The sequence below is a fragment of the Mya arenaria genome, chromosome 9 (assembly GCF_026914265.1).
Source record: "Mya arenaria isolate MELC-2E11 chromosome 9, ASM2691426v1".
In the NCBI taxonomy this organism is placed as follows: Eukaryota; Metazoa; Mollusca; class Bivalvia; order Myida; family Myidae; genus Mya; species Mya arenaria.
In genome coordinates this window covers 46,394,558-46,538,736 of record NC_069130.1, presented here as the reverse complement: position 1 = coordinate 46,538,736, position 144,179 = coordinate 46,394,558, and the positions used below count along the sequence as shown (strand labels likewise).

Here is a 144,179-nt window from a genome sequence, read left to right as displayed (position 1 = left end):
ATTATATTTTATTGGACAATCAGAATGTTGTTTAATGTTTACAAGTATAAATATAAAAACTTTAAAGGGTTTAATTGAATCCTAAGATGGATAGATATGCTAGAATCTTGATTTTAAAATTGAAAATCGAAATATCACTCCAAACAGGGTGAGGTTTTCCACGATGATATGGAAACACTCAAAAGTCTGGGCAAAAAGAAACATATGACCTGAAAGTATGATTGTATGGCCACATCCTCCACCTATTCTCATTAGAAAAACAAAAACTTTGTCGATTACTTTTTTCAATTTTCTTACCTTACCCTCCGAAAATTAGCCGCACACTGGCGTTATTTAGCCACTACACAGGCGTTACATTAGCCACCGCTACCAGTAAAGATTGGACACGGTGTTTAAAGTCCTTCTGTATTCGAACTGTATCTATGTCAGATTTGATCGACTTAAAGTGAGACTCTTATTCAAAATCAATACATGCACATGTATAACAAACATAATTTTTGAGTAATAAACCTTTAACTACTTCTTCCTAAAAATGCATTTATGGAATATATTAATTACTGATAACAATATTGTTACTTTATATTTAATAGCTAAATACGCAAAAACTATTAAATGATTGGTGAATGCTAAAAGATTTAATGCGATCTTCTATTGTCTCATAAGGTACAAATACCATGTTTTCTGCACCTTTTTTTCAAATTAAACTCGGTACCCTTCATAAAAACCATTGATTTCGACATTTATTCTTTCTTTTTGGTAGATTAAAACAATTGTATTAATTGTGGTAAATCTTGTTTGGGAGTAAGGGTGCTTCTTTAACCGTCTTTCGGTCCTAGCAACAAAATGGTGGGTTGCATCTACGACTAAATTGACACGGAGAGAATGTCTGTTTCACCAGTTTTGGTAAACCCGGTCAATCTACAAATTGATTCTAGTTTTGAAATAACGTTCATGTAATGTTAACCTAGAGAGGATACTTCTGTTCAAAAATAGTAAAATACAATCAATACATAAAATAAACTTACAGAGCGACACGAACTTGATTTAAACACTCATTGGAATATCCAATCTTAACTTTATCCTCACCTTATTTTCTTTCAGCTACATTAAATGGAATTGCATATTTCGCAAATTATTAATTCACAAATGCACAATCTGCGTAAGCTTACCCATATAAATCAGGTAATATTGTATTTCGTACAACTCGGATCCATATAAATTACCTGTTTATGCAATGCAATGTTTTGAAACGGGTGTACGGTGACATAGCGGTGACATACTTGTTATTTTATCACATTAAAACAAGATACGCTTCTTGAAAACCCGACTTGCTATCTCGTTAAAACGAATGAACGAAAACGAGTGATTATGTCATTAAAGAGTAACCTTATTGTTTATTATTTATTACCATGACAATGTTGCACGTTGCATATGTTTTAAAAGGGCTAGTTTTAACTGAAATAGCTTTAGGATTTATAAAACCAAGCTTTTAAATCAGGAATCTGCCTAAATTGAATAAATATTCCTTTATATGGCCCTGAAATATAACGAAATATCATTAAACTGACCATTTTAAGGGCCGGCAACGATCCAAAATTCGGATGAAGGTCCAAACTCTAAAGTGTTTAAAAAGTCAATTTCTATTTAGTTTTGAGGGTCAATATTTAAAAGGAATGATTCATATATCCGCTGCAACATGAAAAGTTGTATTAAGAAGTTGAGCCATTTTTACGAAAGAAAATTTTATCAGATTTCCAATCAAAAAGCATTTACGTTTTCCCGGAAATGTCTTAATACAAAAAGAATACGTTTATGTGTCAAATTTATCGGAGCTGCCCAATCAACAATGTCTTGGGGCTTTGTGTTGATAGCTATTTAAAAAAAGATGTATGCATTTTTGTTTTAATGTTTTAGTTATTCACCTTCCGCATCTACTTTTGCATTGTGGCCGGCCCTTAACATTGGTTAGTAATATATATATATATATATATATATATATATATATATATATATATATATATATATATATATATATATATATATATATATATATATATATATATATATATATATATATATATATATACTTTGGAGCTTAACGCGCTGTTTGGATGACTGTATTAAATCTGGTTTATCATTTATATTACGAAGTGTTTGCAACACATAGACACGGAAAGTTTTACGGATATTTAGTTTCATTCCTGCCCCAATCGTTTCACAATTTATGCGTTTAAATATACAAGTAATACTCCTTAATTTCCAAGCCTGTTTTGATGCACTGGGGAGTATCATATATCATTTAGAGAAACATATATTTATTTTCTAAAGTAATTATATTCCTACTTAAAAATACTCAAATACTTTTGAACAATACTTGGTTTATTTAACATACTTTTTTTGTTATACAGATGCGTGTTGTCCATTGCAAAATGTTTGCAAAGTTTCACTTGGATATTTTTAACTGTTTTTAATTTATGGCGAAGGTAAACGTTTTTACACGAGGACGCCAACACTGACACCGACGACATCAACGTTGAGACCGACGCTGACATCGACGACGCCGTGATGCCGACGACACCGACGACGCTCACACCGACGCTGACAATGACAACGTTGATGCGGACGCCGACGACACCAAAACACTGACACCGACGACACCGACGAGGCTGATGCCGACGTTGACAACGACAACGTTGATGCCGACGACACTTACAATGAGGATGAATCCGACGACAACGACGACGCTGACACCGACGATGCTGATGCTGACGCCGACGACACTTACAATGACGATGAAACCGACGACGCTGACGCCGACAAACCTGACACCGATGCTCACACCGACGACACTTACACCGACGATGCTAACGCCGACGATGACACCTACACTGATGACGACACCGACGAACCTGACGCCGGTACTAAAACCGACGATACCGGGGACACTGACACCGACTGTGACAACGACGACACCGACAACACTGACACTGACACCGACAATGACACCGACGACATCGATGAACCTGCCGCTGACGCTGACACCGACGACGTACGGAGGAGCAGAAGGACGACGACCGATTTTCATGTTCATTTCTTCGTTCCTTTTCATCATCTTTGCCCTGTTTAGTTGACCATGGATGGTATTCTTTATTGGTCTTAATTGGATCTAAGATTAATGTAGCGTATCGGATTGCGAGAAATAAATAACAAACAAATACAGTGAATTAAATGACGATTGACGTAAGTTGCATATTGAAGACCAATGAAGGGATATTAAGCGAAACGGTGAAATATCCATATACAAACTGACAAGCAAATTAAATAAACACAATACTATACAAACTGTTAGCCTTTAATAATTTATACTTATTTATTTGAGCTCGATTGTGAAGACAGTTGAAAGCTGATATGAAGCCTTCTCGAGTCCGTTTCTTTGGGCAAAAGACATAGCACGTCTCCGGGGGATTAAACTCATGTCCCCTTGATTTAGAGGCAGACACCTATATCATTAGACCACTCTCAACATTCTCTCAATACATCGGCTATAACATGAATACTAATTCATATTCCTTTTATACGAGTTCCTTTTTGAAATGTTTAGAAAAATCACCAAGAAAATCACTTCTAATGAGAACCATACCTTAAACACATGGATCAAAACCTCAATGAAAGGTTCTTCACACGCACGCACGCACGCATGCACCGCACCACACCGCACCGCACGCACGAACGCACGCACCGCACCGCACGCACTCACCGCACGCACGCACCGCACGCACGCACGAACGCTCGCACACACACAACGCATGCACGCACGCACGCACGCACGCACACACACATACACACACATATAAAGTTACGGGGTAATAAGGTGACCCGATATTGGATATACGGGGCAAAAGGAAACCATATCAGGTAATCCTCGTAACGTATTCAACACGCCGACAACCTGTTTTTCTTGTTTAATTTATGGGAAACCTGTCATTTATTTATCGGAATCGGAAATAAGTCGACATTTTGGTACATTTAAAATAAGTGACCCAATATGAACAAATATGGGTGACCAGTCCTGACCAATGACGTTGTGTTTATCATGCTAGTGGTGAGATATAGGTACAACTATATGTAGTTTGTAGACTTCAAGAAACGTGTATACCGAAGGAGCACGAGTTAGTCAAAATTTCTCAGACTTTTCTTGAGCTTATAATTTTGCTGTCGTAATACACTTTATTGAAAGCTTTGTTTTGACTTACATTTATGAGATACGATAAAAAATCCATGGGCGCTTGTTTCATTACATGAAAGTATTAAAATCGATAAGTTGACTGACACGTATCCGCCATATGTCGTCAATTTCATGTTGTTTTACATGTATCACGGTTAATTATGAAATAACGCAACGGTATGGATGCTTTATGTAGAGGATACTTGTTTGTGTCAGTGTAATATCGTTATATATTTCACCGATTGAAACCAGAAGCTATATTAATATTGTACATTATATGAAGTATTTACGTTTGATGTTCACGAACTGAAATTTATTGCAAAATTCACTGAAACAAACCAGTGTTTTTATTATGTGCATAAAGGGAATATGAAATAGCAGTTAAATGTATTTTTCCAAAAGAGCTCCTCAAACGTTAGGCTAACTTGACGTCACTTCGGAAATGATGCCGTTAATATTATGGCCTTGGTAGATTTTTGGATACCGGGCAAATCCCTGTAGTTTATACCGTAGTATTGGAACATGGATCTGAAGAGAAGTTGAGTACGGCCTTATGGAACGAATGGTCGAATGGTGAGTGTGACAGATCGACGAAGTAAGACCAATCACAATATCAAAACGCACACACCAATGAAATGCTTCCTACCAAGTGTTCTTTAAATCGTAAAAGTTCAGTGCTTGAAGAGTTAACATTCACTCCTTCCATTTAATAAAAAGATACAATATCTAATAACCACGAAACTGAACTTTCATTTTCCCTAGAAATTTAATTTTATCTTCATTGCTTTCCATAAATTGTCATTGTTATTGAATACATTGAACAAATCAACACTTAATATCATGGAACTTTAATAAAAGTGTAGACATCTTTAAATTGACATTCAAGACATTAATGAGTGTATTAAAATTAATACCAGACGTGACGGACATCGTATGATGGCTTTCTAATATATATCATATACTATATCAGCGATTACTTTGAAAAGCCCACCAGTCAAACATTCAACAAAAAATGTTTGTTTAAAGAAAAGGGTATCATTGTGCAATAGACACTCAACGATCCACAAAACGCCAACACAGCAACAATCAACTCAACGAGACCCACAACGCCATGAAGGCAACAGCCACTCAACGAGACACACAACGTCATCAATGCACTATACACTCAACGAGACAAACAAACACACCAAGGCAATATACACTCAACAAGACACATACCCACACACAATCACACACGCACACGCACCCCCCGCCCACACACACACACGCACGCATACACACCAAGGCAATATACACTCAACGACACACACACGCACGCACACACGCACGCCCCCCCCCCCCCCACACACGTCCGAACCGGATTAAAACTAGAGAACAAGTGAGAAAGGCGCCAAAATAAAGAAGGGCGGACAATTAAACATTCGGCGCTGAGAAAGAGTTCCCTCCCTTGATAATTATTAAATTTTCTCAAAATTAGTTAACTTAGGCAACGTACACTCCAAAAACACACAACGCCAGCATAGCAACATGCACTCAACGAAACACACAGCGAGACACACAACAGCACCAAGGCAACATACGTGTATGACATACACATCAAAATATCGTTATCAATAAATACCGTGGTTACCGTCTAAAAACGGATAGGGAAAGAAATAGTTCACTTAAGGATTGTGTTGCTACCAGTAAAACGAAGGTTCAAACTCACAGAACCATCCAATTTATAAGTATTGTATTCTGAATGTGCTCCAAATAAGTTTCTGCATGATGAGAACTGAATGCAATCTTTGATAAAAACAACATTTACCTATTTACTTTATTGCTGGTATAAGAGTGAGGTTGCGCACACAAAATAGTTTAAACCCGCAATAAATCATGTACGTGAAGAGAAAACACATAAACAACTGCTTTGAAATGGATCTTTTTTAAGCAGCTTGGTCGAGTTCATGGGGAATATGCTAGGATGTTGATTTGTGAATAGAAACCATAAATTTATCATTGTTTTAGAAAAAAACGCATGTATAAATGCTTTGAAATAGAAACCAATTTTAGGCCGATAGGCCGCCAGGCCGCTGACTTCACGCCCCATGTACATGAAGTTAGCCGCCTAGCGGCGTGAAGTTGGCGGCCTAGCGGCCTAGCAGCTTAGCGGCCTATTGTTTTCCTATTTCAAAGCAACTGTTCATGCGTTTTTTTTGGAAAACAAAGATAAATCAATGTTTTTTATTCATGCATTAACATAGTGGCCATCAATTATTTTCTATCCAGAGCATTTTTATATGCATTTTCTTCTAAAACAATGCTAAATCAACTGTTTTAATGCCCAAACATCAATCTAAAGCGATTTTCAACATTTTATCCCAAAAGTCGTTCAAGTACTTCAGCGGCCTAGCGGCCTAGCAACGTAAAGTTAGCGGCCTGGCGGCCTAGCGGCCTAAAATGGTATCCACTTTCAAAGCATGTATACATGCCTTTTCTTCTAAAACAATAATATGTGAACTGTTTTTATGCACAAATTATCACTCTGAAGCGATTATCAGCATTTCTTTTTCAAAAAAGTCGATCAAGCAGTCAGCTATTTCAAAGCATGTAAACATGCATGTTCTTCTAAAACAATGATATATTTACTGTTAATGCACAAATTATCACTCTTAAGAAATTTTCATTTTTTTTTCCAAATAAGTCGATGAAGCACTTCAGCGGCTTAGCGGCCTAGCGGCGTAAAGTAAGCAGCCTGGCGGCCTAGCGGCCTAAAACGGGATCCTATTTCAAAGCATGTATACATGCCTTTTCTTCTAAAACAATTCTATATTAACTGTTTGTATGCACAAATTATCACTCTGAAGCGATTTTCAACTTCTTTTTCTAAAAAGTCGATCAAGCACTTCAGCGGCCTAACAGTAAATATATCATAGTTTATAGCCGCACTTTCACATATATACCATTTTTGCAACTTTTTTTATTTTTTGGTCTTGGAAAGAGAAATATTTTGCATAAATATCTGCAAACCAATGAAATAAGATTGCTGACAAAAATCAGATCGTAGATTTTCATATTTCCGTTCGAAAATTAATGTTTTATGGCTTAAACGGTTTTAAGAAAAATGCATAAAACATCAATTTTTGAACTTAAATATAAAAATATGCGATCCAATTTTTTGTCAGCAGTCTTATATAACTGGTTTCCATGGATTTTCGCAAAAATTGGCTCGTTCCAAAACAAAAAAAAAACAACAAAAGTTGTCAAAACGTTCAATCTGTGAGAGTGCAGCTTTAAGAAGAAAATGTATGTATATATACTTTGAAATAGGATCCATTTTAGGCCGCTAGGCCGCCAGCCGCTAACTTCACGCCGCTAGGCCGCTAAACTCTTGAACGACTTTTGGAGAAAATGTTGAAAATCGCTTCAGATTGATAATTTGTGCATTAAAACAGTTTATCAATGTTTTAGAAGAAATCGCATATAAAAATGCTTTGAATAGAAAACAATTTATGGCCGCTATGTTAATATATGAATAAGAAACTTTGATTAAGCATTGTTTTTAAAAAAACCCATATACAATTGCTTTGAAATAGGAAAAAAAGGCCGCTAGGCCGCTAACTTCACACCGCTAGGCCGCAAGGCCACTAACTTCACGCCGTTAGGCCGCTAGGCCACTAACTTCACACCGCTAGGCCACTAACTTCACACCGCTAGGCCGCTAGGCCACTAACTTCACACCGCTAGGCCGCTAGGCCACTAACTTCACACCGCTAGGCCACTAACTTCACACCGCTAGGCCACTAACTTCACACCGCTAGGCCGCTAGGCCACTAACTTCACATCGCTAGGCCGCTAGGCCGCTAGGCCGCTAGGCCACTAACTTCACACCGCTAGGCCGCTAGACCACTAACTTCACACCGCAAGGTCGCTAGGCCACTAACTTCACACCGCTAGGCCGCTAGGCCGCTAGGCCACTAACTTCACACCGCTAGGCCGCTAGGCCACTAACTTCACACCGCTAGGCCGCTAGGCCACTAACTTCACACCGCTAGGCCGCTAGGCCACTAACTTCACACCGATAGGCCGCTAGGCCACTAACTTCACACCGCTAGGCCGATAGGCCACTAACTTCACACCGCTAGGCCGCTAGGCCACTAACTTCACACCGCTAGGCCACTAACTTCACGCCGCTAGGCCGCTAGGCCGCTAGGCCGCTAACTTACATCAGTAAATTTACATTTTACTGACCGTTCACAGGCGGTGTCTATTAATCCTTGAGAATGCACCAGTCAATTGTAACCACGGCCCCCCAGGTCCAGGGAATAGCGGGGACTTTGACTTTCGGTCCAGCCAACCCCGGGTAAAATCCCTGCTCTGCGGGGACGAACAGATGGTAAAAACTCCGCCAAATGCCCCCGCATCCCAGGGACCCTAGGTTAGGCCCATTTCCCGCTATTTTCTTGCTAAGACAAAACCACCGCATTGACCCGGCACTGCCGGGCCACCTAGAAGATAAAAACACGGCCCATTTCCCCGGCTATCCCCAGTATACCCCCGGACCTGGGGGGGGGGGGGTGAGGGGCCGTGGTTACAATTGATTGGTGCATAAAACCCATAGTTTTTTATATAGTGTGTATGTAATGTGTTGTTTGTGGAGTTTTGTGCCGTTGTTCCATGTATCTGGTTTGTGATTGTTTGTTTTTGTCTTATATGTCTTTAGCGTGCCATTAAACCGGGTTTTATGTTTAACTCTTCGACTACTGTGCTTTTTTCTATAGTTTTTCATATACATTTTGCTATGTCTCAAAGTCCTTAAGTAGGAACAAATGTGCGTCATCATTCCTCCTCCTAGATCGTGTGTTTTCTCATCAACACTTCTCTAAATCATTTACAGGTGTACTGTTATATAATCTGGTATAACAAATTGTCCCTGTTAACAAAATAGGCTCTTAATTATTTACAGGTTTAAGTTTTAATTCTCTGCGTGACTTTGTTTTATCTCTTAGTATTTCGTATTATTGTCGTTGGCAGAATCCCCTATTAAATGAAAAATACTCAGCTTCAAAAACTGGTTGTATTCCCTTTCCTGTACTCTCCATTTTGTTTTTCTTGATTTATTTTTAGCCATAAGTATCAGTGTGTGAATACCACGTGATAAATTACGTCATAAATGCTACGTCGGAAGGTAATATTTGGATCAAAATAAAAAATTAAATCAAAGATAACTTTCCTTTTTCTTCACCATTTCAAATGAAACATAGTACAGGCTACGCCGCTTACAAAGCCCCGCCTTGGGTCTTTTACCAAAGTTCGATTGAGAGTTTTAGTTTCTTAAAACACTTCGACAAACCTTTTCACAATACGGCCGTCTGACGGAGCACTGTCAAAACATTATTTTGGAAACAGGTGTGTCGAAGTGTTTGATGAAACTGATGACTTAATCAAATTTCGGTAATAAAACAAATGTAGGGCTCTTTAAGCGGCATAGACTGCCCGTTGTTTCATTTAAAATGGTGCTGTAAAGGAAAAGTTATCTTTGATTTAAGTCTTTATTTTAATCAAAATATTGCCTTACGACGTATCATTTATGACGTAATTTATCACGTGGTATACACACACGGAGTATGGTATCTCATTTGTTTGCTTTCTGCAATGATTGTCTTAGTTTCCTGGCATGCGTGTTCTGGCATCCTTTTTATAGCACACCGGAAATACTCACCCGGCGAATCCATGCAGCCGTGCTGGAAAACTGGTTTGCCATGCTAGATGAGTCACGCTCTGTGACGCAATGTTTGATATTTCTTTATTAAACACTTTATAAACGCATAGTTATGATATAGATGATTTCCATAAACATCAACTTTACAAAGATATAGCTTCAAACAAAACAAAATAGCCCTGAAAAGACGTTATATTTCAAAAACTTCTTGACATATGCAGTGAATAAAAATTACTGCGCACCATGACGTCATTTGGAAATTTTCTATCCGAACACATGACATATATTACTACTGTTTGTTTTTAACCATGAGGATGTTTTATTGTTTGTCCAGAATGTCATACTTGTAATGTTCTCGTGCTGGAGTTCCGCCACCCCACCCCCCTCCCAGCTCGTGTAGTCGCTTTGGTTGAATAGCTAGGTCCTGTTATAAACCCGCTGAACGGTTCTACTGTTCGAAAACAATTAAAAAACAATTTTAAAGTTCAATTTTTTTTTTTTTTAGCTTCGCGTTCCTCGCAATAATCATTATTTTATAATATTGTCTTCAAATAAAGCTGGCTAGTTTCAGTTATTAAAACAAATTGCTTAACGGTTACTCAATACAACCGATATTAAAACTTCATTGGGATTAAAAAGCAAGATCCTGACATATTAGTTAACTAATATTTTCTTTATCAACCCATAACATCTATAAATTGAAACGGTTTATTTTAAAAACGTATTTCGCAGCCTAAGGATTTCATGAAATATGGTACGTTTATTGTTATTTAGCTTTGAACTTTGCATATGCTCAAATTGCCTTCTTAAGTTCATTTAAACATTCATAATATTCCTTCAGGAAAAGTTGTGCTATTTAAAATAGAAAGGAACATGTACAAGTCACATTTTAATAAAAAAAAGATGGTATGTATATAAAATTGGCCGGTAGATATTCTCAATTTATAATCAAAACTAACTTATTTTTATGTTAAATGTATTAAATGTATTTGTTTAACTCTTTTTACAGGTTTCTGACGGGAATCGTCTTCTTGCATGTGTAATTATAGTCACACAAGTGTTTATTTTACCAAAATATGTTAACGGCAAGATCAGACTCATCCCACTCCAAAGGAAAACTTACATTGACGATTTTCTTCATAGTAAAATACAACCACCTGAATTTCAAGAGAGAGATTTTACTCCTGATCAGATCAATGCAAATGAAGATAATCCATACTTCATCTTACAAAGTCACAAACCAACATATGAAGATGGTTCATATTTGCGCAAAAGGACAATACCGTTGGACGTCAACAGCATTCTATTACCCGAAGCAGCGTCTAGGATGTTTGAAACGGAGGAACCATCTGCTACCGTAGAATATGCAACTTTGCAACCGCTCAGAACTAGACCTAAACCGATTAAAAGCTTGTCTTTTGTATCGCCCTTCGTGCCGTCCAGATTTTACGCAAAGCGAAGTCAAGTTTTGTCAGAAGACCATCCTACAGAAGTGGATCCGAATGATGAAGAAATTGTGGACGATTCTTACATTGCACATGTTTTTGGGCGTCGTAAGAGAGATGATGATAGCTTCAAAAATAAAAAGATGATTACGTGATATTCTGAATGTATTCCTCTTGGTTTGCTTGTTTGACATTAGCCTGTGTGTTTTCCAAAAGGTATGGATATTTCTGTAGAAATGTACATTTTAAGACTCAACTTATTTATGATATATTTCATTATGTCATCAACGGAACTAATTTAAGTTCATAAACTGTTTTATGATTATAAGTATATCATGTATACGCTCAGATGGCATTGTCAGTTAAAAAAATGTAAAAAGTTTCAACTGCTTTGTCCAAAATGTCACACTTGTAATCTGCTCGTGCTGGAGTTCCGCCAGACCCCCCCCCCACCTTTCAGCAGCCGTAGTCGCTTTGGTTGAATAGCTAGGTTCTATTATAAACCCGAACCATATATGAATTGACTAAACTGTTCCACTGGAAGAAGTAACAAAAGCCATTTTAAATATCTCTTGTTCTGACGAAAACGATAAAAAAAAATATTTTTACAGCTCTATAATTATCTTTTTTTAGCTTCACATTCTTCGAAATAATCATTATTTTATAATATTGTCTTCAAATAAAGCTGGCTAGTTTCTGATGTTTTTGATGCTTTATTTCATTAAAATATTCCTTATGTCGACACAACGAGTTGACGTTTTTCAATGTTTAGTGACTTAACGAATGTTTAAGTATTAGATATTTTAAGTATTCTTTTTTAAATTTAAGTTTTTATTCAACAAAATCGTATTTTCATTTCAGCAAGTACCTTAAACTTTAAAGGAGTTTGTTTAAATACAGTACAGCCATTTGAAAGGAATAATGGTTCATAGATTTGTATAACTCAACAACATAAAACATGAGGCAAAAGGATCTTTACATTTTTCGTTTTTTTATGTGTGTTTTTGGCACTATTAGTATACACAAAATAGGGTAATTGTTTAAAATCAAATCAAAATATTATACATTTAAATATATGTGTTGGATATTCATCGATGTACAGAAGGCTTTTGATACCCTAGGCATGCCGATAATTGATAGAGCTGTGATTCAAAAGTTTATTGACACTGTTATGTAGGATTTTCAAGATGTCTCCATTATACTTAATTTTGAGATTTGTTTTGAATCTGCAGTCAGATCGAGGTATTATGCTTAAAGCTGCACTCTCACAGATTTACCATTTTGACAACTATTTTTGTCTTTGAAAGAGCAAATTTTTGCGTTAATATCTGCAAACCAATGATTTAAGATTGCTGACAAAAAATCAGATCGTAGATTTTCATATTTCCGCTCGAAAATTATTGTTTTATGGCCTAAACCGTTACTAACGGTTTAAGGATAATGCATAAAACATCAATTTTTGAATTTAAATTTAAAAATCTGCAATCTATTTTTCTGTCAGCAGTCTTATTTAACTGGTTTCCATGGATTTTGCGGTCCGGACCGAGGGTAAGGACTGGTATTCACTATTGGTCTTAATTGGATCTAAGAACGATGTAGCTGATCGGGTTACTTGTTATTTATAACTGACTTGTAGAGTAAATGAAGTTTATGATGTATGGCCATAAGATTGACTTTAGTCGAATATTGAATACCACCACAGGCTGGATGTACTACTATCGTACATGGCGTATAAGATTGGAATTTTTGCTTCTACAAAAACAACGGAAAACCCGACCAAGCTTGAAAATAACAATGAATACAATAGGGAGAAACAAAGCAAGCAGTGTGTTATTGTCTTTTGAGTTTTGACACTTCCAATGATTTGCCACCCCTTTTTTGTTATATTTTTTCCATACAAAATGCATTTTACAAACCATTAGCAAGTCCCTTTGAAGGCCTGATTTCCAAAGCAAACCACCACTCAACGAGAGCCACATTTTGCCGTTTGCACAACTGATCCAATCCAGTGAAAAATCGATTTATGGGATTCAAGTTATTTGATTATTCGGTTATTTACTGCTGTCTAATCCAGGATACGGAATCACGTAGCATCAACGGGGTTCTCACATTGACCACCATGGGTCAAAATGTTAACAAACAAGTGGTATTTAATTTTAAATTCGATTTTGATTTTTAATCGCCGCCTGGAAAATAGCTGTGCACACGGTCAATAGCATCGCAAGGCAACAAACACTGATCCCATAGACATTCAAATACCGGAATCAATATACATGTTGGGGTACCGCCTTGGTTACAGTTACACGATATAAACCTCACACTTAATTATAAGGGAAAGCACACTACAAACAAGAATGACAAACATGATTAATTTATGCATTCAAAAATGCTGAATAGGGTTAGGACAACGGGGTGACTTTCTATACAGCGCAAGCTAGCTTATCATTTTGAATGTATGGTAAAGTAATAATACATTGAAATCCACAACTTTTCTGTTTCCTCGATTCTAATTTTTGGAGTTTTTTTTTAAACTATATTGATTTATCATATGGCCTTGAACTAACCATATGTGCCGAGCGCGTCGGGCATGCGCATGCGCCGCTCTGACCTCTACCGTCCAATACGGTTTGGCTTTTCTGTTAAACTTACTTACAGGGAGTTGTGAGGCGGCCTGTTTCAAAGCATTGCAAAGCCATGAATTAATAAAATCAGGGGAGCATCCATCGGTATTTTTGTTCGTGATGCTATTTAATTCGCTACTTAGTTGGATATGGTTGTTCTTTAAGAGTCTCCTTAAATAGTTCAATGTCGCTACAAGACGGCACTTATATGCAGAACAGATACGTCGGAACCTTTTGGTGGGAAATAATCTCGACCGCTGATATTCTATCATTATCTATGGTTGTGATTTTACTTATTTTACAATATTGTTCTTAATTAGAATTGCTGTACCTCCCTTATCACATTTTAAGACATTAAAGTGGCCCAGCGATTCATCAATGGTGTAATATGAGGTATAATTCGGATGAACGCTTTCCAGAAAATGTGCCGAGTGAGGTAACAACTTATGCTCAGTAAGAAGAGCGATATCAATCGTATCGTTATCAAGTAACTTCGAGAGAGAATATGATGATGACATAATACCTCTTACATTCTAAACTAAAATATTAAGCGACATAAATATGATGAAAAAAAATAACAAAATGAGTCCTAGAAGAGTATGGCAATGTAAAATGTAGCTTGTAAGACTGGATCTTTGTATTTTATAAGTGAATATAATTATTAGTCCCTCGATGGGTCCCACTCATCAGTATCGTGGTAATCGTCTCCGTCAGAGTACCATGGGCTATTCCTGTCACTGTCACATGAGCTGACATCTTCACCTCTGTGTTGTCGTTTGTTGTAGGAGTCATCGTATCTGTGGTAATGCCGGTATGGCTGGTGCCTTAGGTGGCCACGACGTCGCTGGCGGGACTAGTGGATAAAAAACGTTTTCTTAGTTTTAGAGATTGTTTCACGAAACATGGGTATTGCAACATCCATCACTGTCCGAGACCAGTCCGATTCGCTTGAAGACAGGTCGTTTTCCAAATATTGAGTGAAGACCACGCTAGGTTGCCGACACATTTTTAGGCGTCAGTGGGGTAAAAATCATCAGTTGATTTTAAAGTTATTGTTTGAATTTTCTTGGAAGTTCGTATTACGTATTACAACAACAAACAGTTTTTCTAAAAATATCTTTATTTCAACTTATGCAACCTTTTCTTAAATTTCAAAATATTTTGGCAACATTTTCTGGTTCAAAGGTGCGGTTTTTCTTTTTGATAAAGGGGAAGTTACTACAAAAGGATTTTAAAAGTACGTCTTAGTTGATATTTTCACTCCTTAGTTTGCAGTTAAAATATCAAATTGATATTTTACTGTTGTTATTTCACGTAAAAAAACTACATTTATATAAAAGCGACTGTATAACATATTCAGCATTATTATTCTGAAAAAATCGAGGGGTGAATGCGAAAAAATTCTAAGTGACATTAAACAAAGAAGAAGATAGAACCTTTTCGTTTACACCCCTTGAAATGTCGTGAACGCATTGATAAGCGAGGATAGTCTTATGCTATGGGGATAGCCGGAGGAAACCCATTCATCTAGCTAGGTGACCACTAACCAAACTTAGTGGTGCCTAGGCCTGGAATATATAGGCTCAATATTTTAGAATTAGGCGATCTCAATGACTGTAAGTGTATGTTATAATCTAAAAAGTGTAAAGACTCAACAGTTATTATGGCAAATGTTTCTTAGATTATAACCTTCATTTCAGCCTTTAATAACTAACGTGCTTTTAAAATCGTTAAGATTTGTAGTTTTACTACTAAACAGACATGAAGTCATAAGTTGGTTCCCCGCCTTCTAAAAACAGATTACAAACTTAGATATTTAGATCATAAGGCAAGTCTTAACAACTAAGTAGTGCTCTTTCCACCCTTCTTATTCTTGTAGATTTTACCTTATTTGTTTTAACTTTAAATTAATGAAAACAAGGGGAAACTACATGCACTAACACATTAGCCCTACACTTAGAGCTTGCTTATAACACAATTACCTAAGCCTAACACACACACACACACACACCCACACACACACACACACACACACACAATAAAAGTTCGGAAGACTCCGGATGAAACCAATTGGGCAGTTGAAGAGAGCATGCATTACCAGTGTGAAGAATCACGTGACTAAAAGGGGTTCTCACATGGGACACCACGGGTCACAACCAATGTATACTATTTAGTAGGTGACGTTTAATGGCCAAAGGTATTGTTATATGCCGATTTGTCAATAAACTTTGAATTTGAAGTTGTTAATTTCTAAATCACGTTTTTGATAGAAAGGATAAGAACATATCCCTTCGCCTTTTAAAGACTATGTGTTTTTCTGCTTCTACACGTGTGAAATATTTTAGATTTGCTGGCATTTAATAATGCAATCCTTGGCCAAAATTTAAACTTAACATCGTTCTGCAAAAATTCCATTAAGTTGAAAATTGGTCAAGGATTGTTTACCCTGATCACTGTTTCTCACCTATTTTTGCCAATGTTCACACAGTTTCTCACCTATTTTTGCCAATGTTCACATTGTTTCTCACCTCTTTTTGCCAATGTTCGCACTGTTTTTCGTCTATTTTTGCCAATGCTCGCACTGTTTCTCACCTCTTTTTGCCAATGTTTGCACTGTTTCTCACCTATTTTTGCCAATGTTCGCACTGTTTCTCATCTACTAGTATTTTTGCCAAATTTTGCCAAGGCCAATTTTGTGCCGATGTAAACACTTTTGCTGCTGCATTATAATTCTCCTGATCACCGTTTGTGTATACCACGTTATAAATTGCGTCATAAATGCTACGTAGGAAGGCAACATTTTGCTTCGAATGGAGACTTTAAACAAAGATAACTTTCCTCTTTCTTCACCATTTTAAATGAAACAGCACAGTCTACGCCACTTACGGAGCCCCGTCTTCGGTCTTTTACCAGAGTTTGATTGCGGGTGTAGTTTCTCAAAACACTTTGACAAACCTTTTCACAATACGGCCGTCGGACTGAGCACTGTAAAAACATTATTTTGGAAACAGGTTTGTCGAAGTGTTTGAGGCAACTAATCACCTTGTCAAACTTCGGTAATAAAACGAAGGCAGTATGCACGTATAAGCTGGAGTTAATTTAAACAGAAATAAGCTGAATGATCCCTTTTTTACCTTATTTAAGCACAGACAGCCTTAATTACATCCATTAAATAGGTACTTAGTATTTGTGTATAGTCTATTCTGTTTTAAAATTATCTTGATTATAATACAAATCTTTAATAGTAATTGATAATTATCTAAACTCATCTCCACTTACTTTTCTAGAACTATCTCAAATTAAATTGAAATGAAACATAAAGTGTTTTTTATAGTGTCCATATATATTAGAGAAACATATATTGCTGTTAAATGTGTTATAATAGTTCTTAAGTGGGTGTTTAAAAGTAATGCACTGTTTTTTAAAGTAAAACAAATTGCTAATAATATTTTAAAAAGAAGTAATGTTTATTTTTATTTCAATCTTTCACATATTAAAAAGATGTTATTTGGTCGTTAAAACAAAATGAGCTGCCAAAGAACACGTGCGCTTTTAAATTAAAATTTAAATAAGACCGACTACTTGATAAGGTTATACTATCTTCTTACCGTCATATATATAGTTAAACAGTACGTTACGTAGAATTACATAGTGGTTTGAGGATATTACCGAAAGGAGTTGCGAATCATGGTATGCTATAAAATTTAGTCCATATTCAGTAAAAACTAAAATAAGAGAAAGTAAAAACGTTGACGCTGATAAAGAGAAAAAGGAATGATAATCATAATAATTATTATTATTAAAGTGACACTCGTAGTAAACATCAATAGATTTTGCATACACATGTAAAACAAATTTAAAATTTGAATTGCAAACCTTTAAATACTTTTTAAATAATGTGCCACAGGACTTGTATTTGAAGTTATAATAAAATGAGAATAAATGATAATCTTTAAATGTGATTGTTTGTCAGGAGCCTTGCTTCTGTATACCAAGTTGCTGTAGTAACTATACAATAAAACTAAAGCTGCGCCCCAACTGTTTTGTGATCTCTATTTTACAATTCTTATCATTTCTCAACTAAATCTCCGCCCCTACTGTCCTGTGATCAATCTAATCCTGTTAAACTAACCTTTCACGCATGACTGTTTTTATTATGTCAAGTGCTATAATCTGTGCATTTTGCCATATTCGGTTGTTGACTACAGTCATGCCTTATTTTCATAAATAAATATCTTGGATATTTATTGCAGGTTAGTTGTATTTGTTTTTATTGTATTGTTTACATATTGTTGATTGTAATCTGGGCATTTTGCCATATTCGGTTGTTGACTACAGTCATGCATTATTTTTATAAATAAATATCTTGGATATTTATTGCAGGCTTGTTGTTATCACTTGGCATAAACAACAGAACCCAATAAATTCATGCCGGCTTGAGCTACCGTCGACATTGGCGCCCAACGAGGGCGAAATATTTATTACTGATATAAAGATGGTAAGTGTATGTAATCGCTGTTAAAATATTAAATGATTGGTGAATGCTAAAAGATTCACTGTGATCTACTTAAGTCTTATAATGTAAAAATACGGTGTTTTATGCACATTTCTTTCAAATTAAACTCTGTATCCTTCATAAGAACCATTGTTCTCGACATTTATTTATCCTTTTTGGAATATAAACACAATAGTATTAATTGTGGTAAATCTTATATGGGAGTAAGAGTGCATTTTTAATAATAATAATGATGATACATGCTAAGCTATACAAATAAATTCATTTATATACTGATGAATGGTTGAGTAGCTCTTATTCCCAGGGATAAAGAAAATGAATTCTTAATTACTAAATATTATAACGAAGTCAATGTTGCTATTGTTTCTAGAATGTGATGATTTTTTAAGGCAGGAAATAAGGACTACATAACTACTGAATCTTGAAACATAGTCTATTTTATTGTTTCAGTTTGTGAACGGAAAATTGAACAATGCCATAATGTTTGCTGTGATAAGTGTGCTGTTGTTTCAAACACGTGCAAACACCGACAAATACCAGCTGATGGAACCAGACATGGAAAGTTTTAATCCTTCTTGGAAATCACGAGGAGAAATTTTCAAACCTAAATATTTGTTTGGTGAAAGCGATTTTAATGGCGATACTTCGAACTTCGTCTCAAAAGATTACAAACCAACAGATTCCAGCTCAAAAATAGTGAAAACAGAACCAGGCTTAATATCCGACTTGTTATCGTGTTTTCTGGCAGAGCAGAGGTTACGCTTTGAAGTGGAAAGTAAACCTTCACCATCTTTGACGGCAATGTCTGAAACTCTAGACAGATTGTTCACGTTACCGGCTGACGCTTCGACTTCGACATATAACATTCATAACGGAATGCCTGAAAAACTGCTTAAAAGGAACAAAATATCGCTTGAAAGTTATCCTCCAGAATTAAGGTTACTCGATCATATTTGCGACTTGTTAAAGTCTAAGACAATACCTCAAGACAAAAATAGCGTATTACCACATGTGTCAATACTTCATGAACAATTTCCTGACTTACCAGATTCAAATACAATATCGCCTTACAGCCCTGCGTATAAGCCAAGACGTCTCCAAAAGCGTACGTCAATTTTTGGCGATGGCACAACGCTTTCAGAACTAAAAATGTTATCAAAGCTAACGCCACTTTCTGAAAAAGACCAAATCCGTTTTAAACCACTTATAGAAAGGAACATGTTACCAAAAGATAGCAGTTCCGATTTATTACAATACGCGCCATCAAAATTTGCTGGAAAGCGACTGTCACATACAAGAATGGACCGAAAGCTTTTATATCAGATGAAAAGTGAGAAACGTTCACCACATGACACCATTTACTTTTCACCGCAATACGCAATGTCAAGACTCGTGCCAAAGCGAGTATCCTATTCAAGTGACGAACCTGACACACGACCGACGCAACAAAACCTACAGGAGTTCACGGAGGAAGACCCATTCTTTGCTCACGTGTTTGGTCGTCGAAGAAGGAAAAGACGCAACCTAAGATAAAGAACACGTATCCTTCAGACAAAACCTGGTGTGGCCAAAAGTTTTATTATTTGATTTGGTAAATTTAAAAATCTCGTTCCTCTTTTTTTGTTAAAATCACTACAGTCACATCAAATGAGACCTTTGACAAATGACAAATGAACAAATGAAACGATTAAAGTTTATTTTTCGATAATAAGTGTTTGTTGTTTTCGTTTATTTTTTTAAATTTTATTTATTGGTCAAACGATGACATTGTTAACGTTTAGGTGACGAACGATAAAAGGTACGCTATTTACATTTAAAAAGTAAAATAAAATAATACAATTCGAATAAATGTTTGGACATATACAAAGTCTCCGTTTAAGATTTTTCAAATGATATAGCAGTGATTGGTTGCATTCTTAACCTCGCAAGTATTCAATATCAGAATGCACCATTTTATATTAACATCAGACAAATATGACTTTGGGGGGACCATCTAACACTACCATTACATCTGGATACTATTTTGTTGGCTCCCAGTGACTGAGTACACGATTTTCTGATTCGCCCCTAAAATTGTTACTCGTCCAAAATCTGGCTCACCTAACATGTTGTTTAAATGTCATAACGTTCAGCCCGTTCCCAACTTGCAATGTACTCGTTGTAATTGTCCAGATAAAGCTCAAGCTTCGTATACAACACCCGTGTACGACGGCGCATGCGCAGGCCAGTCCAATGACTTTTTTTCAAGCGTTTGAAGCATTGGATAACTATGGCCTTACCTCTAACCAAATCCACCAAATGAATATTAAATGAAGTGTAACTTCTATAGCCGGTCAAACTCGCTCATCTAAGGACACTGACGCAAATACACCCTTTTGGGAATAGCTATTTGTTCTTTTTAAATTATATTTCCTGAATAACCCCTTTGTGTGAAACCACTTTGCTAGCTTGCCACCCGTGGGACGCCCCACACGCACTATTTTTATCGACGACAACGCAGACCGTCGTTCTGTCCAATGTCGGCGTATTTTTTCATATAAATACTGTGGAGAAATAGATGTCCATGATTATTTTTTTTATTTTTAATATGTTCTCATGTTTCAGTGCAAACATTTTATAAGCAGTCATCAATGAACTTTTATTTTAGCATTTATTTTCCTTATGATAGTATATGAGAGAACTTATTTTAAATTGAACAGGGCATGGATGCACTGACCAATGAGTCTATTGAATATTGAATGAATATGAATATTTGAAAGATCGAAATTGTAAATAGACAGGGCTATCAAATCAACCTCACTGTCAGAGTTAACCCTTATTTGCTTGTACATTGCTGGGTCGTTACTAAGATTGGGTGAAAACCACGCTTTGCTTTTGACATTTGACGTGTGGTTGGGTATTTTAGTTTATTAGTTAAATATTGGTGTGAATTTCCGGGAAGTTCGTATAACACAGTTTCAAAAATAGATTTTAGACTAAATAGATTATATAACATCGATTTTATGTTCGTCGAATGTATTTTACGAAAGCAAATGAGCGCTCAGCTGCCCAAAACAACATTTGGAAAAATAGGATGGCCATTTTCCTTATAAACGGATATAAATTATTTTTACCGTTTATAAGGGAAATGGCCATCCAATTTTCACAAACATTTATCGTACAATCCAACAACTATTGCTTGCTAGGGCTAGATCTAACGCATTGCAAAGAATAATTAAATATGTTTTAAGTGAAACAAAAACACGCCTTAAGTTTGGAAACAGAATTTTAATTCACAGTAAAAGTTGCTAAAGTGGTCGTATAAAAAAAAGATATTCTCTGATAAATATCGGATTGAAAATGTGATCGTACGATTTATATTAGATGAAAAAATTTATCGTACGATAAATATTGATTTTAAGAAGTGATCTTACCACAAATATCGATTTGAAAATGTTATCGTATGATACATATTGGATTTAAAAAGTGATTGTACAATTAATGTTGGTTTGAAAAGTGATCGTACGATAAATGTCTGATTGAAAAAAATGATCGTACGATAAATGTCTGATTGAAAAAAAATGATCGTACGATAAATGTCGATTTGAAGAAATGATAGTACGATTAATGTTGGATTGAAAAGTGATCGCTCGATAAATGTCGATTCGAAGAAATGATAGTACGAAATTTTAAAATATTTTTTCTGTGACCACTCGTGAAATCAAATACGATCTTACACTGAATTCAACAAATATCCTCTATATCATGCCGAATTATCGATATCCCAAGAATTGTTATCGTATGCTAACAGGCGCGTAGCTGCCTATACGCGAGTACGCGGCTGAATCCACATGATTCTGACCAAAAAAATCTAAAACTTCAGCCAAAGTTGCAGTATGCCTTCTTGACTTCATGATTCTAAAGCTGTCCATTTTCCAGTACTAAATAAAGCATCTCAGAACACCGAGAATGCACCAGATTGCACCACTGTTTCCCGAGGATCCTGGCGCCGGACCTCCTCGAACAATTATGAGTCAACATGAATAGAGGATAAGCTACGGCCCTGGCTAATAAAACATGTGTATTTAAGCAAAAGCTTTGCAAAATTCAGATGTTCTAGTCACGAATTGGGTATAGAGACTGATAGACATTTAGGAATTGTAAGTGGTGATATACTTTGTTTGTTTTGTTTCGATAAAGATATAGATGACTTGGACAGACTTTGACAGCATGTTTCAAGATTCACTAAGTGCAGCAAATGTTTGAATGTGCTTCAAATGCACCCAAACGTATGAGAGAAACACTCGTATGAGGGCAGAACTCATTACTCATAGACAGTTAAAGCTAATCTTGCGCGAATGTATATAACATTGATATAAAAAACAACTCAAATTTTGGCTATAATGAATTTCACAGAAAATGTTTGGAATTTGCTTTCATGTTATGCCGAATATGTCAAGTTTCTAAAAACGTTTAATAATAGTTTATGTTTGATGCAAACAAAATAAAGGCTGATGGTCTTAGGTACTTTATTCTATGAAGTCAAGAGGGTGCGCATGCTGGTCTCCGTGAGGGCAAAAAGGTCCTGCTAAAAAAACTCTTTAGCTTAAACTCGATTTGAGCCAATACTTTTCAGTCTCAATGCTACTCAAAATTAAATTAGCCATACATAAATTCGAACCGAGTGCTATTGCCAAAACTATTTGTTTTGTTTCTTTATATTAGTGACGGTCCTCCCGCGCCCATTTGCTGCACTATGGCTAGACCCCGCCAGGACACCTTCACGACTAAATGTCTGACTGGCAAGAGATAGGAGTGACAGCAGTTCCCAGTTACATCCATTCCATGTGTGCAAATATTTACAGAATTGAAGAAGCAGAATGAGTTACTAGGAGATCCGTGTGCAATGCCCTATTTCTTTTCAAAATGACCTCTTGGTTCGAGTAAAGCATCGATATACGGAAGACAACCCTGTCTAGTGTCTAACCAGTACTAATTAGACGTCAGAAATTCTTCAATATTACGTTACGGAAAAAAACGTTTCTCATATTCCTGTTCCTTTGGTGTTCGTTTCCAATGTTATTGTCGAGTATATATTTGTTTTATAGATGCCTTATGTAAGGCAGTATTTCTTCTCTCTTGATGGTAATTTCCCTTTTGGCGTCAATAGCGTGTGTGGCACCCATTACCTGTGATAATTCAAGCATTCTGGCCTCACAGACAAGATGTAAATGTGGAAATGTGCAATCGGGGGTGTTATTCCACTTATGAGAGATCTTTGTACGTAATTCCTGCAAATTATGTGGTGGCTTATGTCCCTTGTAGTTTCGCCCACCGAGCTCGTCCCAAAGGTGTTCAGTGGGGCTCATGTCAAGTGATTTGAATGACCACAGCAGGATATTGAACTGAAAGCCTGCAGAAGAGTTATTGTATAGTTGTAGCAAGAGCAGCGTAACTCGTTGCCCCATGCTACACAATAGGGAATACTACAGGGCGGATAACTCCAGCTTTAGACGGTCATGAAAACAGCGGGTGTGAAGTTAAATTCCTGACCAAATCATGACTGAACAATCATTAAGACTATCTCTTTCATTAAAGCAGCACTCTCAGATTAAACGTTTTGACACCTCTTTTTATTTTTTGTCTTGGAAAAGCCAATTTTTGCGAAACTCCATGGAAACCAGTTATATACGACGACTGACAAAAAATAAATAGCATATTTTTATATTTAAGTTAAAAATGATGTTTTATGCATTGTTCTTAAACTGTTAGTAACGGTTTAGGCCATGAAACATTAATTTTCGAACGGAAATATGAAAATCTACGATCTGATTTTTTGTCAGCAATCTTATATCATTGGTTTGTAGATATTTACGTAAAAACTTGCTCATCCCAAGACAAAGAAGAGAAAAGTTGCCTAAATGGTTAATCTCTGAGAGTGCAGCTTTATTACAGGCATCGCTATACCGTTGTCCGGTTAGCGCAGTGGTTAGCGCACTCGCTTCTCACCTAGGAGACGCTGGTTCGATTCTCGGCTTAGGCGCATGTAAGTTTGGTTTGTGGTCACCAAGCCGGACAAGTGGGTTTTCTCCGGGCTCTGCGGTTTCCCCCACAACACAAGACCACACTCTCGCGTAAAATCGTGCCAACGAGAGTGATTATTATAATGCTGTTCACAATCGTTGTAAATATATATGTTTAAACTAGCTATACCGTTCACCACGGAGCTTGTAAACGCGACAGCAACAATCGTTGCCTTGGATATTAAATCGGGATGCATCCGTGAACAGGATCTGTGCCCAGTCACATCGGATGAATCTCGAATGGTCCATCTGAATCTTGTTCTACGGTGTTGCTGGATGAGAACAATTCCTCGGTAGACGTCTACCAGCAGACCTCAGGCTGTTCCTTACTGTTTGGCTGCTGAAGCTTCGTCTGTGGTGCAGATAGTCGACCTTGATGTCCTTATTGATGTACGTCACCGTTGACTAAGATGAGACACATCAATATAGCGGCATTTTGCCCTAGTTGTCGCAATAAAAACCGGTAGATCGCGTAGTAATTTTAATTTAGTAGTTTATCCTAATGACTTTACTCTCAGGAATCTCAATTATGTGTGCAATAATACACTTCGCTGGGAATCAATTCAAATTACACTACAATTAATTAATAAATATGATTATTATTGTAACAGGATACAATTCTTTGTATGAATTAAGAATTGGTTGTGTGTAACCTTTTCACGTTCTTTTAGTTCATTCACTGTGACGATTGTATTTTTAATTACCTGTCTTCTGACCATGACCATGTTGGCATAGGATTATAGTTTTTCCCGCCATTTCAATCATGTGATCTGTCAAGAGTTTGATGAGGGAGGTTGGACTTTTGTGCATGATTTGGACATATGTTTTGGTGCGTATTATTTCTGATACTGTATCTGCAATTACCCTTTCTGTATTTGCAATGAGTTGATATGTGCTTTGTATTGATGAATTACGCGGTTGTTACAATTTTACTTTTCTGCACGAGTTTCTCGAATTCAAGATGGCGGCAAATTCTTATCTAAGTGACAATTAACTATTCAATTTACAATCACTTTTTCTACATCTTTTACATTTTTAAAATGATCCTTATTACAGCTAACCTCAGTCATGGACTTGTCCTAACCCATCACGGGAGAGAGACGGTTGAGGGCGTATATGTCCTTTCATTTCACAAATGGTAAGCCATTGTTAGATAGCCTATTGTATGTACAGTCGGCTATGTTTTGTATGTCATTATACTGTTTTTTATACTTGTTTTATGCCACTGGATTTAGGTCACGTTTCATTGTTATAAACTGTTATAAATCACGTATATATATATGCTGTTGATATACAAGTATAAATTATACTGGATAAATGTATATATATAAGTTGTATAAGATTAAGTATTATCTTATTCTTATGATTGTATTTATCTATTTTCAGAATGCGATATATATTTAGTGGTTATTCTCATGATTACCGTGATTATTGAACTCTCTACAACAAACCGTGAAACAACCGGACTCGAGTGTGGACTTTTTTAGCTAATATAGCTAATTACATATTTATTTATTGGACCAGCCGGGCATGTAACCTGTATATTACATTAATTAGTTAACAAACTACTTTTACTGATGCACCTGCATATTCGGTGGAAAATGGCCGAGATGTTCTGATTGATTCTGAACTTGCCTGGTTTTCGTTGTAACGGATAACATGGTGTATTTAAAGGGGTTAGAGCGAGAACCAGTTATTTCCGTATTTTGAAAATGTTCAGGAGAAACATTAAATGTCATAAAATGTTTTCGACTCGGAGTTTTTGAATATAATTGCATACTTCTTTTATATAAAAGTAAATAGTGCAAAAGCTACTGAGTAAAATCTTCCATGCTTGATGAGAAAAAGCTCAACTTCTGTTTTTGCATGCAAAATTTATTAATTATTTACAACATCGTTCCAGCAAGAACAGGTGATCTTGTTATAGCTGATTTTTACATAGTCGAGATTGCATTTGAATAATGTTTCTGCAAATAAAGGTTATCTTTCAATAGTTGCTTTTTTCACAAACATTGTCAATATTACTTTATGGTATTAGTATTGCCAAAAACAGGTTACCTGGTAATAGGTTTTTTTTTCACAAACATAGTCAACATAACTTTTTAAAAATTATTTCTGCAAACAAAGTTTATCTGCCTATACTGGGTCTATCCACAAACATTGTCAACTTAAAATTTTGATAATTTTTCTGCAAGAACAATTTATCCAAGCATACACTGTTTTTGTTTGCAACAGTTAAGAAGCAAGACATCACTTTTGTTGTGATAAAACACTGTATGCACATATAAAAGCTTCTTCCTGGCAACATAAATAACCAAAACTTTGGCTGCTTAAGCCAAATGATTTCATGTTCAGATAATATGTCTTTGCAGAGAATAAATACATGTATAAATGTATGTGAGGATATAACATAACACAAAAAAGTAAATTCCATCTCTTACTTACAACGTTTTAGATGAAATCATTGTTCAATTCATGATTTTTGCAAGGTTAGAAGTATAATTATCATTAATTTCAGAATAAGTTAAGTATAATAATTATTAAATTTGTAAAGGTAAGTATAGGAATAGAAACAGCAAATTAAATGGTTATTCTAATGAAAGCTACACAATATGACTATGAAGTTTTGCAAGTTTTCTTTGGCTTTTTGTATTACATTATGATCGTGAAATAAACATCTTCTAAAAGGATTTCCTGCAAATATTGTTATTTAGATTATAACAACTGTTGGACAAACAAAGATGAAATAAACATTCTAAACTAAGTAGTAAGAATATCTTACGCAACCATTATTCATAAATGTTTATGTATCTTAAGCCAAAAATACAAACTTATGCTATTTAAGAACATAATGTAAAATGATATTGTTGTATGGACTGTATTCATCAGAATGCATAGATCTATCACTTTTCCAACAATGTTAAATTGTTTCGTGCTTACTTTTTTTACAGAACATCATAAATTCAAATAGTTCATGGATATGACTACTAGTTTTTAATTTGCTTACAACTTTTACATCTGAAAATACAACATTTCGACTGAAGCTCAGTTTTCTTCAGCACGTGCTTTCACTTTACACATCTATGTCACTGTCATCTGATTTTTCTGCGTCAGGCTGTGGCAGTTTATCCACAACAGAACCATCGGAAGGTAAGGTTTTATAGTATTCGTGAAACTCCTTCAGGATCATTCCACTTTTGCAAAGTGAAAGGAGGTCCATTTTCTTTGCTACTGAAATGGGAAGCTTCTGTTTATACTTTGGTTGAATACTTTGTTCAAGTTTTTCAGATTTGATTATTTCTGCCGTCTGAAACTCGACCCGCATGTCATATTTAAAGTACATTGTTTTTGTGTCTTCTTATACGAATCTTATGTGCCTCATCTGTCTCCATGAAATATTTTGACCAAGGTTTGTCTTGACCTGAGCGTTCACTTGATTCGTTTTTATGCTTCTGTAATAAAGAATATCAGTGTGTTTCATCGGAATAACCATGTATGGATCCTTTCTTCTGGCCATGCTGATAACCGTATCCCATTGACTTGGGACGAAGCTCTGTGTCTTCTTTTTTGCAAACTCGATAGCTGAGTGGATGCTGTCACATTCCATATTTGTATGGTCGCTTTCCAAGAACTTGTGATCGAGTATCTAAATTTGGTGATATGTGTTATGGCATGAAGCAGTGAGAGCGCAACAATCTGGTTCTTGTTTTGGCCTATACATCCATCAGAATACAAGATAACATGGTCTACTTCAGAGGGTAGTGATAGAAAATACAGTCTAAGGCAAGTAACAATTTCACTAGAGCCTCTCATGCCATTGGCTTCAGACCAAAGATAACCAGATCCCTTCCCATAGCCACGCGCTTCTTCTCCATATTGGCTAATGCAAGAGGCAGAAAGTCAGCAACTCTGTTTGACCAATATCAATCACATTTAAGATTCTCTAGTTCTTCCAGATAGTCAAATACAAAGGTTTCATCATCTTCTGGTTGATGCATGTTTAGCAGAAAACCAGCATATTCTTCTGATTTCTTTTCCATGTGATCACACTATATCTTTCTTAATTGTAAAGCCGACATACTTAATGCAGAAGAGCGTATTACTGCTTCAAAAAAAGCAGTTTCCATAAGCAGGAACTTTTATCCTCTCCAATCCATTACTTTGGAGAAGTTGATCCTGCATACTTTCAATTGCCTTTATTCTTGCATTTCTTACCAATTGTTTTCTATAACTTGCCTGTGTCACTGATTGTAATGTTGCTGACTGCTTCTTGCTTATATTTGGTGAGCTTTTGTCAAAGGATGCATCATTATATCCCTCTCGTGACTTTTTTCGCTTATTTCTTTGGCTTGTATTCATTGAATTGACAGCTCCACTTTTTCTATCAATGTCTTTTTTTAATTTGATGCTTATTTCTGATAGCTTTAATAAACACTCGTTTTGTTTTATTGTTTCTTTTCCTGTCATTCTTAGTCTTTTCGGATACGTCAGACACATATTCTGTGTCAGTTGAGTTTAAATCTTTGGAGCATGGTTGATATGGTTTGTCTAAACCATCGTCAATATCTGAACAATCAGATGCAATGTTTTTCCAATCACAGACAAGATGGATTAATGGGACAGTATCACTATCTCTTCCACTGTCAATGTATCTGAGCTTCTTGCGAGTAGGTCACTTAAATCATTTCTTTCGATGTTTTTCATTTATTTATTTCTCCTTTGTGTTAGGTTCTTTATAATATTGTCATTTCCTTTTACATTTTGTCCCAAGGGCAATTCATTTACGGTGTTTTTTTTATCTTCATTTACACCTTGAACACTTGATAACTTATTGACGGTATTGTCACCTTTATTTATATCTTGTGCAATTGACCACTCATTCATGGTATTGTCACCTTTATTCATACCCTGTACACTTGACAACTCATGAACATTATTGCCAGATTCATTTACATCGTGTACACTTGACGACTACTTCGCAATATTGTCACTTTATTCACATCCTGTACTCTTGACGACTGATTAACATTATTGCCAGTCTCATTTTACATCTTGTATAATTAACGGTATTGTCATCTTTATTAACATCTTGTACACTTGGCAACTTTTCTTCACAATAAAGTCGTCTTCATTTACATCTTGTTCATGTGACAACCCATTCACAATATTGTCAGTTTCATAAACATCTTCTACATGTGACAACTCTACAATATTGCCATTTTCATTTCTGTCTTGTACACTTGACGACTCATTCACAGTATTGTCATTTTCATTTCTGTCTTGTACATGTGACAACTCATTTACAATATTGTCATTTTCATTTCTGTCTTGTACACGTGACAACTCATTTACAATATTGTCATTTTCATTTCTGTCTTGTACACGTGACAACTCATTTACAATATTGTCATTTTCATTTCTGTCTTGTATACTTGATAACTCATTCACGATATTGTCATTTTTATTTTCATCTTGTACACTTGACAACCCATTCACAATATTGTCAGTTTCATTAACATATTGTACACGTGACAACTCATTCACAATATTGTCGTTTTCGTTTCTGTCTTGTACACTTGACAACTCATTCACGATATTGTCATTTTTATTTTCATCTTGCGCACATGACAACCCATTCACAATATTGTCAGTTTCATTAACATATTGTACACGTGACAACTCATTCACAATATTGTCGTTTTCGTTTCTGTCTTGTACACTAGACAACTCATTTACGGTACTGTCGTTGTCATATTCATCTTGTACACATGACAACCCATTCACAATATTGTCATTTGCATTAGCATCTTGTACATGTGACAACTCGTTCACGGTATTGTTATCTTCATTTACAGCTTGTACACGTGACAACTCATTCACAATAGTGTCATTATCATTTCTGTCTTGTACACTTGTCTCATTTGCTGTATTGTCACCTTTATTTACATCTTGTTCATTTGGCAACTAATTTACAAGAATGTTTAAATCTATGGATCGAAAAATCTCACCTTCTGTATCTAACCACATCTGTAAAATAATTAAACAAAGGTGTCATAAATTACGCTTACCAGTGTAATATTTATAATTATAATAGTTTTAAGAATAAAATCTTCATACTCATTTATTTAAATACAAGTTAATTGTATGTATATCTCAAAGATGAAAATGCAGAATTCAAAATCAAAATCGTTTCTGGTTTGCTACTCTTGTAAACACTCTCGTGAAAGTTGTGTATTTAAAATCAATGTACATGAAAACAATAGGAGACCGTAGAAATTAGTAAATAATTTGTTTGCGATATTGTTGAAATTAAAAAACTATTCACGATGGCAACAGTATTTCTTTTGTTAAATGAATGAGTAAATAAAAAATAATTTACTTACTTTTTACAATTAAATATCAGAATCCGCTTTGAAACATGAAATTTCTTTCTCCAACGTGTTGTCACGTGTACAAGATGCTAATGAAACTGAAAGTAAGTTTCTGTAATGACTCTAAAGTTTCAACAAAAGTTTTAGATTTCTTCAATGCATGGTTTTTATCACTCAACAGGCCACATTATCTTTCACTCCCTGATAAAAGCAATTATAATTCCGGTTACTCATGTCGAGTAACCGAGGTTATCAACAAGTGAAATGTTAGTTGTTATTAACCGAAGGTCAACGTAGGGTCAATTCGCATGAGTTGTTTATCGCTCTTCTAAATTTCTATTGGTCAAGTAAATTCTCGCTTTACAAGTATTAATCCTTTGTGGTAAAGCTTTCTTTCGAATCAAGCCATCGTCAGTACAAGGAGTGTTAAAAGTTATGGAATTAATTTCATCGTCATTTAAAAAAAAATATATATATATATATATATTACAACTATTTTATATAAATTATATTGCTTCGTCAAAATTAAGTTTATAAGTGATAAGTCGGTATCAGCAAAATATTTATCGGCTTCACATTATTATTGGTTTTCATATGTCTAGTCATGATCGATATTTGCTCAGCTGCTTTTGACAGAGCGCACGTGGTCACCGGTATACTACGTAACTATTCCTTGGTTTGTTATTGTAAAGCTGTATCTAAAACAGAATGGTAATGATAGCTCCCGCATAATTATCTGAGCTGAGAGGACGCGTTCTGTCATTCGGGTTTTTGTTTTCAATACTTGACTTCAATATGCATCTTTTCAGCTCAGGGGAAATTAGAATTTATAACTGTGTGGGAGTAGTATAATTATTATGCAATAGTGATTTAGTGGTTCCGGTCTTGTCATAAAATAAATATTAACTCTAAGAACTGTAAGTGATATAAGCTGCGGTTAAAATAGATTTACTCGCTAATGGTTATTCATGCTGTCATTTCCTTGTTTACTATTCTTTTTCCATTTATTGACATGTCTGAGACGGCTCTTCGCGAAATCATACACGAGCTGCGGACGGCCAAGCGCGCTAGGTTCGAGACGGCCACGCCGGTTACAGGGACACTATCCTCGTGCACACGAGTGAACACGATAAACTTACCGCCTGCCAGCCACGTGGCTCAGCCGTCGGGAGCACCGACAAGCGCCGCGACATTAAGTGCCACATCATACAGCGACGCGCTACCCATGAGGTATTCGGACGTGCAGGCCGCCCAGAGCCAGAGCCCGGAGTTTCCTACACCCTTGGTGAATCAGGCACATTGTGAGCAAGGTATAACCCCCATAGTTAATGCACCTTTAGAGCAGGATGCAACCATGTATATGTCGCCAAGCATGCACAGCCATTTGGGAGACTCAGTGTCGGCTTCCATTAAATCTAAGATTATTTCTGGTAGCTATGTCGATTTTGCTCAATTATTAGACCAAGAAAAACCCGTAAGCGCTCAAGATGATGTGAAACAATTATCAATAGACCCGAACGGCGAAATTGCGCTTATAGCCAAACAAAATACATCCAAAATATCAAACATTGAACAATGGACCGACGCCTTTTTTGTTTATAGCTCTTTATTCTTAACCGCTCACCCTAAAAAAACCCAAGAGTTGCTGAAATACGGACGAGATATAAGGCTGGCAGCTAAGAAATTTGCTGGACTTGGCTGGCTTGAATATGACCAGCAATTTAGAATGCGCCTCGCAATTGACCCATTGAGCTTTTCATTTGGTAAAATTGACAATGAGCTGTGGCTCACTCCCTCAATACCCAAATAGAGAGCACGCACAGTTATTAGAAATGGTATTAAACATGGTTTCGAGCTATGATACTATGGAGAGCGGAAATTCTTTGACTCAAAAAATCTAAAATACGCTGAAGTTAATCCGGCAATTGTTTTAGATAAAATTAATAAAGAAATTCAAGCAGGCAGAATGGCAGGGCCTTTCACTGAGCTACCCTTTTCAGATCTCCATATTTCGCCATTAGGGCTCGTCCCAAAATCGGACGGAGGGCACCGTCTTATTACCCATCTCAGCATTTCGAGAAAAACCGGTGGAATAAATGGGGGTATTAAAGATGAAATCAAAACAGTGTCGTATACGTCATTCGATAAGTTGGTTGATATGATCCTCGATTTAGGCCCAAATTGCTTATTGGCTAAAAGAGACATAAAATCAGCATTTCGGCTATTGCCTATAAATCCGTGTGATTTTAACTTACTGGGAATGAAAGTACAAGGGGCAATATACATCGACCTTAATCTTCCGTTCAGTGTCAGCTGCGCCCCTTTCTATTTTGAGGTTTTCTCAACATTTATCCATTGGCTTGTAAAAACAGTATCAGGACTACCATCTCTTGACCACTATCTAGACTATTTTATTTTCGTCGGGCCCGATGAAACAAACAATTGTGGTATATTACTAAAAACATTTCATACAATTTGCAACGGAATTGGTGTCCCGATGAAGAGAAAAGCGTAAGAACAACAACTGCTTTAGTATTCCTTGGCCTTGAGATCGACTCTTGCAAAGTTAATATAAGGATCCCACTCGTTAAAATTGAGGAAGTGAAGTCCTTGCTGTCACGTTATGTTAACAAGAAAAAAAAATACATTAGGTGATCTTCAGTCATTGGTAGGAAAATTGTGTTTCTTTGGCCAAGCTATTCGCTCGAGTAGAGCTTTTTTACGGCGCTTTTATGACTCTGTCTGGATTGAAAATAAAATTTTACAAATTAAGGATAACGCAAGGCATGCACGAAGACTTTCTTATGTGTCTTAGTTGTTTTTTTTGTCAGAATTTAACGGCCTTTGTATGAAAATGAAAACTTGCAACTCTTTACCGACAGTGCGGGTAGCGCTGAGTTGGGCTGTGGGTGTGTTTTGTTTTTTTTAAACGGCAATTGGGCTTTCTTTCAATGGCCCAAGCACTGGATAAAAGATAAGGTCATGAAGGACATCACATTTCTCGAAATGGTCCCAGTTGTTTTAGCCGTTTACTTGTGGGCGCAGCAGTTGGCAAATAAGCGAATCATTTTTCGTATATATATATAATTTAGCGCTAGTCTCTATAATAAACAAGCAAACAGCAAAGTCAAGGCTGGTCATGAATCTAGTGAGAAGATTTGTTTTGAAATGCATGCAGTTTAATATTTTCTTTAAGGCAATGCACATTGATACACATGCAAATGAAATTGCTGGTTCTATTTCACGCAAACAGTGGCAGAGATTCCATCGGCTTGCACCAATAGCTACTCACCAAGAACAACTGCCAGAAAATTTTCTGTCGCTGATCTCAGAAATGAAAGTAGACGACTAATATCGTCGTCATTGTCAGTCAACACACTGGAGTCATATAATGTAGGGCTTTAAAGGTTTCGGGATTTTCGATTTCTGTATCAATACCCGGATACTTGGCCTCCGGAGGTCGATCATATAGTCATGTTTTTGTCATACCTTTCTTTAGAAAAGCTAACATACAATACCATTAAGCTCTACAAATGTGCGGTCGGATGCCAATGCAAGCTTTTCGGTCACCCAGACGCCACAGAAAATTACATTGTTAATCGTATACTTAATGGCATCCAAAAAGGCACACCTTCTTCTAGAACAAGGTTACCTATAACGTTGGGCTTGCTAGAAAATATAATTGGAGTATTACCTTTTGTTACCACCAATCATTATGAAAGTCAGTTGTTATCCGCTGCTTTCAGCTTAGCTTTTTTTGGCTTTTTCCGGGTGGGTGAAATCACTGTTACAAAACAAGAGCTAACAAATAGGGTAGTTGCAATTGATGACGTGTTTTTGGCCTCGCCAGAAAATGCTCTCATTGTGAATATAAGGGGCTCCAAAACAGACCAAACATCCCGGGGCCATAGTATAAAAATTCCGAAGGCTACTAACAATACATGTCCTACGTTGGCCATGAGGCAGTTTATTGTTAAACGGCCTAAAATCAGAGGCCCCTTGCTCTGTCATCTGGATGGCAAACCATTGACACGCGGTCAATATTCAGTTATATTGAAAAGTGCCTCTCTACATAAAACATTGAGTATTTAATATACAATACACATTCATTTAGAATAGGTGCAGCAACAACTGCCGCTTTGGTAGGCTGTCCTGTTGACATTATTAAGGCCGCAGGTCGATGGAAGTCAGAGGCTTATAAATCATACATCAAAACCGGCAACACACAGTCGTTGCCTTGTTTAAATTAACGTTTTAATTTAGTGTGTAGTAATAACCGCCGTTCCGTTAGGCTGCACTACTATCTGGCATGTGAAGAAGTTTAATGGGTTTTAATAGTATACTGTTTCATTAGAATTCGCAGTACCTACGATTTGATCATTTCTCTCATACCGTTGATTACTTTCAATTGATCGGAAACAAATTTTAAGTTTGTTTGTATATTCTTTCATATTTATGTTCTCCTAAGCACGTATGGGTTGTGGGGTCATCCATCGTCAGGAACGGGTTCATGCATGCGTTGATGTCTGATCCTAACTTGAAAATGGAGTCATGCAAGTTGTGGTTGCAGGGTTACGAGGGCTTAGGCATTAAGGAAATGGAAAGAAAGATTAACCTTTTGAAACGCATAAACATGTGCCAGCCACCAGCCATGATCATTATGCATTGCGGCGGGAATGATATTGGGAGGATAAAAATTTCTGAGTTTATAAAGCATTTTAAGATGCTGGTAGATAATATTGGCAACATCTTACCTGGTACCATAGTTGTGTTCTCGCAAATTTTACCTAGATTAACATGGCGCTATTCCAAAAATCACATTGCTATGTATAACGCTAAAAGGCGCCTGAACAGCTTCTACAAAAATTACATTTCAAAGAAAGGGGGTTTGCTTCTTGGCCCACAATATTTCAACCAAGTATCTATTGCAAGATGGCGTCCATTTAACAGACGATGGCAACGAGTTATTCAACCAGAATTTGGCAATTTGTATCAGAAACACGCTAAGCTAAACTCACTTTGCCTGAAATATAACAGTTATATACGAACTGCTGCTTAGTAGAATAATGCTGATCATATTGAAAGCTTCCATCTCGTATCAAGAAGGCGGGGCTCCCCTTGTGCTGCCGCCCCAAATTTGTTCTTTGGGGAGTTCAGCTCAGATTATCTTCGCTTCACATTGGCGCTCGGCAGCACCTTTTCTATCCAAATCTTAAGCAAATTTATCATTAACCATTTTAAAGTGCTTTCCGAACATTGCTTTTCCGTGACGGAATTCATTTACATTTGCTAAAGAATGAATACTTGTAATTGATAGTTGATTTGCATATTTGCTGAGCTGAACTAAATTGTATTGTTTAACTGCTGCAATAATTGATTGCTTATTTTCAACCCTGAGGCTTTGGGGTAGGTCGCCATGGAAGACGCCAAAGTTTGGCAGGTGACCAGTTGGCCTTTAATCGGGTCAACATTTTCGGACCATTTTTTTCAAAATTCATTTTGGGTCAAGTGGGCCCAAAATTAGTTTTTTGCGCTATGGCCATTTGGGCCTAAATAATTTGTGCTGTGGTCAATTTGGCCCAGATATTTATATATGTGAAAGGGGAGTCTCGCCAAACATTCCAAACCTTTTAAATGTAAATGAACAAAAATAAATATGATGAAATGGACAGCTAAATTGTTTTTCTTCGTTTAAGAAATTTAATGTGTAACATGGAAATAAAGTTAAGAAAGCGTCGCCTTATTCAGGTTTAGGAAGAGTATGGTGTCAAATTAAATTGGTTTTGGTCAACTTTGTTGATAATTCCGGTTACTCATGTCGAGTAACCGCGGTTATCAACAAGTGAAATGTTAGTTTTGATTAACCGAAGGTCAACGTAGGGTCAATTCGCATGAGTTGTTTATCGCTCTTCTAAATTTCTATTGGTCAAGTAAATTCTCGCTTTGCAAGTATTAATCCTTTGTGGTAAAGCTTTCTTTCGAATCAAGCCATCGTCAGTACAAGGTGTGTTAAAAGTTATGGAATTAATTTCATCGACATTTAAAAAAAAAAACGCCCTACCCCCCCCCCCCCCCCCCCCCCCGCATATTTTAGGCAGCCGAGCGGTACGCTTTATACACACACATTAGCATAAAACGCATTAAAGTATCATTTTTCGATGTAAATAGTTGCTCTCTTCTGTTGTGTTGTTCGAATATTTCAGTTTTGCCATTACCATCGCTCTATTGAATGACGTAAAACCGGGGAAGCTGGCGACCCAGTGCAGAAAGTTCAATGTGCGCAACGACCATTAGAAGTTGCCAGACGAATACCCCGAAGAATCCAAGTCCGGCGAGGCTCCCATAGACTATATGAAAAAATGTATTTTGTGTCTCCTAAGCAGAATGTGTAAATTATCATGATACCTTGCTTTTGTTGAAAGGGTTTTGTACGTTGAACACCGCGTCAATACCCGTTGTACTAAGTACGCCATACTTCTATTGGTTAGCGCTCGGCAGCACCTTTTCTATCCAAATCTTAAGCAAATTTATCATTAACCATTTTAAAGTGCTTTCCGAACATTGCTTTTCCGTGACGGAATTCATTTACATTTGCTAAAGAATGAATACTTGTAATTGATAGTTGATTTGCATATTTGCTGAGCTGAACTAAATTGTATTGTTTAACTGCTGCAATAATTGATTGCTTATTTTCAACCCTGAGGCTTTGGGGTAGGTCGCCATGGAAGACGCCAAAGTTTGGCAGGTGACCAGTTGGCCTTTAATCGGGTCAACATTTTCGGACCATTTTTTTCAAAATTCATTTTGGGTCAAGTGGGCCCAAAATTAGTTTTTTGCGCTATGGCCATTTGGGCCTAAATAATTTGTGCTGTGGTCAATTTGGCCCAGATATTTATATATGTGAAAGGGGAGTCTCGCCAAACATTCCAAACCTTTTAAATGTAAATGAACAAAAATAAATATGATGAAATTGCTTAAGAAATTTAATGTGTAACATGGAAATAAAGTTAAGAAAGCGTCGCCTTATTCAGGTTTAAGAAGAGTATGGTGTCAAATTAAATTGGTTTTGGTCAACTTTGTTGATAACTCCATGTATTGTTATTGTATCTGAAATGTCCAAGGTACAGACTTGCAGTTGCCTGGTAAAAGCCTGCATCAACTGGTAACCGTGTTTACCTCGAACATAAGATGTCTAATATGATAAGATGATAGGCGTCTGCTAATCGGTATCTCTCTATAGCATGCTTTGCTTGTAGAGATAATTATAATATATTAGATTTCTATACCTGCAAAATCCATGTATCAACACATACTTGTTTTTTGCAGAAAGAGTATTAAGAAGATCAACAATTTACATTCCTGCAAAAATCATGTATTGATACCTAAATTGTTTTAGCTCCATACTGCGTCAGTGTTATAATTAAAGCTTGTAAATTATATTGTGATACCTGTTTTTTTTCTCAAACCAAAGCGAGTGATAATCGATAAGTGGTTTGGTCACAAATCAATATCTTTGAAAGTACTTACGTCATGAAAATGAAATTTTGACACATTATGTATTTTTAATAAATGCATCCATTTCTTTAAAAAAGTCATTTTCCGAAATTTGGCCCGATAACTGGTTGTTGTTCTAACCACTCGGAATATTTCTTTTATACAAATGTGGGCCAAAACAGGACAATTTTAATGTTGATTTATAGCTATTTCCATATCCTTCCTTTACTCACCAAATGTTAAGATATAAGCGTGTATATTGTATTTAACGACTTTTTTCAAGTTTAAAGATGCACTATTGCTCAAAAATAGGATTTATCACATTGAATAGAATTGTGTTAATACACTAAAAAGGATGAGCAAATGTCGAAATCAATAGATGTTATGGCGGATACCGAGTTTGATTTGAAATAAAAGTACAGAAAACACGATATTTCTTATGAGACCATAGTTGATTGAAATAAATCTTTTAGCATTCCCCAATCATTTTATTTTATTTTTTTTGCATTTTCGGCTTTAAAATACACGATTATATTTTCCATAAGAGAATCAATTTGTAAGTATTTGTGGGTGTATTACTCAAAATGAATGTTTGTTTTACATGTGTATTTATTGAGTTTGAATAAGAGTGTCACTTTAAAGAACAACACCTGTTGGAAATTTTGAAATCAGGCACGATTACTGATTTGTGTATGTGGGCCTTATAAGAACATGGCATTTTTATGTTGATTTATAGCTATTTCGATAATCTCCCTTCACTCACCAAATGTTTATATGTTAAGTACTGCATTTTACGATTTTCTTTCAAGTTTAAAGGGCAACACCCGTTGGAAATTTTGAAATCTGTCAAGGGAGCTGCTGATTTGTACTGATAACACTCGTTAACACATATAAAGGGTTAGACTGTACTTTCGTAGCCATTGTTGTGTATATACAACTAATTATCGGTCAACGTTATGTTTTGTCCAAGGAGAAGGCAGTTTTTCTCAAGTTTTCCAATGCGTTTATTACAGTAAATCAGCAGTCAGCCGTGATTAATTTTAATCAGATGAAGCGGTATATATATATATATATATATATATATATATATATATCAGAGGATGAACATTAAATAGAATTATGTTCTAACATTAATCAAAGCGGATCTTTCTTTGAGAGCATTTTTAACAAACAGACATAAGTTAATCAGTTCAGCTCTATTGTTAGATTTCAACAGCTGCATATATTTAAATACAGAAGGTCTTATAAAGTAACAATTGTTGATATATTTCTTTCTTAAATTGCTAAAGGATTTACAAACACAAATAAAATGATATTCATCTTCGATGTCATTAGAGTTACAACACAAACAATATCTTTGGTTGCGTACAACGTTATTTCTATTGTATCTACCAGTTTGAATATGGAGTGGGTGCACGGACAGCCGTAGTCTACAAAACAAAAAACGTAAGCTCTTTGGTAAAATATCTAAATAAGGTTCATATTCCAGACAGGTTTTAAAATGTCTATACACATCTAACACCGTGCTATTTTCTATAGTACTATACCAATCTTGTTTAAAAGTATCTATAATTCTACATTTGAATTTTTTTATGAATGATTTAACATCAATATTGTAAATATCACCAAACACATAACTAAAACCATAATCATTTAATATCTTTTTAACATTATACACCCAATTACGGCAACCTTTATCACTATCACTCTTAGCCTGTTTGTATACAGATTGTATGATTATATTATCACTGTTAGCAACCTTAAACCAATAAGACAATATACGCACATATCTATGAATATATAATGGATATCTACCCAACTCTCCGTAAACAGTGGCATTGCAAGTGTTTGTTTTAACGTTCAGTAATCTTTTACAAAATTTCAAATGAATTCTTTCTAATTCCTTTGATTTAGTATACCCCCAAACCTCTGCCGAATAATTTAAAATAGAACCAACAAATGCGTCAAATAACTGACACATAATTTTGGGTTTTAAGTCATAATCTTGACATTTACAAAATAATACGTTCATTGCCTTAAGTGCTTTGCCATTTAAATGTTCTTGGTTCAGGTTACAATTTCCAGTATAATTAAAAACAACACCCAAATAATTAAAATCATCAACAACTTGTATATCATGGCCATTGTAAGTCCATCTTTCATTGGGAAATAATCCGCCTCTTTTACGAAACACCATGATTTTCGTCTTATCAATATTCACCTTTAATCCCCAGGTATTACAGTAATTTGACAAATTGTCCAAATGGGTTTGAATTTCTTCAGGAGATTTTCCTACAATGGCCATATCATCAGCAAATAATAGCATAATTATGACAATATCATCTATTTGTAATCCTGAATTAATATCATTTTGTAAATACAATTCAATATCTTCCACAAATAAAGAAAATAACAAAGGGGACATAACTTCACCCTGACGCAACCCGACAGCATAGCTGAAGTATTCAGAATATGATGACAACGATTTTACACAAGATTTAACCTTCATATACATATCATGCACTATTCTAAGTATTTTTCCCTGTATTCCACATTTATACATTTTCAGCCATAGGGCATTTCTATAAATAGTATCAAAACATTTCATCATATCAACATATATAACATAAAGCCTTTTGTTTTCAAACAAATAATTTTGAATAAGAGATAACAATATAAATACAGCATCAGTGGTAGAGCGCCCTTTTCTGAATCCGAATTGGGCATCCGAAATAATATTATGTTGTACACAAAACTTTTCAACACGCTTATTTATAACAGTGGTAAATAATTTCGATAAACAACTAACTAAAGTAATTCCCCTATAATTATTTACATCAGAATATGATCCTTTTTTATGTAAGGGGATTATAATCCCTTCAGTCCATTGTTCGGGAAAATAACCCGAATTTAATATATTGTTAAACAAATCACATAGATGTGATGCTAAAATGTCTATAGTTTTAATAAAATATTCATTCAACATATTATCAGTACCATAGGCTTTACAACGTTTTAATGACTTAGTAGCATTTATTATTTCTTGTACAGATATTGCCTCGTCAAGTTCTGGAAAACTATTATTTGGTGCATTAAAATCATAATTAATATTAAAATCCTCTGCGTCTTGATTAAGGCTGCCAAAGGCAGAGGTACTGAGATTTGCGAAATATTCTCGAAAATTATCGAGTGGAATTTTATTTGATTTGTTTGTAGTTTTAGACTTAAAATATTTCCAAAATTCTCTAGGCTTTCTCTTTCTCAAATTTTCAATATCTCCCATTCTCTTTCTATAATCAATATTCTTTCTCTTACGAACTATATTCTTGTACTGTTTTTTCGCATTGCATAATAACAGTCTATTTGCATCTGACCTATCAGTATTAAAAATTCTAAGAGCATCTAAATACAAATCACGTGCTACAGTACATTCATGATCGAACCAATTCTTATTGTTATGGGTATAATTCTCAAAATATACATGATCTGAATAAAAACGTTCTTTTGAAAACAATGGTTCAGCTACACTCTGAATAGTGTTTGTGAGGGAATGTAACATATTGTTAACTGCGTCTCTGTTTGAGCAATCAACATTATGAAAATTATTATTGAAAACAGGTAAATTAGAAATAATCCTGGAGCGAAATTGCTCCAAAAAAGAGACATCCCATTTAAATTTAAGCTCCGAGTACTTTGTAGTAATAGGTTCAATAGTATTGCATAGCAATGAAATATGTAACGGAGCGTGGTCACTCCATTCATTGAAAGATTTAATAGTAAATTCTTTAATCTGTGAGAAATTACGCTCGCTTGACAATAATTAATCAATCATAGAACAACCGTTATGTGACAAAAAAGTATACTGATCAGTGTTACCAATACGACCATTAACAATACGAATACTTGACCCTTTACATATATCTAATAGTTTTATCCCATGGCTATTACTTGATTTGTCGATAGAGGCCCTATCGGGGATACAGTCAAAGTCATAATCAGGGCTGTCAATATTACAATTATATTTATCATGTATTACATAGTCCTTTTTATTACTCGTTCTACTATTAAAATAACCACATACATATACACTACCAAGACTGTCATATAAAGACAAAGCATGTTCTAAAATATCAAACAAATCAACATTAACAGTGTTATATATAGGTGAATCTTCGCCCCAAATATATGCACCACATAAATATATATCCTCAACTGTGTTAAAAAAATTGTGGTCAAACTTAAGCCATATTATTGTGTCAAAGTGGTTTCTAATAATTTCAATTCCCTCGCTTAAACAATCTTTATAATACAAAACAATACCCCCACTATTTCTTTTAGCGTTCCTATGCTGAAATTTACGATAAAAATTATGCGATTTATACCCCTTTAATTCAATATTGCTAAAAGAATCACACCATGATTCATACAAAAAACAAATGTCATATTTATATAAGATATTTACAAAGCCGCTGCTCTCCTTCTTGTCCCTAGTGAGACCGTGGACGTTCCACGAGAGAACTGACAGTTCACCCCCGTCGTGTCCCTACGTCCGCACCGGTTTGCCGTCCACGTACAGGGTGTCAAAGATGATCCACGCACGCCTACCCTCCTTCATGGCGTCCTTCATCTTGGGCACTAAACGTCGTCGTTTGTCCATCACTTCCGGCGGAAACTGTTCATACATTTGGCAACCGGAGCCAGCCAACTGCTTCCACTCGCGACGTACAAGTTCCCTGTCCTTAAAAACGTGAATTTAGCAATGACGTTGCGAATTCGCCCTTGTACCGGATGTCCTGGAGGACGGTGGATGCGCTCGAAGCGAATGGACTCAGCCGTCTCCTTCGCCAGCTTGAGCTTCTCTTGTAGGTGCTGTCGTAGTTTGGATTCCGTAACATCGGCTGGTTCGTTCCCGGAAGTATTATCCTCTGGGATGTTAGTAAAAACTAAATTGTTTCTCATAGATTGAGACTTTAAGTATGCCACGTCATCCCGTAGATCATCACGCTGCTTTTCCAACCTGCTGACCCTCTCAGTCATCAGCGCCGCCTCCACGTCGTGCGTTTCGATCCGGTCTACAAGGCCGTCCAACTTCGCGTCTGTACATTTTATACGGTCCTCAATAGCTACCCACATCTTGTTGAGTTCCTTCTCAAAACTAGAAACCTTCTTTTCAATAGTGTCTAAAGAGTTCAGCTTTTTCTCCATAGTAGAAAGCTTATCCCCCATGGCCTTCATACAATCCAGCAGATCCTTGTGGGTGGGTTCGCGGCTGCCTTCCGCCATGCTGTTACTGTTTTCCGCCCCACAGAATACTTCACCAACAGTGTCCTTGTGCTCTGAGTTGTTTGAATCCGGGAATAAAACAGCCGAAGCCTTACCCAAGATTTCGCTGATGGAAAAACAATCGTCAGAGTCATCAGACGGGCCTCTCTGTTTCGTTTGTTTACACTTGTTCCTATTGTCCGCATTATTCCCACTGCTGTTTCGATCTTTTCTCTTTTTAGTCATTATCTATTAAACACATATTTAATCCGTATTAATCCGTATGATAAAATGTAATTAAGTTCACTTGTTTTAAAGTAAATCCAAGCTCAATTGTTGAATTATAACCAAAAAACACAATTTTTTATCCCGATTCAAAAAACGCGTCCATTACCCGCCATATCACGTGACCTATGTACCTCCCAGGATATGTCTTTTAAAATCAGGACAATTTCCACAAACGTCGTACGAATAGTCAGTCATATGATTGCGAAATGTCATGCATAGTTGTGCAATTGTTGGACGTCTTGGCGCCACTGGCATCAACCATTTCATGTCGCATGACAATTACTGGGTTCAATTTATCTTTCTAAAGGGATGTGCTGAGCCTACTTTTAATTCTAATGTCTTTCTGGACACACTTCAAGCGGGCTGTGACATGTCAGATACTATTGTTGTAGAATGAAAAGGCCATATGATTGCTCTTGTAAGCTAGCCAATTATCAAAACGTACTGAACTGACGATCAAGTGCACCGGGGATTAATCATACGCACACCTGTTCAAAATGCAAAATCACTGGAGCGGAATCAACACAGAGTCCAACATTCTAGCATGTTTTCACATTATTAATTTTCCCAGAATATCATTGCAAAGTGGGACAAACGAAGAAATACCAATGCGTCGATGAATGATTATTCTTATATACATTAGCTCATTCAGTCGACCTGTGTGTAGGGTCTCGACCATATTACCATGGCAATATGTGCAGTCTGATTGTTTTAACGCGAAATGTAAACAACTCACGTTGCACGATTTGAGTCAAGGTCATTCAAAATTGACCTAATTCACCAAAATTCGATGACAGATTTGAAAATGAAGATATATATATATATATATATATATATATATATATATATATATATATATATATATATATATATATATATATATATATATGTGTGTGTGTGTGTGTGTGTGTGTGTGTGTGTGTGTGTGTGTGTGTTTGTGCGTGCGTGCGTGCGTGTGTGTGCTGACTAGCATTTATTGCGACACGGTAAATTTTGTCCACTTATATAGAAAGGGATCGTGGAATTGAATAACAATTTGTACAGTTCGCTACATGTCGTAACACAATATTACATTTGCCAAATAAAGCAAACCCGTGATCAACTCAAAAGTTTGTTTTATTTGCAGTTACATACGGAATGTGATTTTAGTTATTTTCTACATAACGAATATTATATGATTCACATGCAGTATATCACATATATGTACATATTGTTTCTAATTCTGATATATGTTTCTTATATGAATCATGGACTAATTCTCTTAGCAATGTTTCTTTAAATGGTTATATTTCACTGAATTTTTATCGCAAGTTCCAACATCGAAATGCTCGTAGGTGTAGTGGAGGTATTGTATTGTATTATAAGGATCACTTAAAAGATGGAATTGAAATTATTAGAAATCATCATGATACAATTATTTGGTTAAAGCTAGATCATTCATTTTTTAAGACCAAAGAAGATATTTATTTATGTGTGGCTACTTATGGGGTGAACAATCGCCAGCTTATAATGCTTTTAACAATGTTGATTTATTTGACACGCTTGAAAACGATATATCTGAGTTCAGTGATTTAGGCTGTATAGCTATTACTGGCGATTTTAATAGTAGAACTGGTAAAAAACATGATTTTATTATACATGATAATGTTAATATTTCATTTAACGATTTAGATTATGAACCAGACAGTACCCCTGTGCGGGCCTCTGTCGACATTGTAAATAATAGTCACGGAATCAAGTTATTAGATTTATGTAAATCGTCATCAATACGCATTGTTAATGGTAGAGTAGGCAACTCAAATACTTATACATACTTTTCAAATAATGGTTGTTCCGTTATAGATTATCTATTGATGCATGAGCGAAACTTTTCAATGATTGGCGACTTCACTATTTGTCCATTCAATCAATGGAGTGACCACTCACATTTGCATTTAAAACTGTTATGTAATTATATTACTCAAGAAGATCAAGAAAGATCAGAGATAAAGTACATATGGAGCAATGAATATAGAGAACAGTTCCGCTCAGGAATTATTGCCTGTCTGCCACAATTCAATACTATTATTGGCGCCGCACTGAAGTGCGCACCTATTATGGAATGGGAATTTATTTTAGTTAGTGGTAGGAGCGGTTTTTAAGTTCACTTGATGGTTAGGTTCATACTTTCACTTTCAAATACTAATAAAACTAGAAGCCCTGATTTAACAAAACAGACCATTAACAAATGCCCTATAAATGGAGATGAATCATTAGGATAATAACTTGTACTTACCAATTCTTTTGCACCACTGGTCGCAGAAACTGGCTCTACTGCTGGCTGCCTTCTTCAGTGCCTTTGTGAAGAGGCAGCTTGTTGCCCTGAAGCTTGACAATCTCATGATGTGGTTTCTTCCTGCTGTCAGAACCTTCAAAAAACATATTTAATTACCTTAGTATCACTATCTTGAATGCAACGATAATTTTTTAAAGTCACGGTCACTTATTTTTAACGGACATTAGTATTATAACGACACAATATCATTGTTTGTATCTATCAAAATGCTTAATTTACCATCCGTAAACGCTGAATTTATGTATTGATGCGGTCGAAAGATTCGCCATCTTGTACGGCCAATGTACTATAGCGATAACGTGATACCCCCCTGTGTAATTGTAACCACAGCATTCCATAAGGGATTGAATAAGCTTTCATAGCTTAAGCTTACACTACCCCCACCTTAAACTTGGAATAGTAAAAAGAATCACTTGAAATTGGCCCTAACATTTACATAAGTAGTGCATTTTAATTACAAAAACAAGAGCTAGATATGAAACAATCAGGACCAGTATTCAATATTGATCTTATCCTTATCCTTAGATATGCCTCAGTGACTCCATTCAGCCTATTGGTCAGCTAAATATACAGACCAATCAAAACACTTAGTTTCTAATCTTAAATTAAAGTTCAGTCTAAGTTGATTATTGAATATGGCCCCAGGGTTCAACCTCAAAGGATATGTTGTAAGTTGATTATTTATAAGCACCAGCATCTATTGAATAACCTAGCAAAGGTTACAGGCCCAGTATGTCAAGCTAAAAGCTTTGCAACATTGACCAATATTTAGGAAGTTGTTAAAGACCCTAGGCCTAATTAAAAAATACATTTGGTTCGGGTAACCCGACCCTACCTACGGTATAGGCGCCGACCCCACCGTTTTTATAGTCAGTTTGAAAAAATGAAAAACTAAATAAAAAATAATTTTTAATTCTTTTTCAATATGTAGTTTAAAACTTTAAATGCTTGTACAGAAGATAGCTTTAACACCATTCTGCTTGGATAAAAAATGACATTCTTATATAAATTTAATGAAAATAAAAACAAAAAGCCTACCTACCCTACCTATTTTTGAAAAGGATGTTACCCTAACCAAACAATTTTTTTCTAGGCCCTATTAAAGCTGCACTCTCACAGATTGACAGTTTTAACAACTTCTTTTATTTTTGTCATATAATGAACCAATCCTTACACAAATATATCTGAAATCAAATTATTTAAGGCAGTCTGGTGCCAAATATTTATACATCAGATTATTTTTAAATACCCGGTATTTACATTCAAAAATTGAACTTTTGTGTTTAATAGCTTTGACACTGAAAAACAAGTTCTTTTGGCATAAACTATCTCTCAGGTACTTTTCAACTGATTGCCTCAGAATCAGAGTCACTTGTTTTCAAACATAAATTGTTGTTTTAATTATCAACAATTTAAGTCAAACTGAAATAGCCATATATGGTATCACAATTCCATCCAATTGTTTTGAACGCAAAAAAAATTGGAACATAGAAATTTCAAAGAAAATCAACAAGTTTTAGAATCACTCAAGAGCTGTTATTTATAATTTATGGGTAACACTATGACAAAAAATCAAAAACACAGTCTCTTAAAAGAAATTTAATCATTTGGGCTGCTTGATTTAGTTTTTTTGATCATACCAAAAAAGTAATAATAATTTGACAACATGATTTGATGTCTATACAATTCTGACCTGCTGAACTTGCACACAGGATTTTGACTCAGCGTTTGGTCTAAAATGATATATTTAGTCATTATATGACCAAAAACTGACAAAAAACAATAATTTCGGACAAAGACCTGGTCACTTATACTATACTATACTTCAAAAATCTTCTCCTCTAAACTTACTTGGACTAGAGCTTAGATATTTGGCATGATTCATCGTCTAGTGGACCTCTACAAAGATTGTTCAAATTATGGCCTTGGGGTCAAAATTGGCCCCGCCCCGGGGGGTCATGGGTTTTCTCTATATGTTTATAGTTAAAACTTCAAAAATCTTCTCCTTTGAACTTACTTGGACTAGAGCTTAGATATTTGGCATGATTCATCGTCTAGTGGACCTTTACAAAGATTGTTCAAATAATGGCCTTGGGGTCAAAATTGGCCTCGCCCCGGGGGGTCATGGGTTTTCTCTATATGTTTATAGTGAAAACTTCAAAAATCTTCTCCTTTGAACTTACTTGGACTAGAGCTTAGATATTTGGCATGATTCATCGTCTAGTGGACCTCTACAAAGTTTGTTCAAATTATGGCTCTGGGGTCAAAATTGGCCCCGCCCCGGGGGGTCATGGGTATTCTCTATATGTTTATAGTTAAAACTTCAAAAATCTTTTCCTCTAAACTTACTTGGACTAGAGCTTAGATATTTGGCATGGTTCATCGTCTAGTGGACCTCTACAAAGATTGTTCAAATTATGGCCTTGGGGTCAAAATTGGCCCCGCCCCGAGGGGTCATGGGTTTTCTCTATATGTTTATAGTGAAAACTTAAAAAATCTTCTCCTCTGAACTTACTTGGACTAGAGCTTAGATATTTGGCATGATTCATCGTCTAGTGGACCTCTACAAAGATTGCTCAAATTATGGCCTTGGGGTCAAAATTGGCCCCGCCCCGGGGGTCATGGGTTTTCTCTATATGTTTATAGTGAAAACTTCAAAAATCTTCTCCTTTGAACTTACTTGGACTAGAGCTTAGATATTTGGCATGATTCATCGTCTAGTGGACCTCTACAAAGATTATTCAAATTATGGCCCTGGGGTCAAAATTAGCCCCGACCCGGGGGGTCATGGGTATACTTGATATGTTTATAGTGAAAACTTCAAAAATCTTCTCCTTTGAACTTACTTGGACTAGAGCTTAGATATTTGGCATGATTCATCGTCTAGTGGACCTCTACAAAGATTGTTCAAATTATGGCCCTGGGGTCAAAATTGGCCCCGCCCCGGGGGGTCATGGGTATACTTGATATGTTTATAGTTAAAACTTCAAAAATCTTCTCCTCTTAACTTACTTGGACTAGAGCTTAGATATTTGGCATGATTCATCGTCTAGTAGACCTCTACAAAGATTGTTCAAATAATGGCCCTGGGGTCAAAATTGGCCCCGCCCCCGGGGGGTCATGGGTTTTCTCTATATGTTTATAGTGAAAACTTCAAAAATCTTCTCCTTTGAACTTACTTGGACTAGAGCTTAGATATTTGGCATGATTCATCGTCTAGTGGACCTCTACAAAGTTTGTTCAAATTATGGCTCTGGGGTCAAAATTGGCCCCGCCCCGGGGGGTCATTGGTATTCTCTATATGTTTATAGTTAAAACTTCAAAAATCTTTTCCTCTAAACTTACTTGGACTAGAGCTTAGATATTTGGCATGGTTCATCGTCTAGTAGACCTCTACAAAGATTGTTCAAATTATGGCCTTGGGGTCAAAATTGGCCCCGCCCCGGGGGGTCATGGGTTTTCTCTATATGTTTATAGTGAAAACTTAAAAAATCTTCTCCTCTGAACTTACTTGGACTAGAGCTTAGATATTTGGCATGATTCATCGTCTAGTGGACCTCTACAAAGATTGTTCAAATTATGGCCTTGGGGTCAAAATTGGCCCCGCCCCGGGGGTCATGGGTTTTCTCTATATGTTTATAGTGAAAACTTCAAAAATCTTCTCCTTTGAACTTACTTGGACTAGAGCTTAGATATTTGGCATGATTCATCGTCTAGTGGACCTCTACAAAGATTATTCAAATTATGGCCCTGGGGTCAAAATTGGCCCCGCCCCGGGGGGTCATGGGTATACTTGATATGTTTATAGTTAAAACTTCAAAAATCTTCTCCTCTTAACTTACTTGGACTAGAGCTTAGATATTTGGCATGATTCATCGTCTAGTAGACCTCTACAAAGATTGTTCAAATAATGGCCCTGGGGTCAAAATTGGCCCCGCCCCCGGGGGGTCATGGGTTTTCTCTATATGTTTATAGTAAAAAAAATCAATAATCTCCTCTGAACTTACGTTGCTTAGAGCTTAGATATTTGGCATGATTCATCGTCTAGTGGACCTCTACAATGATTGTTCAAATTATGGCCTTGGGGTCAAAATTGGCCCCGGCCCGGGGGGGTTAGGGTATTCTCTATTTGTTTATAGTTAAAACTTCAAAAATCTTCTCCTCTGAACTTACTTGGACTAGAGCTTAGATATTTGGCATGATTCATCGTCTAGTGGACCTCTACAAAGATTGTTCAAATTATGGCCTTGGGGTCAAAATTGGCCCAGCCCCCTTGGGGGGTCATGGGTTTTCTCTATATGTTTATAGTGAAAACTTTAAAAATCATCTCCTCTGAACATACGTGGCTTAAGAGCTTAGATATTTGGCATGATTCATCGTCTAGTGGACCTCTACAAAGTTTGTTCAAATTATGGCCCTGGGGTCAAAATTGGCCACACCCCGGGGCTGATGGGTTTTCTCTATATGTGTTATAGTGAAAACTTAAAAAATCTTCTCCAAACTCACAAAGACAAGTAACGTCTTAATTTAAACTGGATAACATATTTAGTACACATACCAATTTTCAATATGGGCCACATACAATTAATAACAAATATACATATAGAGATACACACGTAAAATCAAGTAGTGACAAGAGCTTAGATATTTGGCATGATATATCATCTAGTTGACTTGTACCAATATTGTTCAATCTTTGGCCCTGGGGTCAAAAAATGGCCCCACCCGGGCGGTCATGGGTTTCCTTCTTCTCCGAAACCAAGAGGCGAAGGCCTTAGATATTTGGTATGAAGCATCGTTTATCGGACCACTATTAAGATTGTTCAAACTTTAGCCCTGGGGTCAAAATTGGCCACGCCCCGTGTTCATAGGCTTAGGTTTTCAATATTTGTATATAATGGAAGCATTAAAAAATATTCTGTCCGAATTCACAAGGACTAGAGCTATTTGGCATAATACATCATTAAGTGGACCTCTACCTTTATTGTCCAAACTTTGGCATTGGGGTAAAAAATGACCCCCCCCCGGCGTTTTCCTTATATGTATATAGTAAAACCTTAAAAAAAATTCTTCTCCAAAACCACAAGACTTAGGTCTTAGATATTTGGCGTGAAGCATTGTTTAGTAGACCTCTACCAACATTGTTCAAACTTAAGCTTCAAAATTATCCACGTTCCAGGGGTCATGGGTTTCTAGCTCCCCAGTCACTTTGTGACAAGGTGAGCTTTTGTGACCGCCTTTTGTCTGTCGTCCATCATGGGTCGTCCCTCATGCGTTGTCAGTCAACAATATACTTAAACAACGTAGCAACTCCATAAGTCCTAGCTTATTCCAGACTTCTAAAAAACCTTAACTACTTTGAACCATCCAGATTTCTTATCAAACCAATGTGCAATATATGACAGGTGAGCGATTCAGGGCCATTTGGCCCTCTTGTTTACATTTTGGTACCTTTTTACAATTATGATATCAAAGCCTAACATATTCTATTAAATAATTGTCCTGAGATTTGTTACAGAAAAAAACTTTTTGGTTCCAATCTGGTGTACAGTCCCTTTAAAATGATTTATTAACTTCTGGCATCTTTATTTAATTTACGTGACAATTATATAAACATACCTTTAAAAATCACATTATACAGTGTCATTTTAGGTAGCACAATTACTTACAACTGACTAATTATGTAAAAAAACGTTATGAAGACATCAAAACTAACATTATTTTGTCCTTTACCTTTTGCCTTCTATTTTGATTGCTTCTTAATGAGTATTAAATAGCCTTTTATCAAAAACAGGATAATTCTTACATGAATATATTGCAATATACAGGTCTGTAAAATTGAAGTTGTTGTGCCATTTATCAAAATTGTGTATATTGTGGAAGGATGTTTGATATAACCTTGGGTGCAAATCAATCATATGTACAGCAAATAGTAGCAATTATCTGCTAAAACTAAAACAAACTTAATTTGAATGTCATTTCCAGTCTAACTCCTTCTCCAAATGTTCGACTTGTGTGTCCTTGGAAAGACAAAGAGAGAAAGCTGGTAGTGCTGTTGAAAGGGCCAAGTTCTCATCTTTTAAAGATGAGCACCATGAGCGTCAACAGTAAATTTTGCCTTTAAAGCTGCACTCTCACAGATTTACCATTTTTCCAACTTTTTTTATTTTTTGTCTTAGAATGAAAAACGTTTTGCGAAAATATCTGCAAACCAGTGATATAAGACTGCTTACAAAAAAATCAGATCACAAATTTTCATATTTCCGATTTAAAATTGGTGTTTTATGGCTTAAACCGTTACTAATGGTTTAAGAAAAATGTTATTAGTTATGTTAAAAAGGTTATAAGGGGTGTCCCCAAACCCAGTAATGATTCAAAGAGACTGCTTTCCGTCCATATTCTTCTTTTGCGGGTTCCTTCATGCCCCGATATGGAATCTATCTGTCATGTTTCATTTATTTTAAATACTTAGTAAAACAGTTTTAAAGGCTTAACAACGTAATACGATTGAGCAAAACAAAACAATTGTCAAAAACTGACATAATTTTGGTATCTTTGTGTACAATGCATTGAAACTAAGTAATTGAACTACCACTAAGTGTACAATTCATTCATTTTCACACTTTTTTTTGTTTTTCCTTTAAAAAGATTACTAGGTATGTATACCTTTTTATGCATGATAGGCTAGTTGATTTTATCTAGTGATATTACCAAGTTATGTACTAGTCAATTGTACCCCCCCCCCCCCATATCAGGGGATTAGAGTCTTTGACTTTAGTCCAGCAAGTTATGGCTCCTGATTGACTTAGTTATTAGGGCAGGTTTAAGTTTTAGGGCAAGTTGGGATTTTCACCTATGAGTCCTTTATTCGATTGACTTAATAATTCACACAGTTGATAAAGGCCATCACATTATGATGTTTGATAACTCCATATTATTCTTTAAACAAAGTTTGGCCCCTGATTGACTTTATGGAACTAAGGTTAAAGTTTTAGGGCAGGTTTATTGGTTATATCTTTATACCCTTCATTCAATTGACTTAATACCTCACACAATTGTTCAGGACCATCACAGAATGAGGTAACATAACTCAATATTATCCTTAATGCAAGTTATGGCCCCTGATTGACTTCGGTTAAAGTTTTTAGCGTGGGCTAAAGCTTTAGGACAAGTCGGGATTTTAATAAAAAAGATATATACCCTTCATTCAATGCACTTAACATTTGCACAATTAATGACGGCCATCTTGCGATAAGGTCACATAACTCCATTTCAACCCTTAATACAAATTATGTCCCTTAATTGATTTTTTATCAAGTTTTCTTTTAATTCTTTATATAAAGGCACAATTTTTATATTCTTAACAACACTTTCATAAAAGGCAAATAAGTTGTTTGAATGACTTGCGTCATTTTTCGGGCAGGCTGGTGGAAGGGCAGCGTGAAAGTCACCTTATGTATCAAATAATTTTAGCTGGGTTTTAACAGAAAGAGACGTGGTATATATTCAAAATGTTTGTCGAGACCTTTAATGGGAATGCGTATGAGGCCCCTAGGATCATGGTCATTACTTTTTACAGAAAAATGGTTGGTATTGAATAACTTAAGTAAGGGTTACATATTGTGACCAAACTTGGTATATAGTAAGAGTTTATTGAGATCTTTCATGACATTGTGTTTTGGGTTCTGAGCGTTATGGTCTAGTTCAAGGTAACTGTTGCTAAAATAGTAATATATGGCAAGTACTGAATAACTCAGGTAAGGGTTGACATAGTTTGTCCAAATTATATAGGACATTAGTTTATGCAAGGTCACTGTTACTAAAAATATATTACTGTTTTAGTTACGGTTGACACACTGCGAATAAACTTGAGGAAGAGTTTATGGATGAATTCCATGGGATTGTGTTTGGGGCCCTTAGGATCAATGTAACTGTAACAAACAATAAAATAAAGCAGTTGAAACTGAATCTCTTCTGCTAATTATTTTTTTGGTCAGAATGCGATTCTTGTTAACTTTTTAAGTTGATTGTCTTATTGTGTTTGACAGACACATATTACATTGTTATTGTATTCACTTCTAAGTTATGCAAGATAATAAATTTTTATATGTTGGAAGGAGCAAATGCTGGGATCAGTATCGCCTAAAGCTGCATAATATCACAGATTGACAGTTTTGACTTTTGTCTCAGAATCAGCTGATTTTAGTATCAATGCCATCAAAAATGTCATGTAAGATAACTAACAATGAAACGCAGATCTGAATTGTCTGGAAAACTGCCAAAAAAATCATTTGTCTTCCAAAGTAAGTAACACTTTTAGCCAGAAAACTTCATTTTTTGAACATATATATATATAAACTGCAATCAGTTGCCAGCAGTCTTGCTGCAATGCTTTCAAGACATTTTAGCAAAAATTTCATTTCCATGACAGCAATATAAATATAGATCATACCTAATTACAGAAAAAAAAGAGGAGTGAGTTGAACTAATACCTTTAAAAGTATTTCATATACCGGAAAATAAAAGTATTTCATATACCGGAAAATAAAAGTATTTCATATACCGGAAAATAAAAGTATTTCATATACCGGAAAAAGACCAAATGACTGTTTCTGTGTTTCTGTTTCGCCACACTTTGGAAAAAGGTGTGTCTCTTAGTTTTTGATAAATACATGTTAAGCAAACATTATATTGTTAGATATATTGTGCCACAACCCTTCATTTTCATTTTTGAGACTGTTACCATAAACACAGATTTTTCTTTTTTTGGCCTACTTTAGGCTGAGCCTTCATTCAGTGGAGTATAATAAGCCTCTAGTGTTAACATATATAAACTTAAACTAAAACATAAACATATTTATAAGTAAGCCCATCAAACATGATAAAACATGATTGTTGATTGCCTAGAAGCACGGTTATTATAGGATAGAACTGCATGTGATTTTATATGGTAAACAATATGTGATAATTCAAAAATAGAAACAAAAACACAGTTTCTGCTTGTCATCCACATTTTTCTTGTGAAATTTCTTCATAATTTTGCTGATTTGATATGATTGTAAACAGTCACAAATAATAATTTCCAAAGCCCCTAAAATTTGCTCCTTCCAAGATGAAAAATAAAATAGTTGAAAAAACAGTAAATCTGTGAGAGTGCAGCTTTAGGTAATAATTCATTTGTTGACTGGTAACAGAGTTTATACTCATATATCTAAGGGCAATATTAATTTCGAAAGTATATCATTACATTGAGAAATACAAGATTCTCCTGGTCCCCTTTATTTCATGGACAAAAATCCACACAACCTACATTATAATCCAAAGGGTTTGCCCCAAATCTTAGTAATAACACCTTATAATTCATGAAGACCGAATGAGATTGTTATTTAGATGGTCTGCAATAAATGAACAAATGTTTTTGACTAATTTTTTTGTTATATTTGTAAGGATGGAAAGGCGTTACTACTACCAGAAAAGGGATGCCAGCAGAACACAACAAGAAACCTACCTCTCCCTGATTATTGACGGCATGGACCAAGGTTTGAAATTCCTCTTCCTTTCTTTGACTTTGTATCAAATACTTATAGCAATATCATAAATGTGTTTATACACTTTAAAATCAGCAAATGAAATAAAAAAGACATTACTCCTGCATACCAAAGTATGCATTATACTGTTTCCAGCTAAGTGCTTTAAAATGGACTTTTTAAATGTATGAACTTTAAGGAAAGGCCAGCTTTGACATCCACATTATGACTGATGGTAATTCTAATACTAATAACATATTATCAATGTTACCGGAAGTGTTCCATTATGAATTTGGAGCAATGGTTGTGATATGTGAAGTTAAATGGACTCTCATTGTCAGAACACACAAAATATGTTGATGACCTACAGTATTACCTTATCCATCTGCTCATCTGACTCAGCCATTCAATATATCAAATTTATACTTTCTTAAAGGCTCACAGTTACTATGAAGTCTTTTGAAATGTAATTTATGCTTGTTTATTAAGGTTTATTTCCTATTGTATACTTAAGAATTTGTGACATTTTTTGGCTTAGGTAATAACTAAATAAAAGTTCAAACTTTCAAAATTTGGTCAGAGTACTAGCAATGTAATCGAGACTAGGTGTGTTTTATATGCTTAAATTTTGTCTGATGTATGGCCCTTGGTACACTAAGAAATTCTGAATTGTTCAGATGACAGTGACATATTTTACTTATTTAGTGGTTTATTATAACTGACTGAATGATATAATTTGGTACAAATCTTTAAGTTCATAACTGTCAAATCAATAAAACTGTAATTATTAGGTCATTTTAAATATTTTGTTACTGTTTTATTTTTCAGCAAAGACAAGTCTGCCTCATTTTGCAGGAAGGCAAACAAAGGTTAGAAATTATTGAAAATTGGAATAAATATTTAAAAACTGGTTTCCAAATGATTCGAGATGAATTCATGATGTAACTGGAGAAATTGAGCTTATTATTTTATGGTCATCTTGAGCTTATTTTCAATTTATAAAAAAACCTACTTTATTATAAGTAAATCATGTTGGTTAATTGGCTATATTCTAGAGCATCAGCAATGTTGACCTGTTGAAAACCCACCTTACTGGTGTTATTAACCACGGCAATGGAGGCTTTCATTCCTATGTGGATTTCAACCAGTTCCCACATGATCCAAATCTTACAATCAACATTCTGCTGAGGGCTCTCAAAAAGTCTGCAGACAAACAAGTAAGAGACATTTTAAAATATAAAAAAGCAAAAAGAATGGCAGGATAAATTGCTATTACCTCAGAAAACGCTACAACTAGTTTGTCTCTTAAATATGCCCTTTTAACATGGCCAATCTATAGGGATCGTGATGTCGAACAAATACACCTGCATCGATATCATTCAACGAACTTTAATGCCCTCTGACCTTAAAGAAACACCAATATTTCTTTAGCCTGCTAACAGAATTTGTTGACCTCTAAAGCTATAATTAGAAGTCTGTAACTCACACTATTTTTATTTAATGGCAATGTTTTTGATTAACAGTCCATTGGCACTTGTCCCTTATTGACTAAATTTAATTTCTGCTGTTGGTTAATTCATACATTTTCACTGTTCATTGTTGTCAAAATTGAGTGAAATTATGCTTACCCTTACCTCTTAAAAACAAAGACACAGATGCATTATTGTTTATTTAAATTATTTTTTAACAATTTAAATAAATTGATCATCTCCAAGTAAGTTCTAAAAAGTTTCTCAATGTTTTATTCCATTTCTGTTTTCAGATGAATTTCCTTCCACCAGTGCTGTACTTACAGTTTGATAACTGTTGTCGAGAAAATAAGAACCATTGCGTGTTGGCCTTTGCAGAACTTCTGGTCTCATTGAATATTTTCAAAGAGGTAAACCCTACAAACTGTGCAAATGTTTTCATACACTGATGAACTCAAAATAGTAAAAGGTCCCTTAATTGAACAAACTTGGCTATGTAGCATAGTATTACATGTTTCTGCCTTAACTCACCTTATGAGTGCCCTGAAAACATGCATGAGCCCTATATTAATAACCCTGTTTGTTTTTTTGTCTGTCTGTCATAACTTTTTTTTCAATTTTTTATTAGCGACATTGATTCGATTTTAGATATCAACCACAAACTGGTCATTTGCTTACAATTATACAATGTTATGCTATAAAAAAAATCTTAAACCTATGAAAAGTTTTAAATGGAAATGAATGAAACATGAACTTATTTACATATGGCAATTGGATCTCTAGCTTCAAGAACCATAACTCTGATTCTGTTTGTTCCAAAAATTGCCTCCACTGACATATAGTGATTTAGCAAATTAATTTCCTTTTAATCAGAACGTGAAAGACTGAATAATTAGTCGGTAACATTATGTATTTGAACCCATTTGTATGATTATACAAAAGCTAACTTCATATTATAGGCATTCATGTCACTCTCAAGATTGAGCTGCTGCTGAATGATTATTTGCATAGTCATCATACTTTTAGATAGAATGTGTTCATTGTATTGAGTTCATTATTATTCATAGATTCATATATTGGGTCTCGACATGATATTCAATCACCTAACTATAATAAAAAAGTATAAGTCGGTTGTAGGCCATGTTTTACAGATAATATAAGCTAATGTTGGCCCTGTGGCGATCATGCACAACAGATTTGCAACCTTTGCTCATAATGAGCATTTTCATTAGACATAAAGCATGATATTTGATTATAACTGTGCAAATTTATGATTTTGCAAATATTTCATGTTTATTTTATAGATCCATATATCGTTTTTGATGGTGGGCCACACCCATGAAGATGTCGACGTCCAGTTTTCGCTGATATCTAGAACTCTTAAAACAAAAGATTGTGAAACAATTGAATCCTTAATGACTGTCTGTAACGGTGAACACATGCATACAGTGTATGACGTTAAAAACTGGATCTTGCCAAATGCTAACAAATTCAAACTGATAACAACACCACTTCATTATAAATTTCAAAAGAAGGATGGCACTATTAATGTGTGTTACAAAGGACTCAACAGTCAGGATTGGATTTTACTGGATGGACATTTTCTAAACAAACTACCAATTGGGAAACCACATATAGTTATACGAGATTTTTCCAAAATAAGTGTTGAAAAAAGTGTGAAACAAATTGAAACAATTAAAAATCTATTTAATGAGCATTCCAATTATGAATATTGGACAGATTTCTATCAAAACTTAAATAGGAATGCAATTGAAGACACACCATGGATTTTACCCCTCTTGCCAAGACAGAGTTCACAGATTCCAGCTTCACCTATTGTTCATGTTCCGGAAACAGTTCAGGCAGCAATGGAGAAAGAATTACGAATTCCAGTGGTAAATAATTTATATTCAATAGTAATAGATTTTTGACAATATATTAAATTGAACTGTTTCATAAGTATTATAATTATCACGGCAAAGAAGTAATAGACCACTTTGTTTTTAATAGAATTCATAATTAAATCTCAGAAAGTATTTGAACATTATTGCAATAGAATGAAATTTAACTGACTGGAGAGTCCATTTTGGTTGGGAATGATATTACACATCAATTGCAAAAAGGGTTAAATGAATAATACTTTTTAACTATCAAAAAATTTCTTCAGTTAACAGTCTGCATAAAATATGAAAAGACAAAAATATTTACACCAGGGTTTCCATTATAGGTCACAAACCAGGCATCCAAGACAACCAGACAGAAAAAGAAGAAACCCATTCAAAGGAAACCAAACAACCAAAAAAGTAAGTAATTATTTTGAACAGTATAGGAAATTTAAATGGTATAATTTTTATGTATACCTTAAAGTTTCACTCTCACAGATAAACTGTTTTGGCAACTTTTTTTATTTGTTTTGGAATGAGTAAATATTTGCCTAAATATCTGAAAATCAGTAATATAAGACTGCTGACAAAAGATCAGGTCGCAGATTTTCATAATTCAAGCTAAAAGCATTAATTATGGCTAAAAGCATTACATAATATTTAAGGAAAATGCATAATTTTAACATAATTTTTTTTAACATTAATATGAAAACATGCGATCTGACTTTTTGTCAGCAGTCTAATATGACTGGTTTCAAGGCATTTACGCAAAAAATGGATCGGTCAAAGACATAATTATAACAGATGTTGTCTCAATGTTCAATCTTTGAGAGTGCAGCTTTAATATGATCAAAATAAGTTAAATAGTTTTCCAATTATAATCCCACCATTTGGTCATGGGGGCTATAAAGACATCACATTGGGGAGTCTAGCTGTAGGTAAATCCATCCTTGGACTATGTGACAAGTCTACTCATAAGTTTTGGAGTATCTGACTTCAATTTTGACACATATAATAATTATCTTCCTTGAAAAGAGGTGCTGTGCAATTAAACATTATTATGTGTATTTTATTTTAGATTCATTGCCCTCTGATTACTTTTAAAATGTTATCTCTTTACTGGGTCAAGTCTACTCTAGTCCAAAACACCATTTGATTTTATGGTTTTGACTTAACAAACATGTTTTAGAGTTTTTGCCATTCGATCAATAGATGGTATACATCCAGTGATATAATCAGTCAGACCTGTTTTAAATATTGGGTCCGCCATAACTGTTGTCTAATTGTTAAGATTTCAATCATTTTCACAGATTTGTAGAGTCCTTAAAATTGGTGGACCTTACATTAAATTAAGTTAATATCATCTAAAATATAATTAAGCATGCAGGCCTTTGTTGTCTTATTCAGCTAACCTTTCTTAAGTCTTTCTTAAGTGTTATGGCCATAACTCTGAAGTGTTAACAATTTGTGCTCTGCTCTTAGTGGTAAAAGTCTGACTTAAATGTCAATGTTGCCTTAATATATATAGCACGGAATTCACTTAACTGGGTTTTCCCATGCCGGTACAAAAAAAAGGTGAATTTCGAGCTATTGAAATTCATGTAACAGTCGAATGACTCTATTGTTTCCGAAGTAAAGGGTCTATATTAAAACGGTAAAATTGTGTTTGTACCGGAGCAAAAGCTTGGGAAAACCAGAATATCTATAATTCCGGGCTAAAACTATTTAAATGATATGATGCTAAATTTACTAATGATGTACCTAATTATTACAGACCTTTTTTACCAAAATAATTTATTAAGATCAAGTCTTATAGATCTCATTTATTTGGCAGCTGTTATCATGTGACTCACTCTCCTCAAAACCTTTAACTACAATCACTATGCCTATTCTTAATCATTATGAGTTTACTTCTCACTTATATTAAAACTATATGCCAACTATGTGCTCATGCTAGTACACAGTTTTCACCCGAATATTATTCATCCGGTTGCAATTTCTGGTTCCACTTTTCAGGGAGAAAAGTAAGAGTTTTCATGGTACAGAAAACAATGACAATTCCAATTGTGGACGAAAGGAAGAGGCATTTCCTATGGAATATATTCTTAAGTGTCTTAGAACTGTTCATACTGACCTTCTTCCAAATTTTTGTTCTAGTTTTGTCAGTTTTGTTGAACATGATGTGTTATTGGATCTTAATGAAATATATTTATGTGTTGATAGCTGAAGTTATATTTACTCATTTAGGACGAAGCCTTGCTTATAGGCATGTTGAACAAATGCAATTTTCAATGTTAATCTGCTTTGATTTTATCGGTAAATCTCATCTGTTGGGTAAGTAGTGTTAAATTATTGCCTTTTTTTGCACCACTGCATTTGAACAAGCAAATGCTAGAACTAGCAGAAATGTGTCTTAGTTTAAATAATTATGATGCAAACAGTATGATGTCACAGTTGAGGTTATTTTGGTGTAGATTTTTATGTTGCAAATGTCTTATCTTACTTTGAATTTTAACTAAGGAGAAAATTGATTATTGTTAAATATTTGTTTTCAACCAAAAGCTTGTGAATATACAGTTATGATATTTGACTTCAGGATTGGCATCCGGCCATTGTAAGTGCACATTAACTTAAACTTATGCCTTGGTCGTAATTAATTAGTTAATATTATACAGTTAAAATATTCAAATGAGCAAAGACCATAACACATATAATAATTGAGTGATTCCCAGTTTCAATTGTAAAACGAATTATCAGCTGCGGTTTCGCCTATATTTTGGCCATGCTTTGATAACTTGGCAACTTGGTACAAATGTTCATGATCAGAAAATTGTATGAAGTTAACCAAACATAAAATTACACTACTGACATTAGCTTATCACTACTTTATATCAGCAAATAAATCATATAAAAAAATTATCTAGATAAATACCAATGATAGAATAATTTTGAGTGAATTTAAGAATCACTGTGCCCTATTCGAACATGCATGTTTTAAAACAATAACTAAACTTTGTGTACAACCTACCTTTTTGTGTCCTTTATCTCCGAGTTTGTAAGTAAAGAAACATCAATTATCAAGGTTATTTCTCACATATTGGACTACTTTTAAACATACTTTTTACCTTATTGATATCTTAATATTTTAAATTTCGTTTCGTACTTAGGATATATTATGGCAATTAGGTATTAGTTCTTGCTGTTGTGTTTAAAAATATTGTGTAAAACATGTTATCATTTGTTATGCTTTTTGTTTTTGTGTGAGGTTTGTGTTTGGTTCCAAGGCACGATTCCATTCATGTTTACATATTTTAAATCAAGTCAAAGTGGCTTTTCATATGGAAACAGGGGACATATTACATACGTGTAAGCATTATGAGTCAAAATGCCATGTATGTTTGCTTGTCAAAAATTCAGACCCATTCTGGGAGGGGGTGGGGTCTTAGAGATATTATGTTTAATGTATACCATGTAAAGCTGAATGTGTTAAGTGTAGACCAGTGGCCATGATGACAGTCTCAAGTCCAAGTCTAGGCTCAGACTCAGAAAAGCCTTTTTTATAAAGGAACACAAAATCATATTTATTCCATTTCTTCTACAAAAATGTAAGTTAATTATAGTAAAACTTTCAAATATGAATATATTTCAGCAAATATTACCATAAATGCTCTGATAGAAGGAAAATTACAATGAAATGAAGTTCTGCCATAATGAGTCTTGAGTCTGAGCTCAGAATTGAGACTATTCGTAATCACTGCCCCAGATGTATTCTTGGGGTAAATATCAAGTCCCATTTTATGATTTTAAATGTGTTGGGTTATCCTTTGACACACCACAAACTATACTGAAAATCAAATACATTGTTTAAAAACCAAATGTGCATATATATATAAATTCTGCTTCTTCTAACAATATTGTACTGTTTTGTTTATAACCTGTGATATTTCAACATATATGTTTATGTTTGAGACCTTTCAGCTGTTTAATAAATCTGATAAATTTGATTACCGGTATATCATTTTGTGAAGTGCACCCAGACTCCTCAATACTGTCTATTTGTACTTTTTGTATCATTCTATTTATGGCTGATTATAAATAGTTTTCTTTTGAAGGTTTACAATCATATATGAATATTTTTTGGATTATTTATTGATTTATGTAACCATAAGTAATTCTGCTAAATCTTATTTTCAATTATGAATATTTTCTTTTATCAAACTGCCTTTTTTTATATATTGTGGATATGTGAATCCTTTTGATTAGTTTTTGACATAGTTTTACATTTAAATTAAGTATTGTGTTGCCTTGACACAACTTTATACTTATAGCCAAATGAGAATTATGAAATATGCACTTCCAAACTTTCTTGGCATTAGATTGTCATGCCATTTTTTTATAAGATGCCTTTAAGTCTATTGTATGGGTTTGTGTGAAAAATAAAATGTTATAAAAATCATTGTGCTATTAAAGTTTAATTATCATGCCTTCAGCAGCATTTGTTGAAATTAGGAGAAAACTGAGCACTGAAACTTCCTTCAATGAAAAACTGGTAAAATGTTTGAGCGCTCAAACAAACTGCTTTAACCGAAAAATGTTTTATTGACCAACATATAGTATACACTGGTATAATGTTTGAGCGCTCAAACAAAATGCCTGTACTGAAAAGTGTTAGGGTGGCCAAACAAATTGCTTTTACAGGAAAATGTTCGAGCGCTCAAACAAAATGCTTAATATGAAAATGTAAGGCGCCCAAACAAACTGCTTTTACAGGTATTAAATAAATGTTCGAGCGCTCAAACAAAATGCGTTGAGTAAAAATTAATAAGACGCCCAAACAAACTGGTTTTACAGGCCAATGTTCGAGCGCTCAAACAAACTTCGAACACTGACAACTAATGTAATCGCTTGAACCATTTAACCATTCTATCAATATTCACATCATTTTGTTTGAGCGCTCGAACAATTTGGCCTGCTCAGTCCCACTACATGAGATCATTTCTCTGTGTAAAGATTCTCTATGTTTGAGACCTAAGAAATTGAAAATGGAAATGGACTCTTGGAAAATGTTTGAGCGCTCAAACAAATTGCCACCACTTACAAATCGCTTGAACCAACCACTCGCAATCAAACCGGCCATCTTCCTATAATTTTGTTTGAGCGCTCGAACAATTTGACCTGTTCAGACCCATTTACTAAGTTAGTCTCTCTGTGTCAGGATTTTCAATGTTCGAGCGCTCAAACAAGTAAATTTCCAAATTACTTAGAAAATGAAAATATAAGCTGATTCTTGATGTGATTATTTAGTAGTGATTTGTTGAATTTAAGGCCTATAAAAGGTACTAGAAAGACAAATCCCATTTGGTTTTATATTCATTTTTAAATTTGGATGAAAAAAGTTTAATTGTTGTTGTTTTTTTGACAACAATGAAAAAATACTATAAATATGGATAATAATAGTATAAATTAAATCAAATATTTTTTTCATGAATATAATTTTATACGGGTGGGTCATTAACCACACATAAACACACGCACACGCACACAAACACACACACACACACACACACGCACGCACGCACGCACGCACGCACGCACGCACGCACGCACGCACGCACGCACGCACACACACACACACACACACACACACACACACCACAGTTCCGTAGCCAGAACGGTCTATGGGGGTCTGGGGGCATCCCCCCAGAATATATTTTTTTGCAAGAAGCGATTTCCTGCATTCTTTGATCGATGGTTTGTGTACATTAAGGCAAATGATGTAAGTGGAAAGAAATTATTTTTAGAGCTATAGAAAATGCTATATGCACCAAAAACAACGAGGCAGGTGCCTCCGTGTGCCTCAGTGTAGCTAAGGCACTGCACACACACACACACATGCGCGCGCGCGCACACGCACACAAGCACGCACGCACAAACACACACACAACACGATTTAACAAGTAAATAGACTATCTGAACAAGTCATGTCGTTGGAAGGTCGCTCTACTGTCTTATAGTAATATTATTACGTGCACACCAGACAAGTCAGGTAGCTGGAAGGTCGCTCTACCCTCTTCAAGTAATCTTATTAAGTGCACACCAGACAAGTCAGGTCGCTGGAAGGTCGCTCTATCCTCTTATAGTAATATAATTACGTGCACATCAGACATGTCAGGTCGCTGGAAGGTCGCTCTACCCTCTTATAGTAATATAATTACGTGCACACCAGACAAGTCAGGTAGCTGGATGTTCGCTCTACCCTCATATAGTAATATAATTACGTGCACACCAGACAAGTCAGGTAGCTGGATGTTCCCTCTACCCTCATATAGTAATATAATTACGTGCACACCAGACAAGTCAGGTAGCTGGAAGGTCGCTCTACCCTCTTATAACAATATAGTTACGTGTACACCAGACAAGTAAGGTAGCTGGATGTTCGCTCTAGCCTCTTATAGCAATATTATTACGTGCACACCAGACAAGTCAGGTCGTTGGAAGGTCGCTCTACACTTTTATAGTGATATAATTACGTGCACACCAGACAAGTCAGGTAGCTGGAATGTCGCTCTACCCTCTTATAGTAATATAATTACGTGCACACCAGACAAGTCAGGTAGCTGGAAGGTCGCTCTACCCTCTTAAAGTTATGTAATTACGTGCACACCAGACAAGTCAGGTCGCTGGAAGGTTGCTCTACCCTCTTATAGTAAGGTTGCTGGAAGGTCGCTCTACACTTTTATAGTGATATAATTACGTGCACACCAGACAAGTCAGGTAGCTGGAATGTCGCTCTACACTTTTATAGTGATATAATTACGTGCACACCAGACAAGTCAGGTAGCTGGATGTGCGCTCTAGCCTCTTATAGTAATATAATTACGTGCACACCAGACAAGTCAGGTCGCTGGAAGGTCGCTCTACCCTCTTATAGTAATATAATTACGTGCACACCAGACAAGTCAGGTCGCTGGAAGGTCGCTCTACCCTCTTATAGTAATATAATTACGTGCACACCAGACAAGTCAGGTCGCTGGAAGGTCGCTCTACCCTCTTATAGTAATATAATTACGTGCACACCAGACAAGTCAGGTAGCTGGATGTTCGCTCTACCCTCATATAGTAATATAATTACGTGCACACCAGACAAGTCAGGTAGCTGGAAGGTCGCTCTACCCTCTTCAAGTATCTTTTTACGTGCACACCAGACAAGTCAGGTAGCTGGATGTTCGCTCTACCCTCATATAGTAATATAATTACGTGCACACCAGACAAGTCAGGTAGCTGGAAGGTTGCTCTAGCCTCTTATAGTAATATAATTACGTGCACACCAGACATGTCAGGTCGCTGGAAGGTCGCTCTACCCTCTTAAAGTAATATAATTACGTGCACACCAGACAAGTCAGGTAGCTGGATGTTCGCTATAGCCTCTTACAGCAATATTATTACGTGCACATTAGACAAGTCAGGTAGCTGGAAGGTCGCTCTACACTTTCATAGTGATAAAATTACGTGCGAACCAGACAAGTCAGGTAGCTGGAAGGTCGCTCTACCCTCTTATAGTGATATAATTACGTGCACACCAGACAAGTCAGGTAGCTTGAAGGTCGCTCTACACTTTTATAGTGATATAATTACGTGCACACCAGACAAGTCTGGTCGCTGGAATGTCACTCTACCCTCTTATAGTAATATAATTACGTGCACACCAGATAAGTCAGGTAGCTGGAAGGTTGCTCTACCCTCTTATAGTAAAGTTGTTGGAAGGTCGCTCTTGCGTCTTATACAAATGAAGTATAATTGCTGCGTGCACACCGGACAAGCCATTTGTCCGTGCTTGGGTCGACCCGGGCTTGCTTGTGAAGCGAATGGTGAATCTGTGGTTCTTATCGACGCGGGTTGGGATGGGCTTTCATTACCAACCAAGGGTTTTAAAACGAACGTACATTGTACGATGTACGAGGCACGGCCTGTATAAGTCATAAGTTTATAAGGAACCGGTACCAAGAGACCTACCAAAGCTGGTCCGTTATGTCTGTTTCGTAATGTCCATGGTCCGTAATGTCCGTGACCCACGATGGACCGTCGAGCCGCTAGCCTAAGAGATGGACTTTAATACTGGACGGCGATCGAAAGACCCGGGTAAGACCTCCAAAACGGAATTGAGCGAGTCGGCTTATAGATAAGCAAAAAAAAAAACAACAACATTCTTTGAATAATGCTTAGTGGCGCAGGGAACTTTGAGTATTTACAATGCAATACGGACAGAGCCAGCGAGAGGTCATGCCTCGCCTGGAAAGCCTCCGAGGTCGGATCTGATCGCTGTGGCTCATTCGTCGACAAACAGAAAGGTCACAACTGAACACTTACTTATAAACAAGTAAAAGGGGGGTGGTTGATAATTAATTAATCCCTATTTCAAGCCCTGTCTATCGGTACTCTTATTTTTGTCTTCGGTTGAGCACGGGCAAACAGGTGAGGTCGGCCCCTGCTGCATCTCTGGAACGGTATTGTTTTTTGAGCTAGAGGCAGGTAGATGATGCAGAAGCAAGCGAAGTCACTCATCTGCATAAGACTCTGGTATTATTGTTGAATATCAATCTCAATTATTAACAAGCACCATTTTTTGTTGAAACCCATGAGTAAATATTTGATTTAATCGCCATAGTGACCGTAACCGGCCAGCCCCGGGATTTGAATCCAGGACCTTAGGATTGACACACCACTGTGCAAACCAGGTATATAGGTATATATAGCGCGTATACAGTGACGCGTGCAATCTTCATACCGAATTTTGGCCATGAAGCGATTTTGTTGAAAAGTGTGTTTGTTGCAAATGTAATTCGTAAATTAATTTTTTAAAACTAGATTTCTCATGGCGACATGTTGAGCCCGCTGACATAAAAGCTGTAAATGTCTGTACAGCATGTTTGTCTATTTTTTAAGTTAATCCCTTGACCTTTGAACTTAAAGCTTCACTCTCACAGATTGAACATTTTGCACATTTTTTAATTTTTGTCTTGGAACGAGCCAATTTTTGCGATCATCGATGGAAACCAGTTATATAAGACTGACCAAACATTAGATCGCAGATGTTTATATTTAAGTTCAAAAATTGATGTTTTATGCATTTTTCTAGAAACGGTTTAAGCCATAAAACATTACTTTTCGAATGGAAATATGAAAATCTGCGATCTCATCTTTTGTCAGCATTCTTTTATTATTGGTTTGCAGATATTTACGCAAAAAATTGCTCATTCCAAGACAAGAAATTAAAAAGTTGTCAAAAGGGAAGATCTGTGAGAGTGCAGCTTTGAGCCTTTATCTAGATAGTCCACCATAATAAATTATGGTGTATACACATGTACCGTTGACAAGTCTTTATAGAATTTACTTGATCTTCACAACTTCACAACCAGTTTATTCCTCGGCTTGTCTGCAATTGACGGACAGTTTTCCCACATCGATCAGCAGCAGGCTTTGGTGTTCCATGTGACAAGTTATATAAAAGTCCTTAAATGCATATAAAAGTAATGTTCTAGACACGGTCCATCTATCTGCCAATGACCTTGACCTTTGAGGTAGGGGCCCTCAATATTGCACGCAACACATCGTCTCATCATGGTTAACATATATGGCAAGTTATTCTAAAATCTGACCTGAATGACCCACGCATCCATATTTTTGTTTAAATTAGCTGTTGTGCTATGAGGCTGACAAACCCAAATATATATGTGCAATATGACATCTCCTAATAACTTGTCTAATAACTCCTTATTTATTAACATTTTCAAGGACTTAACCAGGTGGTCCTCATCAATATTTGAGAAGAAATACAGCACAGGTTAATTATTTTATTGCCAATCCAGAAAAAAATCGTAACAAATGCAACAACATGAAATAATTTTACATGAAAAATGGAAGGTAACAACTAGACACTTTTTAAGAAGAGTCAATATTATTTCACTTTTACATTACAACTCATGTATAAATACCAAAACACATATGCTGGTTAAACAATTATCATAAACAAGAGGGCCCTGAAGGCCCTGTATCGCTCACCTGATCCAATTTAAGTGTGAAATAAGTATTTTCAGGGCGAGGGCAATTGTGACAGGGGGTTAGATCCTTCCTAGTGACCAAGTTTTTTTTAATATCACGGATGACCCAGTTGCAAACCTTACCTTGCTGTAATAAGTACATTCTGACCAGGTTTCATATAGATAAATTAGAAAATATGGCCTCAACAGTGTTTTAACAATGTTTCTATGATTTGACTTCGTGACCTAGTTTTTGAACTGAGTTTACTCAGTTTCAAACATGACATAGACTTCATAAACACAAAAATTCTGACATAGTTTCATGGTGATCAAACAAAGAATGTAACCTCTACAGTGTTTACAAAGGTTTTCTATGATCTGACCTAGTGGTCTGGTTTTTGACCTCTGATTTCCCAGTTTGAAACTCAACCTAAAGATTATCAAGAATAACATTCTGATCAAGTTCCATGAACATATGGTCATAAATGTGGCCTCTAGAGTGTTAACATGCTTTTCCTATTATTTGACCTGGTGACCTAGTTTTTGACCACACATTACCAAGATTCGAACTTAGCCTAGAGCTCATCAATATATACATTCTGACTAAGTTTCATGAATATACAGTCATCCATGTGACCGCTAGAGTGCTAACAAGCTTTTCCTATGATTTGACCCTTGTGACCTAGTTTTTGACCCCAGATGATCGAACTCGTCCAAGCTTTCATTGATGGTAACATATTGACCGAGTTTCATTCAGATTGTGCCCAAATTGTGACCTCTAGTGTTAACAGTCAAATTGTTGACGACAGACGACGATGGACAACAGACACAGGGCGATCACAATAGCTCACCTTGAGCAATTCGTGCTCAGGTGAGCTAAAAATTATGAAAAAAATTCTGACCAAGCCCAACAAGTTTCGAGATATTGGGGTCAGGACTTACATTATATTAACTTTCAAACACTTTTCAAACATTTGGCTTTTAATTATTTGGGCAATAGTTTCAAGTTATTAGCATGAAAAAAGGTGCTTCAAAAAATTGCAGAAAAAGTCTCGATTTAATAAGAAATCTTCAGGAAATAACAGTCACTTATTATTCTCTTTATTTCCACCCAAAAGTGATTTAAACATATTTAACAAACAAACGGCCATATATACAGTATGTACAGCAATATATATTACATGTTATAAGGCACAAAGTTGTTACACAAGGATGTTAATGTAATAATTTTGTAAGATAAAGCATATACTTTAGAACTGAGCTTATATTTTCTGAGTTTGTGGCTATTATCATTAATGCGATGTACATTACACTGAATACTTATTTCTATTATTTTATTTTATTCCAAGAAAAGAATAAAAAAAGAAATAGAAAAAAAGAATCAATTTTTCTCACATGTATTACTGAATATCAAATCATTGAATGGTAAAAAAATTTAAGTTCATAGAAATCAATCCAACAATTAAAGATGTTAAACAATAACAAATTGAGACATGTTTACATTATTTTTCTATATTTGCACATAATTAAACAAAGGTGATGGTAATATTATTCATATTACTTAATACAAACATAAGTTTATCATTTTTTAAATGATTTTTTTAAATCAGCATGAAATGCAATGGCGAACATGTAATTTATCCTTTAAACTTGTATTTAGTATGAAGAATTTCTAATAAGTATAATTATATTATGTTGTTATAAAAAAGTAATCATAAAAAATGCACAATACTTCCAATTTTCTAAATTTGTTTAAGGGGGCGACACACTTTCCTTAGGCAAACCAAAAAAAATCACTACTAACGAATTTCTATCAAAAATTGTCAAATGCAATAATCTTAAAGCATGCAGAGTAATTCTTATTTCCCTTGAATTTTACTAAAGTTATCCAAAAATACAAAGGATAGAAGTTTCGTTGAGTGTAGATACACAAACATATTTTTCATGTTAATTGGCAAAATAGGCTTAAATAATCTTTTTTTTTACATATCGATTGGTCTGAAATCACTGAAAAAAGAGGTAAAAATAACAATTAATTGATTTTAATGTTATCTATTTCAATTGAATAAGAAGTGATAGAACATGGGATGGTTTGCCATTTACTGGTCTTTAAATCATGCTTTGCGTTCGCTATTTAATGACCCGTATGAAATGAATCTACTGATCATAAAAATGTAATAATTTTCTGCATGCAATAAATAAACTTATTACAAATCAAACACCTCAAATGATAGCGCAACTTGCAATTACCTAACCATAATGTGGATACCCATTTTCCTTATATCTAATGTTTAATTTTCAATTCTTTTGAAATAATATTTCTAAAGGTCATGTTTTATTCCATGTCATATTCAACTCCAACAATAAGTCACACAGGTTACAAAAACTATGTACATTCCCTTTTGATTTTGATTTCAAGACATATCATGTGTAATGAGAGATCAAGGGCCTTTAAAGGGAATAGACACCAGATGATACAAATGCAAGGAAAAAAAATGTCAAAAACTTACATAAAGTTAATATCGTTGTGTACATGTATTGAATCTTACTTACTGTATCAAATCGCTTACAACACAGTTATATTTAGCATTTTTTGCACCTTTTTTTCAATTCATAATTTACTGAGGCTGTCTACCATGTGAATCCCAGTAAATATAGAAGTAGCATTGGTATATGTATCTGTACTAATAACATGACTTTCACATGCTAAATATACACACTATAAAGTGAGAAACCATTATGCGCTAATTTTAAAGGGTTTAGTCAGCTAAGACTGAGACAAAATATTATTTTAATTATGTAAAATGATGTTTAATCAGTCTTATACTAGCTGGTATTGACAATTCTAGGCTCGTCTTGTGGATATTGTGCATTTGTCTTTTTTTGGACCATCTGGTGTCCCCTTTAAGTGTGTTGACTAGATACGATAATATTTCTCACCCACATTATGATATCATAGTTTAAACAATATTATTGTTTTTAACATAAATCCAAGGTAGACTGTGCACAAGGGCCCTACCAAGGAAAAAGCAACAACCAACTTGACACGCCCTATAACCCCCTAATTCCTAATTCCCAAACTAAAATGTACAATCTACAGTGCTGAATAAATTTTCTGCAAACTAGTTACTCCAATATCAGGTATCTCAACTGTAAAGCAGAGCCTCACAATGGTAACGACTGATTCAAGTCAATCCCAGAATTTTAACATAGTACCAAGTTGACTGTCAGCAGCTGAAATTTGTTTTGCCACAAATATCTTTTTGATCAATAGCAAAGAAATTACTTAATAAACACTGATGAAAGTACCGGTAAACTGTAAATACTTCTGCCTTAATTCACTTCCATAATAAATTAAAGCTTGACCATTGTCTACTTAGAAGAAATGTATAACACAAAGACAAAATAATACATTAAACATTCCAAAATTATCAAGCATCCTGACAATGCAGTCTTAATAACAAACATTTTACTTGGTTAACCTTCTGTAAGGTTTCACAAAAAAAACTAGTCAAGATGAAGACTACATTTTGCTTCTTCTAGCCATTTCTTGTATTGGTCAATGACATTCGAAGGAACGAGCCTAACAATAAAGTCTGTATAATACAATACTTCTACCTTTTCCTTGACACAAACACTTAAAAAGTACTCCAGGGAACAATCTAATATTAGTAGGTCCTCTGTAGTTTTATTTTTGAACGACTCATAGTTCTCAAAATCATTCTCTGACATCAATACAAATTCACCCCAACCAGATGCCTGAATTAAAATTTCTTGTCCTTTTCTTTTTTTAATCTCAATGAAAAACCTCACATGTGGATGGTTCAAAAAGACTGGGGTTGTTTCAGAATGGTCCTGCAAACCTCCTGCCAAAGTTTCGTCCATAGGATCTGAGTTTTCTACTTCAGTGTCTTTTCGCAGCTTTTCTTCAACTTCCTCAAGTGTAGGGCATGCCTTTCTTTTAATTTTCACCTGAAATATGTTTAAACACAGACCAAGTATGAACAGTGGTCAGGTTGATTTGGTTTCTGATTCACATAAATGAAATGAAGGCACCTTCTAAAACATAATACTTGAAGTGAGAACTGTCATCAATACTACTGAATACTATAACCATGTCAATAAAGATTTCATTTAATCAAGTTAAGTTTTGCTTTTACTTTTTTAAAAATAAATAAACAAAACCTCTTAGATTTTTTCACTGAAAGTTCATTACTTCTTTGTATTGGTAAGTTTTACAGATATCAAAGCCCTCAGTACTATCAAATCAATTTGTATGTGAAAACAGCAAAATGAAGCACTATATATCACTTGTGTTATCCACATTTACAACATTTGTACTGGTTCTATCACTGACATTCACTTTCTTAACAGGTCAAGAAAAAGTAAAACTCAGGATACTTGATTTCAATTTGCTGTATGTAAGCCTCTAACCTACAGTGTAACATCTGTGAACTGGCTTTATATCTTTTACCTGACATGAAGGGCAAATGTATACATGTGGTTCTTCCTTTTCATCAAAACCCATGCAAACAGGATGGTACCACTCATTGCATGAATCACAGTGCCAATATAGCCTAAAAACAAAATATATTTCCATAACCTGCTTTTTGTACTTAATATACACATACTAAGCCTATACTATTGAAATAAAAGGATTTGTGTATGTGTATATCTTATTGCATTTCCAAGATGAAACTTCAGTTTATGCATAAGATATCCTATTTTGTTGCATTTTCAAGATGAAACTTCAGTTTATGCACAAGATATCCGCCCCATCAACTTGTTTTTTTTACCATTACACACAAGTGAATCGTCTGTTTCATGCAAATTACACAGATTATATGACAGATTAGACTTTATCAGGCACTAAGATATATTGTTTAAAAAAATAAAATCATACATTTGCAGTCACTTCTTACTCACAATACCATAAAAATGTAAAACTGATAAACCTCTTACCTGCCATCGTTCCTTTTTCTACAGACTCAATAAATTCTGCTTGACTTCTTCTGCTTCGAGTAGAAAAATGGAAGATTTCCCCTGAAAACCAGTGACAAGTAACTTGAGTATTGCAAGCAAAACATATGTCCCCTAAACTGAGATATAAGGCTTTATCTTTAACAAGTCAAGGGCCACTCTGCATTTCTTGTTTAGGGAACTATGACAGATATGGTCAAACTAGAGCTACGGTGAAACTCCAGTCTCCAGTAGAGCACTAATAATTCATTTGATTGTGTCAATAAAGTATTGAAGTCATCCATTTAAATAAGTAGCTTTTTTCAGCAGATTTGACATCATGAGTAAGAAAAATCAGACCTGGTGTTTAAAGATACATTAAACAAACGTCTTATTTATGTTATCCTTATTCAAACCTACCTTGTCCTTCCTTTTTCTCTTGCAAGCTTTCTCTACAGGAGGTTGGCTTGCGAGCTGATCAGCAGGTATGGTGGCTTTGTCAACAGGAGGTTGGCTTTTTGAATCAACAGCTTCTTCAACAGCTGATATGGCAGCTTCTTCTATAGGTTGGCTTTGGGACTGAGCAGCTTCCTCAACAGCTGGTATGCCATCTTCAACAGTTGGTTCTATCATCACTATGTTTGAGAAAATGTGACGCATGAGTAAATACTAATCAATACCGAAAGTATAAAACTGCATATTCATACAATAACTCAGATTAAGCTTTTTAAGTTATTTGACTTTCCATTATACAGACATTTGTTGAAGAAAATTTCCTCACACATTTTAAATTTGCTTTCAACAAATTTCATGTCTAAATATGAAGAAAAGTCAACCATCATCAACAAAGAAACACTAAAGGATCAGGGCATGTGAAACAATCAGTCAAGACACATCATTATGCCAAACCACCTCAAAACACAACATGCACAACACCAGCCCTTCATCCGGCAGTTGCCTGGTCTACATGATTACAATTCTATTGATTTTTTTTACTACTCAATTTTTAATTGTAACAGGAACATTTTTGACCAAAGGATAAATACTGCAGAAACAAACATATCAAATAAAGACTAGTATAATTCTATTGAAGTATACAAATAACACCAGTATAACCAACTTATACCTGCATTACCTGCATTATGGAGCAGATGGGCAGCAATGGTTTTTCGCACACCTACCAGTTCGTCTTTCTTCATACTGAACTGCAAACTCTGTCCATTAAGGAAGCGTTCTACCAGCTAAAATATATATCAACAACTGCTTATCTAATGGAAATTGTCATGAGCTTTTTGTTTTGTTGTTTGTGTTGATTTGTATTGTACACTATATTCCTTCTGCCAATTGGCAAAACCATGACTGCATTTAAACACATGCTGTGCACATATCTATCTGATACAATCAATACCATCACTGCAACTTCAATTTCATTTGCTGTGTTGGTTCGAATGGACAGTTTAAAAGGGATTGATTATTCATACAGTTCTGCAATAAAAGGGATTAAGAAGAAAGTAATTAAGAAATAAATGCAAACACACTGGTAAGAAAAACCTTGGAAACAAGAGATGTTTGTCAAACATTATGCCCCCCCCCCCCCCCCCCTGAGCGCCATGTTGTCAGGATTATATGGACAATTAAATGAAATATGCATGGACCGAAACGACAGCTGGTTTGTTGCCGTTAAGGCAGTTTTAAGATTATGACCATTAAAGTGTGAGGATAGAGTGTGTTATGACCATGACCATGACCTTTGACTCTATGAACTCAAAATCCAGAGTCATCAGCTGGTCACCAGAAACCTAAATGTTAAGTTCGAGGGCCAAGGGTGCAGGCATTGTCAAGTTATATCACAGAAAGTTTTTTTTTGTTCAAGGTCACTGTGGCCTTGACCTTTGACCCAATGACCCCTTAAATCATAAGAGGTCATCTACAAGTCAGATGCAACTCCAAGTCAAGTTTGAAGGCCATGGGTTCAGGCATCAGTTATCACTCCGACAACCTTTTACCATTCAAGATCACTGTGACCTTGACCTTTGGCTCTATAAATCCTAAATTTTAAAATCAATAAGGGTGATCTACTGGTCAGGCTTAGCATCCATGTCAAGTTTAATGATCATAGGGTCAGGCATTGTTGAGATATCAGTGGGAGAAGATTTGTTAACTTTTTTGCTTTAAAGGTTACTGTGACATTGACCTTGGCCTGATGACCCCAAAAGTCGATAGGGGTCATCTACTGGGCAGGCCCAACCTTCATGTCAAGTTTGATGACCACAGGTCCAGGAATTGTCGAGTTCGCTTTCAAGGTCACTGACCTTGACCTTTGACCCCTAAAATCAATAGGAGTCATCTACTGGTCAGGCCCAACCTCCATGTCAAGTTTGAGGGCCATGGGTGCAGGCATTGTTGAGTTATCACTCGGACAACCTTTTATCATTCAAGGTCACTGTGACCTTGACCTTTGGCCCAATGACCCCTAAAATCAATAGGGACCATCTTCTGGCCAGGCCCAACCTCCAAGTCAAGTTTGAGGGCCATGGGTGCAGGCATTGTCAAGTTATCACTCGGATAACCTTTTACCATTCCAGGTCACTGTGACCTTGACCTTTAGCCCAATGACCCCTAAAATCAATAGGGACCATCTTCTGGCCAGGCCCAACCTCCAAGTCAAGTTTGAGGGCCATGGGTGCAGGCATTGTCGAGTTATCACTCGGACAACCTTTTACCATTCCAGGTCACTGTGACCTTGACCTTTAGCCAGATGACCCCCAAAAACCATAGGTGTCATCTCCTGGTCAGGCCAATTCTCCAAGTCAAGTTTGAGGGCCATGGGTGCAGGCATTGTCGAGTTATCACTCGGACAACCTTTTACCATTCAAGGTGACTGTGACCTTGACCTTTGGCCAGATGACCCCAAAAAACAAAAGGGGTCATGTACTGGTCAGGCCCAATTCCAAGTCAAGTTTGAGGGCCATGGGTGCAGGCATTGTCAAGTTATCACACGGAAAACCTTTAACCATTCAAGGTGACTGTGACCTTGACCTTTGGCCAGATGACCCCCAAAAACAATAGGGGTCTTCTACTGTTCAGGCCCAACCTCCAATTCAATTATGAGGGCCATGGGTGCAGGCATTGTCGAATTATCACTCGGAAAACCTTTTACCATTCAAGGTCACTGTGACCTTGACCTTTGGCCCGATGACCCCCAAAAACAATAGGGGTCATCTACTGGTCAGGCCCAACCTCCAATTCAATTATGAGGGCCATGGGTGCCGGCATTGTTGAGTTATCACTCGGACAACCTTTTACCATTCAAGGTCACTGTGAACTTGACCTTTGACCCGATGAGCCCCAAAAACAATTGGGGTCAGCTACTGGTCAGGCCCAACCTCCAAGTCAAGTTTGAGGGCCATGGGTGCAGGCATTGTCAAGTTATCACTCGGACGACCTTTTACCATTCAAGGTCACTGTGACCTTGACCTTTGGCCTGATGACCCCCCAAAACAATAGGGGTCATCTACTGGTCAGGCCCAACCTCCATGTCAAGTTTGAGGGCCATGGGTGCAGGCATTGTTGAGTTATCACTCGGACAAGCTTTAAAATTATTTTACCATTAAAGGTCACTGTGACCTTGACCTTTGACCCGATGACCCCCAAAATCAATAGGGGTCATCTAATGGTCAGGCCCAACCTTCATGTGAAGTTTGATGACCATACGTCCAGGAATTGTTCAGTTATCACTCGGACAAGCTTTGGTCTACCGACGGACTGACCGACCGACCAACCGACCGACCGACATACCGACATGCATGTGCAAAGCAATATACCCCTCTTCTTCGAAGGGGGGCATAAAAATATTGGAGATGAACTTACCATCAACACATACACTCCACATCTTGAAATATGTGAAATAGCTCCTTCAATACATCAGTGGGTAGAAACTTTGAATCAAGTGGAGGCGGTTGTGAGTTTGATCTCACCTGGGACATACAAGTAACTGAAAAGATGGCTACAAGTGGTTGCTAATAAGTAAGACAGCACTGGCTACTCTTTAAGTTTGAGTCTCGAAAATTTACTTCAATTACATTGAAACAAGTCATAAATGAAGTGCATTTTCATATTTTTTAAATATGCAAGTGTCCAAGCCTTTTATTGACAATAATTGCCATGTAGCAATCTTGATTTATAAACCTGTAATGGTTTTTAACATTTTTTTTATCAATTTAATATTTGAGTAACCATTTGGAATTTGATGAGCATGGTGTAAAAATATATGTATCAATGTATTTCTTTACTTTAAAGGTTGTGAATCAGGTTCTGTGATAAATTGTTAAAACATTTTTTTTTTCCTTAAAATATTAAACTATGTTGTTCAAAGTAAAATTTACCAGGAGAACATTGGATGTCTATAATTATATTGACATATACGAATTAATAAAAACAGACAAGATATAAGGTTATCGAATACGAATTGCTGATTTGTACAATTTTGATCATCAAAACCCTAGAAAGCGATTCACACCCTTTAAGAAGACTTCTGTATAAAGAAACACTTTTGACAATTCTATGGCCAAAAAATAACATAATAAAACAACAAGTAACAATGTAACAGATAACAACAATTTGATGTCTAAAAGGAGCTTAAATGTCAGTACATCTGTAAGGACCGTAAGACTTGTGATTGTCCAAACTTTTGGACTATCTAAATTCCTTCTCTTTTAGAAACCGGTTTACATTTATTATTCACAAGCTATTGACCATATAGATAATCAATGAGTTTTCATATTCAACATTGTAACTGTAACATTTTAGCCAGAAAGAAGACGTTTTTAGAGATTCCAACTTACTTGGCAGTGTCAAATATTTATGCCACCTGCTTCAGGAACTTCTTACTTTGGATGTATAGGGAGCAAGTATACAAAGCTGCAAACACTTAACTTACTACTAAACTTCTTGAATATGTGTAGATCATGTTTCATGTTGTTCATTTGATTGTAATGCATTTCTTTCTGTATTTGTCATGTGCAGCAAAGCGACTTTTGGGTAACATAAATACTCACAGAGACGCAGTCAATTTGACTGTTCTTTAGCTCATTTAACAGTCCTTCCTCTTACTTAGAATACTTTTATTTACATTTAGGTTATCATTTATAACTGGATGTGTTTGAAATTGGAGTTAATGATTTTTCAGTGTCATTAATACAAATCATCTTCTAGCATATTTGAATACTACTGTGCAAGTTACTGTGCGTGAACGTGGGCTGGTGTCATTTAATTAGTCCTTAACAATGCTGCACAGTTTTGGTTTGATACTATGGATGCTGAGACTCGAACATAACGATTCCAACTCGCAACTTCACTTGTAATTAATCAATCTATAGATCTAAACAATAGATATATCTACTTATTAATCTACCTCTAACTAGAATCTACATTATCTTTTAACATACATGAACTATTTCATAAGGCAAATATATTTATTTATGTAAGATTAAGCTGAGGACCTTAAACGACATGTATTTAATAACAAACCACCATCTATGCCACATTGCTCATCTCCCACTTTAAGCTCAAACAACTATACTTATAACAATCATTTTAGAACAATCAATATCGAAAGTAACAAACTTGAAAACAACAAAAGAAACTGAACTCTTTCAAACTGATCAACATCGTCACTTACTACCAACGTAGCAATATTTGTTGCTGTGTTATTTCAGTTTCTCCAAGTGGATTTAGGTAGATTATCTTCCTTTCACTTAGGCATATTATCTGTTGATATTTACATAATCAATATGAAACAAATTCAGCTTAAATTTTGCCAAAGGCTCATAATAATGCAAACTGTCATATAACAACTGAAGTGCACATTCTGAATTAATTTCAACAGCTTTTATGAATTTTTTTGCAAATTTTAAATTTTCATGTGATTAATTTGACTTTTATTTTTTAAAGAAACTAGAGATGCATACATAAGAAACAGAGCCCCCACTTCGATCCTTTGTCACATCAACAATTACAAAAATCAAAGTCATAAGGGTCATTGACATTCTAGCACAATTAGATGGGTGCTTACCACATTAAATGATTACAATATTAATTTGTAGCAAATATATTATATAAATATTGTAAATTATTTAATAGGTAATTTTTTGGCACTTAATTGGACTAAGAAGTGAATACAATAACCCGGATATTACATCATTGTTTGCCTCTATGATTATACGCTTGCATGTAATCATGTTTTTGTTGGAAATTGGGAAAATAAGATACTTTTTGGCATTGGGAACATGACCAAATACCAGCTATAAATATTGCCAAAAAACACCTGATAACGATGTAATATGTGCCAGTCAAAAGCAATAAAACAATCAAATTAAGAAGTGAACAAGAATCGCAATTTGACTAAACCAGGACTTTTATGATTGGCAGAAGAGATTCAGTTTCAACTGCTTTCTTTATATTTTTTGTAACACTGACCTTGATCCTTATGGCCACAAGCACAATCCCATGAAAATCCTCCATTTGTATAGAGGATAATATGAAGTTATATAACTTCATCATGTGATGGCCCTGAACAACTGTGTGAAGTATTAAGTTAATTGATGGCGACGGCATCGCTGTGGCAAGTAGTATAGCCCTCCTTTCTTCTTCAAATAGTAGAGTAGAAATAAATTAAAGCTATGCGCATGAATTCAGGAAAAAGAAGTTAATACAGACATTTTAAACATGGATAAACAAATACCATAATATTACCATTAATGTCCAGTGGTTGCCTCCTTGATTGACTGCACCAATACAGTACTCGTATCCACACAAAGACTCCTTCAAAAAAAGAACACATGTAACAATAGCTTAATAAATCTACCCGGAATTCAATTCAATCAGACCTAATACAAAGAATGTATTTTGATACATTTTCACATCAAATAATTATAATATTATATGACTTCAAAGGTACATATTGCATCACATTGTCACTGATAAAGCCAAAAGTATCTCTAGAAAATATTTTTAACTTAAAAATTCTTAGAATTTACTGTATCATACTATTAAATCTATATCTTTAAACCCAGGTCCTTGAATTCCGGATTACAAGTATTCAAAATAGTGCTTCCAATACAAATAAGATTAGTATTATATCCTTGGCAATACAAATAAGATATGTATTATATCTTCTTGGATTGGGACCAGTTATAACCATTAAATATGATGGCATTGGCTTTCCAAAGCAATGAAAAATCAACTTTTATACAATTCATCTTTGGAAATAACTCTTATTTTAAGACAAGTCTATGACCCTATTGACTTGATAGCAGTTTGGACCCACCTCATAAAAGGTCAATATTTCATGCATTTTTTCGAATTTATCGTAAATTAAATAGTAGTTTTCGTATTTAGTAAGTTGTTTATTTCCATAATCTATTAATTCACTTTTAAATAATTAAATCTTTCTATGCAACTTTGAAAACTAACCTTTCGTAGCAGAGAATGTATTTCCCGATTGTCCATAAAAATGGCTGTCATGACAACACTGGATATGTGGAACACATTTCTAGACTGAGTCAGCAGGTGCAGATAGGCGTCAAGAACCTGGAATACACACAAGGCAATGATGCAAAACAAAACAGCTGATTTTGCTTAAAAAAAAAAATCATTGACATGACCTGATATGATGAACCTATTTTATGGTTACACTGTTTTTTGCACACTGCCCTTTAACAGTTTATGCATTAATTTTGTAAAATATTCAATAAATTATTTTTCTTAGTTCATTATCAAATTGCTTGAAATATCTGTTATGCCATATTGACTGCAAAAGGGCTAATTCATAAAAATAACCATATAGATAGAAAAACGATGACCAAATGTACCTAAAAAAGCTCATGCTTATTATAATTCTCTTTAGAAATCTTTTAAAGAAGCACATCAGAGACAAGTGTTGTACTTTAAAAATAACGTCAAATGAGAAATGTCATTATTTTCTGGCCTTTCGACTTATTTCCAAAAATACCAATTGAAAGAAATTATAATTTAATTTCTTGATAAGGTGTTGTGAATTATTAATTCAAAAAGTTCAACAATGAACTATGGACCATCATGTTGGTATCTTATTGTACAGAAAGTATATACTACTTCATATTAATAATTACTTGACAAAATTATACATGATGTGATACTTATAAATGCCATGTAGATTTACATTAGTCTGAAAATAATTAGTAAAATCACAAAGATCTAGGAAGTTGCATAATTAGTTTCAACTTGGTTATAATTGTCTGAGCTACTATCCCTTAAACATTAATACTAATTGACTAAAATACAGTTAACAGATAAAATACTCTTCGCATAAATAACTAGGGACCCCAAACGCAATCCCACAAAAAGGTCTCCATAAACTCTTCCTATAGACCAAGTTTAGTCAAGATATGTCAACCCTAACTAAAGTTATTCAGTTTCAACTGTTTTTCTATTTTTAGTAACAGTGACCTTGACCCTAGGGACCCCAAACGCAATCCCATGAAAGGTACCCATAAACTCGTTTTATAGACCAAGTTTGGTCAAGATATGTCAACCTTTACTAAAGTTATTCAGTTTCTTAAGTAAGTTTGACGCTGCCCGGCCGCCCAAACAACAACGTTTGTAATTCTAATAACCAGGTTTCACTATGTGAAAACCTGGTTAATAAACAAGAGCTGTCACAGTATGTGACGAATGCCCCCGAATGTGACATGGACATATGAACAAGGTCAGTACATGAACAGTTAAAGGTCAAACAAATACATATGGCAAGTTATTTTAAATTGCCTCTGAACATACCACCACTACCTGACAACATACATTCTTATGTCCTTATATTCAGCATTCCGTTGTGAATAAACACTAAGTGTATCTTTCACCTTAGAGGTAGGTCTTGCACGTGACATGTTTTGTGGTATGTCGAACACATGTGGCAGGTTGTTTTAAAATCTGTCCATACAAGAGATGAGAGAAGGTAACAGCCCAGACACGACAACCTATACTCTATGTCCTTATTATGCAGCATTCCATGATCTTAGTGTGACCTTGACCTTAGAGGTAGGGACACGGGTCTTGCATGCCACCCTGTCCATACAAGGGAAGTTACAGTCCTGACAGGAGTTATTAAGCTGGACACACGGACAGACAAACGCACAGTGTGATTTTGATACACCCACCTTCGGGGGCATAAAAATATCTTATGCAGTTTCCATTTTTTTTCATGATTTACAAGCTTGAAAGATTGTTTTGAAGAGTGAAAGCAAACTCACTGCATGGTCAAATGAATGCTATGCCATATAAGCTTTATGAAACATATTAAAGTATCAGTAAACAGTAATCAGTAAACCTACTTCATCGGAGAGGGTTGTCTGGAGGAATTTGACAGATTCTACAGTCAGAACATATGGGCCAACTTTGCCAATGTTGTACTGCTGACAAGAACTGTTCTCCCAGATGGAATCAACATCAGAAATTAAAAAACTAAGCTACAGATATGTTTTTTGGCGTTATTTCAATAAATCAGTGGCCATAAAATCATTCAATCTGTAATGAATTTATCTGAAATGTCTGAGGAAAAAACACAAACAATGCTCAAGAAGATTATCCAAAGTCGGCCAACAACCCACATCCACAATCGCTGGTCCAGAAAGTTCTGTCAGTCAGCTTGGCAATGACATTGACAAAGAAAATCGTCAAGGAATTCTTTACTTACACCACCCACACCTCCCACAAATGCTGGAAAATGTGCAGCCGCCTTCTTCAACGACCGTTAATTCCATTTCTGTCGTTTATGACAACATCTCGCTTAACACACACATGAATTCTCTGTTCGCCGGAGCAGTTTTAAACATCCAGTACTTTAATATCAACATTTATAGTTCCATTTTATTCCACGAGGCGATTGTTTACACACTCTTTACAGCCGTGACCAGTGACTTGCGGAATAATTGTAAAGAGATTAGATAAACTTGTTTATTGTTTGTTGCATGTTTTATGTTTACGTGTTCTCTTTTAAATTGATAAAAAAAAATGCCTATGATTTCACTATATCCAATCCATCCATGTTGTTCTAAGTTTATAAACAGTGATAAGAACTATTTTGTTTGGGCATATTTAAACACTGCATGTATATTCTGGCTATGTCTGGCTATGTCAATGGGGAAAAACAGGTACCGGTTAAAGGTGATTTATCGTGTTTAATAAACAAAGTAACAGGATAAATAGAATAGTAGGTTAGTGCCGTGGATGGAGATTAACTTTCTCCATCCAAGGCACTAACCTAGTATTCTCTATATATGTTGTGAACAGCAATTTTATCAATGCAAATGTGGGCATATCAGCGGCTTTTCATAATTTTCCTCCCTGCATTCCCCAGCATTATTGCATATTCAACTCCTACTAAAGTAAATGATGTTCAAAAACAGTGGCTGATCTATAGTCTAGTGGTAACTCATTTGACTGTCAATCAAGGGGTGGCAAGTTGGATTCCACACCACCCACTAAAAACATACTAATTGTCTCCTGGGAGGGACCTAAATGCGAACCCATGTGACATGGCTATACACTGGTTCGCATTTAAGAACCAGGGTAGCTTAGGGGTTAACTTTGTCTGTTCACATTGCTCCAACAAAGGCTTTAAGACAACAAACAGAGGTATGACACTGTAAACAGAGGTATGACTATGGTCAAACACGAGAGTTCAGCCATCTGTCTCTTCGACAGTAAACCACCACTGACAGTGTAATTTCATTACCACTTATTTAGTTCTGGCTTCCATAACTTTAATGTTGATATTTATTTTTTTGATGTTTACAACACATTAAAGTTATGGCGTAACCCCCATAGTAAAGTCAACCAGAATCAATTGAGTGTGATGATGCAATGCAATCACATGACCATGATGACGTCGATGGATTCTATTTATAGAATCAGATTCACATTGTTCATTTTGTTGAATCCAATTGCAGTAAGGCTGTAAATACCCTTTGATAAGTAAAAACAATTTATTTATTCCAAATTTGTTATTAGTTATTTATTAATTATTCGAAATAGAAAAAATAACAGCAAAATAAACACTAGGTCACATGGGTATTTTCTGAAAATCTTGGTGTCACGTGATTAAATTTGAACACAATTATGACCTAGATAAGGAATGCTTGTAATAGGATTTATTAAAATGCTAAATCATCTATCTTAAAAGCGTTTTTTGGTTTTGAAAATGAGTTTGTGAACTACATTTTACTTCATTAACCTAAGGATAGAGCTATTTTGTCTGTACAATGCATACAAGTGAAATAACAGCGTGACATAAAAATGTCACGAATTCTGGTAGGGTTTGGATACGGCGTTCTCTTCAGCGAACACATCCAAAAAGGTAATATATAACGTATTCGCTGAAGTTCTTTAGCTAACTTTAATTGTGCATAGAATGCAATAAGTCTGACACATTTAATTCTACAGTATGATAAGAATGCCAATATATCATATTTATATCATATATATATAATACTGGACTGGGTCATATATTATATGACCCAGTCCAGTATTATTCAGGGTTGCTAACAAACTAACAAATCACGTTGATTTTGATCGCGAAAACATGTTACTAATTTTAATATGTTGCATATCTAACTCTACAACAATAAATTTTATAAATTACCAGGACACTTACGTGAAATTTCTGTAAACTTGCTTTTACGAACGACAAACGACACTCCATCTTCAACTTCTAACGCGTTTGTTGCCGCATTCGCCTCTTCATCGGAGTGGAACAACATGGGCGCCGCCATCTTGAAAGTTTCAGAGGTCATAGGGAGGAGCCTATTTGGTTTGGTAATGTATTTGTATAATATTAATATAAAAACAATAAAATAAATGCATTAGGAGGCGTCTTTCGGTAACTTTCATGCGTCTTTCGGTAATTTTATCCGTCTTTCGGTAAATAATCGTATTTCGGTAAGTCTAGGGACCGGCCTATTTGTTTGGGGGTATCAATCGGAACTCCTCGGCTAGTATCAAGGAATTACGGACACTACGGACCATGGACATTACGGACCAGACACTACGGACCAGATTTAGGGACATTACGGACCAGATTTAGGGACATTACGGACCAGATTTAGAAATTTACGGACCAGATTTAGAAACTTACGGACCATGATTTAAACACATTTTTTTTAATTATTCACTCATTAGTTTTTAATTTGTTAATAAATACTTGAATATGAGTGCTCAGTATGACGTTATATCTTCCATAAAACTGTGAAAAATCGCGTGAAGTTCGAATAGATCGGCAGTTAAATCAGTTAAAAGCAACAGAAGATATATGTTCCAAAACAGTTTATTTACCAAATTAAATCGAGCACATATAAGAACACGTGGGTGATACTGGCGGCTGCGGACATCTGGCTACCCTCAAGAACACTGTCTGTTGTTGGCAGTCGCATGATGTGGTCGGGTGGTCGATGTGTGTTTGTTGCAATTCTTGCAAACTGATTTTTAAAACTGGCAATTTCTGTTGCCTTAATTAATTATAATTGTACCCGTAATTATCGGCGGTATATTACAAAAGAAACAAACATTACAATGACAACCTTTAATTGGCAATCATAAAAGTGTGAAAACCCATTGTAACGGCGCACTTTCAATTAAATCAGATGAAACGGAAAACAAACAAATATGACTATTCAAAGTTTATTTCAGAAAGCAATCGATCACATATGAAAATATTAATATTCACATTTACAATTATAAGATAAACACATATTACGTTCATTATTATTCATTATTATTCGAATTAACATTACACTTTATTTAAAATACATTGATGTTTAACATTGGAATTTCATGGGATTTTTCAGTTACATTAAAGATAATTGTCATACTGAGCACTAATATTCAAGTATTTATTAACAAATTTCAGACCAATGAGTGAATAATTAAAAAAACAAATGTTTAAAAACAATATAAATCATGGTCCGTAAATTTCTAAATCTGGTCCGTAATGTCCCTAAATCTGGTCCGTAGTGTCCCTAAATCTGGTCCGTAATGTCTGGTCCGTAATGTCCATGGTCCGTAATGTCCATGGTCCGTAGTGTCCGTGACCCGTATCAAGATATGGCCTCGGATATAATACGGGTCGTAAGAAAATAGTCCATCATGGCCGACCAAGAAGATGTTCAAACAACCAAGAGATATGTTAGTCCAAAGACAGAATGAGGAGCGAATTTTTACCACTTATTTGTGTGTAAGTGTTATTTTTATACTTATTGTATTTTAATAAAATATATAAATAGTTTTAAAAGAGCCCTAATGAGAAACTAATTGGAAATGTCATTAATTTTTAGTGGGTGGGGTAAAGTCTTCTTTCATTTGACAGATTCTAATATAGTAAATAACAATTTTGAAGCTCCAGTGATCAGTGGCAAAAATTAAGAAAACAAATACTCTATTTGTAATAACAAATAAGTCTGAATCTGACTTTATTAGATCGATAATAGGTTAGACTTTTTTTCTCAGTGTATTTATCTCATACATTTCATATCATTAACTTTAATTTTTTATAATTTTAAATTTACATTCTTTTAACCAAGGATGTATGGTTTATATGTCCGTGAGTGTTGGTATCGAACAATTTAATGTAATGGCACAATTGAATGCCTCCGCCCTGTTCACTAATATAGTTCTCTAAATAAATTAGATCTTCATTCTTTTGGTTTAACAAAATGAGTTTGAACGCATAAACCAGCACACATTTCTTTCAAGACTAAATTTTATGATATCCACCAGTGGTGGTGATGCAGAAACATTGAAAAATGCTGACATTTTTACTGTGCCAATGAAATGCAGACATTTAAATTTTAATCTTATTGTCATTTTCAGAAAAGAGTATGGTACCAGGGGTGCAGCTGACTCTGATTCCCGGCTTCTTCTAATGAAAAAAGGCAGATGAGGTAATGGTTGTACTATTTTCGAAATTCGGACAATAATTTAACAGTCAAGTATCCTATGGGTTTAAGCCCAAAAGTACCTGCATGTTTGTACAACTAACCAACAAGGATTGACAGTATTAAAATATCAACATTGTAGATGAATTTAAACATGAATTTCATTTCATATTTTTTATTTACTAGTAGTCCAGAGCTAAAAGCTGCTCTCTCACAGATTGACAGTTCTTCTTGGTCGTTCTTCAAAAGCCCAAAGGAGTAATTAAATTAAATTTACACATATAATTAATTATATGGCTTAAAGCAATAGCAAAAAAATATTTTCCAAACAATTGAAATCTGTTCTATTATGTGTGCCCTTATATGACTAGTTGGAGGAATTTTTACCAAATTTTCAAACTTGTATATGAAAGACTGTGATCTGATATTATGTCAGCAGTCTAATATCACTGGTTTCCATACATTTGCACAATAATTGCCAATTGGCTCGTTTAAAGATAAAAATAAAAAAGGTGACAGAACAGTAAAGATGCAGCTTTAAATTGGTGTTGCACTTAATGTTTTGTGAATACTTTTCTGTTGTTGTACAGGCTTTTAAAATAATTGATCTGAAAATATAATTCCTATTATTGTTGTATTTCCTGTTTTCTATTTCAGGCACTGGAATCCGAATGTAATCAAAAATGCCATTGTATGAGGATTGACCTGCAATGCATGGAAATCATCTAACACAACTGCAACGCCTACCTTGGAAAAATGAGTGCAAGATGGAAACAAAGCGTTCAGTGGAACATCTTGTCATCTCAAATATTTGATGACTTACATACTGATGTGAAGTTGAAGATAAAAGTCATCTGTTGGTCCGTGATTATTAAATAAATCCTAACATATATTTTAAAAGGGTAATATGGTAAAGGATTTATCTACGCTTAAAGTGGTTTTCCTATATTATGGAGGGAAGATAACTACAAAAACAGAAACAGATGGCATCGGCAGACCAAATAAAGGAGAACTATTTTGTTCAGTTCAATTTTTAAGACTTCAGAAAATCCGTTAATAGGGCACATCCTTGCAAATGCCATATTGTAAACTGGGCTCTTTAAAATGTGAAAAGGTGAAAGTGGTCTAGAGGATAAGCCTCAAATTCAAGGTTGTGAGTTCAAGACCTCCAAGATACTTTCTCTTGACCTCAGGAAAGGATGTCCATACTTGTTTCTACTTAGGCAACAGACTTAAGAGTGATTTTGTAAGCTTCCAGCTTGCATAGCAATCTGATAAGGCATAAAATAAGATACTACCTGACTTGCAAACAGTTTTTCCATTTGTGTTGATTTATTTTTCAGTCTGTTGGAATGTTTATTAGAAGTGATGCGCTTTGCTTACTGCAACCAATATTTATTTTCTTTATTCAGTTAAATTTAACGAACACATAACATGACTTGTGATTTTACAGATGCATGTTTATTTCGTTGATTGTATGAGTTTATTTTCTCAAATGATGTAATAAAAGTTATTTTGAATGACTGTCCTTTTTTGTTTGAAGAAAATGTGTTGAGGTTTTAGCATAGCATAGTGTCATCATCATCATCATCATTGTTGTGTACAAATAAAACAATGTAATAAAAATCAAACTGTCAAGGCAAGTACTCAAAGAGGCAGAAGGATATTGCTAAAGAGACGGGTTATACATTTAGACAAATAAAATGCAAAGAAAGATCTATAATTCTCCTCTCATTGTGTGTTTATGGTTAAAGTGGAGACATACAGTATTTTTTAAAATGAAGAGTTAAATTTGTATGGCAACTTAAAGCCATATATGGGGATTAAACGCCAGAAATATTGTGAAGTCTCCCAAAAGACTCAATGCACTTAAAAGGACTTGGCACAGAAATGAAAGTAAAAATGGGAGCAAAACCTAATTTATCATTAATTTTACATTGGATTGCATACATATGGCTCTGTTATTACTTGACTAATATTAAAAATAAATTTTAAGAGACGTGTTGATCCAAACTGTAATTATTCTTGTTTGCATTTTATGGAGTTGGACATATTAAAAAGAGTCATTTGGTGAAGAGTGATCTAAAGGCTAATTATTCAAAATAGATTAAGTATTATTGAAAAAAGTCTGGTATACATTGCTGAAAAGCTTAGTAACCTGGCTTAATATTTGTTTAAGGCTTTTACTTACAAAAAAAAAAAAATCAGTTGAGTATCTTAACAGTTACTCTTTTGGTGTTGTTGTTTTTAATAAAAAATGACAATTTACTCAAAGATATTGAGACTAATAATTATAGATTAAGACAAATATAATGTGTAAGGAAACTTCTAATGAGTGGGTTTTATCCACAGCTTAGGAGGTAAAGTGAAGCATGATCTGCCTTGAACAAATACAAATTTAAGACAAGTTCTGTCAACTTAATGCACCAGTCAATTGTAACTCCCCCACCCCAGGTCCGGGGGAATACTGGGGTTAAGCCGGGGAAATGGGCCGTGTTTTTACCTATCAGGTGGCCCTGCAGTGCTGGGTGAATGTGGTGGTTTTATCTTCGCTTAATAACTGAAAAAATATAGAGGGGAATGGACCTTACCTAGAGTCCCTGGGGTGGGGGGGCATTTGGCAGGGACTTTGCCATTGGATTGTCCGCGCAGGGTGGGGATTTTAGCCGGGGTTGGCTGTACTGAAAGTCAAAGTCCCCACTATTCCCCAGACCTGGGGGGGGGGGGGGGGTCGTGGTTACAATTGTCTGGTGCATATCCACATGAAAGTTGTACTGGTACTCTAACAATTGAGCTTACTGCGTGGATAGTCACCGCCCCACCCCAACCCCACAGAACTGTTTACACAAAAAAAATCTGCAGCCCAAACCCAACAATGCTGAAGTAAAGGCATGCATAGATTTCAGCTGGTAAAGCTGACTGGGTGCCAAGCTCACACCCATCCTATCACAACCCACAAAACTCTGCACAAGGCGATCAATGATTTTACAGAATAGTAATGTTGTTTTAATGGCAAGGCATGGTGTGAAAAATAACACGGCAAAGTATGACTTAAAACTTACATTTCATAGGGTATTCCTATAACTGTTGAGAAAATGTTGACATTTAGTCCATGCATGCATTTAAATAATCCGATGTAATGATTCATGCATGCCATGAACCGTATGATCATTTCAATGACTGTCAAGTACATTTTCTGTGTGCTCACGATTTTTATAGAGGAAATAGAGTTCTTCAACTATAAGGAAACATCTAAATATTCATAAAACGAACATTCTTTGAGGTTACAATTAATATTTCTCTTAAACAAGCACATTTAATCTAACACAATCCATTTCCGTGTTGTTACAATGGGCCTTCTTTACGCGGATTGAAAACGGTGTTAATCGCCGGCAGCCGCATCGCACTTTCGTATATCCTTACTACTATTTACGAGGTCTATCTCAAAGCTTGCCGGAGATGGCCGAGTTGTTACGATTGTGGGGGTATGACTAAAATACGAAAATAGCTTTTTTGACTAAAATACGAAAATAAGGTTATTTTTGATGAAAATAAGTAATTTTCACGAAAATAACATTTTTGACAAGAATTTAGTTAGTTTTGGGATAAAATATATATTTGTTTTTTTTTGTGTTTTTTTTTTGTTTCTCTGAAAATAGGGTAAGTTTTGGCGAAAATAACATTTCGGAAAAAAATGTAGTTAGTTTTTGGATAAAATAAAGTTATTTTCGCGGAAATAAGTTTTGGTAAAAATCTAAAAATAGGGTTAGTTTTGGCGAAAATAACATCTTTGACAAACATGTAGTTACTTTATGGCTAACATAAGGTATTTTCGCGAAAATAAGATTTTGGTAAAAATCTGGAAAGTTTTGGCGATATTAACATTTTTTTGAAAATATATATATGTACTTAGTTTGGGCTGAAATAAAGTTATTTTCGCGAAAATAAGATTTTGATAAAAATATTGTAAGTTTTGGCGAAAATACCATTTTTGACAAAAATGTAGTTAGTTTTTGGATAAAATAAAGTTATTTTCGCGGAAATAAGTTTTGGTAAAAATCTAAAAATAGGGTTAGTTTTGGCGAAAATAACATCTTTGACAAACATGTAGTTACTTTATGGCTAACATAAGGTAATTTCGCGAAAATAAGATTTTGGTAAAAATCTGGAAAGTTTTGGCGATAATAACATTTTTTTGAAAATATATATGTACTTAGTTTGGGCTGAAATAAAGATATTTTCGCGAAAATAAGATTTTGATAAAAATATTGTAAGTTTTGGCGAAAATACCATTTTTGACAAAAATGTAGTTAGTTTTTGGATAAAATAAAGTTATTTTCGCGGAAATAAGTTTTGGTAAAAATCTAAAAATAGGGTTAGTTTTGGCGAAAATAACATCTTTGACAAACATGTAGTTACTTTATGGCTAACATAAGGTATTTTCGCGAAAATAAGATTTTGGTAAAAATCTGGAAAGTTTTGGCGATAATAACATTTTTTGAAAATATATATGTACTTAGTTTGGGCTGAAATAAAGTTATTTTCGCGAAAATAAGATTTTGATAAAAATATTGTAAGTTTTGGCGAATATACCATTTTTGACAAAAATGTAGTTAGTTTTTGGATAAAATAATTTTTTGGGGGGTGATTGTTTGGGTAAAAATCTGAAAATAGGGTTAGTTTGGGCGAGAATAACATTTTGAACATGTCGGCATCCCCATTAATATTTATGCAAAAAGCAACAGAAACAAGCTCAGTAGTAAAAGTTTAAACATAAACCCGGTTTAGTGGCACTGGGCAAACGCCAAAGACATAGAACACAAAATCACAAACAAGAAACATAGAACAGCCCAAAACTCTACAAACTCGGTATGTTTATCAAGAATAAAAAGCATCATTGTACTAAAACTGGGAACAATTAAAGAAAAACATAAGTGATTATTAAAAATAAAAGCGACTTGTATTTGCTAATCTCTCCTTCTAAATGATTTGAAAATGTACAAAAATTTGAAGAAAACGAAGTCACATGCCAAAACACTCGGAGTCAGCCAAAACGTGTTCGCCAAATACGGTTTTAAAGATAACATGAATTAGCAAAATCTTCATAAAAATCAAAGCACTGAAAGCTTAGTTATTAAAGGATGCTTTATTCAACCCAATATTTTGTATCAGGTATTCATCTTCAAAAACAAGAAGGCAAGGACATATCTTTGATGGTTCCCTTTAGTTTTATCGTGTACCTGCTGCAGTAGCAATAACGGTCTATAATTATGGGTCATTGTCATTAACTTAATCCGCTTAATGACAAACAAGTGTGTATAACCGCTTTTATGTTGCACATTTCGAAAGGAGGTGTGATCAACAGAAACATGTCAAAATACTATCAATAATCATTGTTCAATTTTCTTAAAAACACAATTGTTTCGAAACACTAATGCACCGGTCATATGTGTTATGTAGACCGAATAAAAGTGTTTTAATATTTTGGATTAAAAATTGTCATTTACGGCAACAGAAGAAGGTATTTTTCCCATTTTTTTTTTAAATCTTATTTTCGCGAAAAGAACTTTATTTTTGCCAAAAACTTACCACATAATTGTCAAAAATGTTATTTTCACCAAAACTAACCGTACTTTTAGATTTTTATTAAAATCTGATTTTCGCAAAAATAACTTGATTTTAGTAAAAGCTAAATACATTATTGTAAAAAAATGTTATTTTCGCCAAAACTAACTATATTTTCATATTTCTTTCAAAATCTTATTTTCGCGAAAATAACTATTTTTGACCAAAACTTACCATATTTTGGTCAAAAATGTTATTTTCGCCAAAACTAACTCAATTTTCATATTTCTTTCAAAATCTTATTTTCGCGAAAATAACCTTATTTTTGCCCAAAACTTACCATATTTTGGTCAAAAATGTTATTTTCGCCAAAACCTTTTTTCATATTTCTTTCAAAATCTTATTTTCGCGAAAATAACTTTATTTTTGCCAAAAACTTACCATATTTTGGTCAAAAATGTTATTTTCGCCAGAACTAACTCTATTTTCATATTTCTTTCAAAATCTTATTATCGCGAAAATGACCTTATTTTTGCCCAAAACTTACTATATTTTGGTCAAAAATGTTATTTTCGCCAAAACTAACTGTAATTTCATATTTCTTTCAAAATCTTATTTTCGCGGAAATAACTTTATTTTCATCAAAAATAACCTTATTTTCGTATTTTGGTCAAAAAAGCTATTTTCGCGAAAATAGGTTATTTTCGTATTTTAGTCATACCGTAGTAACCGCTTGTTTGGTGTGTAGACAGTGTGCAAATAGCGACTTCTTAATGGCGGCCGTGAATGTGAGTTTTGATTTTTTTAACACAATTCAACAACTTTTCAGATCAGCATCACATTATGTGTGTAATCAGAGACATCAAGGAATGAAAAACCATATTAATTGAGTTTAATATTTGAAAATCATGTTTCATTTGACGTATAATTTCATGATCCTGTTAGACTAGCTACAATAATGAGCGATTTAGGTGGACTACTAGCTAAAGAACTTCAGCGAACACGTTATATATTACCTTTTTGGATGCGTTGTAAACATCAAATTTTTTTTATCAACATTAAAGTTATGGAATCCAGAACTAGTGGACTACCTGTTAGACCTGTTTATAACGCTCTAACTGCTTTCGTTTTACGTGTATGTATACTGCTCAAACCTTGAAAGTCATTATCCCATTATGACCTCCAAATAAACAATTACATATGTATAAACATACTGGTTAAGAGGGGGAAAATAATAGATAAGTTATTAAAGGGAAAAAGGCTTGGGCTAACAATAGTCATTCTAAAATGCCGTCCAGGCTTTTTTTTTTAATGATGGTTAGCCTGGACGACGTTCAGGGGTGAGAGTTGTCTAGTGGTATAGGTGTCCGCCTCTCATCCATGAGGTTTTGGGTTTGATCCCCATCAGGGTGAGAGTGGTCTAGTGGTTTAGGTGCCCGCCTCTCATCCAAGGGATTCAATCCCCACCAGGGATACTTTTTCATGGCCTCTCAAAATGGACACAGTACTGGTTTCTGCCCAGGAAACGGACCCGGGAGTGATTCTATAAGCTTAACTTTCGTCACAATCGAGCTAAAATAAATTTATATATACTCTGACTCATCGAACCTGCGATTGGAGGTCGAAATTATACAGTATTTTTTTTTTAAATCTGCAGTACATTCACTTAAGAAAATTAGCAGTCAGCTGTTATAGTAGCTGAACCAGTAGACAAAATATTCTCTCGAATACTAAGCTGTTTTAAAGCTGCACTCTCACAGATTGAACGTTTTGTCAACTTTTTTATTCGTTGTCTTGAAATGAGCCAATATTTGCGAAAATGCATAAAAACCAGGTATATAAGACTGCTGACAAAAAATTAGATCATAGAATTTTATATTTAAGTTCAAAAAATGATTTTTAATGCATTTTTCTTAAACCATAAGTAATGGTTTTAACCATAAAACTAATGTTTTCGAGCGGAAATATAAAAATCTACGATCCAATTTTTTGTCAGCGTTCTTATATCATTGGTTTGCAGATATTCACGCAAAAAATGCGGTTTCCAGGACAAAAGAAAATGTTGTAAAATTGGTAAATGTTGTAAAATTGGTAAATCTGTGAGAGTGCAGCTTTAAGGGTTATGTCAGTATTTCTTTCATGCTTTACGATGAAATATGGGGTTTTAACAGTGAAATAACAACAGTGAAAATATCAATTTGATATTTTCACTGCAAAATAAGGAGTGAAAATATCAATTTTCAGAACTACTTTTAAAATCCTTTGTTGTTACATGTACTTGCCTTGGTCAAAACAGAACACTGGACTTCAGTAAATTATGTCAAAAAAGGTTAAAAATAAATAAAGAAATATTTTATAAATTTAAATAAATATATAATTGGAAATTAACAACTTACCGTTTATTACCGGTTATCCCGTTTATCAAACATTTTACTGATCTTTGAAGCTGAATGTTAGAACATTTGCTTTCATTCCAAACAAATTACAGACAAAAACAACTGTTCGAACATAAATAAAATTTTATAGCATCGACCAAATGTATTTTGAACTGTTAACCGGTGTAGTACGTAAAATGAGCTTCCTGGAGAATTCACACAACAATTTACAGATAGATCCGATAATTTTTACCCCACCCACATCTCAAAATGTGTCAACAAACTAGCGTGGCATTTACTCTTCTGGAAAACAAACATTTTAAAGCGAAACAGACTGGTCTCTGACAGTAAGATGACTGTATATTAACTTACTATAAAAACACGCGTATATGCAGTCTTAAAACTAAGAAGAATGGTTAAAATGGTTGAGTATCCACATTTGTTTTGCTAACACATTTGACCTTCCAAATTTTCATTCTATAAATAGCGGCGTAGTAATTTGGTTAAAATAAAAAGTGTTTTCATTATTTTTTGGAACATTTGTGCACTAATAATACATCATTTTTTACTGTTCATAAAGCTTTGCAAAAAAAAAACGAGCGAATATTAAGCTATAAGAATGAATAGCAGAGAACTATTTCTCAGCAAACCGAAAGTAAAAAAGTTGACAGCTATAATTATGCATGAGGGGCGCCCTACGGGTAGCGGCGTAAAGCCCACCCTTTTCAAAAAAGGGGGTAATTCAGAAATAAATAAAAAACAAATAAAACTCCGAAAATAAGCATAAAAGAAACAGAAAATTTGTTTATTTCAGTGTAAGATCGTATTTAATTTCACTCGTGATCATAAAAAAACTACATTTTCACTCGTGGCTTCGCCACTTGTGAAAATATGTTTTTCTATGACACTCGTGAAATAAAATACGATCTTACACTGAAATAAACAAATATCCTCTATGTATTTACCAAAATAAAGAGTTATGCGACTGCATCGCATTAAATTGATTATTTTGGTAAAAAGAAGTAATAACCATGAACCATTACAATGGTTATTACTTGAATACTTTTATGCTGTATAATATGTAATAATTTTAACCCCCTACCGATTTCACCGTAGGGGATGTCCGTCCGAATATCATGCACATCATTTTATTTTATTGGTTGCCATGGCAACATAAAGAATCAATTTACTACAATTTATAAGGGTCCTATAATAACAGCAAAAATGTTATCCAAAAATTATAAAAGCTGCTGTGTATAGCACCTATGATACATTTGGCTGGTATAGCAGTGAATACACCAATTTCTTTCATGCTTTACGATGAAATATGGGGTTTTAACAGTGAAATAACAACAGTGAAAATATCAATTTGATATTTTCACTGCAAAATTATGAGTGAAAATATCAACTTTCCGAACTACTTTTAAATTACTTGCCTTGATCAAAACAGAACACTGGACTTCAGTAAAAAATGTTAAAAAAAAATAATAAAGAAATGTTTTATAAATTTAAATAATTATATAATTGAAAATTAACAACTTACCATTTAAAACGGTTATCCCGTTTATCAAACATTTTACTGATCTTTGAAGCTGAATGTTCGAACATTTGCTTTCATACCAAACAAATTACAGACAAAAACAACTGTTCGAACATAAATAAAATTTTATATCATCGTTCAAATGTATTTTGAACTGTTAACCGTTCTAGTACGTAAAATGAGCTTCCTGGAGAATTCACACAACAATTTACAGATAGATCCGAGATTTTTTTACCCCACCCACACCTCAAAATGTGTCAACAAACTAGCTTGGCATTTACTCTTTATCTGGAAAACAAACCTTTTATTTAAAGCGAAACAGACTGGTCTCTGACAGTAAGATGACTGAATATTAACTTACTATAAAAACACGCGTACATGCGGTCTTAAAACTAAGAAGAATGGTTAAAATGGTTGAGTGTCCACATTTGTTTTGCTAACACATTTGACCTTCCAAATTTTCATTCTTTAAAGGTTACACACCACCATTGTTATTCCCTATATAATTCAATGTAAAATTATAATTTTTAGACAACATTTAAAGGCATTTCGAGCGAATGCAGGCTATGATAACCACATATATTCTTAAAGTACAAACTTTAAATTACCTTTTAAGCCAATAAAAAGGGGGGTCAAGTTATTCCTAAGAAAAATCACTCCACTTGAAAAACAAACTCTAAAAATTGCACCGTCCGCCATGACAGATCTTCCAAAATGACCTTTCAACTATAGGGCAGCGGTTTATGCTTTAATCCCTACTCTAAATGATAAATCAAGCAAGAATATATATCATACTTAAGGTATAAAAGTTTCAGGAATAATGACAGTTTTGATTTACAGTGTATTGAGCATGTGAAAACATGTCTATCAATCATAACAACTTTTTTTTTTTTTATTGAGAATTTTCCACACAACGGAAGTACATATGACGTAATGGTGACGTCATTCCTTAAATAGCGGCGTAGTAATTTGGTTATGTATTCATGCCCATCTTAAAATAAAAAGTGTTTTTCATTATTTTTTGGAACATATGTGCACTAATAATACTTCATTGTTTACTGTTCATAAACCTTTGCAATAAAAAAACGAGCGAATATTAAGAATGAATAGCAGAGAACTATTTCTCAGCAAACCGAAAGTAGAAATGTTGACAGCTATAATTATGCATGAGGGGTGCCCCACGGGTAATGGCGTAAAGCCCACCCTTTTCAAAAAAGGGGGTAATTCAGAAATAAATAAAAAACAAATAAAACTCCGAAAATAAGCATAAAAGAAACAGAAAATTTGTATATTTCAGTGTAAGATCGTTTTTAATTTCACTCGTGATCATAAAAAAAACTACATTTTCACTCGTGGCTTCGCCACTTGTGAAAATATGTTTTTCTATGACACTCGTGAAATAAAATACGATCTTACACTGAAATAAACAAATATCCTCTATCTCTTAACTGGATCTTTGCCCTGTATAATGAAGTATTAAAACTTGGTTCATGTAATGTAATATGTGGATAGAGGGCAATAGGGATATTATGCAGGCCAATAAAAAATAAATAATTTACGTCGTGAAAAAATGTGGTGGCTATTTCAACATTTTCTTAAAGATGCACTCTCACAGATTGAACGTTTTGACAACTTTAAAAAAATTGTTTTTGTCTTGGAACGACCCAATTTATATCAAAATGAATGGAAACCAATGATATACGACTGCTGACAAAAATCAGATTGCAGATTTAGTTTAGTTAAAAAAATGTGTTTTTCTTAAACCGTTAGTAACTCTTTTAGCCAAAAAAGATAAATTTTCGATGGAAATATGAAAATCTGCGATCTGATCTTTTGTCAGCAGTCTAATACCACTAGTTTGCAGATATTTATGCAAAAACATGGCTCAGTCCTAGACAATAATAAATAAGTTGGCAAACAGTAAATTTGTGATAGTGCAGCTCTTATTTTAATGCTGGTAATTTCAATTTGTTTAAGAATCCTAAGGGGACTTTTGTAATGTAAGTAATACTCAGTGACTTGTTTCTTTTACCAGGTATTGAATAAGATCTAATGGCAAAACAATGGCCTCATATAGAGAATTATTAAAGGAGAAGGAAGCCCAGAACTGGGTAAAGGCCGCCTTCGCCCTCAACATCACCAAGGACGGATTACAAGATTTTCTGGAGGATGTACTGACATGCGTTCACCAGGACATCTATAGCGCCGTTAGAACATCCAAGGGTCTTCCATCCGGGGCAGCATGTGCACATTGTTTCACAGAAAACGTGTTGATGTGCCCAACTCGTGGGATATGCACCAGTACTAGAAACTGTAGATTTCATAACTGTCCTCCAAAACGGTATGCTCCTTGTCCAAATGGGATTTGTGAAGGCGTCCGTGATGAAATAATCAAACATCACAGGTTTTCGGGACCATCATGGAAGAATACAAATGCCGACAAATGGAGCACCATTCCCTGGGAGATAGGCAAGTGTTTCCTGCCTCCTGATGGCTACAAGACCGTGTCCTCCATCAAAGACAGTGACTTTAACGGAATGATCAGCGTCATGATAAATTGCGAGGATTTCAAAACCAAACTGTCGTTTAACGTTGCGACACAGCAAAATTTATTAACAGAGGTAAACATATTAATCACACTATGGTCATATTAAACGATTCCGTTGACTTTTTAAAGCTGCATACTCACAGATTGACAGTTTTGACGTTTATTATATTTTTATCTCAAATTCAGCTGATTTCGCACATCAATACATTTAATTTAGTCAAATAAGACAACTTACTTAAGAACTGCCGGGAAACTAATTTTTTACTAACGCTTTTTTCCATACAACATCTCACTGTATTATTATGCCCCCCTTCGAAGAAGAGGGGTATATTGCTTTGCACAGGCATGTCTGTATGTCCGTCGGTCGGTCGGTCGGTAGACCAAAGCTTGTCCGAGTGATAACTCAACAATTCCTGGACGTATGGTCATCAAACTTCACATGAAGGTTGGGCCTGACCAGAAGATGACCCCTATTGATTTTGGGGATCATCAGGACAAAGGTCAAGGTCACAGTGACCTTTAATGGTAAAATAATTTTAAAGCTTGTCCGAGTGATAACTCAACAATGCCTGCACCCATGGCCCTCAAACTTAACTTGGAGGTTGGGCATGACCAGTAGCTGACCCCTATTATTTTTTGGGCTCAATGGGTCAAAGGTCAAGGTCACAGTGACCTTGAATGGTAAAAGGTTGTTCGAGTGATAACTCAACAATGCATGCACCCATGGCCCTCAAACTTGACTTGGAGGTTGGGCCTGACCAGTAGATGACCCCTATTGTTTTCGGGGGTCATTGGGCCAAAGGTCAAGGTCACAGTGACCTTGAATGGTAAAAGGTTGTCCGATTGATAACTCAACAATGCCTGCACCCATGGCCCTCAAACATGACTTGGAGAATTGGCCTGACCAGGAGATGACCCCTATGGTTTTTTGGGGTCATCTGGCCAAAGGTCAAGGTCACAGTGACCTGTAATGGTAAAAGGTTGTCCGAGTGATGACTCGACAATGCCTGCACACATGGCCCTCAAACTTGACTTGGAGGTTGGGCCTGGTCAGAAGATGGTCCCTATTGATTTAAGGGGTCATTGGGCCAAAGGTCAAGGTCACAGTGACCTGGAATGGTAAAAGGTTATCCGAGTGATAACTTGACAATGGCTGCACACATGGCCCTCAAACTTGATTTGGAGGTTGACCCTGGCCAGAAGATTGTCCCTATTAATTTTAGGAGTCATTGGGTCAAAGGTCAAGGCCACAGTGACCTTGAATGATAAAAGGTTGTCCAGGTGATAACTCAACAATGCCTGCACCCATGGCCCTCAAACTTGACATGGAGGTTGGGCCTGACCAGTAGATGACCCCTATTGATTTTAGGGTCAAAGGTCAAGGTCACAGTGACCTTGAAATCAAACTCGACAATTCTTGGACCTATGGTCATCAAACTTGACATGAAAGTTGGGCCTGATCAGTAGATGACCCCTATCGACTTTTGGGGTCATCAGGCCAAGGTCAATGTCACAGTAACCTTTAGTAACCTTTAACGCAAAAAAGCAAATCTTCCCCCACTGATATCTCAACAATGCCTGAACCTATGATCATTAAACTTGACATGGATGTTAAGCCTGACCAGTAGATCACCCTTATTGATTTAGGATTCATAGAGCCAAAGGTCAAGGTCACAGTGATCTTGAATGGTAAAAGGTTGTCCGAGTAATAACTCAACAATGCCTGAACCCATGGCCTTCAAACTTGACTTGGAGTTGCATCTGACTTGAAGATGACCCCTTATGATTTAAGGGGTCATCCAGTTAAAGGTCAAGGTCACAGTGACCTTGAACGAAAAAAACTTGTCTTGTGATAACTTGACAATGCCTGCAACCATGGCCCTTAAACTTGACATTTAGGTTTCTGGTGACCAGTTGATGACTCTGGATTTTGAATTCATAGAGTCAAAGGTCATGACGGTCATAACACACTTTATCTTCACACTTTAATGGTCATAATCTTAAAACAGCAACAAATCAGCCGTCATTTCGTTCCATGCATAATTCATTCAATTGTCCATATAATCCTGACAACATGGCGCTCGGGGGGGGGGGGGGGGGGGGGCATAATGTTTGACAAACATCTCTTGTCATTATATCACTGGTTTCCAGACATTAACGCAAACATTGGCTCATTCCCAGACAAAACATAAAAACGTGGCCTAAACGGTCAATCTGTGAGAGTTCAGCTTTTAAGAATGTTCATAATAAGTGTAGAATGTTTCAGTATTCACTTGAAGTTGCTCTGATTATTTTGTACATTCATTACTCTAATCCAAACAACCAAGAAGTCTTAAAGTGCATATATAGTTTAGTTACTACATATTGCATGATAGTATGCATTTCATTTTGTGCCATCTTCACCACAACTACAAGCTGTTAGTCAAAACTTATTTCAAACATTACATTTAAGGTTCGGGACATTGGTCGAAGCGTACGTCATTCCCATGACCAGAGGGTCAAGGACACAGAACTAGTGGACTTCCTGTTCAAGCTACGCACCCTGCTGGAGGATAAGACTGAACTAGCAAACCGACCCGAAGCACAACATGCTGTGGAACAGCTTAAGAAGGTACAAATTTACATGATAGCGGACTAAACAGATTATACAGGTATGACTTTACAAGAGAGATGGCAAAACTGAACTAGCATACTGGCCAAAGGCACAACAAGCCGCGAAACAGATTAAGCAGGTATGGCTTTCCATGATAGAGGCCCTAGGTATGAAACGCTGTGGAACAGAACAAAAAGGTATGGCTTTCCATGATAGATGACACAACTGAACTAGTATTCCTACTCAAGGCACAACATCCCATGAAACAGATTAAATAGGTATGCTTTTACATGATAAAAACCACAACTGAACTAGCATACCGGCCCATAGCACCACACTCCGTGGAATAGTTTAAACAGGTGACTTTACAAGATAGATGACACAACTTAACTAGCATACCCTAGGCATGACATGCCATGGAACAGATTAAACAGGTTTGACTGTATGCGATAGATGACACAGCTGAACCAGGATACCGATGTAAGGCACAACACGCCACAGAACAGGTATGAGAAAGGGTATGAGTTAACATTTACTTTTTGTGTCGCCTGAAAAGACGACATATATAGGGGTTACTTTTGTCGGCGGCGGCGTCCGCGTCCCATTTTCGCTTGTCCGGGGTATGTCTCCTAAACTATTAGTGGTATCAACTTGAAACTTCATATGTAGATAGATCTAATTGAGGGCAAGTGCAGTGCACAAGAACTGTTACTCTTGCTTCCATATTTTTAGAGTTATTGCCCTTTGTTATTTTTCATGCTTAAAGTTTTGTCCGGGGCATATCTTGTAGAATATAAGAGTTATCAACTTGAAACTTCATATGTAGATAGATTTCATGGAGGGCAAGTGCAGTGCACAATAACAGTAACTCTTGCTTTCTTAGTTTTAAAATTATTGCCCTTTGTTAATTTTCATGCTTAAAGTTTTGTCCGGGCATATCTTGAAGAATATAAGAGGTATCAACTGGAAACTTCATAGCTAGATAGATCTCATTGAGGGCAAGTGCAGTGCACAATAACAGTAACTCTTGCTTTCTTAGTTTTAAAGTTATTACCCTTTGTTAATTTTCATGCTTAAAGTTTTGTCCGGGGCATATCTTGAAGAATATAAGAGGTATCAACTTGAAACTTCATAGCTAGATATATCTCATTGAGGGCAAGTGCAGTGCACAATAACAGTAACTCTTGCTTTCTCAGTTTTAAAGTTATTGCCCTTTGTTAATTTTCATGCTTAAAGTTTTGTCCGGGGCATATCTTGAAGAATATAAGAGGTATCAACTTGTTTGTATTAAATTCAGTCAACGCGTGTAGAAATACATAGTAACTTGCTGGAAGAGTACTTTTAAATTATAACGTGTGTACTATTTTTTGTGTAATTCTGGCATGAGTATTAAAAATAATTTTATAATGCATGGTGAAACTGCGCAGACGACTTGACTGCCAACTTCTGCACATGTGTGCACCCGGAATTATTATGTTATTGGACACAATTAAACTAGCATACCTTAAGCTCAAAAAACTGTAGAAGTGCTTCAACAGGTATGAACTCATATCCTAGAGGACATAACGAAACTATCATACCGACTTGAGGGTGCGAGGCCGTGAAACAGCTGAAAAAAGGTATGATTGCAAGTGTCCTTTTTAGCTCGACTATTCGAAGAATAAGGAGAGCTATACTACTCACCCAAGCGTCGGCGTCACCCCTTGGTTAAGGTTTTGCGTGCAAGCATAGGTTAATATCTCAGCAACTACTTCAGGTATTGCATTGAGATTTTATACAATGGTACTCGACCATCCAACCTACTTAATTAACCAAGTTTGATAACTCTACTTTGCATTTAATGCCAATAATAGGCCTTTATTATTTGACTTAGAAATTCTGGTTAAGGTTTTGCGTGCAAGCACACATGGGTTAATATCTCAGCAACTACTTGAGGTATTGCATTGAGACTTGATACAATGGTACTCAACCATCCAGCCTACTCAATTAACCAAGTTAGATAACTCTAGTTTGTATTTAGTGCAAATAATAGGCCTTTATTATTTGACTTAGAAATTCTGGTTAAGGTTTTGCGTGCAAGCACACATAGGTTAATATCTCAGCAACTACTTCAGGTATTGCATTGAGACTTGATACAATGGTACTCAACCATCCAACCTACTTAATTTATGAAGTTAGATAACTCTAGTTTGTATTTAGTGCAAATAATAGGCCTTTATTATTTGACTTAGAAATTCTGGTTAAGGTTTTGCGTGCAAGCACACATTGGTTAATATCTCAGCAACTGCTTCAGGTATTGCATTGAGACTTGATACAATGGTACTCAACCATCCAACCTACTTAATTTATGAAGTTAGATAACTCTAGTTTGCATTTAATGCAAATAATAGGCCTTTCTTATTTGACTGAGAAATTCTGGTTGAGGTTTTGCGTGCAAGCACAAATAGGTTAATATCTCAGCAACTGCTTGAGGTATTGCATTGAGACTTGATACAATGGTACTCAACCATCCAACCTACTTAATTTACGAAATTAGATAACTCTAGTTTGCATTTAATGCAAATAATTGCCCTTAATTATTCGACTCAGAAATACTGGTTAAGGTTTTGCATGTAAGAACACATAGGTTAATATCTCAGCAACTACTGGATGAATTGCATTGAGACTTTATAAAATGGTACTCAACCATCGAATCTACATAAATAACCAAGTAAGATAACTCTAGTTTGAATTAAATTCAAATAATGGCCCCTTTTTATTCAACATAGAAATTCTGGTTAAGGTTTTGCATGTAACCACTTTTAAGTCAATGCTTCAGCAAATACATCATGTATTGCATTGAAACTTTACACACAGGCTCCCAACCATTTAACCTTCTCATTTAATCAAGTAAGATAACTCTATCTTTCATATTATATAATTTGTGCCCCTTTATTATGCTTCTTAGAAATTCTGGTTAAGGTCTTGTTAGGCCTAAAAAAAAATACATTTGGTTCGGGTTACCCGACCCTACCTACGGAATAGGCGCCGACCCTACCGTTTTTATAGTAACCCTAACCAAACAATTTTTTTAGGCCTTAGCACACATAGTAGTTGCTGAGATATTATCCTATGTGACGTAGGATAATATCTCAGCAACTACTTAATGTATTGCATTGAGACTTTATACAATGGTATTCAACCACCCAACCTAATTGAATAATCAAGTTAGATAACTGTGTTTTGCAAATAATGGCCCTTTATTATTACACTTAAAAATTCTGGTTAAAATTTTGCATGTAACCACATTTATGTTAATATCTCCGCACATCATGTATTGCATGGAAATCTAATCTAACAGTGATCCATGCATGTTTCGCCAAAACTTTTCAATCCTTACACTGAAAAGCGGCGGAATAGTCGAGCGCGCTGTCTCTGTGACAGCTCTTGTTTTATATCAGATTCGATAAACTCGTGCAAAGATATTTCTGTACTCTTGTGTAAGAGGAGCGATTGGGAATTATATCGAGTGGACTACCTTTTGTGCGGATCAGGTATGCGTTTATTGAATACAATTCAGAATAGTATGGTTTGACCTCGTCACCGGACTTTAGACCCTACTTGACCATGCACCTAATCAGATCAACGGACTTTAGTGTAGGTGGGGGCCTCTATTCGACCTTGCACTTAATTATATCAACGGACTTTACTGTAGGCGGGGGGGGGGGGTCCTATTTGACCTTTCACTTAATCAGATCACCAGACTTTAGTATGGGTGGGGGCCCTATTTGACCTTCCACTTAATTAGGTCACCGGACTTTAGTGTAGGTGGGGTTCCCTATTTGACTGTGCACCTAATCAGATCAACGGACTGAAGTGTAGGTGGGGCCCCTATTCGACCTTGCACTTAATAATATTAACGGACTTTACTGTAGGTGGGGGTCCCTATTTGACCTTCCACTTAATTAGATCACTGGACTTTAGTGAAGGTGAGGTCCCTATTTGACCTTCCACTTAATTAGATCAACAGACTTTAGTGTAGGTTGGGGCCCTATTTGATCCACCTAATTAGATATCACCGGACTTTAGTGAAGGTGCGGGTCCCTATTTGACCTTCCACTTAATTAGATCAACAAACTTTAGTGTAGGTCAGGGCCCTATTTGATCCACCTACAGACAAAGCGAAAACATTTTTTCCTTCACAGGACATTGCGACAGGTAAACACTGGAAGTAGGTGCGGGTCCCTATTTTACCTTGCACTTAATTAGATCATCGGACGTTAGTGTAAGTGGGCGTACCTATTTGACATTGCACCTAATTAGATCACCGGACTTTAGTGAAGGTGCGGGTCCTTATTTTACCTTGCACTTATTTAGATCAACTGACTTTAGTGTAGGTGCGGGTCCGTATTTGACCCTGCACCTGATTAGATCACGGGACTTTAGTGTAGGTTGGGGTCCGTAATTGACTTTGCACCTGATTAGATCACGGGACTTTAGTGTAGGTTGGGGTCCGTATTTGACCCTGCACCTGATTAGATCACCGGACTTTAGTGTAGGTTGGGGTCCGTAATTGACTTTGCACCTGATTAGATCACCGGACTTTAGTGTAGGTGGGGGTCCGTAATTGACTTTGCACCTGATTAGATCACCGGACTTTAGTGTAGGTGGGGGTCGGTAATTGACTTTGCACCTGATTAGATCACCAGACTTTAGTGTAGGTGGGGGTCCGTAATTGACTTTGCACCTGATTAGATCACCGGACTTTAGTGTAGGTGGGGGTCCGTAATTGACTTTGCACCTGATTAGATCACCGGACTTTAGTGTAGGTGGGGGTCCGTAATTGACTTTGCACCTGATTAGATCACCGGACTTTAGTGTAGGTGGGGGTCGGTAATTGACTTTGCACCTGATTAGATCACCAGACTTTAGTGTAGGTGGGGGTCCGTAATTGACTTTGCACCTGATTAGATCACCGGACTTTAGTGTAGGTGGGGGTCCGTAATTGACTTTGCACCTGATTAGATCACCGGACTTTAGTGTAGGTGGGGGTCCGTAATTGACTTTGCACCTGATTTGATCACCGGACTTTAGTGTAGGTGGGGGTCCGTAATTGACTTTGCACCTGATTTGATCACCGGACTTTAGTGTAGGTGGGGGTCCGTAATTGACTTTGCACCTGATTAGATCACCGGACTTTAGTGTAGGTGGGAGTCCGTAATTGACTTTGCACCTGATTAGATCACGGGACTTTAGTGTAGGTGGGGGTCCGTAATTGACTTTGCACCTGATTAGATCACGGGACTTTAGTGTAGGTGGGGGTCCGTATTTGACCTTGCACCTGATTAGATCACCGGACTTTAGTGTAGGTGGGGGTCCGTATTTGACCTTGCACCTGATTAGATCACCGGACTTTAGTGTAGGTGGGGGTCCGTAATTGACTTTGCACCTGATTAGATCACCGGACTTTAGTGTAGGTGGGGGTCCGTAATTGACTTTGCACCTGATTAGATCACCGGACTTTAGTGTAGGTTGGGGTCCGTAATTGACTTTGCACCTGATTAGATCACCGGACTTTAGTGTAGGTTGGGGTCCGTAATTGACTTTGCACCTGATTAAATCACCGGACTTTAGTGTAGGTGGGGGTCCGTAATTGACTTTGCACCTGATTAGATCACCGGACTTTAGTGTAGGTTGGGGTCCGTAATTGACTTTGCACCTGATTAGATCACCGGACTTTAGTGTAGGTGGGGGTCCGTAATTGACTTTGCACCTGATTAGATCACGGGACTTTAGTGTAGGTGGGGGTCCGTAATTGACTTTGCACCTGATTAGATCACGGGACTTTAGTGTAGGTGGGGGTCCGTAATTGACTTTGCACCTGATTAGATCACCGGACTTTAGTGTAGGTGGGGGTCCGTAATTGACTTTGCACCTGATTATATCACCGGACTTTAGTGTAGGTGGGGGTCCGTAATTGACTTTGCACCTGATTAGATCACCGGACTTTAGTGTAGGTGGGGGTCCGTAATTGACTTTGCACCTGATTAGATCACCGGACTTTAGTGTAGGTGGGGGTCCGTAATTAACTTTGCACCTGATTAGATCACCGGACTTTAGTGTAGGTGGGGTCCGTATTTGACCTTGCACGTAATTAGATCACCGGACTTAAGTTTAGGTGGGGTCCCTATTTGACCATGTATCTAATTAGATCACATGACTTTAGTATAGGTGGGAATCCCTAATTGACCATGTACCTAATTACTAGTAGATCACCGGAATTAAGTGATGGTCGGGGACCCTATTTGACCTTGCATCTAATCAGACCAACGGACTTAAGTGGAGGTGGAGAGTCCCTATTTGACCTTATTAGAAGCGAGGCCAAACCAAGGTTGCGTACCGATGGGTCACGACCCTTGACAGACCCATGACACAAATCGTCAACTGGTCTGAACCCTCCCACGTCTTAAACGTACGAAGTGGTGGCCTCGAAATTATTAAGTCGTGGCAACAACATGCAAGTCGTGGGAACGAGTAATTTAGTTGAGATCCCGAGGATAAAAAAATAGTTTTATTTACACATGTCACCTTTATGACAACGTACATACACTTTCTGATGTAGTAAAACTGTTTTCTGTTCAAATTTGTCTTTATAATATAAGTTTATAGTTTATATTATTTTGTAAAATAGCCTTTGAATTATTGGATGCTTAATGTCTTGATCTGTTTTGTTGACAGCTGCAAACAGACGATTTCAAGATCAGTGCTGAGAACGAAGGGGAGATAGTGAAGGAAGGTAAGAGACGCTTTTGATCAAATTGACGTAAATGGATATGGATGAAACTGTGTGTATGGTGGCTAATGTAATGAGCTAGCTTGGGGCTGTGATGAGTAGTAGGGTGTAGGTCACTGTTTCTAAGAAAGAAAAATGGTTTCCGCCCACTAACTTTCGTTATATCTTTCGTTAAGAAAGATAGGATAGTGTTGAAATTCTGCATTTCTAGCACACCGGATAGGCATTTCCGGTGACGTCAGCCGTGCTGGAATATAAGTATCATGTGTTTCCGGTACGGATAGAAAATCCGACCCGAGGGCACGCGCGTAAGCCGGTAACGAGGCTTTCCGAGTTATCGGACACGCAGCGTGCCCGAGGGTCGGAATTTTCGATCCGGACCGGAAACACATGATTTTTTTTTTTTTGGCATATCTTAAATTATCAATTTGTGGAAAAATTGACGTAGAAAACGCACTTTTGTGCATTTCACCAAATCGCGCGAATACTTATATATTTAATTGCGCTTTATTGAAATGGCATAATTTACTTTTCATATTCCATACAAGAAAAGAAATAAGAAGTGGCGCGTTGTTGCGCGTGACTCCTCTTACATGGGGTGTGTAAGACGGGTTTTTTCCACCACTGGTCACATGACCGGAAACACACGTCCGGTGTGCAAGAAAATTCCATCTGGCACCCCTGTCATGCCAGATGAGTCACGCGCTGTGACGTAATACTTTCTATTTCTTTTATTATACACTTAATGTAACTATAATTATGAGATTTCAATAGAATAGTGCGATAAACATAAACTTTACTAAAATATACCTTCAAAACAAAAAGTAACCCTTAAAAGACGTGATACTCAGAAACTTCTTGACGTATGCCGTGAATAAAACTTACTGCGCGTCATGCCGTGAGTAAACATCATCGCACGCCCTTTTTGGTAAAATGTACAAACATGCGCTTTTCCATGTATTTTTTCACAAAATATTGTAATTCAAGGTATGCTAGAAAAATGTCTATCATATGTGTCAGGTTCCTCGGTTCCAGATCGAAAAATCCGACTCTCGGGCACTGCTGCGCAGCCGGTAATTCCGGCAAGCTTCGTTACCTGGCAACGCAGGTGCCATCGAGTCGGGTTTTTTTTCTATCCGGACGTGTGTTTCCGGTCATGTGACCGGTGCTGGAAAAACTCATCTTACACCCCCCATGTAAGATGAGTCACGCGCAACAACGCGCCATTTTTTTATTTCTTTTATTGTATGGTTTATGAAAAGTATATTATGCAATTTCAATAAAGCGGAATCATAAATATAAGTATACAATACTTTTAATTAAAATTGAAAAGAAATAATCGTAAAAGCGCGATTTTTAAAGGAACTATTTGACGTCGATAGTGATTTAAAATGACTGCGCTTTATGAAGTCAGTACACAACGTCGCACGCGCTTTTTGCTGAAATGTACTAAAGTACGTTTTCTACGTCAATTTTCCCACTAATTCATAATTTTAGGTATGCAAGAAAAAACATCAATCATGTTTTTCCGGTCCGGATCGAAAAATCCGACCCTCGTGCACGCTGCGTGACCGGTAACTCGGAAAGCCTCGTTACCGGCTTACGCGCGTGCTCTCGGGGCGGATTTGTCTATCCGTACCGGAAACACATGATAGATACTTATAAGAACGCATACAACTTTTAACTTATACAACCATTACACTATTGCTGCCTTTCTTCTTACCAAGCGTCTTGTGATATTTCTGCTTCTTATCACCTGTACCAAGCGTCTTATGATATTTTTGCATACCGGACGTGTGTTTCCGGTTATGTCACCAGTGCTGGAAAACCCCGTCTTACACCTCCTATGTTAGATGAGTCACGCGCATCCACGTGTCACTTTTTATTTCTTTTATTGTTTGGTTTATGAAAAGTATATTTAACCATTTCAGTAAAGCGCAATCAAATATATAAGTATGCAAGACTTTTTATTAAAACTGGAAATAAATAATCATTAAAACGCGAATTTTCAGAGTAACTATTTGACATCAATAGTTATTTAAAATAATTGGTTGTCCGGTTAGCGCAGTGGTTAGCGCACTCGCTTCTCACCTAATGCGACCGGGTTCGATTCCCGGCTTGGGCGCATGTGAGTTTGGTTTGTGGTCACCAAGCCGGACAAGTGGGTTTCCTCCGGGTTCTCCGGTTTCCTCCAAAACACAAGACCACACTCTCGCGTAATATCGTGCCAACGAGAGTGATTAATATAATGTTGTAATAACATTGTTTCACAATCGTTGTAAAATAAATATGTTTAAACTAAACTAAAATAATTGCGGTTTATGACGTCAGTAAACTGATGTCGCACGCGCTGGTTCGTAAAATGTACATAAGTGCGTTTTCTATATCAGTTTTACCACAATTTGATAATTTTAGATGTGCAAGAAAAAATATCAATCATGTTTTTCCGGTCCGAATAGGAAAATCCGACCCTCGGGCACGTTGCGTGGCCGGTGAACTCGGCAAGCCTCGTTACCAGTTTACGCGCGTGCCCCCGGGTCGGACTTTTCTATCCGTACCGGAAACTTGTGATATGTACTTATAATGTTGCTTCTAATCGTCTTATGATAATGCTGCTACGTATATTCTACAACAAGTGTCTTGTGATATTGCTGCTACTTATCTTCTGTACTAAGCGTCTTGTGATAATGCTACTTCTTATCTTCTGTACTGAGCGTCTTGTGACAATGCTGCTTTGTATTGTCTGTAACAAGCGTCTTGTGATAATGCTACTTCTTATCATCTGGAACAAGCGTCTTGTGATAATGCTGCTTCTTATCTTCTGTAACAAGCGTCTTGTAATAATTCTGCCTCTTATCTTATGTACCAAGCGTCTTGTAATAATGCTGTTACTTATCTTCTGGACCAAATGTCTTGGTAAAGGCTGCTACTTATCTTCTGTAACAAGCATCTTGTGATAATGCTGCTTCTTATCTTTGGTCCCGGGCCTCTTGTTAAAGGCTGCTACTTATTTTTTGCAACAGACGTCTTTTGATAATTCTGCTTCTAATCTTCTTAACAAGCGTCTGTTAATATTACTTATCGTCTGCATCAAAGGTCTTGTGATATTGCTTATTTTTATCTTTTGTACCGAGCGTCTTGTCACAAAACTGATTCCTGTTTTCTCACCAAGTGTTTTGTGATAATGCAAACGTATATGTTCTTATTTCTATGTTTTTAATGATACATCTTTACATTTACTTCAGGATTACGACTACGTTTGGCAAACCATTACCGAACCACTTTGGCCGACATGCCGATATCTCCCATTCTCGGAGAAAAGAACGCCAAACTCAGGAAATTCTACGTGGCACCGAAAATTGTGGAGAAAGATCATCGAAAAATCGGCAAAATTGAAAACCAAGAAAGCGGTCAAGAAATTGCAAGCAAAATTGAAAACCAAGAAAGCGGTCAAGAAATTGCAAAATTTTCAGATGTTTTCATAAAAGAAGATCAGTTGCTCAGAAATGTTTTCCTTGTTGGAGAACCGGGCAATGGCAAATCTACATTCTCCGTAATGTGTGCCCTGGATTGGACTCACCAATATTTACCAGCGGAGGAAAACGTCGGTATTAAAACAAGCTTTGCCGACCCAGAATTCTTCAAAGAGTTTGCATTTTTGTTCCATGTCACCCTACGAGATTCATGTAAAACGTGTGATCTAGCAGAAATGATCAAGGATCAACTTATACGTAAAATCTACCACGAGAAGGATGCCGATGATGGTTACCGGCTATTACAGACGGTGCTGGAAAGTGAAACATGTTTAATCATAGCTGACGGCCTCGACGAATGGACCCATCCGGAAAACGTAAACTGTACCTGCAAAACTGAGGAAAAAGTCACCCCTTTCCGAAATTCGGCCAACAAGGCCACACTCCTCACGACAACGCGTCCCTGGCGAATGTCACAGTTTAGAGTGCAGGATTCAAAGATCGACAAATATCTTGAAATAGAAGGAGCAGCAGACACAGAGCAACTCGTGGAAAATATCATCAACATTCTTAATGGGGGAAATGAGGATGAACGGAACAACAGAGGCTTTCATGAAATGGTGTCAGCGAAAGGATCTTAAAGGATTATTGTCAGCACCTATCAGTATCACCCAGCTCGTGTGCCTGTGGTTCGAGGGCAAATCGTTAACCGATTCAAAGTGTGACATTTATGCTGGCGTGATAAACATGCTATCATGTAGACTTAGTTATATGCAAAGCGGAGCATAAAATTCCGAAAATTAGAACTGCCATCTGTATTAAAGGAACACGAATGCTTCGTGCAAAATCCCACGGTTTACCTTGCGCTGGCAAAGTTAGCATACACAACTTTGTTTTCAGAGTGCAGAGATTCGTCTGTTGTATTCAGCAACAAAACAGTCAACGCTTTGTTAAGCAGGGAGCAGGTTGAATTTGCATTGAAGTCTGGCTTACTCACAGAGAAGAAATCCAACTCATTGATCAAGAGATCATCTCACTTTTCATTCTTTCATAAAACACTTCAAGAGTTTTTAGCGGCTCTTCATTTATGTTTGAATGAAAACGACTACAGTCAGCTATCAAACAAGTACGAACAAGATAATAAGGAAAATATCTTGGGAGATGTTTCTCAGACATTTATTTTCATATGTGGAATGAAGCCCGAGCTCGGTGTACAAATGTCTTCATGGATCAATAGTTCTATACCACCATACCAACCATCAATCGACAGTAGAGAGGCTTGAACTACGTCAGGACCTGATTCTCTCCGGGAACCGTGAAGCCAGGGCGAACAACCATGGTGACATACCGCTCTATCTCGCACACTTCTATATTGATAGATACGAGGATGTCGTAGTGTTAAAAAAGCTGATGATGATAAACAAGGAACGTATTCAGTCACTAGACATCGGTGAATACAATGATCAAATTAATGGGGAAGAGCTGCAGGAGGTGATCACATCCTACTCCGACTCCCTCAAAGCAGTGACACTGGGGGAGCGTGATGGGCAGTATGACCTGTCCCAGTGTCACAGGCTGGAATATCTGCATATAGAGGGAGACAATACAACACGTGTGCAGGTTGATCCAACACATATTACAACATGTCACTTAGATAATGTATCATCGAATGTTGAAATGTACATATTTAGATTATTTAAACACGATCAAAGGTGGAGTAAACTACAACATGTTGTGTTATGGAGAGTTAAGAATGTCCAGTTACTTGTGGATACACTACCAAGTCTCCCTCAGTTACAACGCCTTGACATATGGGAAGACAGATCTAGGTGAGCTCCACCTCCTCCCTCCAGCCTCCATCACCGATATTACACTTAGGTGGGGTACAATGACAGCGGAGGCGGTGCGGAGTCTGATAGAGACGATGAAGAACATACCACACACCATTAGATGCGACATGTACCGCTGCACGGTGAAACCTGCCAGTGAGATGAAAGACATCCGAGAACATATGAACAGTTCGCCGTCATTCGAGGTTCTCGTATTTCACAATACGAGTGAATGGCTTTATTTCAAATTCACCAAAATGTGAACAATAAGTTAAATGTTAGCATCGATTATGGGAATTCATATTTGATGAAAACAGTGAAACAATCAATGGGGAAGTGTCATTCTATTTATAGAAATATATGTCACTTTTCCCGGAACTAATTATTATCAACCACTTTCTATGTGTATTCAATTAATTTGATTTATGTTGTGTATTTGCATGCATCCTAAGTCCTTAAAAAATTGTTTGGTTAGGGTTACATCCTTTTCAGAAATAGGTAGGGTAGGTAGGCTTTTTATTTTTTTTATTTATCTTTTTTATTTGGCTTTATATAAGAATGTCATTTTCATCATTGGAGAATGTTGTTAAAGTTATCTTCTATATAAGCAATTAAGGTTTTAAACTACATATTGAAAAGCAAAAACAAGAAAAAACATTTATTTTTATTTTTAGTTTTTCATTTTTTTTTTCAAACTGACTATAAAAACGGTAGGGTCGGCGCCTATTCCGTAGGTAGGGTCGGGTGACCCGAACCAAATGTATTTTTTTTAGGCCTAAAATAGATTTAACTGGACACAGCAATGTCGTTGTGGCAGACGTTAAATATATCTGATGGGGATGAAAACTTTCTTTTTTAATTATAACACAACAGTCCGTAATCAACACGTGCAATAGTCGGTTTAACTTGATCGACATTTTTTATAAGAATCTCTTAATAAAGCAACTCATTTCCTAGTTTAAATCGATATCATTTGATAAATGTTAGGTATTTACTTCGCTTATGGATTATGAATTAATGGGAAATATTTAGTTTTTTCTTTATTTACAATGGCATCCTTGCTCAGCTGTATTTTATATTCTGTATTAGAGGAGTATACCAATAACACGTTGACTTTTTATGTTTATTATCGATTACATAAATTTCACATTATTATGAAATCTACAAAATGATATTATGTATCAACAAATACTACAAAAGAAATAACCAAACATTGAGTAGATTTAGTTACCTAAATAATAGAATATATAATTGCCTATTATTTAACATATCGCACAATTTGATTATAATTGAAGAATATATGATTAAACGTTGAAAGTATTATTTGATTTGTATTTAATACAATGAGGGTGAGGATGTGTTAGAATGATGATGATGATTGTGGTGATGGCGGTGGTGGTAACGACGACGATGATGATGATGATGATGGTGGTGGTTAATACGATGAGGATGAAAATGTGTTAGAATTATGAGTATAAGTATGATGATGATGACTACAACCACGACGTCGATGATGATGATGATGATGAGATGATTATGATGATGGTGATGATGATGATGATTCTGATGGTTGTGGTGGTTGTGGTTGAGACGATGTCGATGATGATGATGGTGATGGTTGTGGTTGAGACGATGACGACGACGTCGATGATGATGATGATGGCGGTAGCCGTGGTAACGACGGCTATGATGATGATGATGATGATGGTGGTTGTGTTGGTTAATACGATGAGTATGAAAATGTGTTAGAATGATGAGTATAAGTATGATGATGATGACTACAACCACGACGCCGACGTCGATGATGATGATGATGATGATGATGATGATTCTGATGGTGGTGGTGGTGGTTGGGGTTGAGACGATGTCGATGATGATGATGATGATGATGATGGTGGTTGTGGTTGAGACGATGTCGACGACGTCGATGATGATGATGGTGGTAGCCGTGGTAACGACGGCGATGATGATGATGATGATGGTGGTGGTTGTGGTGGTTAATACGATAGTATGAAAATGTGTTAGAATGATGAGTATAAGTAAGATTATAAGTATCTATCATGTGTTTCCGGTAAGGATAGAAAAATCCGACCCGAGGGCACGCGTGTAAGCCGGTAACGAGGCTTGCCGAGTTACCGGTCACGCAGCGTGTCCGAGGGTCGGATTTTTCGATCCGGACCGGAAAAAACATGATTGATATTTTTTCTTGCATACCTAAAATTATGAATTTGTTGAAAATTGACGTACAAAACGCACTTTTGTACATTTCACCAAAAAGCGCGTGCTACGTTGTGTACTGACGTCATAAAGCGCAGTAATTTTAAATCACTATCGACGTCAAATAGTTCCTTTAAAAATCGCGCTTTTACGAGTATGTATTTTCAATTTTAATTAAAAGTATTGTATTCTTATATTTTTGATTCCGCTTTATTGAAATTGCATACTATACTTTTCATAAACCATACATTAAAAGAAATAAGAGGTTGCGCGTTGTTGCGCGTGACTCATCTTACATGGGGGTGTAAGATGAGTTTTTCCAGCACCGGTCACATGACCGGAAACATACGTCCGTTATGCAAGAAAATAATGACTACAACCACGACGCCGACGTCGATGATGAGATGATGATGATGGTGGTGGTATAGATTGAGACGATGTCGATAATGATGGTGGTAGCCGTGGTAACGACGGCGATGATGATGATGATGATGATTATGATGAAGTTAACTTAATATATTGAGTGGGATTATTCGCAGTCTAGGAGGAAAAGTAAGCTCTTTGCATGATCTTCCGTGAACAATTAATATTTGGCCTCATCGCACTTTCGCAAATCCTTACTACTAAACGGATGTAAATAAAAACGCTACAGTGGTTTAATTAAGGCTGTATTTAATAACCAAACCACAAATGAATAAAATATGAAACAACAATCCTGTGGAAATCAAATTATGCAGAAAGTCGCAAATTAATCATAATGTTGTAAGGTGAAATTTAATTTAAATTGATTGCCGCCACCCAAACGGATATATTGTAATATGCAGTAACGTTCGTTGCGTTCATGACGCCGCCTGTATAAACGCAGTCCCTTGTCAGCATTGGTGATATTACGTCGTGATACATCACTAAATGTCACGAAACGCCATCGACGAGCACGATTGTCGACCGTCCCCTGACGACAAACTTGACGGTGACGCCACGTGAGAATCATGTCACGATAGGTCTCGTGCAGCGTATCCCCCGCTCTATAAGCCGATTCCTCACTGTACGGCGTTTGTAATGTCGTAGTGCTGATGCGGACGGCATCTGCGTCGTTGCGTATTCGTAACCTTTGTGCCGTTACTGAACATCGCTCAAGATATTCAAATAAAACTCTCGACAGCCATAAGGCCTACAAGTATTGATTTTTCTTGAGTTATGCCCGTTTTTAGAAATACAAACACAGTTGTTGGCGTTCGCCGTGCATCGTTTTTGTTGCGCCGCTCGTGTTGGATAAATGTGATGCATTGGTAGGGATACTTAACAGATAATCAAATGTATAAAAATCAGAGATCAGATATTTATAAAGACACTATATAATACATTTGCAAGAAGAGGAGAATTTCAAAATGTCAAAATCTTAATATTGATTTTTGAATACAACGCATTGAATCTTACTTACTGCAGATATCCCATCGCTTACGACACTATATACACGTATATAGATATGTAGCTTTCGCAGTGATGACGTATTTTTCCAATTTTAAATTTACTGGGTTGGTCTTCCACATTAATACCAGTTATTTTAAAAATAGTGTTTATAGTCGAAACCCATTGGCTCGAACTCATCGTTGGCTTGAACTGTAGGTAAAGGACCGATTTCTTTCTACTTAATGTAAGCATTTACGCTTGGCTCGAATTTCCCGAGGCTCGAGGTATTTTCGCCGGTCCCTGGGAGTTCCAGCCAACGGGGTTCGACTTTGTATATATATGTATTGCCCAAGGTCAAGGTACTTAGTCACAAGCCGAGTCTAACTCGTATGGATATAGGGAAAACGTAAAACAAGCTTTGAATGAAAATACGACACTAATGAATGCCATAAAAGTATTTTTACGAAATATCGTAAACCAAAACATATAAAGAGTCAATAGCATGTGTATAATAACATTTCCCGAAATACATATCAGGGTGGACAGTCAACCCTACTAGAAAAATATGATTTTGTAAATAGTGCCAGACAAAAGTGGAAAATGGAAAAGAAACAAAGAACTGTAACACTACTTATGGTAAGAAAGTATTGAGAAAAACATGGACGTTAACGATGTGTTCACCATCCAATATTGACACGAAAACAGTTAGATCGGCTCATTTCTCCAACTTTTTATACTGACGGATAATTAAACGGTAGGTGGTGGAGATGGTGGTGGTAGATTTTGTGAAAATAAAATGCCCACGCTTTCGCCAACGCTAAAAATATATCAGTAATGGCTACATGGTACCGCGATTGGATGTTCAGTGACACATGAGATAAAACTCAAAGGCGCTTGGCTGAGGCAATAATCTATGCGATAGTTCGTCGCACGCGCTTTTTGATGAAATGTACAAAATTGCGTTTTCATCGTCAAGTTTTCCACAAATTCATAACTTTAGGTATGCAAGAAAAAATATCAATCACGATTTTCCGGTCCGGATCGAAAAATCTGACCCTCGGGCACGCTGCGTGACTGGTAACTCGGCAAGCCTCGTTACGCGTGTGCCCTCGGGTCGGATTTTTCTATCCGTACCGGAAACACATAAAAAATAGTAATATTCTCCTTACTGCCTCGATAAGAGTAGCATGACATAGCAGAGCACGAAACAACACAGTAATATTTTTATAATGCAACCATAGTAACGCGCTACCGGCCCATGTGACGTTTTGTTCTACGCATGCTGAATTTAAAAACTTAATGAAATAAATATCAGCTGCAGAAAATCTTAAAAACTCCGCGATTTTGTTTGACGACGTTTGCGCAACGTCTTCTTAACATTTGACGTCGATCGGCCGTTGCATTTTGAAATAAACAACGTCTGCTCTTAGACTGTCAAGCTTGCTATCAATCTCATTAAAATCATATCGTGACGTTCACTTTATTTCATTACGTTATGTAACGTCGTCAAGCGTGTATTGGGGATCTGATTTTAATGAGATTGGCTTGCTATGAAATATATCGTCACAAGAACGTTTTGAAATTCGCTCAAACATTTAATTTTCAAAGAAATAGGGAAAACACAATCCGAAACGTATAAGCTACTAAAGCTGACACGGGGAGAAAACTGCGTTTCCGTGCGCTTGTTTTCAAATGGCACCGTTAGTCGTGACGTCAATTGAAGAGAAACTGAAAGCGGACTGCACAGTGACTGTACGGGAGCTGTGCAACGCCGCATAGCGGCATCGCCGCATAAACGTGTTTTTTTTTTCATTTATGCGGTGATTTCACGCATAAAAAAGGATTTCTTTATGGGGCAAAAAGGCACCCTATCGCCACATAAAAAGCAATTAAAACACATACTAGTACAATAGTGGTTGATAAAGTTTCATCAAGATCGGTCTTAGTTTTTTATGTCCACTTAACATGCTTTGAACTAGACTTTTAGAGACGTAATTTTTGACAAAGATTTAGTAAGATCGGTTTAAATGTGAACCAAACCAATTGATCTTTCTGCGAAAACGTTTGAAATGACGTTTAACCCGACTAATGGATGGAATAAATGTTACGACAAAGCACAACACCGTCATTAGGGACATTCAGAAAACTGAATCGTCCTATGACGTAACATATATTCTTGCCTTATAGTCAGACTGACGAAAATTCAAAAATGTCGATAAAGTAGTCAGCTAGTTTAAAGCATACACATGCATGTTCTTCTAAAACAATGATATATTTACTGTATTGTGCTCAAATAATCAGACTTAAGCAACTAACTTTCTTTTTCAAAATAGTCGATCAAGCAGTTCAGCGGCCTAGCGGCCTAAAATTGGTTTCTAATATAAACTATTTATGCATGCCTTCGACAAAGTTATGGTTTCTATCACAAATCACCATCCTTTAACGAATGTCTGCATTTCGCCTAAAACTCGACCAAGCTGCCTAAAAAATCTATTATAGCGAATATCAGCGTTTTTATTTTTTGTATTTAGCAAAATTGTTAAGCCATAGATTTAACATTGTTTTGGAAGAAAACGCATGTATACATACCATTTTAGGCTGCTAGGCCGCTAACTTCACGCCGCTAGGCCGCGGAAGTGCTCGATCGACATTTTTTTTTTTTAAAAAGGTTTATAATTGCTTAAGAGTGATAATTGGGGCATAAACACAGAAAATATATAAAAAAAATAGAAGAAGAGTCCGCTAACTACATACTTTCTACGTCATTTTAAACTAATAATAGGGTCATCATGGACTTCTTTCTTTCATTGATTGTGTTTTAATGCACAAGTCATTTGAACACTCTAAGGGTTTATTTTCAACTTCCATTTTGGCTCAACTTGCATGCCAACTTTTCTCATATTTTCTTTAATCTTAATCATCATCATAATCAACAACATCATCACAACCACTATCATCATCACCACAATCACAACCACTACCACCATCATCATCCCCACAATCATCATCATCATCATCATCATAATCATCATCATCATCATCATAATCATCATCATCATCATCATCACAACCACCATCATCATCTCCACAATCACAACCACCACCATTATCTCCACAATCACAACCACCACCATCATCATCATCCCCACCATCATCATTATTACCAACGCTAGCATCATCATAACTATCATAAATATTATCATCATCATCTTGATCATCATCATCTTGATCATCATCATCATCATCATCATCATCATCGTCATCACCATCGTTTTGTTGAAATATTTTTTAGCTTTATAATTAATGGTTAGGTTAATCCTCTTTATGTGGCAAAAAGGCACAGTTGCACCCCATACAAGCAATTTCTGCTTTATTTGTTGAGCGTCGCCGCATAAACGTTGATGCGTTGAAAATCACCTCATAAACGAAATAAAAACACGTTTATGCGGCGATGCCGCTATGCGGCGTTACAGAGCTGTCAGAGGCAGCCAATGACGGCTGTGGAACCGCACACAGAAATCTGACCACCGACCATTTTTCTAACTATATAAGGTAACAGTATGACTCGTAAAACATTTTTAACATTGTGAACAGGTACTCGGCCGTGATCTCATCCGGGCGCTTAGAAGAGAAGAGGAGTGACATCCCGGTCAACCTGAGGGCACCTGTGTTGCCAGGTAACGAGGCTAGCTTAGTTACCGGCTACGCAACGTGCCCGAGGGTCGAATTTTTTCTGGAACAGAAACTCATAATTGATTTTTTTCTAGCACATCTTGAAAAGCGCATTTTGGTACATTTCACCCAAAAAGCGCGTGTGATGATGTTTACTGACGTCATGACGCGCCGTATTTTTTATTCACTGCTTATGTGAAGAAGTCCCGTCAGTTTCACGTCTTTTAACGGTTATTTTGTTTTCTTTTCGATGAATATTTTTTGAAAAGTTCATGTTAAAGAACCTCATCTATTGAAATATCATATTAATGGTTACATAAAGTGTGTAATAAAAGAAATTTACAATTTTACGTCACAGCGCGTGACTCATCTGGCAATGGGGGGGGGGGTGCTATATGGCTGAATTCACCGGAAATGCCTAGCCAGAAAAAGTCGTCTTACACCCCCATATAAAATGAGTCACGCGCAACAACGGTTGGTAAAAAGTATATCATGCCATTTCAAAACAGCGCAATCAGAAATATAAGTATGCAATACTTTTAATTATCAAAGTGCTGAAAGCACTGATGGACTAGGGCTTCATTCAGGGGAATGTTGACAACCATGTTCTAAGCATTGAAAAAATCGGCTCACATCACAAGGGGTCACTGTTTAATGGGCTAGCTTAAACTTTAGACTAAAACTGCTAAAAATCTAGTTAAGTGTGTGTAGAGTGAGAGGGGTGGGGGGTGGGGGGCTAAAGCGTTAAATCAGATAAACTCATAGTTCTTTTGAATTTCTGAAAAGTCGTTAAATAAGACTTGTACAAATTAATTTACGTGGTCGGCACACATACTTCTTTAATTTGATCAAATCCTTTTATATCAAAGGTCTGTTATTTGCAGTTTCAGAGAAGATTTTCAATGATGTAATTATATATTATATAGAAAACCTGTCACCTCTTTTTTAGGGGAGCTTTAAACCAAATGCAGAGCCATACTTTGAACAATCTTTGTAAAAGACATCTACATTGTACACCTATGTCAGACTGCATACACAATGCTATTATGAAGTAGTTTCTATTTAAAAAGTGAAATTTTATTACGGTATGAGTTTAATGCTGCACTCTCATTTTGACAACTTTTGTCTTGGAACGAGCCAATTTTTGCGAAAATCCATAGAAACCAGTTATATAAGACTACTGACCAAAATTTAGATGGCAGGTTTTTATACTTAAGTTAAAAAAATGATGTTTTAAGCATTTTTCTTAAACTGTTAGTAACGGTTTAAGCCATAAAACATTAATTTCGGAACGGAAATATGACAAAATACGAGCTGATTGTTTGTCAGCAATCTGATATCATTGGTTTGAAGATGTTTACGCAAACATTTGCTCTTTCGAACACAAAAAAAGTTGTTAAAACGGTAAATCTGTGAGAGGGTAGCTTTAAACTATCACGGAGACATGCAAATCATGTCGACTTCGGAATACCAGCATTGTGTACAAAGGATAACAATACTTTTTTTAACCAACTTTCCTGGTTGTTTTCTACTAAGACCGCACGCTTTATTCGCTTTACGTATGAGTTCACAAGATATTTCGAATGCGCGACGGGCACCGCGGTTAGCTGATACTGGTTTCTTTTCGGATAAAAGAGAAAGAGGGTACTAGTCTATCAATACAGAGCATTGAACGGAAAAAATTCGATGCGTACTTTTCCAATATGTTCATATTCTTATTGCATATAATCTGACCGTATGCAAGAACATTCATGTAGTTAACCCGATTAACTCACTCGCTACGTATGAATTTCTTGTGCTTCATTAAAAGAACATACAGTTAGCTTGAATTGTTCTGTTCTGGTACTACTTTGATTATTCAAATTCTCTAACGGCAATCCAATCAAAATACAGCATATGAATACATTACGTCAGTGAACCCCCAGATGCGGCTTGAGAATGCAGATAGCGGGTTTATGGCTATGAACTAGGCCACAAGTGCGCGCGCCCTAGTCCAAAAATTGAAAATAGATAATCGTAAAACCGATTTAGGAGGAACTATTTGACGTCAATAGTGATTTTAAAATCCTGCGCTTTTTGACGTCAGTACCCTGGGTACCCTACGTCGCACGAGCTTTTTGTGAAATCTTCAAAAGGGCGTTTTTAGTCATTTTTTCCACAAATTCATTATTTTAGATATGCAAGAAAATATCAATTATATATTTTTGGTCCGGATCGAAAAATCCGACACTCGGACACGCTGCGTGGCAAGCGTCGTTACCGGCTTACGCGCGTGCCCTCGGGTGGGATTTTTCTATCCATACCGGAAACATATTATATATACTTATAATCCTCCATCAGGATAATGCCCTACTTCATACTGCGGCGACCACTCAGCATGAGATTAGCGTCCTAGCGCTGGAGGTATTCCCATATCCGCCGTACTCACCTGACCTGGCCCCGTTTGACTTTGCTATTTTCCCGGAGTTCAAGTCCCACCTCAAAGTTCTCCGATTTAAAAGTTAACGAGAGCTAAAAACAGCTGCAAACGCATCGATACACCAGTACCCGGCAGAGTACATTCGGGATATCATCTTCAACAAATGGCCAAAGAGATATAAACGTTGTTTACAATGGTTCGGAGCCTATTTTGAGAAGAAGTGAGCTCACACCAGGCCCCAATAACACGAAAACACTTCAGTCAAATCTCAATCACAGCTCATTTTACCAGCATCAGAAGTTATTGAAAATAACATATGAGTTTACACCTTTGAATAGGAATTTTATCATAGAATATGTTGAAGTATGACTTTGGTCAAGATCCCAAGGGAATACTTTTCTACAGTCAAAAATGTATTTAGGTACAATCCTTGTTTCTTAACAACTACTCAAGCATACGTTTTGCTTTGGAGTTAATTTGTGTGAGTCATTATAAACAAGTTGATGAGTTTCAATATAAATAGATTAAACACAAAATTTAAATACTAATTTTGAAAGGTTGTCTTTTATAAACAAAATGATAAAGTTATAGGCTAAAACAAAGTTGGTTTTAAGGGCCTTTGCTTAAAATGGTTCTATGTTACAATTTTGTTAATTTATTTTTGAGGTTAAACCTTCAGCAAGCACAATCTGTATGCAGTTCACATTCGTTGTCATTTAATACGGGTTTTTTAAACGAGCTTTCTAAATTGATGGCCCCGAATATTGGGTCATTTATGTCATAAGTTCTTATAGACAATTTACAGCGCTAAAATAAAACAAAAATATCGCTTAAAATATTTTTTGATGATGTAACGTCATATCTTTTTGATTGATATTATAACATTTATGATATAAAAAATTCTTACATCTAAGACCAATCAATTACAAACACGACTTTTGAATATGCTTTTTTTATTATGAAAACACGTCATCACAATTATTATGTCAAGAAAATTTGTTGACATTAGTGACAGATAAAAATACCAAAATAAATGTCAGGCTCCATAACCAGTATAGTTAGTATAAGGATTAACAAAAAACGACAAAGGTATGGATTGTAACAATGACACAGGTGTTCTAGGGTAATAGTTGAAAGTCAGGCGCGTAGCTGACTATACGCGAGTACGCGGCTGAATCCACATGATTTTGACAAAAAGTCAGACAAAGTTGCACTATGCGTACTTGACTACTTGATCCTAAAACTGTCCATTTTCCAGCACTAAAAACACACCTCAGAATGCCCAGAATGCACTCTGGTTATCAAATATTTCCGAGGGAGCATGCTCCCGAACCGCCTAGCCCAATAATGAATCCACGCGAATATAAGGCTAGCTACACCCTTGACAGTCAAGCCTCATAGTGATAGCATTGTGTATTAAATATGGCTGCAGTACTCTCAAATGCTTTGAAACATTCTTGATTCATTTTAATACTACGTCTACAAACGTTATATATTGCACCTCTATTTGAAAAGGTTAACAACAGAAAAATGTCTATATGAACAGCAAAGACCCATACAGAAGACCAATACAGGAAGACCCATACTGGAGCCCTATTACAGAATTATTTATTTTTTAATAAAGAATGTGCCTTTACCTTAGAGTCAAGAATTTCCTAATTTGCTGTGTTGCACTCTAAAAGATGCTTATATGCTTAATGTATATTCTGGCATTAATTTATGGAAACTGAAGTTTTAAAACTAAAATAAACTATAGAAAGTGTTAGGTTTTGAAAGAAATTTAACAATTTAGAATTTCACATGTTAGTTATAAGATTCTAAACAATGTTAAGAAATTTCTGCATTACAGCCCCTGTTCTACTAAAAATTAATACAGCAATCGAAATAATTAACTGTAATTATGAAAACATAGGCAAATGGTCTTGTCTTTAATAGAAACAACACTTAATACTTAAAACGCCATTGGACATTTCGTATAATCAGTTCGTTTTTATTTAATTCTTATGAAAATAACTGGCTAGACACTTGATGTAAACAAGAAAAATACATTGACATGTTAGCAGATGGTCACTTATGCATTCATGACAATTTCCTATCAAATATTATCTTAAAAGTATTTTAAATTACGATTAGACACTAATACACTGTTTTACTAATTAAAGGGCACTAAACTTTTGTTAGACAGAGCAAAATGGGACAGAGGTGGCAACAGCCCGTGATGACCAAATTTCCTATGAAGTCTTATAATTTCCCATGCTAACCAACATTTCAATGATGTTTCATGAAAGTAGGTGTAATACAATGCTGGAGATGATTTTGATGTAACATTATGCACTTGAATATTCAATATTTTCATTTCTTAACATGACATGAATGTCAACATATTGTGGTTTTCTGGTGATAACATTTGCCTTTTGTTTAATATTATGAATTAAACAAAACTGAATCTTGCATCAATATTGTTATTACTGCCTCAATGTATGCTTTTATTTACACATTTGATAATTGTGTGTATAAACGAATACGAATAAAACAAATAATGTATACTTTAACAAAACACATATATACATGTAAACACCACTTTTCTGATAAATGTGTAACAATGTTTCCATTCTACCATTATCAATTAATACTAATTTTAAATTGTCTTCATAAAAATAACTTACAATGGGTTTTTACTATGATAATCCATTTGCGTCATAAGCGCCACGTTTTGTTGAAATAAGAAAATACAGTTTTGAAGTAATTACCATTTTTTGGAAAAAGGTTTTTTACATGTATGTTTTTTTTCAGATGCAATTATCAGTTCATTAATGTGGACATATACAATACTGAGTTACCTATTAACATTAATAAATGCATGGCCATATCACCATTATAAAATTCACTTTCAAAACATTCACATAAGTATATCCATAAATGTATTTAAATGAATAAACATAGACCAACAAATATAAACTACAATAAAACAAAAGAGAAACAGGCTGAGCCATCAAAATACACCAGCAGTTAAGACACCAAAAAATGGAAAGTGGACACAAATGGTCAACCATCTTTCATCAATAATGTTTGTACTTGGTTACAAACTACAAATTTTTGTATCACAGTATATGCACTTTGTCAAAATGCTAACATTTTTATTCATTCAGATATGTACACTTTGTTATAATTACAGCAATTCTACATCTAAAGTTCTGAAGATCTTAATATCACTGTCTATCACAGCGTGTGCACTGTGTTACAAATGCTATAACTTTGTATCGCGTACAGCAGATCGAGGTCTGGTTGGAATGGTTATGGTGACGTTTTCCACAACAGTACACTCTCCATCATTCTGAGCCTTGGGCACAGCTAGATGGATGCACTGTACCCAGGGCTCAATGTTTTGTTGGCCTTTTGCCTTAAACACATAGTTCTGGTCTGTTGTGAAGATTTCAAACCCCTTAGGAATATCACGAATGCCTTTGCGAACAGCTTTCACACTCTGTATTTCTCGCACTGGTAACGTTTCTTTTCTCTAGAGTGGAAAACATTTGTGTTATTATAAGATCTCCTACTGGAATAATTACAGCCAGGACAAGACAAAATGAAGTTATTTTCACCTTGAATAAGTCCTTGACATGGAATTTTGACCAATGACCTTAACGTGTGACATTGACCTTTGACGAAAAGTCTTTGGTCTTGCACTTAACAGCAAGCTTCACATGATGAACACTTGTGACAAATCACTTAAAAATTACCAAGTGCATTATCAAGTTGGACTTACTGATGGACATACAACCGGACGCACTAACATACACCTGGTTGACCGCCGTTGTGGTAACTATGTCTATCTCACTTCAAGCAGACACAACAAATACAGAGTGGAATAAAATCTCAAGGTGATTTATGTTTCACCATGCCCTTACCTTCAGCTAACACAATCTAATTCCAGTTAGACTTTGGAGCCACATAGGAATAAGTTCTAATGTCAGTTAAATTTAGGTTATATAAAGTGTTACATATGGAATTACTTACCTGTAGGTCTAATGTGAGTTAAAATACAGTGAATATAAAGTGTAACATACCGAATCACTTTTGCTGTAGGTTATCTGGCTGCCGGAGAGAGTAAAGTATCGGGTCTTCCACCGCTTCAGAAACTTCCAGCGCCCTTTCTTCTCCTTCAACTGACCCTGTCCAGTAGAGAATAGTAAATATTATATCTTTTAAATTATAAACAGCTGAGCCGTGACTGGGCTGCCAGCGGGCAGTAAAATCGGGCAAGATTCAAGTGTTCACAAACGATCATGCCTGGATTGCTATCGTGCATCAATCACCAGTACAATTAAAGTATGATTTAAAAATTCAAATATTTGAAAAACTGTTAACATACAGCAATGACTGGACTTCCATCAGGCATCAGCTCAGACATTTTCTTCGGGTGGTTACACATGAAGCAGGCCCAGTACTTGCGAGGGGCGTTAAACTCGAACACATCAAAGTATCGGTCACCATGGAGCTCCTGAAGCAAGGCATCCTGGTCCTGGAAAATGTTTGGATAAGACTGCATTCAAATGGTAACTGGACAATTCGGCACCAAACGAATTCGGCATAGTCAATTTGGCACCAACACATTCGGCACCCAGTCGACTCGGCACCATAAAGCATAGTCAATTCGGCACATAATTCAAATTATCTTTAACTCAACTGTTCTCACTTGCATTCGTTATATGGTTCGTTTATATCAATTAAACTACCTTTCAAAAAAAAATCGATCATCCAATATGAGTATCATGAATCGTTTTTTTTGTTATACAGTGTATTTTGTTGTTTTCTATATCTTTCTTTACGTCTAAATTTATTACAGCGGTTCTTATTGTAACAGCATACGCATTTGTTTATTGGAGGATATTTTGCTTCTTATTTTTTTAACTCTAATTAAAGTCAGTAAAACGCGTGCGCTGTGAGTAAGTAATGATTACAAGAAACGTTCATTTTCAAAAATGTAATTCAAAATTTAAAAGCAATTCATACATTATCATAAATAGTCATTTGCAAATACAATTTTAGTTAATAATTGAATATACATGAACGTTTGCAAAGATTGGATCTTGAGCTGATCTTCCCTCGATGCGTAAGTTTCTTCGTGTAGCTAAAACTTAACACCAAATGGATCTGAAATGAATGGGTAAAAACATAAAACAATGTTAAACCTATTTTCTCCATTTCGATATCTTACATTGGTTTGGATTTTTAGAGAATTAGAACAGATGCAAGCGAACATTTGGCTGTTTAAACCTAGGTGGTTTACTGAAATGCTATTTTGTAGTATTCAAAATGAATGCATATTTTCTTATTTTAAAACAAATTATTTAATATACAGCTTTTGTCTTTAAAAAAACCCCAGAGACCTGTACAATTCTGACAGCGCTCTAAGAGTTAAATGGTTCAGTCATTGATTCTAGTCATTTATCATTCGAACTATTGATTTATATATGATTTGTGGAGATTCTTGCCAGTTCATGTTGTATTATTAACATCGGTTTGATGCTAGTCAGATTTTATAGTTATGATTCTTACCATGTCTAGCCAACTGTTTGTTTATAATAGTTGCCATGTTCATTTAATTGTAATACAACTTGATATTATTACACAGTCTATATTAAAATTGTTTGTGCGATGATATCATGTTTTATTAATACTACAAAATGTATGCATTTTGAAAGTTTTGTTTAAAACATTTGCCAAAAATGAATTGTCTAAATGTTATTTGATTCACTTTTTCACTAGGTTATATTTGCAAAGTGTAAAGATGAACTGCTTCCCTGGTAAACATACTGACAATATTCAAAATTGCACATAATGTTGCCACTGCTGGGAGTCGAACACAAGTCTTGCCCTTCAAAAGGATGCATTCTACAACTGAAATACATGTACATTGGCTGTCAAACTAGCAGTTTTAACTTAATTAAGGCAGAAAGTTTGAATCTATATATACCACACTGAATTTGTTTATTAAAAAATAATTCACCTGAAACAGACATGAATATTGGATCATTCTGACATTTTAGAACATTAAAAAAAAAAAATCTCTACCTACCGACCCATCATTTTTTCAGCATGTTACAGGAAACAGACATATTTTTTTTTAGGCCTAATAGTAACTTTATATTTCATAAATTTTGATCTCTTCGTTATTTTCATGTTAACATATTTTATAACTCACAGGTCCAGGATTTTGCTCAACATCATTTGATAATAGTAATTTTAATTTGGAGAAATCGGCGTAATCTGCGATATCCAATTCATCTGTAAGAAAATCACAAATTTCTGAATTCATGTACACTTGAGCCTTAATAACTTTTATTTTTACACAGATATTAAGTTGATAAGTAAGTGTTGACAAAAAGAAGCATGAATAACATGAAAAAATTATATAAACAATGTTTGATTTAGTACCCAAGAAAGAAATTAAACCTTGATGGGGAGGTGAAGTTTTTTCTACAGGGTTCAGGCTGGATGTTGAAATGGTGCTCTTCGAGTTTGGCTGACTTCTGCTGCTCTTCGTTGATTTCTTGTTCGTAAATTGTAATAAAATAATTTCATTAAACATTAATATCCCTTTTTATTATTTTAACATTAAAATTACCCTAATGGGAAGTTCATTATATATAGATGATGCTTGTTTTGTTTTTCAATGTAATATTGTAATTTATTTCACTGAACGAGCAAGATAAATGTCATTTCAGAAAGGATATCATAAATTTATAATTTGAGTTCCTGGACCCTGTTTGCACCAAAGTATGGTTTTGACATTAAAACTGACTAAAATTTCAGAACAGTGTAAATAACCATTTTGTTTTACTGATAAATTTCTTTTATTAGACGGAAAGCACATAATGAATATTACATATAAATCTGTCATTTTGGGCATTAATTCAATTAAATTTGATTAACATTACAATGAATTGACAATTATTGACAAGCAAGAATCATTGATTATCTAATGAGCATTAAGATTCAGTAAATAAACAAAACTAATGCATATATACAATTATAAACATATCTTTCACTGGTGATGAGGGGAATGTCACATAGAGAAAGTAGACAATCCAATGTATCTTACGCCAATATAAATTTATTGCCACATTTTCATCAAATTCTTGTTTTAAATAGTGGTTTGGGTTGTGTGTTTTTTATCAATGACTGTATCACATTTGGATATGTGTTCATGCTCTGTCTTATTGCATAACACAATGTAACAATCCTCCCTTTTTACATGTAAATGTTTACATCAACACCAGCTGGTATCAATTTAAGCTGTTTCCAATACCTGACAAATATGCAAGACGGTTAGACCCGTGTTGAGCATTTTTATATCAGTTAATAAATTTAAGGGGCCAGGGGGAAATTTCCGAAAAGGGGGTGGGGGATCAAAATATACCAATTTAATCATAGCCACCTTATTAAAACTTACAAAGTAGTCATGTAAGAAATGAAGATGCCAAGGACTATGAAAAATTTATTATACAATGTATAATTATAAACTAAGAGGTAAAACTCATTCACTGATATAAAAAAAACTTGTTTACCGTACTACTCAGTAAATATCTAACATACCCGATGACAGAAAGAATTGTCAGTGTTCTTCTTGTATTTGGTCCCTCCAGGTACATGGCGTCGACAGAAATGGTCCAGTAGGAAATCTTCTCTAGAACACTTCACTGGGCATAGGGGGCAGTCAAACCATGTCTGCTACAGTTAACGGACACAATGCATTCAATATTTCTTGCTTCAAGTTATAAAATGAGGTTTTTACAATTCACTTCGACACTTTTCGTAATATTGCACGTTAAAACATTTCAACAGAAAGCATCAAAGCAATACACCAAAACATTCTTAGAAATAAATAGAAAAAAAATAATATGATAATAATAATAATGCAAACTCAAGGGCTATAACTCTGGTTTTACTAAATGAAGCTGGGAATGAAATCCTCATAGATTAACAAAGGCATTGGTTTTGCATTTGCCTACCCTTTTTTTATTAAATTATTGGAAAACTGAATTGTATTTAATTTAAATGATGCTGCAATTTGTTACAAATTGCAATTTCATGTAGCATGTTCTTACCTTGTTTATCTTCTTAACTCCAGTCATTGTAGAGCAGACAGGTAGGCACTTCTTTGTGGTAATGGCGTCTTCTTTCGGGCACTAAATATGCAAGATATCAAAGCATTTATTATCCATAACCACCATCAAAAGTGTTTCTTCTCTCTATTTCAAGAACACATCAGAACACTAGGACATTGTTATGGCTCAGAAAATGATTAGGATTAACTTTGATAGTTATGTTGATTTTAATCTTCTTTGAAGAAACTACATCACTACAGGAATATTGTAACTTACCATCCAGATGCTATGTACATTGTCTGCCTTCACCTTTACCGTTACATCAGATGTCAACGGAATTTCAACGTGATCTTTATACTGCTCAGATCTACAAATATACATGTGGAAACATAATTGTAACATCAATTAATTGATTTGACAAGTAAATTAAACAGAAGCTTTAACATCAGCAAATATATTTCATTTACCTTTGAACTTTCAGCTGTCTGTGTTGCGTAAATTTTCTTCGCCTTGCCCTTCGATGTTTGTTTGATCTGTGGTTACATGGTCTGGCTGATCTAGCACATTCATCAACCTAAATATTAATGACAAAAAACGTTGGCTACCTTCTGGGTATAAGTCAATCAGGATATATAAAAATATAGCAAAATATGGAAATGTTTCAGGTTGTTTAACCCTTGTCCCTACCAAAGGTAGACAAGAAACAGACATGCTTTAAATGTTTTCATCAATGAATGTATTTAAGTTTAGTTATGTAAATGCTCATTAAATTTTATTAAAATTGTTGCATTGCCCATCTGAAACAGCTTAACAGGCTTTCAAAAAGAACACCAGCACAGGAATCTCAGATTGACATAAGTTTTTTTTGCACTATTACCTATATTTATTAAATAATTATGTTATAATATATATTTTAAGTAGAAAACAAACATAACAGAGACCTTCAATACATTGCGCCTTGGTAACTTCACATTATGCTGCACTGAGGTAACATCTGGAACTTCACCTGCTGGCTGTAAGAATAAAACAAATGTTCCTTTTGCGGTCATAATATGAAGTTCAGTTCATCTGTTTTATGAAGTCACTATAATTAAGAATAACCTTTGTTATCTCCTCTGAATAGAGGCATTTTCAAAATAAAAAGAACAGTGGTACAAAATAGGAATTAAGGCAAAAAACACATGTAACATATTTGATTCTTCCATGCTAAGGTTAAAACACTTGACATTGACCACTTTTGCCTTAGTAAATAAGTGTTAATTTACTTTCGACACAAAATAGATAAAATATATATTAGCACAAGCCCCATCCCTGCACTGGTAAAATGTGTTTTGGCTTCCTCAATTTCTGGGTTTTATACTGCAGGGCTTGTTAAAAAAATCAAATGCCAAGCATTTATACATGAATTCGGGCTTGTTCATCCGAAAGACTAACTTGATGACTGACCAAATGTTACGAATATCAAATTAGAAAAGGTTCATAATTGTTTGAATTACCTGTAAATGATAACTTATGAATGAACATCCTATATCTACCAACCAACACAAGCATCTTATCAGAGAATTCAATGCTTTTGATAAATTATAACTATTCATCTAGCAAATGCCATCCATTTAGAGCAAGTGTTGTATTTACCAAACGGACTATTTCCGAGTACAGAGGCTGCTTGCTGGCCTGGACATTCTGGTCACTGACTGGTTCAACAGCAGCTGCCAGGCTTTGAAAATAGTCAGAGCTAAAAATAAGGCACCAGGAAAATATTGTTTTTAATATCTCAGACGTAGGGAGTTAGGAACACCATATGAACTATAATTAAATGGACATCCTTCTTTTAACTGACTAACATATTACAAACCGAACAAGAGTCATACTTAACCTTGCATCATACAACAAGCAATTAAGTGAGACAGTATCGAACAATGCCAACATTTAATATAATTCTTATCATTGTAAAATATTTCATGTTAATTCATCAACACGACATGTTCATCTTATACCCTTAAACAACACTGAGGTAATGACAATATTCGGATATTTTACACAGGCAAAAAACTAATTAACTCAGCTGAATTGAAATATATTTGAAACAAATACCACTGGTCAAAGCTTGATGCATCAATCTCTGCTGAATGTGGTTGGCGTATGTCTTCATTCCAATGTACATCCTGCTGATAGGCTATTTCACTCCAGGAATACACATCCTCCTCAATCACCTGACTACAATGTCTACCACCAACACGACTCAGATGAAGTCCATCACGACCCAACACATCAGCACATTCCTTAATTGTATATAAAAACAGAATGCATGGTTTAACAAACTTTTCAATCATTGGAATATTAAGTCTTCATCTTTGCTATCTTCAATATACTATCTTGTTAACCGAGATACAGAAACAAAAATAATGATATTGCTCATATACTGTTTTTGAAAAAGTTGGTGAATATTATATAAATATTGCATGCCTTCCAGTGTGACAGTACATATTGTTAACATGAGGGAAATACTGTTACCCGAGGAGAAGCCATGCAATATTTATTTTATTATACCGAACACAGTTACATTTATATACATGATATATAAGATTTTTACCATAACACAACTTTCAAGTTTAATCAATTTATTCTGTAATTATTGTTTGTTTACTTTAGCTGTCATTTTGTTGCAAATGTTGTTTAGAAATAAGGCAAACACCGGTTGTAACCAGATTCACAATACATTTTAACAAGCGCTTACCACCTCAGACTTGGGAAACCAAAAAATTTTAAGACGTGCGTGCTATGTGACAGTATCATGTCAACCGGTCAAAACGATACTGTCAGTGTGTGACAGTACGAAATTGCCCATGATGGGAATATGAGAAATTAACATGGGCAGGTCACGTGACTTATAATAATGATATATGTATACCAATGAAATAAACAATATCATTATGACAACCCATATCCACAAAGGCATAAAAATGCATTACAGTTACATATTTCTACCTGTCTATATAAATAAGGATCATCTTAAATTTGCCAAATATCTACAACTTTTATTTCTGTATTGCATAAACTTATTTTGTTGATTTATACCTGAGCTCCATATCCAAGGAATCTGATGTATGGGATGGCCTCTGAAATGTCCATTAGCATGGTGTTAGCATTCTGGATCCATCTGTTGAAGACTCTCGCTAATGTTGAAGATACTCGTCTGTCATTCTTTTTTCGTGGCAGAATAGAACATAAAACAATCTCAGTTTCCGGACTCGTCTCGTGGATACTATCACATACCTCAGTGACTCTCCTTTGAAATAAACATACATTATTAGACTATTAATAAAGCCAAGGCAAACAAGTAGTGACTTCTTCAAATAAAGCATTATAAAGTCGTAATAACACTTTGTCATAACTTTCTTGAATCAGGCATATTTCATAACATTAAAACTTGAGGAAAAGGAGATTAAATAAAATTTCATAAATTGTTTTGTTACTTAGTAGACAAAATGTGTGTCATAGAAATAGAGTACGCCAAAGGGAGTTTTTAAAAACTGGTACCTTGACGAAGCTTATTGAAAAGACTGCTTCATACATAATAGAATCAAACATATTTAATGTGTACCTATAAAACACATCCTCTCTGGCTTGAACATCATTGGAGCCAAGATGAATATAGACACATGGGTAAAACTCCTTCTTCAATGAAAGCTGCAGAACTGCCACAAATCCCTTCTTGTCATTCACAAACTTGGCTCCTACAATTGAGGTAAACTGAACAATGGTAGCTTTTGTTTTTATGTTTTCTTTAACCACGACCCCCCCCCCCCCTTTGGGTCCAGAATACCGGTGACTTTGACTCTTGGTCCTGCAAATCCCGGGTTTAACCCCAGCCCTGTGGGGACAAACTGCTAACCCTAACCCCGGTAAGGACCATTTCTTGGGGGGGGGGGGGGGGGCCTGGTTACAATTGACTGATGCATTAATAATATTATTTTGGTATTGGATGGTTCAAATCAATCAAGAAACATTTGATTCAATAATTAATATGGAATGGAATATGCAGTACCATATCTTGTATGATTGGCACATGGAATTTAATTGGTATTAAATAAAAAAACATTTTTCCTTTTCTTTTCACATAATACACTGTTTAAAAAGTGGTTGTGTGGAGTTCTTGTTTGTCCATATACATAAAAAATTTATTCAGTTTAAATATAAACAGTAAAAAACAGTAAAAATAAAATTTATGGTCCAGTGAAACAGCCTTGAGAAGCCTTTGCACAAAATTAATCACTGGAATGCCATGCTAGTGCAATCATGGGTTCAAGCCACACACAGGATGCACTCTTTCTCGCAGGACTACTTAAATACTGATATATCAAAAGTAAAATGCAAGAATCTCTGGATCAGCCTAAAAGGTTATTGGTGGAAGGCATGAAGCGTGTGTATATGCGTGTGTGTGTGCATGTGTAAAAACCAGCTGCCCAGCTAGCCAATTGGTTAGAGGGCTGTGCTATTGTTCTGGTATTCATGTGTCCAGCCACCACACTGGGTACTTTCACTACCTCCACGGATGTCTTTATTGGTGTCAGAAAAGAAAGAACCGAGTGCCAGAATCACCCTTAAATGTAAATAGAGAGTGTTTGGATACGGAATCCTACATGTCCGGAAAGCTCAGTTGGTTCGAGCAGTTCTGGGTTGAAAGCCAACACTGCATGGACACACTTTTCCTCACAGAATACCCTTGAGATAATAGTGCTACGCTAATTCACCAGTCAATATTGTAACCATGGCCCCCAGGGTCAGGGGAATAGCCGGGACTTTGACTTTCGGTCCAGCCAACCCCGGGTAAAATCCCTGCCCTGCGGGAACGAACTGATGGTTAAACCCCGGCCAAATGCCCCCGCACCTCAGAGACTCTACATAAAGCCCAATCTCGGCTTAATTTGGCGCTATGACAAAAACACCGTAGTCACCCGGCCCTGCGGGGCCACCTGGAAAGTAGAAACATGGCCCTTTTCACCGGCTATCCCTGGTATTCCCCCGGACCGGGGGGGGGGTTACAATTTACTGGTGCATAACATAGTGTTTACAGTAATAACCATCAAATATATCAGGGCAAATTGGATACTATAAGGAATAAGGTCTTCGGGTTGATGAAATATGTCGTCTGCAAAACTGAAGGAAACTATAAGTTGAATATTGTGGCAGATTATTTGGGTCATAATACATTCACTAACATCTTTATGCAATATTGAAGCAATATAGTTCGCCATAATCATTTAAATAACATCCATTTGCCTTTTAAAAATGTGTGTACCTGATACTGGGAGGCATCGAATAGTGGACCAATTTAGAATCGCTGCTTGGATACGATGTACGTTGGAATCACCTGCCACAAGCGCACTACCAAGACATCCACTTGAATCTGCAATGGAAGAAAACACACGCTCCTCGACCTGGATGTGCATCTCGACAGAAAAGAAAATATTGACAAATACTGCTGGTTTTGTTTTAAATAAAGTCGCGAAATCAAATGACGATTCACAATACAAGCGAAAACGCGATAAATAATTCTAGGAACTTAATTCAGTCACAATTATATTCAAAAAAAAGGCGCGAGTAGTATTTTGATTTAAAGTTTGGTCAGCGATGATATCTAAGCAAGCTTAAATCTCAGTTTCAATCTCAAGAAAATCGAATCGAATCTCTCTCGTGAGCTTTCCGTGACAGAAAGCATCAGTTTCCGGGTCATTTCTCCAGAAGTGTGCGTAGATCGTATAACCTTTGCAATACGTCATGTGCTATTTTAAGCATTTTCCATATAAGGTAATCCTCTACTTCCGATACCGAAAAACTTACAACAGGCCTCTCTATGACTTCATACCTGGACAGCCAGGAACATGAGATGGATCCAGGTCTTTGGAAGCTTGGTGTTTAGGATGAAAAACTGCTTCCCATATAAACAATTTGTCCCCTTTATTCCACACTGGAAATTGAGACGAACATAGCGCTTATGTCTGCCGTCTGAAAATACATAATTTAAACACTTAAATTTTGCAATAAAATACAATTTGGATTCATTTTACAAAATATCTATTTCCAACTTCTGGGCGTTAGTTGTGTTGTTTATTTTATTCCTGTTGATGGAGTTATATTTGGGGGCATGATTAATTGTGTACAACAAGCGACAGACAAAGTCCCCTCCATCACTATTTGCATAGACTGTCAAATCCCCCCACCACCAATATTTGCATAGACTGTCAAATCCCCCCACCACCAATATTTGCATAGATGGTCAAATCCCCCCCACCAATATTTGCATAGATGGTCAAATCCCCATCCACCAATATTTGCATTTACAGTCAAATACCCCCACCACCAATATTTGCATAGACGGTCAAATCCCCCACCACCAATATTTACATAGACAGACACAATACCCCCCCCCCCCCCCACCAATATTTGCAAAGACAGACAAAATTCCCTCACCACCAATATTTGCATAGATGGTCAAATCCCCATCCACCAATATTTGCATAGATGGTCAAATCCCCATCCACTAATATTTGCATAGACTGTCAAATCCCCCCACCACCAATATTTGCATAGACTGTCAAATCCCCACACCACCAATATTTGCATAGATGGTCAAATCCCCCAACCACCATTATTTGCATAGATGGTCAAATCCCCCCATCGTCAATATTTGCATAGATGGTCAAATCCCCCCACCACCAATATTTGCATAGATGGTCAAATCCCCCACCACCAATATTTGCATAGATGGTCAAATCCCCCACCACCAATATTTGCATAGATGGTCAAATCCCCTACCACCAATATTTGCATAGATGGTCAAATCCCCTACCACCAATATTTGCATAGATGGTCATATCCCCCATCACCAATATTTGCATAGATGGTCAAATCCCCCACCACCAATATTTGCATAGACGGTCAAATCCCCCACCACCAATATTTACATAGACAGACAAAATACCCCCCCCCCCCCACCAATATTTGCAAAGACAAACAAAATGCCCTCACCAGCAATATTGGTAAATAGGCAGACAAAATTCCCACCATTACCAAAATTTTGCATAGGCAGACAAAACTCCCCCACCACAAATATTTGCATAGACCGTCAAATCTCTCCACCACCAATATGTGCATAGGTAGATATATACTCCACCACCAATATTTGCAAAGGTGGACAAATTCCCCCCCACCATTATTTGCTAAGGCAGACAAAGTTCTCCACCACCCCAATATGTTAACATTTATTGCATAACTTGTAATACTAGTATATTTAGATGTTCACATTCCTACTCACAAACAACTTAATAGATTGATTACCTACAACCTTGACTTTGTAGGTCATTGGAGAAATTGGTGGACTTGTTCTTTGTCCATGGAGGTGTATGGCCATACAACATATCCAATTTTACCCACAATGCCATATTTTGTACAAGGATGGGTCCTATCCGAGGCTATTCCATCAAATTACTTCCTATAAGACAATCTACCGTGCCTTACTTATACCTTATCACAATTTGTGATTTTGCTTAAGTGTAACTACAATCCTTAATAAGTGCATATGGCGTACATGTTCAACATCTACGAACTTGTCCTGCCTTACCCACAATGCTGCATTTGGCTGGTAGGGGAATCCTAGCGGAAAGACTGCTGATAAACTTCCTGATTGTGTCCATGTGTATCTCGCAGAAGTGCTGAACACCATCTCGAAGTGGCTCAGGCTGGAAAAGGAGTTTGCCTAGTGTTAGCTTTTACTGAACTGTAAACAAGAGAATAATGGGTGTCTTGTGTTGGTTGTTATTCGTTCATCCAAACAAAGGGCAATAAATGCCATTATCATTTAAGCAAGAGTTATCAATCTTGCTTCTCATTTGCATACTGTCTCTTGAAAAATGAGGACTAAGTTGTACCGATGTTTGAATGTATTGAACAGTTTAGAGTAATGGCAATGGTTCAAGTTGTTGCACTACAACAATGAGGACAATGTCAAGATCATCCAAAATACCCTTAATGTTATCATTCAAACAACAGGCAAGATTTGAATGGCAGGATCATTTCATGCAGGAAAGACATTAAAAAAATGACACTGTAATGACTTGTTCAGTATTTGACTAAAGGTCGTTTCATTTAAAAAAACTTTAAAATTCTTCAATTATATGGATATATTGATTATAGAATCTGTGACACTCATAAAAGGTTTCTAGAAAATTAATATTTAGGGTTACTGGCCTCATTCCTTGAAGTATCCTTAATCCTTTACAACAGGATTAATCTAAGATTAATATTTTACTTTGGGTTTAATTTGTGTAATATTTGAATTTGAAGAGTTTCGGAGTTTGAAAGAAAAATATCTTTTAGATAATCATGATAAATTAATTTTGTTAATTAAAATCAAAATTAAGTATTAAATTTGGTTTAATGAAATAATCTACTTCAGCTTGTTATGCATAAGCACTTTCTAGATAATTGTGTCCCGTACCGGAAGTCCTGAGCTGCTGTTCTCGCTGTTTAGAGATGCTCTATCCAGGGTTGATGTCGGGCTGACAAATCGGTCACTCAGTGATCTCGAGTTGGCGATACTCGTTCTAAAGTAATTAAAAACATTTGTGGTATGCACATACAGGTTTATAATTGAATAATGCTTTTCAAATGCCAGAAATGTACTTGTATCTTGTTGTATAAAAGTGTTTTCTTTATTTTTGTCTTAACTTCACTCTTTTTAGCGAACGCTATCCTTGTCAGCGATAATACATTATACTAAAATATAGTTTTTGTTAATAAGTTATTTTCAAAAGCATGTGTCCTCCTTTCGCATACGATAAGAAAGGTACCAACCTTGATGATGGTGTGAGACTAAGCTGACTGGATCTGTTGCTGTGTGGGACTTGTTGTTGTTGCTGCTGCTGCTGTTGTTGCTGTCTCACACCGACGACATTACTGGGGTAGGCTGGGTTGCCAACAGTGATAATGGTCACTGTCCCTTCCGTCTGGCTGGATACGGACCGCACCTCCTTTTGACCCGAGCTAGAGTAGAAATATGTGAGGCTGACAATTGAGGGGCACACTTTAGGTTGATAAAGGGGCAACGTATAAGTTAATAAAGGGGCGCCCTATAGGCTGATAAAGGGGCACCCTATAAGTTGATAAAGGGGCACTATATATGCACTATAGGTTGATAAAGAGGCACTATATATTCACTATAGGTAAAAAAGGGGACACACTATAGGTTGATAAAGGGGTACATTATAGGACCTATAATGTACCCCTTTACACAGCGGGGCGTTTGAAAAGGCAGCAGGGCGCCATAAAAGGGCAGCGGGGCGCCCCGCCACGCTAATTATGCTTAGCTGGAGCACTGTAGGTTGATAAAGGGACACACCATATGTTGATAAAGGGAAACACTATAGGTTGATAAAGGGACACACAATAGGTTGATAAAGGGACACACCATATGTTGATAAAGGGAAACACTATAGGTTGATAAAGGGACACACAATAGGTTGATAAAGGGACACACAATAGGTTGATAAAGGGACACACTATAGGTGGACACACAATAGGTTGATAAAGGGACACACTATAGGTTGATAAAGGGACACACTATAGGTTGATAAAGGGACACACTATTGGTTGATAAAGGGGCACACTATAGGCTGATAAAGGGACACACCATAGGTTGATAAAGGGACACACTATAGGTTGATAAAGGGACACACAATAGGTTGATAAAGGGACACACTATAGGTTGATAAAGGGACAAACTATAGGTTGATAAAGGGACACACTATAGGTTGATAAAGGGACACACTATAGGTTGATAAAGGGACACACTATAGGTTGATAAAGGGACACACTATAGGTTGATAAAGGGACACACCATAGGTTGATAAAGGGACACACAATAGGTTGATAAAGGGACACACTATAGGTTGATAAAGGGACACACTATAGGTTGATAAAGGGACAAACTATAGGTTGATAAAGGGACACACTGTAGGTTGATAAAGGGACACACTATAGGTTGATAAAGGGACACACTATAGGTTGATAAAGGGACACACTATAGGTTGATAAAGGGACACACCATAGGTTGATAAAGGGACACACTATAGGTTGATAAAGGGACACACTATAGGTTGATAAAGGGACACACTATAGGTTGATAAAGGGACACACTATAGGTTGATAAAGGGACACACTATTGGTTGATAAAGGGACACACTATAGGTTGATAAATGGACACACTATTGGTTGATAAAGGGACACACTATAGGTTGATAAAGGGACACACTATAGGTTGATAAAGGGACATACTATAGGTTGATAAAGGGACAAACTATAGGTTGATAAAGGGACACACTATAGGTTGATCAAGGGACACACTATAGGTTGATAAAGGGACACACTATAGGTTGATAAAGGGACACACTATAGGTTGATAAAGGGACACACTATAGGTTGATAAAGGGACATACTATAGGTTGATAAAGGGACACACTATAGGTTGATAAAGGGACATGTAGGGACGCCCTATAGGTTGATAAAGGGACACACTATAGGTTGATAAAGGGACATGTAGGGACACCCTATAGGTTGATAAAGGGACACACTATAGGTTGATAAAGGGACACACTATAGGTTGATAAAGGGACACACTATAGGTTGATAAAGGGACACACTATAGGTTGATAAAGGGACATGTAGGGACACCCTATAGGTTGATAAAGGGACACACTTTAGGTTGATAAAGGGACATGTAGGGACACCCTATAGGTTGATAAAGGGACATGTAGGGACACACTATAGGTTGAAGGTCACAATATATGTTAATAAAGTGGCAAACTATAAAATATAAAGGGGCACACTAAATATATATATATATATAGGTTGGTATAAGTGTACCATATAGCGTAGAACACTAAAAACATTTTAACTCTTACTTTGTGGAGATTGTACACTCAAACTAATTTATAAATTGTTCAGCCGTATACTAACGATAATTTACCATGATTATTATTATCAAAATGTTTTTCAGAAACTCATAGGAGTTCATGTTAATCACTGAGATAGTGAGGAGCCAATCGCCAAGATGTCCAAGAATAAAGTTGGATTTCAGACTTACAAGTGTTTTTTGAAAAGTAGTGTTTTATTTGTATGTATCCAATACAGTCGAACCTGTTGGCTCGAACTCCCGAAAATACCTCGAGTCTCGGGAAATTCGAGCCAAGCGGAAATGCTTGTTTAACGAATATGTCCTTTAATCCAGAGCGAGCCAACGAGGAAATCGAGCCAAGCGAGTTCGAGCTAAAGGGGGTCCGATTGTTTGTTACTAAAGATACACTAAATAACGTTGTATTCAATTAAAAAAAAATAAAGTTTTAATTCAAATAAAAAAAAAAGGAATGACGTCATTAAATTTTGATAATCATCACTTGACATGCGTAATGGCGGTTATTTATTTACGGCAAAGGGAAG

The 144,179-nt window shown here is 36.0% G+C and overlaps 6 protein-coding genes and 1 long non-coding RNA gene across 11 annotated transcripts; 5 read left to right on the top strand and 2 right to left on the bottom strand.

Moving 5' to 3' along the window:
• The first annotated feature begins 2,474 nt into the window (after window positions 1-2,474).
• Window positions 2,475-11,526, top strand: LOC128246096 (uncharacterized). The gene is made up of 3 exons (XM_052964301.1): window positions 2,475-2,483; window positions 2,666-3,049; window positions 10,936-11,526. Exons 1-3 carry the CDS (start codon window positions 2,475-2,477, stop codon window positions 11,524-11,526), a joined length of 984 nt encoding a protein of 327 aa, XP_052820261.1.
• Window positions 11,527-52,352: 40,826 nt separating this feature from the next.
• Window positions 52,353-59,031, top strand: LOC128246095 (uncharacterized; the record flags this gene model as incomplete). The annotated part of the gene is made up of 6 exons (XM_052964300.1): window positions 52,353-52,427; window positions 55,768-55,859; window positions 56,676-56,716; window positions 56,903-57,064; window positions 57,610-57,726; window positions 58,621-59,031. Coding segments are annotated over exons 2-6 (822 nt in total), but the record flags the coding sequence as incomplete, so codon positions are not given.
• Window positions 59,032-59,093: 62 nt separating this feature from the next.
• LOC128245325 (uncharacterized) lies at window positions 59,094-61,962 on the top strand. Its single transcript, XM_052963450.1, has 3 exons — window positions 59,094-59,211; window positions 59,544-59,619; window positions 61,216-61,962. Exons 1-3 carry the CDS (start codon window positions 59,100-59,102, stop codon window positions 61,424-61,426), a joined length of 399 nt encoding a protein of 132 aa, XP_052819410.1. The 5' UTR covers window positions 59,094-59,099; the 3' UTR covers window positions 61,427-61,962.
• Window positions 61,963-73,494: 11,532 nt separating this feature from the next.
• Window positions 73,495-80,968, bottom strand: LOC128245326 (uncharacterized). Its single transcript, XM_052963451.1, has 6 exons — window positions 80,949-80,968; window positions 78,066-78,172; window positions 75,331-75,436; window positions 74,616-74,830; window positions 74,199-74,279; window positions 73,495-73,813 (listed from the first exon to the last, which is right to left on the bottom strand). The coding sequence occupies exons 2-5, from the start codon at window positions 78,066-78,068 to the stop codon at window positions 74,217-74,219; spliced, it is 387 nt and encodes a 128-aa protein (XP_052819411.1). The 5' UTR covers window positions 78,069-78,172; window positions 80,949-80,968; the 3' UTR covers window positions 73,495-73,813; window positions 74,199-74,216.
• A 7,048-nt stretch (window positions 80,969-88,016) lies between these two features.
• LOC128203675 (uncharacterized) lies at window positions 88,017-89,679 on the top strand. The gene is made up of 2 exons (XR_008256006.1): window positions 88,017-88,165; window positions 88,817-89,679. It is a non-coding gene; the product is annotated as an uncharacterized LOC128203675 (long non-coding RNA).
• Window positions 89,680-94,472: 4,793 nt separating this feature from the next.
• Window positions 94,473-124,658, top strand: LOC128246094 (uncharacterized). The gene is made up of 9 exons (XM_052964299.1): window positions 94,473-94,512; window positions 99,675-100,260; window positions 102,640-102,798; window positions 109,498-109,555; window positions 112,798-113,647; window positions 113,926-113,990; window positions 114,296-114,637; window positions 114,879-115,066; window positions 124,494-124,658. The coding sequence occupies exons 2-9, from the start codon at window positions 99,703-99,705 to the stop codon at window positions 124,656-124,658; spliced, it is 2,385 nt and encodes a 794-aa protein (XP_052820259.1). The 5' UTR covers window positions 94,473-94,512; window positions 99,675-99,702.
• A 3,981-nt stretch (window positions 124,659-128,639) lies between these two features.
• Window positions 128,640-141,249, bottom strand: LOC128246535 (uncharacterized). Of its 5 annotated transcripts, none has more exons than XM_052964785.1 (17): window positions 141,184-141,249; window positions 137,986-138,692; window positions 136,288-136,420; window positions 135,762-135,972; window positions 134,778-134,965; window positions 134,319-134,400; window positions 133,625-133,696; window positions 133,151-133,257; window positions 132,960-133,050; window positions 132,684-132,764; window positions 132,172-132,306; window positions 131,029-131,125; window positions 130,778-130,860; window positions 130,331-130,473; window positions 129,639-129,726; window positions 128,945-129,094; window positions 128,640-128,744 (listed from the first exon to the last, which is right to left on the bottom strand). In XM_052964785.1, the coding sequence occupies exons 2-14, from the start codon at window positions 138,134-138,136 to the stop codon at window positions 130,468-130,470; spliced, it is 1,437 nt and encodes a 478-aa protein (XP_052820745.1). In that variant the 5' UTR covers window positions 138,137-138,692; window positions 141,184-141,249; the 3' UTR covers window positions 128,640-128,744; window positions 128,945-129,094; window positions 129,639-129,726; window positions 130,331-130,467. The 5 variants fall into 5 exon arrangements, with proteins under 5 accessions (XP_052820745.1, XP_052820744.1, XP_052820746.1 ...); XM_052964784.1 differs by having other exon boundaries at window positions 130,390-130,473; XM_052964786.1 differs by having other exon boundaries at window positions 130,394-130,473.
• Window positions 141,250-144,179: the final 2,930 nt, after the last annotated feature.

Bases quoted from the DNA above. Each gene is read 5' to 3' on its own strand.
- LOC128246096 (XM_052964301.1), top strand. The intron at 3,050-10,935 runs GTACGGAGGAGC...CTCTTTTTACAG, and splicing joins CTGACGCTGACACCGACGAC to GTTTCTGACGGGAATCGTCT.
- LOC128245325 (XM_052963450.1), top strand. From the start codon at position 59,100: ATGGATTTTACCCCTCTTGCCAAGACAGAGTTCACAGATTCCAGCTTC. The intron at 59,212-59,543 runs GTAAATAATTTA...TTTCCATTATAG, and splicing joins AAGAATTACGAATTCCAGTG to GTCACAAACCAGGCATCCAA. The intron at 59,620-61,215 runs GTAAGTAATTAT...TCCACTTTTCAG, and splicing joins GAAACCAAACAACCAAAAAA to GGAGAAAAGTAAGAGTTTTC.
- LOC128245326 (XM_052963451.1), bottom strand. The intron at 74,831-75,330 runs GTAATGCAGGTA...TCTCAAACATAG, and splicing joins CCATCTGCTCCATAATGCAG to TGATGATAGAACCAACTGTT. The intron at 74,280-74,615 runs GTAGGTTTGAAT...ACTGGTTTTCAG, and splicing joins AGAGAAAAAGGAAGGACAAG to GGGAAATCTTCCATTTTTCT.
- LOC128246094 (XM_052964299.1), top strand. From the start codon at position 99,703: ATGGCCTCATATAGAGAATTATTAAAGGAGAAGGAAGCCCAGAACTGG. The intron at 102,799-109,497 runs GTACAAATTTAC...TTTTGTTGACAG, and splicing joins CTGTGGAACAGCTTAAGAAG to CTGCAAACAGACGATTTCAA. The intron at 115,067-124,493 runs GTATTTCACAAT...ATCCTCCATCAG, and splicing joins CGCCGTCATTCGAGGTTCTC to GATAATGCCCTACTTCATAC.
- LOC128246535 (XM_052964782.1), bottom strand. From the start codon at position 138,136: ATGCACATCCAGGTCGAGGAGCGTGTGTTTTCTTCCATTGCAGATTCA. The intron at 135,973-136,287 runs GTACACATTAAA...TTTATTTCAAAG, and splicing joins AGAGAGGATGTGTTTTATAG to GAGAGTCACTGAGGTATGTG. The intron at 132,307-132,683 runs GTAAGAACATGC...CGTTAACTGTAG, and splicing joins GAGTTAAGAAGATAAACAAG to CAGACATGGTTTGACTGCCC.